Source organism: Pelodiscus sinensis, chromosome 6, assembly GCF_052426305.1.
Source record: "Pelodiscus sinensis isolate ZL-2025 chromosome 6, ASM5242630v1, whole genome shotgun sequence".
Classification (NCBI taxonomy): domain Eukaryota; kingdom Metazoa; phylum Chordata; order Testudines; family Trionychidae; genus Pelodiscus; species Pelodiscus sinensis.
The window spans coordinates 113,642,500-113,786,678 of NC_143057.1; the positions used below are offsets into that span (position 1 = coordinate 113,642,500).

The 144,179-nt window shown below is 41.7% G+C and overlaps 3 protein-coding genes across 9 annotated transcripts; 2 read left to right on the forward strand and 1 right to left on the reverse strand.

Moving 5' to 3' along the window:
• Positions 1–4,117: 4,117 nt before the first annotated feature.
• C6H18orf54 (chromosome 6 C18orf54 homolog) lies at positions 4,118–24,709 on the reverse strand. 4 transcript variants are annotated; one of them, XR_012904980.2, is made up of 9 exons: positions 24,447–24,709; positions 22,275–22,601; positions 20,468–21,241; positions 15,460–15,610; positions 13,926–14,034; positions 9,994–10,125; positions 8,862–8,948; positions 6,552–6,725; positions 4,379–4,512 (listed from the first exon to the last, which is right to left on the reverse strand). XR_012904980.2 is itself a non-coding variant. In XM_006136916.5 (8 exons), exons 2-8 carry the CDS (start codon positions 22,549–22,551, stop codon positions 4,374–4,376), a joined length of 1,656 nt encoding a protein of 551 aa, XP_006136978.3. In that variant the 5' UTR covers positions 22,552–22,601; positions 24,447–24,708; the 3' UTR covers positions 4,118–4,373. The 4 variants fall into 4 exon arrangements, 2 of the variants coding, with proteins under 2 accessions (XP_006136978.3, XP_014435986.3); XM_006136916.5 differs by lacking the exons at positions 6,552–6,725; positions 8,862–8,948 and adding an exon at positions 9,007–9,080 and having other exon boundaries at positions 4,118–4,512; positions 24,447–24,708; XM_014580500.4 differs by lacking the exons at positions 6,552–6,725; positions 8,862–8,948 and adding an exon at positions 9,007–9,094 and having other exon boundaries at positions 4,374–4,512.
• A 1,209-nt stretch (positions 24,710–25,918) lies between these two features.
• Positions 25,919–45,070, forward strand: POLI (DNA polymerase iota). 4 transcript variants are annotated; one of them, XM_014580499.4, is made up of 11 exons: positions 25,920–26,186; positions 27,609–27,731; positions 29,079–29,243; positions 31,216–31,368; positions 33,177–33,413; positions 34,042–34,220; positions 36,137–36,228; positions 37,389–37,522; positions 40,939–41,132; positions 44,027–44,377; positions 44,462–45,070. In XM_014580499.4, exons 1-11 carry the CDS (start codon positions 26,081–26,083, stop codon positions 44,888–44,890), a joined length of 2,163 nt encoding a protein of 720 aa, XP_014435985.3. In that variant the 5' UTR covers positions 25,920–26,080; the 3' UTR covers positions 44,891–45,070. The 4 variants fall into 4 exon arrangements, with proteins under 4 accessions (XP_075788762.2, XP_014435985.3, XP_075788764.2 ...); XM_075932647.2 differs by having other exon boundaries at positions 25,919–26,186; positions 44,027–45,070; XM_075932649.2 differs by lacking the exon at positions 31,216–31,368.
• Positions 45,071–53,560: 8,490 nt separating this feature from the next.
• On the forward strand, positions 53,561–104,853 carry MBD2 (methyl-CpG binding domain protein 2). Its single transcript, XM_075932650.2, has 7 exons — positions 53,561–53,798; positions 61,219–61,378; positions 68,560–68,697; positions 83,788–83,878; positions 85,353–85,530; positions 99,419–99,560; positions 104,388–104,853. Exons 1-6 carry the CDS (start codon positions 53,686–53,688, stop codon positions 99,546–99,548), a joined length of 810 nt encoding a protein of 269 aa, XP_075788765.1. The 5' UTR covers positions 53,561–53,685; the 3' UTR covers positions 99,549–99,560; positions 104,388–104,853.
• The last annotated feature ends 39,326 nt before the right edge of the window (positions 104,854–144,179 follow it).

Below are 144,179 nucleotides of genomic sequence, written 5' to 3' on the forward strand. Positions count from 1 at the left end.
TCAAATGGGGTGGGAGGCATAGACGGCATGCACATCCCCACTTTGGCCACCAAGCCTCAGACTTCATCAACAGAAAGGGGTACTTCTGCATGGTGTTGCAGGCCCTCGTTGATCACAAGGGACACTTCACCGACATCAACATTAGCTGGTCAGGAAAGGCACATGACGTGCAGATCTTCCAGAACTCTCTCCTGTTCCAAAAGATGCACGCCAACACTTTTTTCCTTGACTGCACCATCAGTAAGGGAGGTGGACATGCCCATCGCCATCCTGGGTGACACAGCCTACCCCTCGCCCACTGCTGATAATACTTTTAATCAAAATATTGCAAATGACAAATACCAAATGGGTTTTCATCTGAGCTGTAAAATATTCCAGTATGACTTATCCACAAGCATATACATGGTGGCAAAGAGACGAGAGCTGCTAATTCATTTACAAAATGGTAATGAAGTATTTTTAAATGCGTATCTTTAGTCACAAAATCAGCTATTTTCTAGCAGTGGCACTAGCACATTTTTAATAGTGGGGTACTGAAAATCAGCCCCATAACCCCTGTCCACCACACCCTAGCTTGGGACGGGAGCAGACAGGGTTATATCTCAGGGGCCATGTCTATTCTAGGAAACTAAACTAAATTCAACTTAACTCCTAGTTTTACAAAATAGAACTGGTGTGCCCCTACTACAGTAGACTTCCGATAATCCAGAACATATGGGACCTAGGTGGTGCCGGATTATCAAATATGCCAGACTATCAGGAGGTACTATAAGATGGTTTTATATATATATATATATATATATATATATATATATATATATATATATACACACACACACACACACACTGTATACATTATATACTGTATATAAAGTGTTCTAACCCCTTTTTATTGTACATACTGTATACAGTATACTATAATATTTTAGTTTTAAGCCTTTTTTACCCTTTTTGCTCAGTTCAGCTGCTGCCGCTGTTACCTTGTGACTCATTTTTTGCCGAAGCTCACTCACTAGGCTTTTAACATTTTGATGCCGGATTATCAGGAGTGCCGGACTATTTGATGCCGGACTATTGGAGTTTTACTGTACATGGAAGCCTCAAAATTAGTCTGAGGCAGGCTCCATTAATATAGATGCTCTACCTTGAGTTGGCGCCACAGGAAGCACTACAGAGTAATTAGTCGTAATTACTGTGTGGAGTAGTTATTTCAAAATAGAGGCACTGGAGCATCCACACTACAATTATTTCAAAATAATTATTTTGAAATTAGTGTTATTCCCCAAGAAAAACAGGGAGTACAGATTAAGAAATAAGTGGCTCCTTATTTAAAAGTAATGAACTTGGTAATGTGGATGCTCCACTTATAAATTTGACCTAAGGGGGGTTATTTAAAAACAAAGCCTTAGTGTAAACCAGTGAAGGGAGAGGGGACCTGAAGAAGAAAGGAGGCTGAGGCTGGGGGGCAGAGGAACCAAGCATCACCCCACATTTCTAATTCCCATACCTATGTTTTCTAGGAAGATGCAACAGGCACAAATAAAATACAGAATTCCCACATCCTGGCACTTTCAAAATTTCTTGCTTATTCTATTTTTAATTTAAAACATTATTTATACCAATCTTGAAGTGACAAACTAACTTTTCTTTGAATCATCAATTTAACGCTGCTCTTGCCTGAAGAACTGAAGCAGCATTTTGGAACTTTTAAAATTCATTCTTTTGATTCTTTTCAATCTTTTTCACTGTGAACTTTGAGGGGATCTTATAAAACTGTACTAGTACAAAAAGGTAAACTAATCATTAGCTGTTAAAGAGCATGAATAAAAATATGCAGCTATGCAAATGTATAGTTAAAAAAATCTACTTTTCCAAGGTATTATTTTATGGCTCTTCTATCCACAGAAACAGGTCATGGCTAGACTACTGTAATTTGGTCTTTTGAGGAACTATGGTGTTTCATTCTATATATCTGTCATGTTATTATCTTACTGGAACTAGAAATAATGGTTGAAAGAGGGTGACAAGACTTGTAATCATTTAAAAAAAAAAGAAGTTTCTACATTTAGCATATTCAATAATCTGTAGGCATGGCTTCCCTGACTACTTTGACATATTATAGTGACACCCTCGCCTTCTACAGTCTGGCACCTGAGGCGGCCGCCTCACGGTAAGGCCAGACCTGATAGTAGATGTAATTTGTCCCAAACATATGTACCTCAATACAGATAAAAATCAATCAAGAATATCCCTTTGTCATGCAGCCTATAGTCTAAAGGGCCTAGTCCTGCAAACTTTTAATCATGCTTAAAAGGGTTTTTAGGATTTGGCCCTAAAGTTGTATAAAAGGAAAGTAAACTAACAGCAAATACACAGGGTGCAGAGAGAGCAGCAGCAAACCAAAAAAAGGGTTTATTTTGGCAAATTATAAAGTTTATCAGAAAGTGATGATTTCAGAACTTTTAGGTAATACTGACAGATTTACCTGGTATTGCTTAGGTTCTTGACTCAGTTAATTTTTTTATATTTTGTAAAAAATGCTTTCTTTAAATGATTGTAGTTTTCAAATAAAAATTAACTTCATAAAAATAACTATCTTGGATTTCTTAAAGAGATTGTTAAATTTTTCCTGTTTAATAATTTTGTAGTACATTTTAAAATGGGAATTCCATCAATTGTATTTTTTCTTCAGTCCCATAAACTCTTATTTTCTGTGTTTTAACAAAAACAGACTGTAGTCAATTTGATTTCTAACACCATTTTCTTCTAGTTTTCAAACGTTAAGCATTGATTTAGCTGTGCAGAAAAAAAGAGCACTACTCCAAATTTCTCAGGGTATGTCTACACTACCCGCCTAGCTCGAACTAGGAGGGTAATGTAGGCATACCGCACTTGCAAATGAAGCCCGGGATTTGAATTTCCCGGGCTTCATTTGCATAAGCGGGGAGCCGCCATTTTTAAAACCCCGCTGGTTCGAACCCCGTGCAGCGCGGCTACACGGGGCTCGAACTAGGTAGTTCGAACTAGGATTCCTATTCCGAACTACCGGTACACCTCGTGGAACGAGGAACGAGGTGTACCGGTAGTTCGGAATAGGAATCCTAGTTCGAACTACCTAGTTCGAGCCCCGTGTAGCCGCGCTGCACGGGGTTCGAACCAGCGGGGTTTTAAAAATGGCGGCTCCCCGCTTATGCAAATGAAGCCCGGGAAATTCAAATCCCGGGCTTCATTTGCAAGTGCGGTATGCCTACATTACCCTCCTAGTTCGAGCTAGCGGGGTAGTGTAGACATACTCTCAGTTTTATCTCTTTTCTGTAAGATTTATTGAGAAGCAAGCCTATTCCAAGTTCATCCAATTTTTCTGATTCATCTTGGTTCAGTCTCTTTCAACATTCATTTAGTTATGTAAATATTGAGGACTGTATTTGATTTGGTGATCCTGTCTGTTTTCTGTTTGGTTTTATGAGAAGCAATACCATTCTTAGCACATCCTGTTTTCCTGTCACAATCACACCCTTCTATTGCTTAAATTTTTGGTTAAGAGGAAGCTGTATGCCAAGTTTGGTGATCCTAGCTCTTAGCATTTACAAGTAGAGCTTGAACCTCTAATCTGGGACTCCCTGGTCTGGCAACATACAACAGGACCAGAGTCCCGGTGGAGGGCTGGTGCCTATGCTCCCCGCAGTTGGGCTGCCCAGTGTGCCACAACTAGGCAGCCAGGCGCAACCCAACAGGGCTGCCCAGCATAGTGGGGAAGGAGGTGGGGATACTGGCAGGGAAGCGAGGCTGGAAACAAGGGGGAGCTTGCCAGGGGGCTGGTCCAAGGCTGGGGGGAGCCAGAAGCAGGTAGCCAGATATGACCTTCCATGGTCTGGCAAAATCCCTCATCCCAAGGGTGCCAGAGCAGGGAGGTCCAACCTGTAGTTCTTGATCAAACAAACAGCCAAACTCTAACACATAGTAGATTGTTACACAGCCTTCCTGTTTGGGTAACTTTTCTTATTTCTATCAATTTTGTAGCAGAATCTGGGGGATGTAATAGAGTCACTGAATGCAGAATAGCATTTTGAGTTCCTGAATTATGTTATTTATAGAACGCAGAACTTCTTCTTTGAAGGCTGCTCAAGTTTTTTTTAATAAAATAAATATTTTTATACTATGAATCTTGACAGATTATATTTTACATTTATTATTCATACACTTTGGAGTTTTCACCTGAATATTAAAAGAAATGTAGAAACGATGTATGGTACTTTTAAAATAATACATACTTCTCTCAAATTAAATACAAATTAAAAAATGACCTATGAAACAGCTCTTAAAAACGAAAGTTAACGGTTACTATACAGGTACTAATATTTTCATTACATAGACTACTCTGTTTCCAACAAAATATTTCTGATTTGTATACTGTTTTTTTCCTTTCTATCTTCTGGATGTTGAGATTTCTGATCTTGTTTGCTAGTGGTATCTTCAACTAGACCTTTGAGCCGGGACAAATGGTGTAAAGCCCTAAATTAAAAAACACAGAAAAGAGACTTATCAACCAAATATATATTATGATTTAAGTTATGTAAATTTAACAGATATGGAAGTATTTCCTTAATACAACTTACTAAGCTTTGAGGAATCTTTTCAAAGTAATACATTAAACTGAAAAATTAAGTATCTTTTAAAGGCTGATATAAAGAAATTTGAACTATAGACAACATTATACTGCATTTCTTCATTCTTTCTATAGATATCTATTTTTACTATTGAGAACTATTAAAAGTATGTGAGGATGATATTTTGGGTTGATTTATATAAAAAAACCTCAATCTCCTCTTGGCCAAGGATTTTGCCTGGCAAAACAATTAGTGCTTCAAATTGTATAACTCGGAATTGATATATTATGTCTTGATTTTATTTTCATTTTAATCAAGGAGTTTTAAAGGAGAAGACTGGTCCTTTGCTTTCATTACTTACTTGAGTGAGATAGTTTATTAAAAAAAGAATTGCAGGGTTTCACGTGACTCAAAACTAGTAAGTTTTGGTCTAAATTTGAGTCCTTCCACAACTTATACTTAGAGATTCTGGTTTGGACTTCAGGGCCAATGTTTCTATTTCTTCTCTCTTAGAATTAAAACAGTTTAGTCTTTTTGGTAACATATATGGAGCTTGCCAGCTCACCACTACACAGTAATTTCCCAGGAACTCTACTGGAAAACTCATTACATGAACATACCAGGAAATCCTTAAGGTACAGGTAAATGTCCATGTGCACATGACAAAATTAAGTCATTTCTTCACAATCTACTATATTGAACTAGAGATGCTCTCCTTCTCTATGCCCTCAAATTTTTATGCTTAAAATAAGAATACGTTAATTTTATCAAATTTTACAATTGGGGCATGTCTGACTACAACCTTTTGCTGCAGCAAATTATTTTGGCATAAAGCTTTTGAAGTTAGATTTGCTTGTGCATACTGGGATCCTTAGGATGGCATTGCACACACTCACCAGGAGTACCTATTGCAACACACCATAGGTAAAAAGTCTCAGGAGTAGCCATGTTAATCTATAGCTGCAAAAACGAGGAGTCCTGTGGTATCTTAGAGACTAACAGATTTTGTTAGTCTCTAAGGTACCACACAGGACTCCTCATTTTTGCATCATGGATAGATATCCCAGAGGACAACTTGTCACCATGCAGTACACTGCCTTTGGAAAGTTTTATAATGCCTGGTGGGGCAGAAATGAGTTGTGCTGGGACAACTGGGATTGCAAGGTCAAGTTTCCATCATACATCCAAATCTAGTCCATCATTTTTGTGCCTATTTTGAAGACCCACAAACTTTTGACGACTTATTGTTGTCCATCTCTGACAGAAGCAGGGAGGGAGCCTACATAGCTTTGCACTGTCCTCGCAAGTGTTCCAAGCACAGGATGCATGATCCTCCAGTATCTGCAGAGCCACAAGAGCCCTGGGGAACGTGACAATTTTCTGGAAGCCAAATTGCTTTGGGAAACAGTGAGAACCAATTCAAAATTGTTAGTGGTGTTGACAGAACATGTGTCTGAGCCAGAGAAATAACCACTGAAAGATGGGCAGATTTGGGATAATGAGCAGCGCTGCAGAACTTTCAGATTTGAAAGGCCACATCTGCGGATCTCTATGCTGAACCCACCCCAATCCTCTTATATAGGCACTCCAGAATGAGAGCTGCATTGGCAGAGAAGAAGCATGTGGTAATTTCATCTATGACTAATACTGACATTGCACCTATAGGATGATGATTATTACAGTGTCATGGATACTATGAGTTCTGTCACCACGTACAACAAGAATGAAGTGGGCGCTCTGAATACTGCCAAACATTCTGGAGCATATATTGGAAATAATATTTTATATATATATATATATATATATATATATATATATATATATATTCTAAACAAATTTTATCAAGTAACAAAACAACATCAAAATTCTGCTCGATATAAACACATACATTAAAACCTTAATACGTTTATGGAACAGAGCTTAAGAAGGGGAAGGAATAGTAACCTTAATGTCTGTTTTAGCAACACATGTCTCATGGATCACTGCATGTGAAGCTATAGTTGTCCCGAATGTCTCCTGATGTGGAGTGAAAAGGGCAGAGATGGAGCAAGACTCCACAACTGCACATCCTCCATTCTCTTCTTCCTCCAATTTCACACCAAGGACCTGTGACTTGATCTACTACACATGGTGATGGGGGGAGGAGGGGTCGTCTCCATCAAATATGGCATGCAGCTCTTTATAAAAGTGGCAAATCTCTGTTTTGACACCGTATTGATTGTTGGTCTCCCTGGCCTTGTGACACATCTGCTGCCATTTCTTTGCTTTCTCATGGCACTGCTACTGATCTCTATTATGCTCCTTCTCTTACATTCCCTGTGCTATGTTCTAGTAGCTGTCCAAACATGTATATGGCTGTGCCTGCACAGTTTCTTCTCACAAGCCCAGAAGATCTATCATCTCTGGTCTAATCCAGAGATGGAACATGATCAGCTGGGCAGTTGCACAGCCAAGCCAAGCTGGATAATTAGGAAAAGGCATTTAAAAAAATTGAGTTTAAAAGGTAGGGGACGGGGGTACTCTCCAGCTCTGTGACCCCTTGCATCTGATTCAGTTCATAACTGTGACCAACATGGTCAGTGTCAGGCATTGAGAGAGAGTTGTTGGACTGTTAGTGTAATGCTGTGTCTATATCCATACTGCATCAACCTCACTTATATAGCTCAGTGGCCAGTTAGAGAGACATCCTTACTATGTCAGCATAAAGGAGATCTTTCATCAGTGGGAGACAAATTTAAGTGTACACAAATGCACAACAAGGTCCATGGCAAAGGAGGTTTACATTAGTCTAATTTTGTACTATAGACTAATCCTTGGTCTAGAAGTCAAATTAGTACGCTAAAATAGTGCACCACAGTGTTAGAAATGTGTCAGTACCCAAGAGTTGTATTATTTTAATTTTTTACATTTTACTTTAGTAGGGGGCTATACCCCCTGCTTGTTATACTCGCCAAACCCCCCTCCTCCGGTTGGGGAGGGCCCAGGACCAAGGCCACTCCAGCCCTGGCTCTTCCCCCTGCCCTGCTGCCGGCCACTAAGGAGGGAGACTAAGGCGAGGTCTGCCTGGCTCTCCCCTTCCCGGCTACTGGGGTATATGGGGTGGGCCGAGGCCATGGCCACCTCTCCCCACCTGGCTGCCAGGAGGAGCTGGGCCAAGGCTCTCCCTGCTTTGCCAGGGAGGGTCTGAGGCCACCCCATCCTTCTTCCCTGGTCTCAGTTGCTGGGGAGTGCCTGGCCCAAGGCTGCCCTGGCTTTTGTCCTCTCCCTGGCTCCTTGCCCTCCCCCAGCTGCTGAGAATGGGAGGGCTGGGTCGAAGCCATGCTGGGCCACCTTCCTGTCCCCCGAATGCTGGGAAGGGCCGGGGAAAAGCCGCGGCTGCTATAGCTCTCCCCCTAACTGCTGGGAGGGGGAGGGGAGTGCCAGGTTGCAGGCATCCCCAGCTTTCCAATGTGGGCCCTGGCTGGGAGTGGGTGGGGCTTGACTCCTGTATACACAGAGTGATGTGATGTCATCTGTTGTCCCACGTGAAATTTATTTACACACACACACACACACACACACACACACACACACAGATTTAACATAATACAATAAATAGTGAAGACTGGCAGTTTGTTGAAACAGAATTATATTCGAGATATTCACTTAAAGTGATTCTATTATGAAATCTGGGTTTTTTTCCATTCTGTATTTTAGTTTTCAAGAGGTTTCCTACAAATTTATTTGAATGAGACTAATATTTATTTCATGTATGGAAAAAAGTTTCGCTCAAGTAAAAACTGTTCATTATGAAGTTAAAAAAACTAAAGGACATCAGCAATGAGGAATTCCCAAGCAGTAAATTCTTTTCTGGGGAAGGACCAACCCTCTGGTTACTCTTGAAGCAACAGTTATGCTTCTACACACACATACTCTCTATTAAATTACATGGGCTATTTTTGTTACCACATTGCATTACGAGTTCACATCTATTTTTTCTGCCCACTATTCTCTCCAAATTCCTTTCTTCCACCTATTGAAAATTATAATGTAACATGGTTATTACACTTTAAAAAAAAATCTCTAGGTGGAATAATCTTTTTAAAATTTCTTGTCCCTTATTTCTAACCTCTCCAAGTCTTTATTATTTCAGTCATCACCTGCAAATTTTATAAGCTTCCCAGAAGAAATGATGTAAATGTTATGATAAATCCCTACAGCTACTCACTAGATACTCCTTAGAACCATAAAAAGCTATGTATTTTTATTATTCACCTTTAATATTGTTTTATTCTTCAGCTAGTTTCCAATCGATGTGGTAATTCTCATATCCACGATAACTTAATTTTTTTCCAAGTGAGACTGTGAGACAGAAGGAATGTTTAATTACATGGAGTAAGAGAATTAGCAGTGCACTTACCTCCGAAGGGACTTGGTAATAGGGATCATGTCATTGTCACATAGCTTTAATTCAGCAACTGCTTCTTCTGAAACCTTAAAAAAGAAATCTGTCAAATATAAACAAATGACTGACAGTGTCTGTCCCAAAAGTGTGTGGGTGACCATATTTGAAATATTAATTTCAAAACATCTCTTTAAAAAGATATATTGCTAAACCAAAGTTCACTAAAGAGGTAAGATGAAAAATAAGACACGGGGAAGAGCGACTGACTTCCGTCCTAATATAGGAACATTCTTAAGATTATGCTTAAGTACATCCTAATTCAATAAAGCACTTAATAAGCATGTATTTAGTAGTAAGCAGATGCTTAAGTCCCTTTGGTTTCAATAGGTTTAAATGCTTTCCTGAATTGTGGTCTTTGTGGGTAAAAGTTAAAAGCAGACCACTAAATTATTTCAATTGTACGTGTGGAGCTCTTTGGAATTCTTCTAGTCTGTGGACTCCAAAAGGTTTGCAAAACACAGGTTGAAAAGCATTGAAATAATATATAACAAGCCTAATTTATAACGTAAGAAGGACACGTTTATACTCTTCGGATATTTGTACCCTGTTAAAACCAAAGAGAATGATTTGGGATGGCCCAAAGTACTATGAGCAGTGGTTTGGTTTGAAATTAAGGGGAAACTGTAGGCTGAATCCTATTAGGAAAAAGCTTCCTAACATGGAGCTCCACTAGGCAGTGGAACTGCTTCCTCAACAGAACAGGTGCAAGTTCCACTACTTGTGATAGAGTTACAGTAAACCGGATAAAGCAGTAGAAAAGCTGCTTTAGGAAACAGTTGTGCGTTGCTAAGAATATAGAGAAGATGACAAAATAGGTAATTAACTTTGACTGGAATGAATCAGAGTAACAATTTTTGTAATTTGGCTGGAATTCTAGCCCTTATAAGTACAGTCCTACAGAAAAATTATATAAAATATTAATATCAATAAGAAACTACTTACTTTTTTTAACTCATCATTTTGTTCAGCAGTTTTATTCTGGTTAAAGCTTTCATGAACTGCTTGCAGGTTGAACAACATTAGTTTTAAAGCTTCAACTGGACCATGATGGTTACCTCCAGAAAAAGTATTTTCCTAAAACAAAAAGCAGAAAGATTTTGATCTTGCAATGAGACAAGAGCGATAACATTTTTTCAATTAGAACTGCTACTTTTTTGGGTGACAATTTGCTAGTTGTGATCTATGTGAATTTTCTCTTTTTTCAATTTATATAGAAATAGCATATAGAGCCTCAAATCCCCACTATATTAATTTTATGACACTGTAATCCATGAAACCAATGTCAGTAGAGTGCAGTAGATCTTGAGTAATAGAGGACATGTATATACTGCAGTTAAACACCTGCAGATAGCCTGGGCTTGCAGGGGTTGGCCAAGGGTCTATTTATGGTGTAGATATTTGGATTTAGGCCCAGGCTCTGAGACCCTGCTCCCTTGTGGGGTCCCACAGTTAGAGTACCAGCCCAAGTCTGAATGTTTACACTGTAATTCAACAGTCCCATAGCATGAACCCACTGACTTGGGCCAGGTGTGTAACTGAATTGTAGATATTCCTAAGGCACAATCAGGGCTAGAAATGGTAAAGGAAGTAGGAACTGCTCTGACAGCAAGCTGGTAAGAGCTCATACTTTTAGTATTCCTTAACTCCATTCGACAGATGTAAGTTACAGTAATGATGAACATAATCAGGTACATGTAAAAAATTTTAATTGACAATTCCAAATACCAATTTTAAATAAATTGGTAAATCCAGAATCAAACTTAACCCCCCACATTCACCTATAACATACACCATATCCTCTACAATACCTGAAAGGTAAACACCTTGGGAAAGAGTTGTTTAAAGAACGTGAACTGTGAATTTCCACATTTTCCAATTTTTTAACGTGTAATTTTAGAAGGCACATCAGTAGCTTAAGAACAAATATCACTTGTTTCCAAATTTGCCTACTTTTGTTAATAAATAACACTTCACATTGCTACAGTTAAAGATGAGAGGACTTTTTAGAAACTGCTATTTATAGGGGAAAGTTATGAAACTAGACAGTTATTTCTTTGCAAGGATCTCTCACCTCCCCGCCCCTCCACAACAGAGGTGATAAAACACAATATATAGAAATGACAAAGTAGGTTGCAAATGGCAAGGGAGTCAAACATAATAAAAAAGTCTTAAATGAATCAAATTGTACCATAGAATTTCTATGGGAAGAGTAATGGAAATACAGCAGTATTTCTAAAATATATCTAAAGGAAGCCTGCTAAAAAACCTGTGGGACCCCTAGATAATCAAGATATAAAAGGAGCAATCAAGGACAATAAAGCCTTGAAAAACCTAAATGATTTCTTTGCTTCAGTCTTAACGGCTGAGGACGTTAGGGAGATTCCCAAATCTGCACCGTCTTTTGTGGGTGATGAATCTGAGGAACTGTCCCGGATTGAAGTATCATTAGAGGAGGTTTTGGAACAAATAGAAAAACTTAATGTTAACAAATCTCCAAGACAGGATGGCATTCATCCAAGGGTTCTAAAAGAACTCAAATGGGAAATTGCTGAACTATTATCTGTGGTTTGTAACCTATCCTTTAAATCGGCTTCCGTATCTAATGACTGGAAGGTAGCCAACGTGACACCAATATTTATAAAGGGCTCTCCAGGAGATCCTAGCAATTACAGACCGGTAAGTCTAACTTCAGTACCAGGCAAATTAGTCAAAACAATAGTAAAGAATAAAACTGTGAGGCATGTAGAAGAACATAATTTGTTGGACAAAAGTCAACATGGTTTCTGTAAAGGGAAATCATGTCTTACTAATCTATTAGAGTTCTTTGAAGGGGTTAAACATGCTGACAAGGGGGATCCAGTAGATATAGTATACTTAGATTTTCAGAAAGCCTTTGACAAGGTTTCCTCACCAAAGGCTCTTGTGTAAATTACATTGCCATGGGATAAGAGGAAAGGTCCTTTCTTGGACTGAGAACTGGTTAAAAGACAGGAAACAAAGGGTAGGAATAAATGGTAAATTTTCAGAATGCAGAGGGGTAACTAGTGGTATCCCCCAAGGGTCAGTCTTGGGACCAATCCTTTTCAACTTATTCATAAATGATCTGGAGGAAGGGGTAAGCAGTGAGGTGGTAAAGTTTGCGGATGATACTAAACTGTTTAGGATACTAAACTGTTCAAGACAGAAGCAGACTGAGGGACTCCAAAAAGATCTCACCAAACTGTGTGATTGGGCAACAAAATGGCAAATGAAATTTAATGTGGATAAGTGTAAAGTAATGCACATCGGGAAAAATAACTCCAACTATACGTACAGTATGATGGGGGCTAATTTGGCTATAACAAATCAGGAAAGAGAGCTTAAAAGTTATTGTGGATAGTTCTCTGAAAACTTCCACACAGTGTGCAGCGGCGGTCAAAAAGGCAAATAGGATACTAGGAATTAAGAAAATAAGATACAGAATATCTTACTGTCCCTGTATAAAACTATGGTACGCCCACATCTTGAGTGCTATGTACAGATGTGGTTTCCTCACCTCAAAAAGATATTTTGGCCTTGGAAAGGGTTCAGAAAAGGGCAACTAAAATGATTAGGGGTTTGGAACGGGTCCCAGATGGAGAAAGGTTAAAGGGACTGGGACTTTTCAGTTTAGAAAAGAGGAGACTGAAGGGGGATATGATGGAGATATATAAAATCATGAGTGGTGTGGAGAGGGCGAATAAAGAAAAGTTATTTATTAGTTCCCATAATAGAAGAACTAGAGGACACCAAATGAAATTAATGGGTAGCAGGTTTAAAACTAATAAAAGAAAGTTCTTCTTCACACAGCGTGTAGTCAACCTGTGGAACTCCTTGCCAGAGGAGGCTGTGAAGGCTAGAACTATAACAGAGTTTAAAGAGAAGCTAGATAATTTCATGGAGGTTAGGTCCATAAAAGGCTATTAGCCAGGGGATAGAAGTGGTGTCCCTGGCCTCTGTTTGTCAGAGGCTGGAGAAGGATGGCAGGAGACAAATCGCTGATCGTTGTCTTCGGTCCATCCTCTCTGGGGCACCTGGTGCTGGCCATTGTCAGCAGACAGGCTACTGGGCTAGATGGACCTTTGGTCTGACACAGTACGGCCATTCTTATGTACCATTTGAGAAGATTGCTGACAGTGACTAAAATATTCCGGGAGACTGGAGAGGCTACAAAAAAAACCCCAGAAAACCTATTAATATTGAGAGATTTCAACTATCCCCTTATTGACTGAGTAAGTCTCCACAGATCAGGACAGAGATAATATTTGTAGGCACCATAAATGCCTTTGAGATTATATTTTCCTGGAGCCTACAAAGAAACAGGCAATTCTTGATTTTGTTCTAAATGGTGCACAGGATCTGGTCTATCTGGTAGACTAAGCTATTCCGTTTAATTAAAAGACAAGAGTAAAACGAATACAAGAAGAAATGCAATACATAATTAACCTATGGATCTCAACTGACTGACAAAATTATCACTGAGATCAGATATTACATAAGGACAATGACATCATGTAATCCAAGTAATTATTGCCTCTTAGTAAAATATAATACACAAAATTCAAGCAAGCAATGAAACAATTAGTGTTAACTATGGATTTTAAATTGAGGTTTTTTGGGGTAAGCATGGAACCTCTGAAACTTGTAGTGGTTACAAGTTTACATACAGGAGAGCAGGGGGAAGGCAACTTTGCATGGGGGGAGGGTGGGGCAGGATGGCAGGATCCAGTGCTCATGGGGGAGTTGGCTTAAAAGCTGGCTCCCCACAAGCACAGGCTCATGCCTGCTCCCCCACCACACTGCTGCCTCTGATACAGAAAGAAATATTACACGACAGACAATTTTACTTCACCTACCTGACTGTCATGATTTAAACAGTCTTCAAGGAATTCATTAACAATGTGAGCCTTGGGAGATTGTAGAGTGTTTTCCACTTCGTCACACTGTACAGGCACCGGAGGTTTGCTAAACAAAAAGACAGACATGTAATGGAAAGAATGAAACAGCTTTACAAACTCAAATTGCTATAAGGTACATTATTATATCATTGGGAACTACTGTTTTATATGTTTATAAAATATGCAAACAACAGTAGTTGGCAGAGGGTGTAAAGAACAGGATTAGAATGATACTGATAAATTGGAGAAGTGTTCTGACACCAATAATATACAATTAAAGAGACAAATATAACGAGGGAGACAAAAAATATCAATTTTAAAATATGAAGTAGGAAACAAATGCCTTCAGAAAAGAACTGCTGGGTTATAGCGGGTCACAATTTGAAATGTAGTCAACCACATGATTCTATGGTGAAAAGGTAAATATTCTGTGGTGTACTAACAAAGATATCATATGTAAGACGTGAAACTGGTCTGCTCTACCTGGATCTGGTGAGGCCTTCAGCTGCAATACTATGTCCAATTTTGGACACCGCAGTAAGAAAAACATGAACAGACTAAAGATAGTAGTACAAGAGAGTGTAACAAAAGTGATAAAATGTTTTGAAGACAATCTAAGAAAGGTTGAAAGAACTAGGCATGTTTAGTCTAGAGGAAAAGAGACTGGGGAGGTGAACATAAGATTTCTAATATATAAAATTATAGAAATGACCACAATCAATTGTCTTGCCCTCAATATGCAAAAGGAATAGCAAATATGGCAAGTGACCTGACTGTTGAGCTCAAACACAAGAAGGAAGTTTACAAGAGGAAATGTGGTTGGATGACTAGGAAGGCCACCAAGCATGCACTGGTGTAATCAGGAAGGCCAAAGCACAATTGGAGTTGCCGCTAGCAAGGGATGCAAAGAGTAACACTAAGGATTTTTAGCAACAAAAAGCTAGTCAGAGAAAGTGAATGGGGAAGGCAACTTAGTGACAGATGACGTGGAAAAAGCTGAAGTACTAAATGCTTTTATTGCCTCGGTCTTCATAGACAAGGACAGCTCTCAGACTACTGCTCTAGACAGCACAGTATGGGAAGGAGAGGAGTAGCCCTCAATAGCAAAAGAACAGGTCAAAGACTATTTAGGAAAGCTGGACATGCCAAAGTCCACGGGGCCAGCTCTAATGCATCTAAGTGTGCTGAGTGAGTTGGCTGATGTAATTACAGAGCCACTGGCCATTATCTTTAAAAACTCCTGGTGATTGGGTAAGGTCCTGGATGATTGAGAAAAAAGGCAAATCTAATGCCCATCTTTAAACAAGGGAAGAAGGAGGATCTAGGGAACAGGCCAGTCCGCTTCACCTGTTCCTAGAAAAATCTTGGAGCAAGTCCCCAGGGAATCTATTTTGAAACACTTGGGCTATGTCTACACTGGCAGCTTCTTGTGCAAAAACTCTTCCAGAAGAGCAGGACTGCATTATGACTTTTAAAATGTTTATTTACTCACAAAGCAACTGGAACATTTTCCCACGATCTTTCTCCTTCCAATATATCTACGGTACAAGGGCTGTCATCATTTTTCAGAGCACTTGATAAATTCTCAACAGAAGACTCTAGAGTTCTCTTTGCCTTCAAAATAAGCAACTCAATCTGGTCATCTAAAAAAAAAAATACCACACCACCACCCATTACTATACACTAAGATTCTTCAAATGAACGATTTCACTTTCATTATTCAATTATTCCATTCAGACTTATTCTAAATGACTTGTAAGACACTGGAAATAGTCTGTCCTCTTTCAGATGTTACTGTCAAAATTATAAAATGTAGTGTTTAAAATTTTGCTTAAATATGGAATTAAGCATCTTCATATGGAACTATGGGTGTGTCTAGACTGCATGGCTCCCTCGAGGGAGCCATGCAAAGTAATTTACCTGACAGTCAGTGAAGCGGGGATTTAAATAATCCCCGCTACATTCAAATAAAAATGGCCGCTATGCTGTGCCAACCATCAGCTGATCCGGCACAGCGCAGCAGTCTAGATGCGGTGCAGTCAACAAGGGAAGCCTTACAGGAGCGGTTGACAAAAGCTTCACTTGTCGACTGCGCCGTGTCTAGACTGCTGCGCTGTGCTGGATCAGCTGATTGTCGGTCGGCACAACGCGGTGACCATTTTTATTTGAATGAAGCGGGGATTATTTAAATCCCCGCTTCACTGACTATGTTGAGTAAACTACTTTACATGGCTCCAACAACGGAGCCATGTAGTCTAGATACACCCTATGAGACTAATTCTAGGCACTATTTTTTAAAATCTTGACAGATGATTTTATAAAACAAATAGGCCTCTATTCTAAGCTCTAAATTCTCAGAAAAATCTCAAATACAGAAAAATCTCTTCCCAACATAAAATACATCCCAAAAGATGAGATAAACCTTCAACATCCTAACACTTGGGAGAAAAGATTTTTCTTGTACCACATCCTGAAGGTTAGTCTGGTAGAATTAGGATAGGAGAATTCCAAAATGTGAGCATCCCTCCCAAAGAATGCCCTATTGAAAGCTGGTTCCTGCTTATAGTGGGGAGACCTCCAGCTTCAGTGCCTTTGCAGATCTTTATTTTGGCTGTAAGGCAATGGTCTCCAACCTTTTTACACCTAAGATCACTTTTTAAATGGCAGAACAAGCCAAGATCTACCACCCTGCCCCTTCCTTGAAGCCCTGCCCTCTCTATTCTCCTCCTCTCCATCACTTGCTATCCCCAACCCTTATACTGCTGCTTTTTCCCCCAATTCTTCTGTAGGAAGAAGTTTTTCCAACATTTGGCCTGTCTAGACTGGACCAAATGTCAGAAAAAAACCCTTCTTTTGGAAGCCCGTTATTTCTCATGGAAAGAGGAATATAGGGGCGACCGAAAGATCATGTTTGCTCTTCCACGAAAAGAAGTGGAAGAACAAACGCATCCCTGGATGCAGAAATGTTTTTTCTGGGATATCTCTGGAATCCTGAAAAACTCCTGCTGTCTAGCCATACACTCGCTGGGTTGAGACGGGATATGTAGGCTCCGGGGTGGGAATGAGGGGTTTGGGTGTGGGAAGAGGAGAGAGGTACAAGCTCTGGGAGGAAATCTGGATGCAGAAGGAGGTGGATAAGGGAACGCTGGCTCGGGAAGGGGACTCCAGGCTGGGCAGCATTGGGGTCAGATGTAAGGTTAGGGTACTAAGCAAGCCACAGACTTCTGAATGTGAGGGTTCAGGAATTTGGGTTGGGGTATGTGAGGGGCTTAGGGCAGGGGGTTCCAGTGTATGATAGGCTCAGATGTCGGTTCTGGGGGAAAGAGGAATGCAGGAGTGTTATGATGCTGTGGCCAGTTGGGGGCTTGGCCCCAATTGGGGGTTTGTTGGCTAAGCTTCATTTTAAAAAAAAATACTTTGTCAAACACAAAAAGTTTCTGCATTGTCTTTATTTTTGAGAAGGGCAGAGAACCTGCTTTGAGTCAGGGGTCACTGACTCACAGAAAAGTCAGTTGGGGCCACACAAGTGAGATGAAAAAAACCCTCCTCCAGCCCCCCTCCCTCCCTCCCAAGCTTCACTAATGTGGCCCCAACTGTGTTGGTGGGAGCAGGAGACATAGTACTGGGGAAGGGTGCTAGTGGGTGCTTCAGCAGAGGACAGGGTGCCAGTGGGGACAGGTTTCTGAGGCTGGGGAGAGGGAACAGGGGACTGGGTAATGAGGAGAGGGGGCTGGGGAGAGGGAACAGGGTGCCGGGAGAGCTGGGGACAGTGTGCCACTGGAGACAGGTTTCTGAGGCTGGGGACAGGATGCCACTGGGGACAGGTTTCTGAGGCTGGGGAGAGGGGGCAGAGAGTCCCTTGCATCCGCCTCCTCCCAGGACCTTCCCACCCCTCCCCCGCCCCCGGGAAGCTGGTGCGTGCCTCCTGCGGCGCTGCCAAACCCCCATGCGTGCCTGCCCTGGGGCCAAACCCAACTCCCATGGCGCAGCCAAACCCCTGCGCATGCTTGCCCCAGGGCCAAACTCCGGGGCCGATCCCTGCCCCCGACTCACCCCTCCTGTGGCGCAGGGAAGCTACCACACTCCTCCTCCAGGGCTGATACCCCCTCCCGCAACGTGCCCAGCATGCCACTACGCTGGAGGTAGGTAGTGGGACTTCTCAGGGATAGGGGGAAAATGGGGGGTGGGGGGACCCGAATGCCTCGTGATTGACCAGTCGATCGTGATTGACTGGTTGGTGACCATGGCTGTAAGGCATATAACTGTTCAACTGTACATGCGAACTGAAAGGAAAATGAACAGATGCTCACAGCTACAATCTTTCCAGGCAGTCAGAGTTTTCCTTTCATAGCTCATGTATAGAATACAGCACTCAAGATTCCTTAACTTTTAAAGTATTTTGATATTCAAATCATTCAATCAAATCTACATTAATATTGAGGAATCTTAAATGGCTGGCAAACAGGTGAATTTTCCCTGTTATTGTTATATAATAGATGCTTCAAGCCCTCCAAATATGTTAGTACACACACCATACATAAAATCCTGTGGCAACTATAGACTAACAGATTTATTGGAGCATAAGCTTTCGTGGGCAAAGACCTACTTCATCAGATGCATCTGATGAAGTAAGTCTTTGCCCACGAAAGCTTATGCTCCAATAAAGCTGTTAATCTATAGGTGCCACAGGACTTTTCGTCACTTTTGCAGATTCTGACTAACATGGCTACCCCTCTGATACTTGACACCATATGTAATTACATATAACTGCGTTAGTTAGGTTGCAAAGTCAAGCACTCAAAAATGAATAAGTAGTGGATTTATGATTTCACATACAATCCTAAATCAGCAAACCTATCCAACTGTCCTCTGAACTGAGTGAGGTACATATCTTTTTGGGAGAAAAAAGTCATGATCATAATTAAAAACAGCATTATAAAACAGACACATAAATGGGGGTAAACAAAAATTGTGGCAACATCCATAAATCTAACATTTCCTAAATTCAGAGGACTTGACTTTGCCATTAAAATATTTTAAATTAGATTTTATATGAATTTCCTATTTATTAAATAATTCCCATCCCAACTACACATTACCATCTATGTGAATGCTGAAGCCTTACCACTGCAGCACAGACTTCTACCCTTTAACAATGCTCACTAAAGTGGTTAGTCATCAAATACTCAATAGGATGCTTCCCATGAACAATTTACAGCTACATTTCGAGCAGCAGGAAAAAGCGGAAGTGGATGGGCCACTGGCACCACATGCTGGGGGATATATGAAAGGAGTCCAGCTCAGCAAGCTGTTCCCTATCCTAAGAATTGAAAGAGCTCCTGCTCCACATCGTGCCCCCAGAGAGGACTGGAAACTGAGCACAAAGTAGTTGTGGGTCAAGCTTAGCTAAAGAGTTGGGGGAGCTACTGCCCCATGTTATGCCCTTGTAGGTATAAGGTATGACTCCTGTTCCCATTTAGAGGGTATGGGGATAAGCAATGTCCAGCTCACCTCTATTTTTTCCAGTTACAGCTGATCACAGATATGCTCAATGCAGGGCCTGCTGCTGCTGTTTTGAGAGAAACTGGCAGAAGCTGGCCACAAAGGCAAACTGCTAGAAATGCGAAGTCAAGGTGCATAAGTTAAAATGTGTTAATTCTAGATGGGTACTCTCATTTAGAAGTAAAGTGCCCTTTGTTTATTCTAACTTAGGAGATGTCAATATTATTGACGCTACAATGGCACAACTATAGTGTTATAGCTGTGCTGCTGTAGCTGCAGAGTGTACACATATGCTAAACTTCCAGTTTTTTAAATCCACCTTCCAAGAGGCAGGAGCTAGATTGACTGAGCAATTCTTGTGTTGACCTAGTTGTGTCTATACCAGGACTCAAGTCAACTTATTTATGTCTTCCAGGGATATTTCACACCACTGAATGGCAGTTAGGTTAACCTAAACTTTGGACATAGAACAGCTGTAAATTGATGTGGTACCAAGGTCATTTTACTCCTGAACAACAGAATCCAGTAAGTGGGTGAGTAAGGTTAAATACGCTTTAATTTATGCATACTGACTTCAGACCCTTAGTTGGTTTACCTTAAATGTACTAAGGGTTTGTCTTCATGAACAACAATGCAGTGCTGCTGTAACAGTTTAGTGAAGATATTACAATGCTGACAGGAAAGCTTCACCATTCAGTACAGTTAATTCACCTCCCCGAGAAGCAGTAGCTACGCTGAGGCCAGAAGCTCTCTTACTGACACAGAGCTGTCTAAACTGGAGGTTAGATCAGAAGAACTATGTTACTCATGAATTTTTTACTATTAGATACATTTTTTACTATTCATCGATGGTGAATGATATGAACAGCCTTACTGTGCAGTGGTTCACTTTGCACAATATAGCAGGACCATGTTTTGTCACGTGTGACTAAAAGTTACATTTTGCATTTAACATTCTCAAAAAACATTCACGAACAAACCATGAATAATGTAGTTACCTCTGAACGGCTGTTTAGACTGTCTTGAGAGAACATTGCTAGGTTGGAAGTGTGCACTTGGTCTGTCATAGCTGCAATTTCCTGTTACTTCATTGTTATCTGTTGGATCCACATAACTATTTTGTTCAAAAGAATTGCAGTTCAATTTATCCACAATGTGAGTTTTTTTCAGATTCTCACAATTTTTTGAAGAGGAAAATTCTTCTTGTATGTTAAGTGTTTGAATAAAGCTTTGATTAGCTGAATCAGATAAAAGGTTATTACTCTTTAGCCAGATTGGGTAATTGAAATCAGGAATGCTACTTATTCCAGAGACATTCAAGTCAGACTTATGGCTAGTAAGCCACCTTGGATAATTCTTGTCAGAAACAGGTATAGAGTGTTGTTGGAAACAGTGATCTCCTGAATTTTCTTTAGAAAATAAAGAATGATATTTGTGAGATTTATATACATTGTATTTCTCTTTGCCAATGTCTCTATTCTGATTTTGAGTATCCACAGCATTGTCTTGGAAACCAAAGTCTTTTTCAACATCAAATGAGGAATTCTGATATGGATAGAAGGCCGATTTTTTCAGTGACTTCCTAATCCACTTGCCACTTTGAAGCCCTAACCCAGAAGGAGTCCTGTAGATAAAAGGCAGTGATCCATCTGCTGGAAATGCTAATAGATCATCTGTGGTGAGACTAATTAAGTCCGGGTCACAAAGAGTTTGTCTTATAAAAGGTGAAGCAATTGAGTTTAGTTTCACTTGCTGGTTAAAGTCTTCCAAAGCTGAAAAAACAAAGAAACTGTTTTTTATACATTTTTCTAAATTTTAAAAATGCATCAAAATTATGTATTCAAAAAACCTACGATGTATTTTGCACATTACATTTTTTTTTACAAAATTACAGTGTGAATATTTTGTACTGATGTTTCAAAGCATCAGTGTCAATTTTAACTCCACTTCTCTCTAAAATGAAAAAAATAAAATCATTTAAAACTTTTGTCTTACTCCCAATGATTCAAAACACTCATATTACCTCTGTAGAAATGTAGAGGGGAGTGGTTATTAGGGAACTGAATGTGTAACTGTTTACAAGGTTCATCAGTTAGCATGCCTGAATCGCCCCCGCCCCTTCCCCACGCCTTGCTGTCAAAGGCAGCAGCGGGGTGGAAGTGGGGGGGCAAGAGCTGGGGCATGTGAGGAGTTGGCTTTTAAGCTAGCTCCCTGTGCACACTGGGTCCCAGGGAGCCAACTGCCCCCTTCCTGCTTGTAACAACTGAATTTTCAGTAGTTACACATTTACTTTGATAAACACATTTTAACATCCCTAGTGGTTATGGAGGAAATCAGATAGTCATAGAGTACTAGAACTGGAAAGAACATCTAGAGGTCACGAAGTGCAGTCCCTTACCCTCACGGCAGGACCAAGCACCATCTAAATCATCCCTGATAGATGTCTATCCAACCTGCTCTTAAATATCTCCAGTGATGGAGATTCTACAACCTTTGTATGCAAATTATTCTGGTATTTCACCATGCTGACAATTAGGAAGCTTTTCCTAATGTCCAACCTAAACCTCCCTTGCTGCAGTTTAAGCCTATTGCTTAATCTAGCATCTTCTGTTGTTCATCTAACCAAAACAGGGCACCATTCAGATAAGTGTTTTGATGTCAGTATAGGACTGTAAATGAAAGCATATTTCAAATTAGGGAAGTTAAATTTAGTTTAGTCAACTAGTCAATGGAATTTCCATTGACTAGTCGATAAGCAGGTAAGTGGGGGAACCATAATTTAAGCTTAATTTATAGGAAACGTACCATATTTTTGTACAGAACCACACTTTGCTGACTTATCTTTAGGAGTACTCTGACCTATGCAGATTTTTCCAGTGCTAACTTCTGAAGACATAAGACTTTGATTAAAATCTTCAATATAGGCCTCCAAAGCCCGAGATGCAGAGTCATACACCTTGTCTTTGTACTGAATTGAGCTGTTTGAGTGGGAATTACTATTGTTAAGGCTGCAGCTTGCTAGGAGAGAAGACACAGTCGATTCAGGTGAGAAAATGCTGTCTTTTTCAAATGAACATGCCATAGCTTTTATCCAAATGATTAGTAGAATCCCCTCTCATCTTTCTGAAGATTCTGAATAAAGAAACAAAAATATAACCAATCACTATAGTGATACAGATATTTGGAAGTACAGAAGTATAATGTATGAGAGGATGTATTTAATTGTCATGCATCAACATGTTTATTAATTTCCAGTAAGACTTTTACCAATTTTGATAGCTTTTAAATCGGGGTGAAGAACCTCTGGCCTACAAACCGCATATGGTTGTTATGGCGCCAGATGGTTTGTTTACTTGAACGTCCACAGGCACAGATGATCGTAGATACCAGTGACTGTGGTTTGCCATTCCTGAGCAATGGGATCTGCGGGAAGTGGCCGGGGCCAGAATGGGAAAGACAAAACAGTCACTGATAGCTGCAGGGCGCTTGTGTCTATTGACACAAGAGCCCTGCTGAAATGTGTAGAGCCCGCAGGCCTGACGTTCTCCACTCCTGTTTTAAATAGTGCAGCTAACAGATTCCATTCAGCGTTTGAAGATTTGTATTTAAACTGTAATCCAGATAGTCAATCTAGCTACTGACTGCAGAGCTTTACAAATAAATAAATATATAAATGCATGCATACACCTATGAGTAGGCATTATCAGAAAAACAAAGGCAACAAAACAAAGACCACAGAACAAAAATAAGTCTGCATCTGGACAAAGAAAAGGGGAAAGAATCTGAATGTTCATATACAAAAGGCACCCCGTATTCTGTACTGGCCACATTAAATACTGAAAGATCCTGGCTTAGCAAGAGGAGCATTTAGCAGATGAACAGATGAAAGTCTGCCAGACCACTGGATTCAGCTGGAACATCCTAGAAAGAAATCCTTCTATAACATCACTACTAGCACAGAAGACCCAAAAATTAATGAAGCAAAATTGAACAGACTAGTAAAAATGGCTTTAACATACAAGCAAGTCAGTCAATTGACAATACCAAGGTAGTAAATCGCTATCACTGCAGAAATGATTGGGAATGGAGTATTAAAGAACGTTGCCAACTACAGTTGTGAGGGGCATTTTACAGGCTGTAAGAGCTTCTTAAATCCTCTTATCTATGCAATTAAAGTTAATTTAAATTGGCTTGGCTATAATAATCTAATGGATTGAAAACTGACTGAAAATTCATAATTGTAGAATAGTGCTAAATTCTGAAGCTAGGATTTTCAAAAAGGCTTAAAGGTGTTAAATCCCATGGAAAATAGACACCTAGCTCCCTTAAAGCACCTTTGAAAATCAAAGCCTCATAAAATGAATCAACTAATTGAGGGCATCTCGAGGAGTACAGGACAAACTATCTAACTGGGACCCATATGGGAAAGATTTAGTATTTTTATTAAGAGGATACCACAAATTGTATTGATGTGTAAACTGTGACAGCACGAGGGAGGGAAGGAACTGATTTGCCAAGGAAGAGCTGCCGTCTGGTGGAACTCCATGGTGTCAATACCAAAGGAGAAATGTTGATCCGCACGGTCCAGCAAATAATTGGAAGTTACACAATTTCTCTTAAACGTTTTTACTGAAACGGCTACTCAAGGATTCAGGTGGGCGCCTCGGCACAGGACAAGGAAGCAGAGAGGATGACCATTAGCCAAACAGAGCAAGAGAAGGAGGTAATGTATTTTACTGGACCAACTCCTGTTAGCAAGTGAAGCTTTGGAGTCACAGTTAAAAAATTGTCTCTCACCCCCGAAGTGGGTCCAGTAAAAGATAATCTCACCCCCACTGTGTGTCTCTAATGCCCTGGAACCAACACAGCAACTACCCTGCAAACAGCCAGACGCAGTGGCAGGCGCAGCCACGCCTCCGACGTAGTGATGTCCCCGAGATGTACCGTGCCCGCTTTCTCCAGCTCCCCCAAACTTACCTCCCTCCCCGGCGCAAGCTGGTCACGTCACGATGCAGGGCTGTGCCAGGCCCTCCATCCCCAACGCCGCCCCTTTCTCCCCAGAGATCTTCCGGGCGTGGAGGCTGCAATTCTGAGTCGACGCCCCGCGGCAGCGCTAAGGCGCACACGGAACACGCAGCGGCAACGACAGCTCTCCTCACCACACCGACTGTTGCCGCCCGCTAGTTCAAAGCACGACACCCCCTCTTCCAAAATGGCGCTTGACTCACTGCGCAGGAGCACGCGGTCGCATGCCTTTCTGGGAGTTGTAGTTCGCCTCCCTCGTCTGCGCACGCTGTGGACTACAACTCCCAGAATGCCCAGCAAGCCATTCCCACACGTCTCTGAAGACTGCTGGGATTCAAAGGGTACGGCTAGACTGCGGGTACGTCTAGTATCCCGGGAAAAAGCTGCAGTCTAGCCGTAGCCTAAGAGTGCAGGGGTGCTGCAGTTAGGGATGTGAAGACTAGTCGACCAGTAGCTTCACCCCCTTGCTGCCTCTATAAGAAGGGGGGGAAGATGGGGTGCTTGGAAGTGGCAGCTTAGTGTCGACTCCGGAGCCAGATGCTGGACTCCCATGTTGAAACGCTGCCTGGGGTCAACTGGGGACTCAGCTGCCCCCAGGCTCCATGCCACCCTGCTGCTTTTAAACTCTGTGGGGAGCATGGAATCAGCAGGGGACTGCTTGAGTCTGGCACTGGTACCATGCTACCTGCAACACTTTCCCCTCTGAAGTGTACAAAGAGCCCTGGGACTGTTGCTACACTTCAAAGGTGGAGGTGTCCTTATGGACTAATTGAATAGTTGATGCAAATTGCACTGATTATTCGATTAATCTAAATTTAACATCCCTAACTGCAGTACCCCCTGACTTGAAGTAGTTTCCATAATATACCAGTTTGCCTATCTGGTTCCACAGGTTCAGCACCCCTGCTTGTCTGCCAGCTTCCCCTCACTTCGATCTCGCCTAAAAACGTACATCTTCAGTGATGCCTCCATGAGGACCTAATAACATTTGTGTGCCCATCCGTAAAACTGAGGCACAATAATGCCCGTATGCTTAAATCTCCAACTAGCTGCCCTGCGATAACCCGCCTCTCTTCATGCCGACTCCACGTCCCTGTTGCTGTCTATACAGGCTAGCCATGCATCTCTCCAGGTCCTTATGTGGCCTCCTCATACTAATAGTAGCAATAACATCGAGGCACCGGAGGACGCCTGCCAGGGGAGTGAAGGTGGCTTTCCTATGTCCGCCTGTACTAGGACCGCGCCAGCCAGACTTGGCTGAGTAAGCGGTGGTAGGGCAGGGCGAGGCGTGTCACCCAGCCTGGCTGCTGTGGCTGAGAGCCCTAGTCTCCTGCCCCGCCCTTATGTGCCTGACGAGCGTTGTACCGCCCTGGTTTGCCCCCATCCCTGCACGGCTGGCGGGGAGGGGGGCTGACGTCACTACGCACACCACGCAGTAGCCCATCCCAGCGGGTGTCGCTGGGCGGGTGGATTCATGGGGAAGGGAGCAGTGGCTCAGCTACGTCTACCGCCCTGCGGCGCCGGCCAGCCCCCACTGCCGCGCGGGCACGTTCTCCCGCCAATGCCAGTGACCGCCCGGCGGCGGCATGGAGCCCCCTGAGGAGGAGGAGGAGGCAGAACCGGATTGGCTTTGCCCGCAGCCTGGCGGCCCCGGGATCCATGCGGGGCCCGGGAGAGGCTCCCGAGCACAATGTAAACACGGGCCGCGCGGCCTGCGACCCACCGGGAAGGGGTTGGCGGGCTGGAGCAGTTGTCGGCGGGGAGAGCCGGGAAGCCTCCGGGCCACAAAGTCAGACACATGCCGGGAGCTGGGTCTCTGGGATACGCGTGTTTGTCCCGCCCGGAACTGGGACATTCCCGCAGGGATTCGGCCCCCGGAGTCCTGTCCCGTCACCGCCCACCTTTCTCCCTCCTTCCCCCCCGCCGAGCGTTTCCCCATTTCCTGGGTTGTCCCCCAGTGCTCCCCCATTTCCCGCTCCCCCATTTCCCCCCATGACCCCACTCTTCCCAGCGTCCTCTGTTCCCTCCTCTCTCCCTTGTTTCCCCCCTCAAGGCCCATTGCCCCCCGCCTCACAGTGCCTCTCCCAGTGTCCCCCGCTAAGACCCCCCCCCCCCAAGAGAGGTTTGGGGATTAATTCAGTTATAAGTCTTGTTAGAACTCGACCCTTTTTATAATTTCATTGCTATTAGCTATGTTTATAAGCGTTTTTCCAGGTTTTAGCAATTTTTAATTTTTCACTTTTGTAGAAATTAGAGTGTGGGTTCAGACGGTGAGGGTGGTGACAGACAATTTGGAGAGAGTAGGGTGAGATGTGAACAGTTAAACCTTTATGATGGCTAAAACAAATTATCATAATCATAAACAGAATTTTTGTTACTTTGTACGTTTTAAGTTATCAATGGAAATATTTTTTGTTGGTGTGTGTGTGTATGGTGAAATCAATATTTTCCTATACAAATTTAATCCTTCCAAATCTATTTGTTTGGAAAGCATCACATCTGTGTGAAGTGCCATATAAATAGTATCTAGATAGAAAATGGTGCTGCTCAGTCCTATGTCACCCACCTGTTTTACAATAGGAACATGCAAAAAAAATCAATGGAATGAGAAACCTTGGATTGATGCAGATGTTGCACATTTCTACACATTTTAATATAAGTTACAGTGAATTTCGTTTAATCAAAAAACAAAACAGAAGGGGGGAAATCTGAAAAGCTTGAAATTGTAGTGATACTAGGTGGGTATGTTCTCAGAAAGGTGGTTTGATGTTACCACTTTTGTGATGCTTCTCAACAGCAGAAAAATCATTATACAGTTTCTATCAGTAATTCTATAACCTTATAAAATTATTCAATAAAAAAGAAGTGAGGTGGCAGTGGTAATCTAAAATAGATCTTCAAGATGTAGCCAGCAGTTCCTTTTACTGATACCAAACCACTGTGCTAAGTGGCTTCCAAATTCCAATGGAATTAATGTACAATTTATAACTGTACTTCGCCCCACAGTGCTCGGTTTCCAAGCAGAGATTTCCTGTATGAGATCCTTTCCTGTATTATTGACAATAGTAAGAATGTTATTTTCTTTAAACTTAGTTGTATATTTCATTGCTGCAGGTCATGACAAGATTGTACCAGCAGGAAGTAAAGCACATAGGGTAATTGTGCACACTGACCTGGACTGCTTTTATGCTCAAGTAGAAATGATTCATAATCCAGAATTAAGAGACAAACCTTTAGGTACATTTATATTTTGCTATTTACTGCTGTTTGAGAAAGATAAAAGTACTTTTTTACTTTTGTACTCTGGCCTTTCGTGGTTTACTCTCACTGCTTAAAAGGAACAGTTTTGAGTTCAAATGATGATATTGTTGCATGTGAATTTACTAATCAGTGGAAGAAAACAGTGAAGTAAATGTTTTTAATTAATGTATGTAAAGCTGCTACTAATGCAGATGTGCCTATGTGTAGATCAGGGTGCATGATAAGGGCCCAAAGTAGTGAGAATACCTTTTAATAAGTGAAAAAATCAACATGGCATTTCAGGAAAAATATTGCCATAAGATATTCTAAGAAGATGTGCACTGGCCCTGACTTAAACCTCGACCCCTGGCTCCACTGCTGTCTCCACTCCCACTCTCAAGCACCTGATATCTTAGTTTTATGCAATAAAATCTATATACATATATTAGAGACTTGTATGTCTGTCTTGAGTCCATTTGCTCTAGAACTCCCCCTAAATGGTTAGAGCTAGGACCACTGATTTTGTATGCAGCTTAGTCTTATCCTAACTTAAAGCTAGGCCAGGGTTTGGTTGTGTCAGTAAAACGGGGCTAGGCGTAGAATTTGATTGTTTTTCATCACATGGAAAGAGGAGGGGGGGAGAGAAAAGGGATGCTATCCTCACAGTTACCACTGGGGATGCCAAGCACAGGGGAGAGCCACTGGAAGTAGCCATACCAGTCATCAGTGGGAGTAGTCATATCACTAATGCAGTGGCCATCTGGGGATGGGACTCTGCTTTCTTTCCTGACACTGATAAGTGGCTTCCCTGACTCAAACCCCAACCCCTGGCTCCACTGCTGTCTCCACTCCCACTCTCAAGCACCCACAGGAGCCAGCCCAGCCTTAGCCTCCCCCTCCCCCATCTGTACTCCTGGGCCACACAGCATGGCCGCTGTGGGCCAGCCTACACAGCACCTCCCATCCCCAGAGTCATGAAGCACCAGCCTGGCTTGTGCAGCACACTCTTCCCCCACCCCCCACTTCTTCCCAACCAGGCTAGTTCCCAAATCCAAAGCCTTTCCCCATCATATCCCTGGGCCAGCCCCCGCACCTCTGACTCTCGGCCAGCTTGGAGTGCACCAGTGTGAGTCTTGTATGGTTCCCCCCTCGCCCTCTGGATTGGACTTGCACCTCACCAGATAAGTCTGCTAGTTAGGGTATGTTTTTAAATTTTTATTGATTGGGGAATGTGCATTATAGGCTCTCATGAAAAGTGCAAACAGCATGAAAGTGTTGAAATATGCTTTGTAATGTCTAATAAGTGATTCCTTAAAATATGTTATTTTTTACCTGTGTTTCTAGGTGTTCAGCAGAAAAACTTGGTTGTTACCTGTAACTATGAAGCCAGGAAACTTGGAATTAAGAAACTTATGTCTATTAGAGATGCTAAAGAAAAATGCCCCCAGATGGTGCTAGTTAATGGAGAGGACCTGACACAATACAGAGAAATGTCATACAAAGTTACAGGTACAGGTTAACTGTTTTTAATAGTGGGAAATAAGTACTGTTTATATGATAAGAATATTTTCCTACATAAATATTTCTGATTTTAAATGAGCTTTAGAAAGTTGCCATAAGGCTTATAAAGATGCCATCTAAATCTGTGATTGGATCAGTTTTCACAAACTAAGCAGTTGGGCTCAGCCATTATCTAAATTAAAGATGCATGCTGGATTAAAATTGTGCAGAATCTTTAGAATATTTTCAAATGTAAGGTAAGTTTCAAGCTGTCATGACTGCAGGAAGGACATTCTAAAAATGAACTCCTGGAAACTCATGCCATGGCATCTGGCTGATTCTGGATGAGTAAGCGACTCAGAAGTATGAACTCCCCTGTCCCTTGTTATTCTTTTTCAAGGGGTTGATAATGAAGTCTACAGGATTGGGATTTATAGTTGCTGCAGGAAAATAACTACAGAAATTACAAACTTGAAGACTCACAAAGAAAAGAAGGAAAGAAGCAGAGAGAGGAAGTAAATCAGGGTAAAATAGCAGTGGCCTAAAGGGAAACACTAATTGCTGAAGAGACTATAAGATATTGACTAAGTATATTTTAGTATTACCTTGAGGCTATGTTCTCCCTTTGAGTTCTGTACAAATTTCTCACTTAGATCAGTGGGAAATCCACTGTAGAGTGTATAGAATCCCAAGTTTACATTATTATACTATATGAAATAAGGGTGTTAAGGACCAGTTGAACCCTCCCCCTTTGCTGCCTCTATCAGAAGCAGAAAAAGGGGGGGGGGGAAAGGGGTACTTCAAAGTGGCAGCACTGCACGAAGCCCATACCCTCGGCTCCAAGCGACGCAGCCACTTTGAAACACTGCTGCAGCCCCAATGGGCTTCATGCTGCCTGCGTGCTGCTGGTTGCCCACCACTGAGCCACACTCTAGCTTTCGGCAGCCTTGGTTACTGCTTGCAGAGTGACCCTATGCACTCCTGGATTTTCCTCAGAAACTTGTGTTTTTTCAGTGCCGAGAACCTGGACAGTCCAGATGTTAGAGATCTGTTGCCACTGTAAGGGATCAGTGTATGGTACTTTAAGTGGAGTTACTAAGAAATTCAGTTTAAAGGCAACAGTGGATTAGTTTTGATTAAATAATAAACCAAGTATCAGAGGGTTAGCCGTGTTAGTCTGAATCTGCAAGAACATTGAGAAGTCCTGTGGCACCTTCAGCTTATGTTTATAATGTTATATATAATGTTGCTTCACATTTTTTCACTATAATATTATTGTCCAACAAGCTATTAGTTTTTAAGTGATACCTCACAAAGTGTATTTTATACAAAGATTATTACAGTGCTGTATAGGATGTCAGTACAAGGATGCATTTGGTCATAAACACTTAGTCGGTTCCAGTCTTTAAAGTGCTTAAAAGAGGGTCTCCATCTTCAGAGCCCTGCATAGATACAAAATTGGTATACACATCTGTAAAAACGATCTGCAAACGCAGTTACCTGCAGGTATAAAGCAGATTTGCAGGGCTCTGTTCATCTTGATTAAAGAGTCGTATCAGTTTGTTGGGTCTCAAGAATGGCTTGGTTTGAACTAGTATAATATGCAATTCATCATGGGATTGATACCTTTCTGAGTAAGAGTTTTTGTCCCAAGGTTTGCAGTAATTCTCGCACCCCACCCTCACTTTAGGTCCTGGGATTGAGCTCAGTAACATTCCACCCCTGCCAGCATACCCTCACTTACAGAAATATGGTTGAGACAAGATAGGTGAGGTAGTATCTCTTACTTGACCAGCTTCTGAGAAAGTTTTGCTTTTAAACAGAGCTTTTTTCCTCAGGTCACCTTTTCTCCTTAATGGGACAATCACAGCTACAGCAACACTGCATATAATAGAGCGACAGTTAACATGTATAAAGTAGTTACAGTAATCTAAAGATATGCCATATCTGTTCCAATTATGTACTTTGCGTTTTTCCATAGAGCTATTGGAAGAATTTAGTCCACTGGTAGAAAGACTTGGATTTGATGAAAATTTTGTGGATATCACAGAGCTGGTAGAGAAGAGACTAGTACAACTGCACAGAGATGGCTGTTCCAAAGTATCTGTATCTGGGCATGTGTATAATAATCAATGTAAGTGGATATTCCCTATTTTTCTAGAAGATTTTATTAAATTTTAGTAAAATTTAGTACAGAAAATATCTTGATAACTAAATTTATTTAACTTTCAAAACTGCATTATAACACATTTCCTATTCAATACAGTATTGCCTCAAAGTTTGATTTTTCCAGGTGGTTACACTGCCAGGAACTGACTTGTAACATACCATAATTTCACATCTGAGAGTCTCATTATTTTGAGAGTCATCTGTACTTTTCTATACTAATGTCAGTGGAATTTCAGTATACTCAGTGAGTTGAGAGTTTTTTTTGTTGTTGTTTTCAATTTGAGCTTGAAGTAATACCTTCATGTTAGTTCTTGCAAAATATCATATCAGCTGTTGCTATAATTTTTAATACAGTTCTAAGAAATAACTGTCTTAATAAGATCTCATTCAGTTAATGTTCACGCTTGGGTAGCAGAGATGGATACCTTCCATTTATCTTAATTAAACCAATACCGTATTGCTAAATCTTTAATTTGTTTACTTTTCCCTTTGGATATACTGAGGCAGGAGCCTGTTACATGATGGCATTTAAACATTATCTTTAATATGTATTAAACATTTGTAGAGTGCATTTATCCTTAAAGTACTTTCCAAACATTAAGTAATTCTTCCAATACTTCTATGATGCTAGAGTAGTGGTAACCAGTTCTTTGATCGGTATTAACTGGTAGAGTCTAGAGCCTCTGCCAGTTAATTTTGATCTTCTGGTAGGCTGTCTCTGACTCCCTGACCCCATGTTGCTCCTGGAAGCAGCCAGCTGGCTGAGTGCAGGCACATCTCCAGAGCTCCTGAGATGCGAGAATGAGGTAACTGCATGCTGCTTTTGTCTCAGCACTGTCTAAAAACAGCTTCCATTGGCCAGGAATCATCCAATAGGGGTGGCACTTGTGGGCACAGGGAGCAGTGCAGCACATGGAGATACTCCCACCCCTACCCACCCACCTGCAAGAGCTGCACTCAGCCAGCCTGTAGTTTCCAGGAGCGGTGTGGGGCCAGGCAGAGACAACTTTCCTGAGCCCCACTCTGCTGCTACCAGCCACAGCCTGCATCCCTACCCCCGTGCCAGAGCACAGTCTGCACCCGTACTCCCTTCCAAAACTCACATCCCTCACCCTGTCTTGCACACAGCACTCTTCTCCCTCCTACACCCCGAGTGTTGGGGTGCAGAGTGAGAGGTGCAAGTTCTGGGATGGAGTTTGGATTCAGGAGGGGGCTCCAGCCTGGGGCAAACTCTCTCCTGGAGCTTTCACATTTTGCTCCTACACCCCAGCTCTCTGTCCCATCCTGGAGCCACTTTCTGCATTAAACTTACTCCCAGAACCTTCACCCCCTCACTACTTCCTACATCCCTGTCCTTTGCCCCCACCTGATAAAAGTGAGGGAGGGAGAGGGAACGAGAATGGGGGGTGGAGTGGGTGGGGTTTTAGGGGAAAGGATGGAGACTCAGGTAAAGGGTAGAGTAAATCCTGCTCTTAAATTAAAGTGATCTTGGGCATAAAAAGATTGGAGACCGCTGTGCTAGAGTATTATCCTTTTAATTTTGAGGTAAGCGATTAAATTACTTGTTTGAGGTTAAACACCGAGTCCATGGAAGCACCAGAAAGAGAACCCAAGAGTCCTTATATTCAGTCCCTTGATCTACCCAGTAGGCCACACTCTTTCCCATAAAGCTTTTAATAGGCTATAAGCATATGTAACTTTTTATTCCTTAATGAACCTGTAGTGATTTGAGCAGTCATTGTTAGCTGAGAAGTTTGCTTTTTGTCTCCACAGCTGTCAATTTAAATGATGTGATGCATATAAGACTTCTAATTGGATCTCAGATTGCAGCAGAGATGAGGGAAGTCATGTACAATAGATTGGGTCTTACAGGCTGTGCAGGAGTGGCTTCTAACAAATTACTATCTAAACTAGTATCTGGAACCTTCAAACCAAATCAGCAAACAGTTCTTCTACCTGAAAGCTGTCAGGACCTATTAGGCAGCCTCGATCACATCAGAAAAGTGCCTGGTAAGAGACTTGTGCCACAATCTTTCATAGAAACACTATATATAATTTTATAATTTTAATATATACACTATATTTTAAAATCTAAAGTAATTTTTAAATGTTTTTTTATATTTATATTTACTTTTTGCATTTTGTGCCAACTATCCAATGAAACTATACTCATTTGTTCTAATTGTATTTTTTAGTCCATGTCACTTCTTGGTTCTGCACTAACATAAGTACTGTAATATTTGGCTTGCAAATACTTAAAATAAATGTATAAATCTCGTACTGTTTTCGTTGGAGCCCAAAAATTGTTATCAGTACTTATGTAACTTTTGGGGGGAAAAATAGCTCAATCCTAAAATGTAATTCTCAATTACTTGAAAATGTTGCTTCAAGGAACTTCCAGTTCTATAATTTAAAAAATGATTTATAATGTCTAGTTTTACCTGGAAAGATGCTAATATTTACAGAGAAAATTATTTTTATTTATTGACCAAATAAATGTTTAATATTTTATATACATTATACATTGCAAATACAATTTGCTAAGCATATCTCAAATCTTTTAAATAAACTTCCTGTATGCTATGTTATTCTGTAAAGAAATATTAACTCAAGTTACCACACATCCTTTTTCATCTAGGGATTGGCTATAAAACTACCAAGCGTCTTGAGTTGTTGGGTCTCAGCAGTGTGCGTGATCTACAGACCTTTTCACCTGTAATACTAGAAGAGACACTAGGAGTTTCAGTTGCTCAGCACATTCAAAAGCTCAGCTATGGAGACGATGACTCCCCTGTGGCTCCCTCAGGACCTCCTCAGGTACAAATGATGTATGAAAACACAATTTTTCAGAATGAGAAAGATGGCACTATTTGAGCACCATTTTGCTGAGCTAGCTAACATCCAGTCATAAGGAAATCAGCAAATGTCATACTAGAACAGACCAGTACTCCACCTGGTCTGGGACCCTGGCTCTGACAATGGTTAGCACAAGCTGCTTCAGGGTAAGGAATAAGAAATCCTGCAGTTATGGGATAACTTTCTCTACCCTCCATAATTAGAGGTTGGCTTATGGCTTAAACCAGTGGTCTCCAACCTTTTTACACCCAAGATCACTTTTAAAATGGCAGAACAAGCCAAGTTCTACCGCCCCGCCCCTTCCTTGAAGCCAAGCCCCGGACTTGAAACCCCACTCTCTCTATTCTCCTCCTTTCCATTACTTGCTATCCCCAACCCTTATACTGCTGCTTTTTTCCCCAATTCTTCTGTAGGAAGAAGTTTTTCCAACATTTGGCCTGTCTAGACTGGACCAAATGTCAGAAAACCCCCTTCTTTTGGAAGCCCCTTATTCCTTGTGGAAAGAGGAATATAGGGATGTCCGAAAGATCATGTTTGCTCTTCCACTAAAAGAAGTGGAAGAACAAACGCATCCCTGGATGCAGAAGAGTTTTTCTGGGATATCTCTGGAATCCTGAAAAACACCTGCAGTCTAGCCATACCTTCGCTAAGTTGAGACAAGATGTGTAGGCTCTGGGGTGGGAATGAGGGATTTGGGTGTGTAAGGGGTGAGAGGTGCAAGCTCTGGGAGGAAATCTGGATGCGGGAGGTGGATGATAAGGGAACGCGGGCTCGGGGAGGGGGCTCCAGGCCGGGCAGTGTTGGGAGCAGATGTAGGGATAGGGTACTAAGCAAGCCACAGACTTCCGAATGTGAGGGTTCAGGAATTTGGGTTGGGGTATGTGAGGGGCTCAGGGCAGGGGGTTCCAGTGTATGATAGGCTCAATGTCGGTTCTGAGGGAAAAGGGAGTGCAGGAGTGTTATGATGCTGTGGCCAGATCGGGGCTTGGCCCCAGTTGGGGGTTTGTTGTCCAGGCTTCATTTTTAAATAAAATAGTATGTCAAACACAAAAAGTTTCTGCATTGACTTTATTTCTGAGAAGGGCAGGGAACCTCTTTTGAGGCAGGGGTCATTGACCCACAGAAAAGTTAGTTGGGGCCACGCAAGTGAGATGCAAAAAAACCCTCCTCCAAACCTCTCCTCCCCCCAAGCTTCACTAATGTGGCCCCAGCTGTGTTGGTGGGAGCAGGGGACATAGTACTGGGGAAGGGTGCTAGTGGGTGCTTCGGCAGGGGACAGGGTGCCAGTGGGGACAGGTTTCTGAGGCTAGGGACAGGGTGCCACTGTGGACAGGTTTCTGAGGCTGGGGACAGGGGACAGGGCACTGGGAGGGCAGGGGATAGGGTGCCAGTGGGGACAGGTTTCTGAGCAAGCCCAGCACGCCATAGAGCTGTGGGAGGGGAGCAGCCAGCGCACTTCTGGAACCCCTGGAAGTATCATGAAGCTGCAGTCAGGACTTCCGTCCACCCCGCAGGAAGCCAGCACTACACTGGAGGTAGGTAGCGCGCCTTCTTGGGGGTGGGGGGGAAAATGGGGAGTTGGTGGGAGCCCGAATGCCTCGCGATCGACCAGTTGGTGACCACGGGCTTAAATCATGGCAATTCATACCCCTTCCAAAATTATTTTAATTTTACTTATATTTACTATAACTTGGGATATTCTTGTTACTTCTATTAATGTATGATCCTTTTTTGAACTCTGCTGAACTCTAGGCCTATTGATACTTTGTGGAAATAAGTTCATATGTGAATTATGTGGAAAAAGCTATTGCCTTTCATATATTTTGATTTGCTTAATCACTTGGTAGTACACAAAAGAACTATTGCATTTATTTCAGTCCCTCAGTGATGAAGATTCTTTTAAAAAATGTTCATCAGAAGTGGAAGTTGAAAAGAAAATTGAAGAACTACTTGTTAACCTGTTAGACAGGTGATTCTCTTCATTTGTTCTTATTGCTGACCAAGTTGTGACCTGATATATGTAAAATTCTTGTCTCCTATTTTACAGAGAATATATTGGTCTTGTTGCTTCTCTATCACACCTGTCTCACTAACTACTTCCTCATTACTTTTTGTCCATTATCTCTGAACTTGTGAAATGTCCCCTTTCCAACTTTTGCCTCAAATTCCCCTTCTGCAACTCCATCTTGGTTCTATCTCCCAATCTGCCTTTCACCTTCCCCACTCCATTGCAACTGTTCTCACTAAGGTCTATAAGCTCTTCCATTCTTTCCTTCTCAGCACTTCTTTCTAAAGATCTTATCTTCCTTTTAGCTTTTATGATTCTGTCCACTCCTCTTTATCCTATATCTCTGATCATCTTGCGTTGTATCTTTATCCCCTCCAGTCTCTTCTATTTTCTTGGGCTATGTCTACACTGTGGCCTCTTGCGGAATAGCTTATGCAAATGAAACTCGGCGTGGAATATTGCCACGCTTCATTTGCATAATTAATGAGCAGCCATTTTTGTGCAACAGGCTTTTGTGCAAAAAAGAGCCGTGTAGGAAGAACGGCTCTTGCACAAGAGCGGGGGTTTTGCGCAAAAAGGAGCCGTCACCCCCCCCCCCTTGTTTAAAAAAAAAAAAAAAAAAAAAGAATAGTAAAGTTAATTTATTCTCTTTCTTTCTTAATTAATGAGTGCACCACAAGTATGTCAATACTATTGTATGCTCAGGGTTCGGATTCTCTTTTCCAGACTTAAGAAACTCAGTTCGTTCAGTCTTCTCTCATAGTCATGTTTTCTAGACCTTTAGGCCCCCTTCCATCTAAACACAATGGCTACCTCCAGACTGCATCCCTCTGTTGGCAGAGGGATGCAAATCAAGCACTTCGAAAGTGCAAATGAGCCCGGGATTTAAATATCCCGGGCTTCATTTGCATCCCGAGGTTTGGGCGCTGTGCTGATCACATGCCCTTTTGAAAGTGAAAGTAAAGTCTAGCCGTGGCTCTGCTGACATATCCTGTACTCCTCATTTTTTTCACTTTCTTGATGGATTTTAAAAAGAAATACAGTACGTGATTCAATTGCTTTGAAATAAATGGTAAAACAGTGGTAATGTTAATTGCTTTGCACGCTTTTATTTTTTTCAGAATATCCAAAGATGGAAGAAAGCCACATACAATAAGATTAACCATCCGTAAATTTTCATCAGCCTATAAATGGTTTAATCGGGAGAGTCGTCAGTGTCCTATTCCATCTCAAATTATTCAGAAATTTGGGACAGGTAAAAGCTCTTCTGTAGTTTTGTTTTCAGGAAGTGTATGGTTTTTTTTGTTTTTTGTTTTAATTTTTAGTTGAATTAAGGATTCCTTTAATGAACAATATAATGTTTGAAATTGTAACAGAGGTCCCTCTTTTAATTTAAGAGGTGCCCAAGTATTTGGTACAATCATAGGAACAGTGAAATAACTTCTCTCTTGGGAAGGAAGGTTTATCTGTCTACTAATTTCAGTATCAATAAAGTTTCAAGTATTAAGGTTACCTTTATTTTGTTTTAAATTACTTTTTAAAAAAACAGCATACGAAACATTGTTCAGAAAAATAGATTTAATGTGGTTTTATATGACTGCTGAGGACTCATCACCGCAGAGAAATGTGGAAGAGTAACTTCTCTTGTCTTCCTTCCAATTCTCCTGTTAATACATCCCGAGATGATATTTACTTTTTTTTGCAACAGTTTCATACTGTTGATTCATATTTAGCTTGTGTTCACTATGATCCCTAGATCACTTTCTGCAGTACTCCTTCCTAGGCAGTCATTTCCCATCTTGTATGTGTGCAACTAATTATTCCTTACCATGTGGAGTGTTTTGCATTTGTCCTTATTAAACTTCATCCTGTTTACCTCAGACCATTTTTTTAGTTTGTCCAGATAGGGTCAAAATTATCTTCCACAGCATTCGTAACCTCTTCCAGTTAGGTATCACCCACAAATTCTATGGCGTTGTCTAAATCATGAATAAATTGAATAAATATTAATGAATAAATATTGAACAGAACCAGACACAGAACTGATCATTGTGGAACCCCATTCATTGTGCCCTTCCACCATGACTCTGAAAGATTGATAACTACTCTTTGGGAACAGTTATCCAACCAGTTATGCAGCCACCTTATAATAGCTTGAATTCGGTTGTATTTCTCTAGTTTATTAATGAGAAGGTCATTCAAGACTCTATCAAATGCCTTTCTAAAATCCAGATGGACCACATCTTCTACTTCCTCCTTATCCAGAAGGTCTGTTATCAGGTTAGTTTGACATGATTTGTTCTTTACAAATCCATGCTGCTTATTATCATATTATCATTTAGACTTTTGCAAATTGATTGCTCCATTATCTTTCCTAGTACAGAAGTTAAGCTGACTGGTCTGTTATTTCTTGGGTTGTCTTTAGATCACTTTTTATAGATAGACACTGTATTTGCCCCATCTCCAGTCTTCTGGAATCTTTCAGGTATTCCATGACTTCTCAAAGATAATTGCTAATAGCTCAAATTTCTTGTCAGTCAGGTCTTTGAGTATTCTGTGGTGCATTTCATCTGGTCCTGGTGACTAGAAGACATTTCACTTGTCTACGTAATTTTAACTTCTTCATTCCCTATTTTCATGGGGATTCACTGTTAGGTGTCCAGTCACCACCAGTCTTGTTGTGTGTTTCAGTTTTCACCAAGTCATTAAGCACCTCTGTCACACATACAGGCTTCCTTCGTTGAAGCCAGCCTTTGTCCATCCTAAATAGTGATCACAATCTTTGAGTTGCCACTTTGTAGGAGTGTATCTTTTCCCCATATCTGACCACTTTGCTATTCAGCATCATCATATCTTCTGTCCTAGTATAAACATAGGGTTTAATAAAATATTGTAATTATAGACAGGAATTAGTAAAGGGTTCCCCTCTGAACCAGTCTAGACTGGGTGAGACCAAATTTATTATAATCTGATACGTTCACCTAGTCCTACATAAAGTGAATAGGTGGTCTCAGTTTAATCTTTGTCAAATATCCATATTGCACAAATTGGAATTAGCTTTCATTAACTGAATTTGTTTGAGGACGATTAAATAGAAGTGGAGAGTGAGCTACTGTCAGTTGTAAAGTAATTCTTCATTTAACACTATAGATATGTTTCACAAAATGATCGTGTTAAGTGAAAACGTATTATGCAAGGTCAGTTTTCCCACTGAAAATAATGGAAAAGATGGGGGTTGCGTTTCAAGCAGTGGTGTCTGTTGGGACCAGGACATAAGGTTGGGGGAGAAAGGGGAATGGGTTACAGTGGGGAGGGGAGGTGTTTGGCTCTGGGGAAGGGAAGGGAAAGGGAAGGAGAGGGGAGAGGGATTGGGTTGGGAGTATGCCTCTGTGACGTGTCTGCCAGGACCCGCACTGCATCGGGGGGGGGGGGGGCAGAAGGGGCGAGTGGCAAGCCCTCCGCCGCTTTGCAGGGAAGCGGGGAAAGGCCCACGCAGATGCCGGCAACGGGCCGGCTGGGGAAACTCAGCCGCCGGCCTGCAAGTGGGGGCACAGGAGAGAGGGCAAGGTGTTTGGCGAGGGGGGAGTCAGTGGGGAACGGTGCAGCGAGCAGTGAACCCTCCGTCGCTTTGGAGAGAGGCGGGGGAAGCCCTGCGCAGCCACCGGCAACAGGCCGGCTGGGGAAATTGTGTTGTTCCGGGGACGGTCGTGTAATTCAAAAAATGTTCCCTAAAAAAAAAATCGTGCTATCGTGAAAATGTGTTAAGTGGGCACGTGTTAAATGAGGAATTACTGTATAGAAAGGCTTTTTTCACTTTCAGTTTAATTGTGATGATTTAAATTGACCACTTTTCCAATTATCACATTACTTTTCAACAGAGATAGCAAGGCAATACAAGGGAACTTGTATCATTTATGTCTATTAATAGAGATATCCTGTGGGCATATCTCTAGTGTTGTCAATCTGGCACTCCTGGCAAGCATATAATTCAATTAAAAAAAGTTTAATTACAAGAGGCTGCTGAGTTTAGCTTTTTATTTTCAGATGATCAAATAAATGCTGCCTTGTCAGAGCTGTGGATGGGCAAAATACGGTTTGTAGGCTGGATTTGGCTTGCCAAGCTGCTGGATCCAACATGTGAACTGCCCCACCAAAACCCTCGGGCACAGAGCAGCCAGTTGCTTTAGTACAACCCCACACTGCTTTAAGCAGCTGGCTGCTCCTGGTGGTGCTCTGTTCCGGGGAGAGGGGGAGGCTTTGCATGCTGTTCCCATCCCCCAGCAAAATCTGTCAGCTATTGTCTGGAAACAGCCCAGCGGCAAGTGAGAGTTTTTGCTGGGAGGCAAGGGCAGTGTTCAAAGCCTCCACATCCCTCGGCACCCAGAGCAGAGACCCACAAGGAATATCCTGACCACTCACTAAAATCTTGGAGTTGTCCCCATCAAAAATTATTGCCCACCTCTGGCAAAGCTGTGATTATAACCTCATGTTTTCTATGAGCTGAGATTTTTGTTCAATTCATTGAACAATTAGGATAAGTGCCAATTTATTCTGCATTAGTGCAAGTGTTGAAAGTCCAGACTGTGTGTGATGTACAAACCTTAATTCCATTCATCCCCTTGTACTGTGGAAAGGTTAAATTAATTCTGTTTGTTTCCATTTCATATTTAGGAAATGATAATGTACTGACCCCATTAGTTGGTATCCTTATGAAACTGTTTAGGAAGATGATAAAAGTGGACGAACCGTTTCATCTTACCCTTCTGAGTGTCTGCTTCTTAAATCTTAAATCTTTGCCTAGTCTCACCAAAGGATCTATTGGTTTTTATTTAACTCAGTCGTCACCCCCTTCAAGTTCTGGCAAAGTAAGTTTAAGATTATCAACAACTGTCATTCAGATCACGTGCATTAATTTTACACTGGGGCAATATATATACTGCAGTTTCTTTAATGACTTTTAAATACTTTAGTCCTGGATATCAAGTTGTAAAAATGATGAACTCTGTGCGCTCTCCTGAGTACAAGCTATTTACAAGATGTGTTTATGCTGTCCTCCTTTGGTAGTTTTTTAATCTGTTTTCAATTATTGTGTCTTCAGTGGGCTAATAGTAGGCAATATAAACTTCATTACTTTGGCAATGAGAGAAGAGCTTGTTGAGAGAGGTGCTGAAGCCAAGTTTTTCAGAAGTGGATGCCTAAAATTAGGTTTCTCATTGACTTTTATGGGAGATCTGTTGCCTGCTCAGCATTTCTGAAAAAATCAGACCACTTAATTAGGTGCCTAAATGTGAAGTTAAGAGCCTACTTTTTCAGCATCCATTTTTAAACCTCAGTGCTTCTATAATATGTGGTCTGTAGATCATGGTGGAACTGAACTGACCTAAGTATTTATTCCCTCACAAAATATATTTAAGAGTTTAGCTTGAATTAAGTCTTATTAAAGTGCCCTTTACCTTTTGTGTACTTAGCTATATAGGTTTCTTCAAATACTGGATTGCTTTACTTCTGTGGACCTTATGCAAAAATTAAAATTCTGTACACAAGATTTTAAAACTCTGCAAAATTTGTCAAAAAACCCACTACGTAATCATGCCGCTTTCAATTTTTTTGAAATCAAAATACGTGTTGGCAAGTATATCTGTAACAATACACACACACACAAAATTTCCCCAGCAGTAGATAAAGAAACTCATATATTTATTTTTCTAGAGCCCAGTTGCAGCCCCCTCACCTCCCTCCACCCTCTGCAACCAATACACCTACACGCTTTGTCCGTCAAAGCCCACACACGTGGCCTCCTCATATGCTGTCTCCTTCCCCTGAGCCCAGCCTCAAGCCCCTTCCCAGAGCCCAGCTACAAAGGAAGAAACAGCCTGATCCTCAATTTTAGGCTTGCAGAGTTTCCTGTATGGCACCCTTTCCTTCCCTCAGGACATGCTGAGAACTGAAACTTCCATAAACCCTCTAGCTCAGTGAGAGGCAACCATAAGCTAGTGAGTGGGCTGCATCAATGACCCTCTTTCAGTTCAGTGGACTGCAAGATTGTTGTAACCAAGATGGTCTCCCAGGATAGGATAGTTTTGCCAACTGTGTTTGCGTACCTAAAATTTGCAGTGTGTGCAATCAGCATGTACCCTCACTTCAAGTACCCTTGCTTTACATGTGTGTCATTTTTACAATACCGGTAGACAAATAACTCTGTGGATGAAAACCAGCAGAATCTGGCAAATTTGTGTGAGAGTAACGGTAAACAAAATGTCTCATGGGCCTCGCATAGAACCCAAAGAGCTGCATGTGGCCCTCAGACTACAGATTGCCCACCAATCCTCTAGCTCTCTTCCCTTCGAGCAGTATCTTCTGTGGCAATGTTGGGCTCGGCAGGGTTTAGCAGCCCCTAGGGACAGCAGCCATTTCTCTGGGTGGGAAAGTAGAAATTCTACACTCACAACACTTTTCCCCAGAAGCACCATATGCTATTAATTCATAGTCTGAACAGGGTAGGATTTCATTTTCAGGTCTCACTTTTATCATTTAAATCCAACTATGATGTGTTGCTTTAATATGAATTTTTAATAGAAACTTAGGGAAGTGACAAAAGACCATGGTTGAAATCTTGGCTTCATTGAAGACACTAGTGAGACTCCCATTGGTGTCATCGGGGCTAGCACATTCTCAGATATCTATAGTTTTTTGTGTTTGTGAGCCACTGTACTGTTTATTATTTAAAATCGATTTTATAGTTTACATTTTTATTTTAAATTATCAAAATTCTCCCTATGTGAGCTGGTATGTGCAGGGTGCTGGCTTAAAAGTTGGCTTCCCCTGTGTACCAGCTCCTGCCTGCCCCTTTCCCCTCCTCATGGGGGCAATCTAATAGAGGCAGCAGCACGGGGAGGTAGGAAGCAGTCAGCTTGGTGGGAGCCAGTATGCATGGAAGCTTGCTTGAGAACCACTTCACACGTTTCTCCCCCTCCTCCCCATGCTGCTGATGCAGAGGCAGCAGCATGGATGGGGGGCAGTCGGCTTGGCGGGAGCTGGTACACATGGGAAGCCAGCTTAAAAGCTGTCTTCCCCATGTGTACCGACTTCTGTCTGCACCCTCCCCCCTCACAGGGGCACTTGTCTATGCCTTGCTGCCTCACATGGGCAGTAGGCTCAGTGGGAGCTGGTGCATGTGGGGAACTGGCTCCCATCTGCCCTCTCCACGCTGCTGCCTCTGATAGAGGTGGCAGTCGGCTTGGCAGGAGCCAGTACAGGCTGGAAGCCAGCTTGAAAGCTGGCTCCCCACATGTACCAGCTCCTGCCTGCCTCCTCCCACCCAGCTGCCTCTATGGGAGGCAGCGGATGGGAAGGGGCAGGCTGCTCAGAGGGAACTGGAGTGTGCAGGGAGCCAGCTTATGGGCACTGACTCCCACAGTCCCCTCCCCCCTGTTGAGTCTGATACAGAGGCATCAAGACTTTGCTGTAGCTGGGCTGTGAGACAATATTGTGAGAGACCCAGTTTAATGTTGCTTTTTAAATTACTTGTTTTACAACCCCAGAAACATTCTTTAAATATCTGGTCAATCATCAGTCTCTGTCTGTATTAAATAGAAAAATCTCTGTAGCAGAATGATTTAGTGGTAATTTTTTTCTGTGAGGAAGCAGGGTTTTTAAAGAATCACTGTCCATAAAATTGTATTCATGGCATGGTATATTTTTAATTATTCAAAATTTTTCATAAGTAGTATGTAGCTAAATAATATATTTTATGTTGCAGAAAATGGAAGGTGACCAGGTGAACTCCTGCAATTTTGTACCAGATGGAAGAATTAGAAGTATAAGAACTAGAGAATCTTCACTAGAAACTAACAAATGCAGAGAAGAAACTGGAATAAATGTTTGCTTACTTCATTTGCTTCCTGCTGGCATTGACCAAGAGGTCTTCAGTCAGCTTCCAGAAGACATTAAAGGGGAAATTGTTTCTGGCAAAACTGGGGAAAGAATCCATATAAAGAATGTTTTGAGTCAGCCATTACCTTTTTCTCAAGAAGCACAACCATTCTTAGCTCAAGAAAAAATGTACTATTCCCCAAATTCCAGAGGAGCAGATTGTACTGTCAGCAGTTCGGTAAGCAGTGAATACTTCACATCTACCAGTGAGCTGGTGAAAGCCATTATACATAGGCCTAATGCTTGTATTTTCAATTTACAGGATCTTCCTGAGTATTCCGAAAGTGCACAAATGGATAACTGTATGGAGAAAATTCGGAAGGAAGCACTGAATTTCAAGAGTACTGATTCAATTGTATTGAACTTACAAAGGCAACAACATTTTCTTCAGTCCCACAGTTCAGACAGCAAAGAACAGCCCATTGGAACAGCCTCTCAGGATAAAGATCATAGAGAGCAAGCATCAGAAGAAGGAAGAATTGTATTTCCTCCTAACGTTGACCCAAGTATTTTTTCTGAACTACCCACAGAAATGCAAAAGGAACTAATGGCTGAATGGAAGAATCTCAAGCCTCTATCCAAACTGCATATGAATAAACCTGAAAAACTAAAGACAAACAAAGCAAAAAAGAATGTGGTGTTGTGTTCACCACAGTCTAACAGTTTATTAAGGTATTTTAAACCAAAGTGATTATTATATACATAATACAGAGATGACTGGTGTAAAATACTTGTGATAAAATGAGGACACCATAAGCCTTGGAGGCAATACAATCATATTCATGCATTAAAGAAAGTTATTTTAAAGTGTATTGCAAAAAAAGCATACAAAAACAGATTTAAAACTATAACAATAAAACTATTGATAATTTCTTTTTGAAAGTGATTAATATTATGTACAGGAGACCCTGGCAATTCATGTTTCTATATATTTGTGGGGGCTCCTGTCCCGGGGAACTTGCTGCAACTGTCAGGAGCTGCATTGAGTTCCTAGCAGCTGTGGTGAGTTTCCCGTGGCTCCCAGCCTTTCAGTGAATTCCATAGCCGCAGGGAGCTCACCTTTGGGACCGGGATCCACATCTCCCAGTATTCACGGATTTTTCCATTTGCAGTGGATGCAGGAATGCATCGACTGTGAATGGCAAGGGTTTCCTGTGTTCGTGGATTAACTATCAGATTAATATTTTATTTAGTCCAAAGAATGCAGCAAGGGAGACTTACTTCCCCTAAAAGACACATTAGGTAAGATGAACCTCTAATTGTACAGTACATACAAAGACTTTTGGCCACCGTGGGCCAGATCCGACCTGGGGAGGCCCTGCTGCTCCCCTGCCCCAAGGCCAATCAGCCTAGGGATGGGCAAGCTCACAGCGCTTAAGAGTCAACCGCCAGGATTGACTAAGTGCTGTGCACTGGAAGGCAGGGAGCAAGAGACATCACATGCTCCCCCTGCTCCCAGGCCAATCGGGGCCCTGGGGGTGGGGGAGTTTGCACAGTTTCTTGCCACCCTGCAAGAAGTGAGCAGTGCTTCTAAGCAGTGTGCGCTTCTGGGAGGGCAGGAGGAGACTTCACATGCCTGATTGGCCTGGGGGTGGGAGGGAAGTACGTGAGGTCTCCTCCCACCCTGTGGGGGAGAGCGGGGGGGCACTTCTAAGCATTGCACGCTTCTTGCAGAATGGGGGCAGGGTGGGAGGAGACTGTGCACGCTTGTCCCCCCGCCCCCATGCCAATCAAGACTTGGAGCATGCAAAGTCTCCTCCTGCCCTGCAAGGGGCTTGGCACTTAGTCAACTGCCAGCTTCTGCTTAGCTGGTATTTGACTCTTAAGTGCAGCTTTCCCTTTCATGGCAGGGACAGGGAGCAAGTGACTTCATGTGTTCCCCCTCTCCCAGGCCCTGATTGATCTCGGGGTGGTGGTGGGGGGGAGTGCACAAAGTCTCCTCCCACTGCCAGGGACATAGGTCCCTAGAGGGAACCTTCAGCTGTACAGAACAGCTGGCAGTTCTCTCCAGACCAGGGGAGGCAAAAAGTTCATGTGCTCCCCATCCCCAGACTGATCAGTGTTTGTGCTTGGGGGAGCATGGAAGTGTTCTGGCTCAGCCCCTTCTGCCTGAGGCTCCGCACCTTCTGGGGTAGCCCTGGGCCACGGTAAAAAATTATTGCCCACTCGTGTACTAAGACATTCCAATCTAATTTGAAATGCGTACAGTTGTTCTTGTATCGTCCAAATGGCATCCGTTAGGGCTTCAGTGTTCTTCTGTTAAAACATATTTTTAATCTCTTAAAATACAGAAAATATTTACTTGGACAGTGGGTCCTGTGAAACTAGTGGAATAAAGAGAGAATACTACTGTTTTCTCAGTAGTTATAGTCACTAACAGAAATAAAACAAATAAGTAATGTAAACCATGCATCATGTACAGATTGCTCTAATTCTCAAAAAAGGCTTCTATTATTGGTAGTTGGAACAGCTACCAAGACATTTGTCAGCATTTTCAGCCATTGATTAGGCACCTGTTTGATAAGATGCTTAAGAATGTGCTTACCTACTGTGCTGATTTACTACAATATGGATTTAGAAATACATATTTTTTAATCTTGGCCTATGAAGACTGATTACAAAATTGATGTTTAAATGTTAGCTAATTATTGTTGCAAAGTAACTTGTAATATACACTTTTGCAGTTGTTAATACCTTGCCTTTTTTTTTCAAGATGAAATAACTTTGAAATGTACTAATTTAAATGCACTAATCTAATGAGGTATTTGGCATTTTAATAGTAAATGCTTTTAATTATAGGGCAAAATCAAATTATGCTGGAATCTGACTAGTTCCTCAGAGGACATACTAATTAGCAATTGCTTCATAGCAAAACTATCTCACAATAACTGTACACAAAAAGGCTACATCTAGACTTCCCCCTCTTTGCAAGAAAATGTGCAAATGAGGCAAAGTGGTGAATATTGCTGTGCCTCATTTGCATACTTAATGAGCCTTCATTTTTTCACAAGGGGCTTTTGCGCAAAAAGGAGCCATCTACATAGCTCCTTTTTGTGTAAAAAAAAAAAAAAAACACCCCTGTTGCGCAAGAGCGGTTCTGCTGCTTTTTTCCAGGCAAAAGTCCCTTGCGCAAATATGGCGGCTTGTAAGTGTGCAAATGAGGCGTGATGATATTCACTGCTTTGTCTCATTTGCATATTTTCTTGCTCAAGAGAGCGCTATATAGATGTAACCCCCATGAACTGATCGCTGTTTCTTTGGTTCAGTGAAGTCTCACTCTATTTTATGTATTTTGATGGCAACTCAGTTCTGATTTAAAGAAAAAAGTCTGTTCCTAGAAAGTAGCAAAACATATACTGTTATGCTTAGTCATTATTTCTACTATTAACAGAAGTACATTAAATTAAATTAAACATTTATATTTTCCATATATATACTTACAACATTAAAAATCTCAAATCCTTTAATTTTAAAATGAACTTGGATAAAAGCTATATATGATTTATTTGTATACAACTTTCCTCTTATGTCTTGGCTGGGGTGTATAATTCCCTCATAGGCCACGTTTGCTAGACATTTAATCGTTTTTGTTGCTTTTCTCTGGACCTTCTCCAATTTCTCCACATTTTTCTTGAAATGTGGTGCCCAGAACTGGACACATTACTCCAATTGAGGCCTAATCAGTGCAGAGTAGAGTGGAAGAAAGAGTTCTCATGTCTTGTTCACAACACTCCTATTAATGCATCCCAGAATCATGTTTGCTTTTTTTGCAACAGTGTTGCACTGTTGTCACACAGTTGATTCATATTTAGCTTGTGGTCCACTATGCCCCCTAAAGCCCTTTCAGCAGAACTACTTCCTAGACAGTTGCTTTCCATTCTGTATGGCTATGTCTAGACTGGCCCCTTCTTTGGAAGAGGCATGCTAATTTCGAACTTTGGAATAGGGAAATCCGCGGGGGATTTAAATATCCCCTGCGGGATTTAAATAAACATGGCTGTCGCTTTTTTCCCGGCTTGGGGAAAAGAGCGTCCAGACTGTCCTATTCAAAGTAGGAATAAGAGATCCTCCGGAATAGGGCTTTATTCCGGAGGATCGCGCCAGTCTGGATGTTCTTTTTTTCCGGCTTGGGGAAAAGCCGGAAAAAAAGTGGCGGCCATGTTTATTTAAATCCCGCGGGGGATATTTAAATACCCCGCGGATTTCCCTATTCCAAAGTTCGAAATTAGCATGCCTCTTCCGAAGAAGGGTCCAGTCTAGACGTAGCCTGTGTGAAACTGATTGTTCCTTCCTAAATGAAGTACTTTGCATTTGTCGTTATTAAATGTCATCCTATTTATCTCAAACCATTTCTCTAGTTTGTCCAGATCATTTTGAATTTTGATCCTATCCTCCAAAGCACTTGCAGCCCCTCCCAGCTTGGTATCACTGAAAACTAATAATCATACTCTGCCATCATCTAAATTGATGAAGATATTGAACTGAACTGGTCTCAAAACAGCCCTGTTGAACCCCATGTTATGCCCTTCCAGCATGATTGCAAACCATTAATAACTACCCTCTGAGAATGGTTATTCAGCCAGTTATGCACGCACTGTATAGTAGCCCTATCTAGGTTGTATTTCCCTAATTTATTGATAAGAAGGTAATGTGAGACTGTATCTAATGCCTTACTAAAATCTAGGTATACCATGTCCACCACTTCTCCCTTATCCACAAGGCTTGATATCCTACCAAAGAAATATATCAGATTGGTTTGACAGGATTTGTTCTTTACAAATCCATTCTGGCTGTTACCTATCACCTTATTGTCTTCCAGGTGTTTACGGATGAATTCCTTAATTACTTCCTCCATTATCTTCCTTGGCACCGAAGATTAACTGACTGGTCTAGTTTCCTGGGTTGTTCTCGTTTCCCTTTTATAGATGGGCACTGTATTTACCCTTTCCCAGTCTACTGGAATATCTCTCAACTTCCATGATTTTTCAAAGATGATAGCTAAAGGTTCACATACATACTTTTAACAGCTCTTGAGTATTTTAGGATGCATTTCATCAGGCCTTGGCAACTTGAAGACATCTAACTTTTCTAAATAATTTTATCTTGTTAGAATAAAAAAAGAACTTCTAAACCTATCCCATTTCCACTAACATTCACTGTGTTGGTGGCATCCAGTAACCATCAAACTTCTTGGTGAAAACCGAAATAAGTCATTAAGCACCTCTGCCATTTCCAAGTTTCCTGTTACTGTTTCTCCCTCTTCACTGAGCAATGGGCCTACCCTGTCCTTGGTCTTCCTCTTCCTTCTAATATATTTATATATCTGAATATATTTTAATATATTTATTGATCTTACCCTTTGTCTTTAGCTAGATTTAGCTTGTTTTGTGTCTTTGTCTTTCTAACTTGCCCTTGCATATCTGTGTTGTTTGCTTATATTCATCCTTAGTTAAATGGTGACTATGGTATCTGGTAATTTGTATCGACTACAGGATTAGTTAATAAGGACCACTTCGCAGAGCCATAGTAGGGACAGCTCCAGGCGCTGGCTCAGTCCCGGCTCTTGCCTGTTCTGGGAGCCACCTACACTGCGACTCTGCAAAGACTCTCCATATGGCTCTTACTACATTTAAAATGCAGAGGTGCAGCATCCCGGAACCAGCATCAGCTGGGACTGCTTGGTCCTGGCTTGTGCTGAGTCCACCAGCCCCTGTTTGTGGCGGCCAGCACTGTCTGCCATAAACGGAATGCTGCCAGAGCAGCCTCTGTTCACCAGTCTGGCCCGCTATGAACAGACTGCTTCTCTTCAGCAGCCCCTGTCCGGGGTGCGGCCAAACTTCCAGCTGGGACCTCCATGGACAGGGGCTGCTTCATAGCAGCCTCCCCTATATCTTCCCTCCACCCCCGAACCGGCTCCTGTTCTCTCCCCGCTGGCCTCTCATAAAGGCAGCAAGGGGCGAGGTGAAGTGAATAGTCAATATACCAGTTGACTTCCCAATAAGCTCAGGCTCAAGAACTAACTGATCACATCTGGGGGTGGACGGGAATTTCGTGCCAGATCAGATTGGCAGTGGTATTGGGAGTTTTTGCCTTCCTCTTCAGCATAAAGGGTGAGGGTCATATGCCATGTTTATCTCTTCTCCACAGTATCTAAATTTTGTACAAAAAGAAACATCCAAAAGTTATTAAATCATACCTTGAACTGGAAAAAGCAATTTTATAATATTGTCATTGCTTGGATGAGACATGCTACAACTAGCAACAGCATGGAGATGTTACTGCATTTGCTGGACTCTGTTTAAAAAGCAAGTGTGTTATTCTACAACTGATTTATTCTTTTCTCAAATAGCATTATGTTCTGAACACCATAAGCAATTTAAAAAAATTGTGTCTTATAAAACTTTGAGGTTGGATCTTGTTTCTTTACCTTATTCATCCATTAACATACTTTTCTGTATCTTAACTTTTTAAATGGGTAATTTTAGCCAAATTAAGATTTTCATTCCACTTTGACACAGTTATTTAACCATAAAGCTCCTCCAGAAGATATGGACAGTTCATACTGGTATCATTGGGAATCATATCTAGGACTAGTGCTCTACTAATAACAGACAACTGCTAAAACTACTGGCAACTATTTTTTACAAATATTTTCCATGAATATTTGCTATTAAAACATAAATAGCACAGTGATACATATCTGCACAAGAACAAAGTTAAATCATGAAGTGCTGAATCACAAGAGTAATAAAATAGCATTTTTAAAAGTGAGCAAAACCATATTTAAAATGTATTATATAGGAAAGAGTGCAATGCGGGGGATTACCTCAGCAGACAAAACCAATTTGTGAATTGCTATGAGATTTTTCTGCAGACATGGAAACTTATAAGGGATTCTATTAAATACTCAAAATGTGAGACACATTGTTTTGGGGGGTATATGTAAAATATTTCACTAAATCAAGGCTGTTGTAGCCTTTCAGTATATCAGCAGAGGTGCTGACCTGTCTAGGCTTTAGGGTGCCTATGCCTTGAACAACAGCCCTTAGAACTCTATTCTGTGATTTACTGTCCTGTTGAAGAGGAAATTAAAAAGTTCCTCTGCTATCAACCCTGTTTTTTTGCAAACATGGCAGGTACCTTATCCCATCAGGAATGGATAACTGTTTCCCCCTACCACTGCTCCTTGTACTGGCGTTTTGCCACCTTCTGGCAGACCCTCACCTCTGGATGTAACTGCCGCCTTCTCCTCTTCAGATTTTGCTTCTCTTGCTGATGCCCCAATTGTAGCATACCCTCTTCCCCAGTTAATTTCGCCCCCCCTGCTTAGATCCTTCCTACTCTGATTTGCCCTCTTTTTTTGTCTCTGTCAAGAGCAAGTAGCAGAATCTGATTCTGAGAATGGGCGGCGTGAGGGCAGATTCTTCAGTAGATGCTACAGAACTTGCTCAGTTTTTGTGATCCTGCTCACTTCAAAGTAAATCATACATTCTGATAGATAGCAGTTTCTGACACTACAACCCTGACAGCAAGGCAGGGCATTTCCGCAGAGAAGGGAGCATGGCAGATCATGAGGCTCCCTCCAAATTCATAAGCAGCAGGGTCTGTGGCAATAGGGCAGCAAAATAGGCCATAATACCACAACCTGCAACTACTTAAAAATCATTGCAACTGTCAGTCAGAAATAGCCCATTTAAGCTGGAAAACTGCAGTCAATACAAAAGGTCTACACTTTACAAAATCACAAGAGAACATTCTCAGGAAGCCAGAAGATTAATTTGCTATGTCATGTTTTGTTTGGGCAGCATGTGACCTTAGTACAGGGGTTTTCAACCGTTTTCTCACTGAGGCCCTCCTCAACAAGCTATGAAAACTCTAGGGCCCAGCAGCCATACTGGGTGGGGGGACTCAAGGCTCCAGACTGGGGGGAGCACCTTGGGCTGCTATAGTTTGACTCCTGTTTGTGTGTGTGTGTGTGGGGGGGGGCAAATTCAGTTCTGCGCTGTGGAGTCCAGGGAGGGAGCACCACCTCCATCCCCAGCCTCACTTCAGCAGACCACCCATCTGGGTGGTGTGGGGACACAACTGAAAAAGGAGGGGGGGTTCAGCTCAAAAGTTTGAAAACTGCTCCGTGTACAGGCAGGGGATAACTAGAAGCTGTGTGCAGTGAGGGGTATAGCTCAGGGTGCAGGGAGAATGGCTAAGGTTTGCTCGTGGGCAGTGAGATAGCTTAGTGTGCAGGTAGGAGCTGTGTGAACTGAGGGGTGTAGCTCGAGTCAAGTTGCAGAGACAAGGATAACTAGGGGCTGTGTGGCAGGTGGACTCCCCTTGCAGTGGCTGCTCCCCAAGGGCTCTACTGGCTCCAGACCCAGGTACTCCATCCCAGGTAGCTATTACCAACAGAGGGAACAGTCAAAGGGGACTGGGAGCTGAGGAGCAGCTGAAACCCTGGGTACCTGCTGCAGATGGGGGCATAGGTAACTAGTGCCAGCAGAGGGATGGGGTGCAGGGAAGACCACCCAGTGAGACAAGGGAGGGACATGTGGGGGATGCAAATTGCTGAACACTCTCTCCCTCCACAACCGCTGGCTTTGTCAAAATCCTGGGCATGAACTGCATAACTGGTTGCTCTAGGACAGTGGTCCCCAACCTTTTGGGGCTGCCGGGCACCCGGAGGCAAGGCCGCGCATAAGCTGCGCACCCATGGGTGGCACCGCACATGCTCTGCATTCCCAGGGTGGGGGCTGCACATTCGCAGGGCTCGGGCTGGCCCTGGTCACTATGTGGGCACACATAAATGCCCCGGCGCCGTGTTGGGGACCACTGCTCTAGGATACATTCTTTGATCTGGATTGACTTGGTAATGTCACAGCACTCAACGGCCGTTCGAGGAAGTATTTTACAGTGCCGGTTTTCCTTACGATCCTACAACTAAGAAAATGCTACCGGTAGCACATTCCTATAAGGTAGCAGTTTTCTACATTACACGGGCACTGTTGGCTCCTGTAATCACTCCTGTAGCTTCCTAGAGCCAGAGGGTACCGGGACAATTTTACAGGGTGTGTGTGCTGCTGATGGAAATGATGTATTCCGTGCTTGCTATTACTACTTTAAGCCAGAGGAGTGGTGGCACCCCTACTTCCAGCACTGCCCCAGGCAATGCTTTCCTGGCTCCTCTCTCGGGTCCTTTTGCGGGTGGACTCTGTCTAGGGTTTCTCAAGGGTTGCTCCTCTGGCCTTTCTTCTGCGGCCTCCATGGTCTACGGCGCGGCCGCTCTGGCCCCTCTAGAACGCGCTCTATGACCCGGCTCGGAAGCCGGTGACACGGGGTTCCAAGGCTCAGTTACGGAAGCGGCTGCCCGGCGAGGAGGCGGCTGCGCGCGCAGCTCGGCCGGGCTCCAGCCTGCGAGGAGAGCGCGGCGGTCGCCATCGCCAGGGGGGTCCCGGCCCCGGCCGCGTCCGGGAAGCAGCGCGCCGGGCCCGGTGCATGGAGAAGCGGGGAAGGATGGACTGCCCCGCGCTGCCCCCCGGCTGGAAGAAGGAGGAGGTGATCCGCAAGTCGGGCCTCAGCGCCGGCAAGAGCGATGTCTACTACTTCAGGTACCCCCCCCCCCCCCCCCCCCCGCCGCCGCCTGGCCTCCCTCTCCCGCCGGGGGCACCTCCTCCTCTCGCCCCAGCGCCCATTCCCCGGACACTCCGCCCCGCCCATCCTCCTTCCCCGGGCCCCCCGCCAGCCTCTCCCTGCGGGGCACCCCACCCCCAGCCTCTGCGCCCCGTAGAGCGGCGCCCCGCCACATCCCTCAGCGAGGAGAGTCGGCTCCCGGGTTGGGCTGCGGCGCTAATCCTACCCGGCAGTGCTCCCGCTGGGGCCAGGACCTGTCAGGCACAGGCTCCTCCGCTCCTCTCGCGCCCCCCTCCCCGGCCTAGGACACCCTGTGCCCCTCACTGCAAACAGGGCAGGGCATCATCCCTTGCCCCCACCCCCTTGCCCCATGGCTGGCGGCTTCTCATCTCCCCCCAGGCATTCAGACCCCATCTCCGGTTCCCCTCCCCCACGTGTCTCGTTCCTGTAGATGTGTACACTTTCACGTTCTTACACGTCACTGGGAAGAACGGAAAGCAAGTGACTTGTCAGAAAACAGACGTTTTAAGAAGTCACTGTCAGGCGGGCCATGTCTTTGATCTGCAGATAATTGGTTTAGGGATTAAGGAAAGTTGACAAGCTGTTCATCCAGCCTCTTTTGGCGTTTAGAAAACACTTCCTGCTTAAGTCACAGCACCTGCCTTCCCCTGCAGAATGACTTCTTCCTTTTGGTCATATAAAAAGCTTGGCTTGATCAAGCTTGAATTAGTGCCAACTTGGGACATATTGTTTTATACTCCACCCTTTATGTATATATTCTTATCTGAAGTCTCCTAAGTTCATTTGCAAATATGGACTTTATTTGTGCACCTAAAGACAGGTGTGGCAGGCAGGCCACAGGCTATTAACAGTATAGATATTTCACTAGAGGAATCATAGAGCCTGATTCTGAAGCAGGAGTAGTGGGGGTTTGAATTCTGAAGCAAGGACTAGTAGAGCCTGTACTGCAAGTGCAGCTATCAGTCTTTAATGTGGCAGTTCTGCAGTGCACTTCTTGTGGATGGACTAGTGCAGTATACTCATTAAATTGCATATGGAAAAGTTCCATGGCCTCATGCAACATCCCATTAAAGTCAGTGATTGTTTCCAACAGCTTATTGCAGAATCAGGTTCTAAAATACTTAGAACATTTTGGAAGGTAAATGATCCTCTGAGCAATAAGTGCTGCTTTAAAACTGCAAATTGAATAGCTCTATGTCCCCTCACTGCCTTTTGGGAAAAGAAAACTAAACAGAATGCTCACAGTTGTGCCAAGAGAAACACATTACAAACTTGAATCTACCTCTCTTATTTTAAAGTCAGTATTTTAAAATTTGGAGTAAATACTGTTCACAAGTGAGTTTTTTAGTCATTGCAAAATGAGTTTACTCGTTTTTATTCTCAATGCTAAAGTTGTTGAAATCTTTGAAGAGTTCGCTTTTAGACAAATTGAAACACTGTTGGAATGTTAAGAGTATATGTTGTAGCTATAACTATGTTAGATGTTACTACTGTTACAATCACAATAATACTGCAAAATCTGTAGTCTTTCATTTTACTCTCATTCTTTGTAAGTGCCTCATTAGAGGCAGTGAAAGAACTTAGTCCTTTTCTTAAAAGAGAAAGGAAACAAATTGTAAGTCTTGGTGCTTTGGCTGTAGAACATAGTCAACACCACACTGCTGTTTGTTGAAGGCAACACCCTTCTGCCATGGCCAACCTCTGGCCTAGTGTGCTTCTATTTATGGCTGTCTCTATGAGTCATACCTAAAGGTCTCTCCCTAACTTTAAAGTAGTGTTTTGGGGCAGGACTGACTCTTTTTTTTTTTCTCTTGGGTCAGTGAAGGGCTAAGTATTTTAATGGGAACATTTGATTGAGGACAACTAAGCAATTACAGATATACCCTTAAATAGCTATTTAGACAAGTACAGTTTACATGGTTTAGTCCTATGTAACTCTGTCTATCCTTGCCAGAGCTCTGGGGATCTTAATATGCTAAATTTTGTGTATTTTAGGTTCCTGGTTAAAATAGGGGAGGGACAAAACAGTTAATTGAAATAAACAGTAGGGCCACCATCTGCAAAGTCATCCCTTTATTTCACTAGAAGTTAGAAGCTTAAATACCTATGTGTTTTGGGGCTTACACTACCAATTTTTACCCCAATTCTGTTGCAAACCCTATGTAACCTTATTAACTTCACTGAGGCTCTGTGCTGAGGTCACTGCAGTATTGTGACTTGCTTGTTTTTTTGTTTTTTTTTAAAGGGAAGAAAAAATGAAAAAGTTTTAAAAGCAATTTCAGTTAGCATGACCAACTAAGTAAATGATGATTGCTAAGCAGAACTCTTGGGGCATGCCTACAGAGGCAGGGCTAAAGCCAAAACAAGCTATACAACTTGAGCTATGTCAATTGCATAGCTTGTCGAAAATAGCTTATTTTAGCTTTTGGCCCTGTCTACACAGCTGGAAGTCCAAGAAAGAGCAATCTTCCTCCGACTTCCCTTACTTCAACTCTTGTAATCCCCATTTTACAAGGAGTTAAGAAGTCCTCCAGCTCAACATTTTGACATTATGTTGAAATAACTGCTTGTAGTGTAGATACAGAGATAACACTGCTGTTATTTCAAAATAACTCTGCTGTGTAGACATACCCTTACAGAATAGCAATTAGTTGTGATCAATATAATTTACATCTTAAAATTTACTTTGTGTCAGCATTGCATTACAGAATTTTAATGTCAAAATCACATAACGTGGTTTAGTAATTTGTCATGTATTGCCAGCTTGTCCACACGGTCTGGAACCCGGTTTTGTGTGGGATGGTGTTTGCCCTCTCTGTAGATAGATGCCAGATAGTCCAACTGACTTAATTTACAACTTTTATAATTAGTGTTGCCAGGCATCAGTTTTTTTACAAGAAGACCTGGTTGAAAAGGGTGGCTCCAGTGCACACTAGTCACCAGGCTATTAAAATCTGGTTGTTGGTATAGCAGGGCTAAGGCAGGCTCCCTGGATCTGTGGCTCCCAGAAGCAGCCAGCATATCCCTGTGATCTCTGAGCACAGGGTTGATCAGTGAAGCTCCATATACTGCCTTTGTCCTAAGTGCTGGCTCTGCAGCTCCAATTGGCTGGGAACTGTGGGGATGGGTGCCTGGAGGTGTGGGTTGCATGTGTTATGCAGTCACCAGGCGTCCCCTGTGTTTAGGAGCTGTACATGCGCGCTTATGCAGAGCCAGGGTGGACTGGGAGCTGCCTGAGGTAAACACTGCATGGCTGGAGTCTGCAGCTCAAATCACCTCCTGCATTCCAACTCCCTTGTCCCCATTTGAACCGCCTCCTGAACCCCACATCTGTAGTCCAGCTCTGAGCCCCCCCTCCCACACCCAAACTCCCTCTTAGTGCCTCACACTCTCTCCCACACCCCAGCCATCCATCTGCATTTGTTTCCTTAATGGGCATTTTTAGTAAAATGAAGCATCAGAATATAGAATAAGGGTTTTTGTTGTTGTTGTTTTGTGTGTGTGTGTGTGCCCCGTGCATGCGTGTGTGCATGGTAGTTGAATAGTTTGCTATTTCTGTCACCGGTGTAAACTTGAATTTGGTATTTTGCATACAGTGGGCTTCACTTTTCCATAGAATTTAATTTAATCTTAGAAATCCAAATTCTCTGGTTTTGGGATGCACTGTTTTTAGTCAAATATTAATACTTCCTCTATGCTCTAGTACCCTGATATTAGTCATTCATTGTGACTTCTGGTTGCCTGAATTAAGTTACTGTAAAATCATAGATTGTTTGCATGCACAAAGGCAAATTGTATTCGTTCTCTTCCTAGCTGTGTAAATTCTCCTTTAACTAAACTGGTTGTCTTTCCCACATGTAGAGATCTATTTAACCATTGTGAACATAAGATTTCTCAGTTTGAATCTTTGTCTTGAGCATATTAAAAGTTCTAAGGAATCTTCTGAAAACTCAGTGTTCCATTAATTATGATACTGTTTACATATGCCTCATACCACATCCACTCTTCAGAGCAGAGTAGAATGCAATGTGTTCTAATTACCTCACTTGTGTTCAAAAAGTGTACACATTTTGAAATGTGGATTCCAGGTATCTCAAACTACTGTTGAATAGCCACTAAAAATAATCATTTTCCATACTTAGAGGTACAGTATAAGGCTTTTCATAATACGAGTTAGCAAAGGCATGTGGAATTGGGAAGCCTTGGAAAGCCATCTTTTCTATAAGTTTTCACATAATTTTTCAACTACATACAGTATTACTAGCAGATGTTCCAAATAAGGAACTTTTCAATAACCTTTGAGCCTTCTGAGCAACCATGGGATCCCCATATAACTTTTACTGTATTGTTGTACTTTCCCTCATATGCTGCTGTAATTTAGGAGTAACTCCAATGATGTCAGCATATTTTCACTGATGTGAAAGAGGTGCAAGTGAGAGGCAGGCTTGTCCAGTGGTGAGAGTGATAACCTGAAATGAAGGAAATATGGATTCAATTCACTGCTTTGCTGCAGACACCCTGTCACTTACAGGTTTTTAAATGTATATAGTTAGGGATGTGAAAGGTTAACCAGTAAGCATCATCCGGAACGGGTGATGCTTACCATTTCTGGTTAACTGGTGGGGACTGGAACAGTTCTCACATCCTTGATGCGTGCCCAGACCTCCTCTGAGCCAGGCCCCCACCAAGTGCTGGGCTGCCTTCCTCCCCCATCCCCAGCCAGGCTGCACCAGGTAAGTTTGCTAGTAATCTATAAAGCTTTTATACTTATTAAAAGTGTGGTTTTGGAACAGAGAAAATAGACTTTGATTCCACGGTTGTTGCTAGTTTTTTTTTTCTTCTGAGTGACACTTTCATGTCCATGAATAAAGCTGGAAGAACAATTCCCCACAAAATGACTTATCCAATGAATTCAGCTCTCTTCCTTTAGTCTGAAAACAGGAAATTTGGCAAACCTTTGCTCATAGAACTATGCTCATGTGAGTGTTGAGGGTGCACAAGTGATCAAAGTGTCAGATATTTTACATCTTTAATATTGAAGTTTGTTGCCATATAAGCAAGTTACTTTTGTGTCTGATCTTTGATGAAGTATTATTCTCACTGATTTCAATTTGAGCAATGACAGCTGGGCCTTGACCTAAAAATGTAGGAAGTTATTTTGTTTTCTGTTGGCATGTTAGCTTAGATATTTTTTCTATGTTGCTGGTAGTTTACTAAAGGTAGAAGATGTCTGAAGTTTTTCACTATACTACACACTCATAATTGGCTTCACATTGTAATGTCTCTTTTCCCTATTGATCAGAACTTGTGCTTGGCCTTTCTGTTTCTTCTGTTCTCCACCCATAAGGCTGTATTATTTCAAATAATACCTATTTTTCTATATTTGTCTTATTTAGCTATTCCTTTGCAGAGGTCATTACATATTCTACAGTGCTGAATATCTTGTAAAAAATTATTTTGAAAGAATACACAGCTTTAAATAACTTCTGTAGTGCTTTGCTTTTGTTAGCTTCCAGTGAAAAACAACCTGAACATATCACCATGTTTTCAGGTTTCAAAGACGTAGCTGTCTTAGTCTGTTTCAGCAAAAACAACAAGGAATCTGGTGACACTTTTAAAGACTGACACATTTATTAGGGTATACTCACTCTGATGCTGAAGAGAAAAAGACAGAAAGAAACAAAAGGAATAGGATGGAACTGTGACATCAGTTTTAAGTTATTTTAATTTGTGCATTTTAGTATCTTGGAGGCTCCCATTTTTCACACTGTGTCATTGTTCAAATATAAGAATGCTCTATTGGCACCTCAAATGACACTTGATTATTGCTTTGATGTAATAATAATATTTTATCTATGTTTCACAATTATACTGCAAGGAAGTCTCAAGTTACTGTGTTTATTTACCATCTTTTAATACCTTGTTTCTGCCAAACTTAAGATAGCACTTACTTTTTGAAGTTGATTTTAGTTCAGTGAATAATGGCTTAGCCCATAGTCTTGTAAAGAGGTCATTAGGCAAAACATTGTGCCCACCGGAGCTCCATTTAAGATGATGGAGGCCTGTACGGGTGCAAGAGTTCATCTATGTGCACCTTATTGAAAGTTAAGGGCTGTAGATATGGAAGAAATAAAGTTCTGAAGCATGCAGAAATAACATTGTTTTAGGGTAATGGTAAACCAAATGTTTGAAGATGTTGCTCAAAAATGGATCTCCATATATTGGAGCAGATACCTATGCAGGGGTCCTCTCTCCCCTGCCAGGGACAGTGAAGGATGCCATTGTAGGCCTTTTCATTGCCATCAGGAAAAGGATACAAAAAGCTGTGTCTCAATCTCCCTCCAGGAGGGAAGAACTGCTCCGTCTGCCTGGCTGCCCTCTTTCTACACCCTTTCTCCTACATGGTGAGCACTAATCTGTGGAGCCTAGGTCCCTGCTGCCCCTTAACTTCAGTCCCTGCTTTCATGTAACTTGTCTCTTCCCTGCAGGACCCTGTCCCCTGCTTGCTCATCTGTGCCCTCTCCCCCATCCCCTCCAGATTTGTTGTGCAGATGCAAATAAAATCCAGATTGTGGATTGGATGAGAAGTTGAGCCTGGCAGATGTGAATTGGATGTGTATCCACATTTTTATATCTGTGCAGGGCTCTGCTCAAAAGAGCAGGTGGGAATAGAATAGTGTTCATAATTCATTAGTTAAATGGAGCAATTCTAAATAAAGCCTCAGAGACAAAATATTACAATAGCGTCATTTCATTTAACGCTGTAGGATCTGAATATTGATATGGTACATGCTGATCCAAAGCTGAGACTACTAGCTTGATATCATGCATTATTTATCTTGTTTCTTGGTTGCTTACTGCTCAGTTATTTCTCCACCCTCTGATGCCAACATTAGTGAGTGAATTATATATATGGTGCCATCCTGTGTCATACCCTATTGATATTAGAGATTTGGGATGGTCGTTGCATTAATAATGGTATTAATGAAGCCTAGTCTACTGACCTATATTGTGTACAGAGCAAGTCACTTCCTGCAGTTGGACAGAATCTCTCACTGTGGACTTTTTAGAGTATCTGGCACAGTCATTCAGTTTAATTTTCCATTTAAAGCTGCCTTCCAGAATACAGTGCATATGTGTGTGCATCAGCCTGAAACATAAGTTAGAACTCAAGGATGGGACTGGATTTTAGGTGAGTGATGCTACCTCAGCACAGTTGCCTAATAAATGCATAAATACACCATCATGAACATGCTACATAGAATAAAAATATGGAAGCTTCTTAAAGTATAGATTAGGTAGGCATGAAACTTGTTCTAAGTCAAGGTTGTATCATTTCATACAACAAAACATACTAAAACGTTTTCTTCTTTTTAGTCCAAGTGGTAAGAAGTTCAGAAGCAAGCCTCAGTTGGCAAGATACCTGGGAAACACTGTTGATCTCAGCAGTTTTGACTTCAGAACGGGAAAGATGATGCCTAGTAAATTACAGAAGAACAAACAGAGACTAAGGAATGATTCTCTCAATCAAAATAAGGTTTGTTAATAAATAAACTGTGTTTAAGTGTATCTATGCCACTTGAGATCCTACATTTTTTTCTTTCCTCTAGAGCATTTATCAGTTTTCCTGCTTAAAGCAGCTTGCTGCTCAGGGATATGTTTCTGTGTATGCTGATCTTTTTAGTTGTAATGGAGTTGTATATTTTTATGAGTAGAAGAAATATTCTGCTACTACAATGAAAAAATAAAGGGAGGCTAAACCTGGTACATCAATTTAAACAATAATTCAAGAGTTGGCACTTATGTGTGATTGAGAACAAATTTCAGTAGTGTTCATCTGATGAACAATAAGGCTGAAAGCACATTTCTAAATTAAACCAGTTAAGTTAGTCAATATCAAGAGATTATCCTGTTTACTTGTCCATCTTTAGCCCTTGTTTAGCCCATCTTCCTGTTCTGAGCTAAAATGTTTCATATTATTTCGTATGTGCCAGGAATCTTGTCTTTCGAGGCATTACACAATATGTATACAGACCTTGGTGGCTTTTAAAATTATGCATCCAAAAGAAGCAATTTTTTTAAAGAGGGGATCTGTGAAAAGAGACCTCATCAGGCTTTTTAATTAATAAGAAGATGCACTTCTCTTTGGCGTAAAAAGGAAGGAGAGAGCTAAAGCACACAGAGGCAAAGATAATAGATGCAGCAATATTTTCATTTATATTGGCATCTATATTTTAGACATAATAAGCTGCATCTGGCTTCCAGGACATGCGTTCACAAGATTAAATTAATGGCAGATGATAGAAGTCATGGACCACACAGTTCTTGCTGATCGCTTACATATAATGAATGCTTTAAAAACCCAGAAACCCACAGATATGCCCTTTTTTCAAAATGATTCAATGAGTTTTGCAGAATTGTATATATTAGTCTGGACCACATTCTGATATTAACACTGAACAAATTGAGAGCAATGCTCTTGAAATCACAGAAACTATCCTGGGTTGAGTTCAGTGTAAGCGAGATCAAAATCTACCCTACTATTTTTACTAAGTTTCTTAATCAAATATAACTTGTTAATATCCTGTACTGTTTAAAATCAGTACTTTGAGGGCTGCTAGATTTTTCTTCAGTGGTTATTTCAATAAAAAGGACTTTAAATTTCATTTTGAATTTTTCTATTTGTGAGTTCTCTTGCATAGTTGTTAAAGCAGAGAGATATGTGGAGTTCATCTTGCAACTGAATTCCTATACTATACCTCTAACAGATTTACCTTGCCATGTTTGTGTATAAATTTATTCATACATACTGTACTACTTGTAAGCCTTGTACAGTTTACCATAAGTGGTTTCTAAATTATTTGCCTATTTTATATCTTTTGCAAGGGAAGATGTATAAATCTGCAGCTAATCTGTTGTTCTCAACCAGACTGACACAATTAAATACGTATATGACGGCAATGAACTAGTCCTGTCTGTTTTTGCCATTTTTTTTCTCTTCCATCTTAAACTTAATATGTTAGTTGAGTTTTATGGTATCTTTAGCCTGAAACCAGCATGTAGATATTACAAATAAGTTCTTTTCTCCTTTGTACTGTTAGCATTTATTGGTCACTTACAATCTGTCATGTTGTCTTCTATACAAATTGCAAGGCATCCCTGATTAGGTATCAGTGCACTTAATGAACATACAGAGTTAGCATTAAAAACTGCTTGATTGGTGGACTTTGTGAAGGGAGGGGAGACGAGAATTTTTTCTTCAAACTTACAGTAATCTTTTCAAATTTTATGCCTTTAATTTGGAAATTTTAAGTATTTGAAACTATTCTGTTGATTTGAAAATTCCTGAGGAGAGAACTGAATAGAAGAATCAGAGTAGTTTTGAACAAGAACCAATAAATGCAGTTGTTGGTTACTACTGTTATGATGTAAAAATGTATTACGCAACCCTTTTGGATTTGTGGTTGGCGTTATTTTGAAAAAAAAAAGCACATTTATATTATAAGTGACCTAACGATCACCTGGCTGGAAAGATTTGGAACTTTCTAAATCCAATTGAGTAAGAAGTTTCTTTTCCAGAAGGACCTCCTAGAAAACAATTCTACTAGCATAGAAACATTATGTAAGGAAGAATACAGCTGGATGAAGTATATTTGTGGCACAATGAGGCATTGACATGCTTGGCAGATGATGTAATATCTTAGTTCCTAGAAGGGGAAAAGGATTTTATTTGGAGAGAGCTGCTTTTAAAGGATGTCAATCAAACAGTAGCAGAGTTTGGCAAAAGAAGTCTTTGGCATTTAAACCCATTCTGATTAAGAATATTGAGATTTTTATAATAGGTATATTGGTAACCGAATACCTTAACTTAATTTGTCTTAAATAAATAAATGTTGTTTATTAGACCACTTATAGACACGGTTACATTTTACTTTGTTCTTTATCATGAAGGATTCCAAAGCACTATATGAATTTCAATCAATCTGTAAAATACACCAGGATGCAATTATTTAAGTGTGATCCCACATCATGAAATGAACAATGGATGAATTCTAGTTTATAGTTTCATTAAAAATTCTCAGTTTGCACGCTGAAAATCAGCTAAACACTGTACTGCCTAATCGTAATGAATTAGGATTTTTTGAACATCCGGAAGTATGCTGAGAGTTGTACTGAAACAAGTAAAGCTGCCCCACTGAAGTCAGTGAGAGACTTCGAGGGGACTTCCTCCATAGCCTGATGAAGTTGGTAGAATTACAGTTATGACATTAGAAGTAAAGATATTAAGGCCTCCAAAAGCAGGGTAGGAAGAGGATGAGAGCATGGTTACAGACTACTTTTCAAGTGATTCACACTTCACTTGAACAGTTTGACAGACACCTGCTAGGTATCAGGCTAAATCTAGGAAATGGAGCCTGGGAGCTTACCAAGGATGGGGCACCATAGGACACCACAGGAATTTGAAACTCAGACCAATCCTTGCCGACTTCAGGCGAGCTAGGTAACTGGTAAATCTTACGCTTTCCTATAGTTTAAACTTGTTTCACTTTTCTCTGAAACTGTCGGTCTAAAACATTTATTTTTTAAATGTAATGTTAACAACTCTAGTTCTTATAGCTCTTATCTAATTAAGTTCCTCAGAAAAAACTTTCTATTCACTGCTTTTGAGTGTATGCATGGATTCTGTATGAATTTTATCACATACAAAAACACACAATAGCTTGTTATTTGCCTCTTACTGGTGTGCTAGAGTATCACAGTTTGATTTGTTTATCCCTGTTTGACAATTGAAAGATATCTAAAGAAAAAGATCTTTAAAATAAAATTTAGAACTAGAATGAAATGAAATATTACACAGTAATTACTCAGTCCATTTCATTTCACTGAATAATTTTGTGAGGAATACTTTCCTTTTTTTAAAAAAAATAAGGAACTCACGTTGTATGTGTGATTTGTTGGGTCACACAGATCTCCTGGAGACCGTCACCTGATGGGCTCATCAAACCATTGAGCTTGCCTACCTGTCCTATGGGATACTCCAGCACCCTGCCCTACTGAGCCAGAAGCTCTGGTCTCTTCCAGCAAAGGCACAGACTTAGGGTAACAGTCCTCTGGCAGAGTAACACAGATGCTGAAACAGCTCAGCTCTGGTGGGATCAGACCCCCACATAAATCCATCTCACTCTGTATAAAAGTTTTACATGGAGAAAGATTCTAAAGTTTGCTCCCCTTTATCAGTGAAAAAGAGAGATTCACAACCATAGTTCCGCTCCCCCAGGTAACAGTTATTTACAGTGGATTTGAAAATAAACAAGTGATTCTATTAAGTATAAAAAGTAGGATTTAAGTGGTTACAAGTGATAACAGACAGATCAAAGTAAGTTACTAACCTAAAATAAAGCAAAATATGCTGGCTAAGCTTAATACTCTAAGCAGCTTGTTGTATTCAATTTCTTTCCCTAATGGTAGTTTTAATTTTCTTTTCTCACAAGTCAGGGAACCTCCTAGCTTAGTCTTGATCCTACCCCCTGTTCAGTATGTTGTTTCCAGCAGTCATCTTGGTGGTAAGCAAAGAGAAGTCTTCCCACTGCCCAACTCCCACTTTGGTTCCCTGCCTATAAATAGATTTTGCCCAAGGCGGGAATCCTTTCTATTCAGCTTTAACCCTTTCACATCCCCATGAAAAAGTACTGTATTCAAAATGGTTCCAGCATCAGGAGACCTGGACATATGTATTGACAGGACCAACAATAGTATAGGCTTACAGGAAAAACAAGACTATTTACAGATCATTGTCTTGAATACTGGGCCATAAAATTCCTTAAGTTGCACAAATAGCTTTCAACGGAAGACTTAGAGTAATAAAAAGGTTTATATTTCTAACTTCAGATATAAAAATAATACATGCACACAAATAAAATATACACATTCAGTGGATTACAAGTTTTTTTAATGAGAGGTTATATGCTGCATTTTGTATAAAGCATGCTTGAGTTATGCATATTTATATTCAAACCCACATTTTCTTAAAAAGTACAGGGGTGCAGTGTGACAGCATGCCCACAATGTCTTGAACATACAACTCAAAATACCATTTTTATTTGTTTTAAGTGTCCCCGGTTATTCATAATGTAAGAGGTCTGAAATTCCAAAGTTTGTTTGGGTTTAAAGTCCCTGCCTATAATACCAAAATACTTGACATTCTCTCAGAAAAACTGTGGAAGACTGGTGTTCATATCTGTTAAAAGCACTTGTGGAATATAATACACTTAGAAATGATGGGGTCAAATTCATCTTGATTCCAGTGACTTCAGTGCAAGCTTTAGATCGGTCTTATTTGTGAAAAAAATTGGTTACAAGACAGTATTTTAAAAATAAAAAAAATCCCCTATTTTTAATGGAAACATTTGTGTCAGGCTAATGAGTATAAGTTACGCATGTTGGATGCAGGGCAATCTCAACATTTTGAATTTCTTTGCCTGCTAGAAAATTAGAGGCGTATAATGTAAGAACATGATTGCAGTTCGGTGACCCTCAGGGTATTTCTAGACTACATGCTTTTGTCAACAGACTTTGTCGACAGATACTGTTGACAAAGAGCATCTAGACTACATCCAGTTCTGTCAACAAAGCAAGCCGTTTTGTCGACATGGGAGTGTAGATGCAAAGGACAGAACTCTGTCGACAAAAGGCATTTCTCGTAGAATGAGGTTTACCACCATTGACAAAACTGCCGAGTTCTGTTGACATTATGTCGACGGAACTCGGCGGTAGTGTAGACGTAAGTATAGTTTTGTCAACAAAAGTCCACTTTTGTCGACAAAACCTATAGTCTAGACACACCCTCATTGTCCACAGCTGCTTCACTATATTAAACCATTCACAACCATGCTTCACACTTCAGCGAAAACAAGGCATATAAACTAAAGGAGTGAAGTCATTGCATATACATTTTAAAAAGTTAGTTTCTGTGTGGGTGTGGTCATTTATGAGTAAAGTGGTCTTAATTTGCTGTTAATTAATCCTCTTCTTAGAAGAGACCACTTTTTTTCCCTAAGTGAGAGCTTGAGAGGTAGAAGAGGGGAGGATGGTAATGACATTTGAGGCTGTCTACACAGCAGCGTTATTTCGGAATAGCTCATGTTATTCCAAAATAACAAAGTCCGTGTTTACATACATGTAGTTATTTTTACATAATGTTGAAATAAAGTTGAGCTGGAAGACTTCTTACTCCAACTCCTGTAACCCTCATTGTATGAGGAGTCAGCGAAGTCAGGGAATATTTGTATGCTATTTTGGGTGATAAACATATTTGCAATAAAATGTTAGTTTAAGCGGACTTGAATTATTCCAAATTTCCCCTTGCCATTATATTGCATAAAACAATCCAACTTTCATTTTAGTTACCGTATATAGTTTTGCATGGCTAGAACTTTGTTTTGGTTTATAGTGTTGATCACTTTGTACATTTTTTTTTAATATTCTAAAACCAATACAATAGGCTACTGAATTTGTGTTCTGTAAAGGATTACATATTGTTCATGCTTGTTAATACATTTTTTGTATTAATATACTGTATGTCTCAAATATTAAGCTTTGAAAATCCAAAATTACTCTTTTCATTGATGTTAGTAATTCTTAAGCATATGTAGTTTTTTAGCCAGAAATTCTTAAAATATTTGGTATTTTCTGTATGTCAGAGGTTTTTTTCAACTTGAAGCGTACCACTGCCAAAATATCAAGTAAGAGATCGCTTCTGAAGAAATGGGAATGCTCTTATCTGGGTCATATATCTTAAAAACATTGTCACCAGTGTATAATAAATAAAATATAATCCCCTTATAAAACTGCCTATCAAAAATACCCAAGCACAACATAGCCAGTCATGCAAACATTCATTTATCAGTAAAATAAAAATAAATTCAGACTTATAATGCACTTTTATCTCTATTTTCTCCTGAGCTAATCTAAAAATGATAATTTTCTCATTCTTTTGGAAACATATACGGTAATGATCCTAATTTGAAAATAGATAGCTCAAACAGCTTATTTTCTAAAATATCCATATTGAAAGAAAAGTAACTTAAAAACATACCAAGATGAAACCCGTCCATAATATAAAATTTAAAAAATTATGTAAGGTATTTATTTACAGACAAGGTATTTTCACAGTAGTAAAGGTAAACAATTCATTAGGTTTGTGGAGTTTTCTGTCACTTAATGTCAATTAGTTTAAGATTTAAAATGTTTCTGAAAGAGGTGTTTTAACTCAAAGTTATAATGATCCTTGATGTAGCAAGTACTGTGAGATCCGTGTGTTATATAAGCAGTTTAATTAGATCATATTGGTCCATTATGATCTTATGATCAATGCATTTCTGAATAATACTTCTAGCTATTATAATCATACATTACTTTGAACATGTTTTCATAAGAGGTTTGGTGGGCTAAATTTGTCATTAGCTTTCTGATAATTGCTCACTTTAACAACAAGTCATTTAAATAAATAAGATATGTTTTACAGTAAAGAAAGCTGCATTTTCAAGCTGCTTTATTTTCTTTAAAATAAGTGAGTTTGTTGCAAGGTTAGCTGTCTAAGAACTTCAGTCAAATCATTAATGCAGTACCAACAGATTCTTTCACGAGTCAGTAAAAATGGGTTAATCCAACAGCAATCTGTTATATGTTACTTGCTAATCCATTTTTTTTTAAAAACAGGGTAAACCAGATTTAAATACGACATTGCCAATTAGACAAACAGCATCCATTTTCAAACAGCCAGTAACCAAAGTTACCAACCATCCTAGCAATAAAGTGAGATCAGATCCACAACGAGTGACTGAACAGCCACGACAGGTAAGAAGCTCACCAGTTTCATGTTATTATCATTCAGAAAATGGTATTGCAACCAGAGATCTAATTGGCTTTGGTTTAAGTTTAAGACAGAATAATTTTCATTCCAGGGGAGGTTTATGCTTTCTATTAAGTATCTCTTTTTTCCTGTTAATTAGTGAGTAGTAAAGAAGTAACTAAAAAGGTTTGATTCTGTACATGCTAGAATAAGTATGTAGGAGACTAATTTTTTAATCCATATCTAGATTTAGAGACTTTCTTTTCTTTATAATTCTTTTTTTTTAAACACATCTCTGTACTTTGAAATGAAGCTTCATTATGTTGCCCTATTTACAGCATTTGTTTCTAAAAAGTATGTTGTTTATAAAGGGGGAGAGGATAGAACATACCTTTGTAAAAGGCATTTTACTGGAAGAAAGCTTTACATAAAACATTATAAAATGCTGTTTTGTGGCTCTTAAGTTCATTAAATTGCCTTTAAGGAGGCTTATGATTAGTGCTCACTTTAGAAAATAGTATAGTATATTATTATAAACTTTGTTTTGTACAGGATTTCTTTTAAATCCCTTTCTATATACTGATGTTTGATCATCTCTTCACACCTAAGGGCTCTTCATTTGAAAAAAATGAACAAATGCAAGAGCTATCGCAAGGAACTCCCTGTTAGCTAATTATTAACACTGTATATAGGAGTTAGATTTAAAACAGTACCTGAAAGACCCATGTAATCTTATTTATTAAGCCCCAATAAGGTTGCTAACATCAGGTTAAGATGCCTTATACATTGGCTGTTTAAGGAAAAAAGTACCGCAACACTTATTTATGTGTTCTGTACACTATCATGGCCCCTTTCTTATTACAGAGCAGAGTTAAGTTTTGGGGACAAACATGCTTTTAACATTCATTCTCTATGAAATCCAGACTGCTTCTATCAGCATTGCTCCCTCAAGGGTCCTGTGTGCACAGATCTTGTAAGAATTAATTTTGACCTATCACACATGATTTGGCTTTGTTTTCTTAAAGAATCTATCTAAAGAATTTGGATCCTACATCCTGTGTAGTGTTTCTTCCTCTTCAGGTGAGCCAGAAAAGAAGAGATTTGGAGCCATATTGGATCATCTTGTTATAGAGGTCTTTCAGCAAGATTTGAAGGTTTCGACTTGCCTCACTGTTGGTCCCACGAAGTTCAGCAGGGGCCATGTAAGTGTATCACATCCAGATCTAAAAGATACATAACTGCATGGGTCTACAGCCTCTTATCACCATATTCTCTGGGTTTACCTTGAGCTAATACATTTCCAGTACCAGGCTTTTCCTTTCAATGTGACTACTGCATCAGTAATACTCACCAAACAAGGTGGCAGTTATAGGACCTTCATTCGAGAGAAATGGATCTCTGCTAGTTCATACCTTGATGACTGACTCAAAACCCTTCCCTGGTTTTCTGCTGTCCTACCTCCCACAAATTTAGTAACTGAGGTCTTTTACAACTAGTCCCTTGATCTTTGTGAAAGAATAATCACTCCTCCTAAAGATTCCCATTATAGTTGACTTTCAGTACTCAATTGAGCAAGGTCTTTGCTTCCTAAGAGAGGGTTTAATAAATTAAGAAGTTGGAATGGGATCTAACCCTAAGCGACACCTGCTGTGTTGGGCATCCTGGTTACTTTTGAACATATTCCATTCTCATCTTTTGCAGCATCACTTCTTGGTAAGAGGACACACTGAATAAAATCACTAAACAAAAATGTCAGTGATCTGAGCAGAATAGGTTTCTATGAAGATCGGTGAAATTATTATTTATGGAGAGTTGAGTTTTAAATGGTTAAAAAACTTCTCCCTCCTTCCCTATTTAGCACTGATTTCATGCAAGAATTCTAGTACTGATATTAACTTTAAAGTGTGTTCTTATCTCCAACATACTTCATCTCTCTGGAATGGTCCCATATCTCTCAAGAATCTGGAGACTACATTCTTTTTGTGTAAATCTGATTTCTAAAACACAAAATGCTGTGGTTTCAGCTTGTCTGAAATTTCCCTGGGTCTTTAAAGACACTGAATCTAGCTTTTTCTTCTGTTCATTAAGGCTTGTATGGTTCTTGGTAATGCAGAGTTAACAGTATGCAGAAAATCCAAAAAGCTTAAAATTTGTACTGCTGCAATTTCCTAACTAACCCTGTGACTATGTAAACTCTGTAATCTGGATTGGTGGGATACAGAAACAAAAAATTACACTATTCACAGTAGCTAGCATAATTGATTGGAGGAAATCAACCATGGGAATGAAGTTCAGCTCAAAGGTGTTCCCACTGTAGTATTCTTTCCCAGCCAGCCTGTTAAATTTTCAAACCATAAATTTGGATGGTTGTAAAACTCACTGCTGGAAAATTTCTAAACTGTGCATTTTTTATTATGACACAGTAAACAAAAAGTTAATTATATATTAAATATTTTTAAAACTTTCTTCCAAACTTAGAGACTTTTTTGGTACAACAACTTACAAAAAAAAAGGAAGAAAATAATATGGAATCCTAAAACCCTCTTTAAAACTTGGGATGGGTTTTCTCTGTAAAAAATACTATGCAGATAGAAGCACACTCTCCAAGGACTTCCCAATTAACTTCCAGGTAAACTGTGTTACACACTGAGTTATAAAGCCTTTCCCATCCTTTGTATTTCAGGAAAGTTACAGTTCAAAACATACAGTAGATTTACTTTGTAACAAATAAGCAATTGTCAAATAGTTTCACTAATATATGCTTTTCATATAGGACATATAAACGTCTTAGAAATTAGTCTCCCTCCCATGGAAAAATGTCACACCATGAAGATAGAAGTCTTTTTTGTACATAAATTCCCAAGTGGTCCAGAGAGATCTCGGCACACTACCTCAGTGTGCAACTGCATATTTGCAAGCACTTTCATATGTGTGTATTCATATGATAGGTTTTATCCTAATTGTGTATTTGAATAGATGTGCACATTTAGATTTTGTAATTCTGTTCATTTTATTGAGTGTAGAAGTCTAATAGAGTGTATAAACACTGCTTGCTTTCCACAAAACAAGGATTTGGTTCCCTATTAAGATCTTTTACAGATAAAAGTAGTCATGAAGGACTGGATACTGACTCTGAGAGAGAACACCCGGGTTTCCCAACATTTCATATAGAGTTTCTCTTAGTAGTCAGGAAGTCTCATGACTCTTCTTTCCAGATCAAAGTGACTTCTTCCTGCATACAGTTTCCTGTCCAGACAAAATCCATTCCACACTTTCTTCCACATACAAGTTCAAAATAAATTCACACTGCTGTTGATATTGTCACTCCCGCATGCTCCACAAATGTGTACAGATCCTCCCCATGCTAATACTCAAATGCAATCAACCTATTGCATTCAGTCATTCAGGTTTCTTTGTGCCTACTTCTTTACTCACTATTCCCCCACCCCTCTAGGTTCCTGCCTTCTTTTTTCTTGGCATCTTGGTCTGGCCTCCTTTCTCTTCTCTGTTTTTCTCCCCCCTCATTTCCCCCTCCCTCCTCACCACAGAAGTTGAAAACACACTTTGCCAAATTCCTTCTTAACCTGACTTTTCAGGTGGTGGTCTGAATGGCTCCTTTCTATGTTAGCCTTTGTGGTAGATATCCCCTTGGCAATCTTCCTTTGCCATGTGTTAGCTTTTGGAGTGAGATTTTGAACACTAGCTCCTTGAGTTAGAATTTATCTCTGATGGTAGCTCCTCTGTGACCTTGTAGCAGCAGCTTTCTTCTGGGCTGGGTGTTGGTAGAGTTGGGATCTCCTTTTATGGAGTAACAGACTCTAGTGGTATCCGTGGTTCCATGCTTTTAAGTGTTCTGGCATCAGCTGCACATAGGGGATGATGCCTCTATTATCCTTAGGCTGTGCAGATCTTCACATGCTACTGGGGAACGTTTTGTAGAAAATCCAGTCCAGGAACGTCTGAAATATATAAAACTCTTACATTCTTGGTTCTCTATCTTGCTCCTCATCAAGAAGGAGGAATCCACACTGGAGGTGTGAGAAGGCAGAGTTGCACACTTAGGGTTCCCAGAACTGGACTGTATCCTTAAGTGGTAACCGAGTCAGTTTACTGAAGACAGAACTTTGCTTACAAACTTTTTTTTTACCACTGCTAAAACACTGAATGCACTTCCAACTTCTTTCCATTGTTTTAAAATCCTTTTTTCATACACTGACACCAACCATCCAGAGGTCCTTTGCTAAAAGTTCCACTATATTTATCATTGGAGGACAGTGGTGTGTTTATACGCATACTACCAAACTTAGTCTGTCTCATTCACACATTTCTCTTGTAGCTACATTCTTATCTTCCTAAATTATTCTAATACCCCAAATCTGTTTTGGGGTCTCACTGAGGTGGCTCAAAATGGTAAAGTTACTCCTTTAATTTTTATTTTGAACTACTTGTATTTGTTTCCCTTCTTGCAGGCTTCATTTTCTTGCTTGTGTCATTAAATGGACAAGAAACCCTCAGTCTTCTAGTCATTGCTGCTTCTCTTATTGCTTTAGAGTTGCACTGCACTCAGCTTTAGCCACGGTAATCAGTCAATGTTGGACTGCTACCCAGAGTAGCTCTGTAGATGAAAAATGTCAGAATAGTGTTAGCTTCAAGAGCAGTTTTGTCAGTAAAAAAAGGAGAGAGCCTGTTTCCTCATCATTGCTGAAATCTAGTACGACTTTGCTTAAGGTCAGGAAAATGCACCTTCTATCCACTACTACTCTCCCTTCTCCTCCAAAATGATACCAGATGTGGCAGTAGTCTCTACCCCTGCCATATATTTCCTTTTGAACCTGGAGTGGGGATTCCCGGAAGAAAGAAAAAAAATATAGACCTGTGGAGACCTAAAAGCTAGACTCAAGTCTACAATGCAATAAGTTAACCAATCAGTTGCTTAAGTTAATACTGATTCCAATTCATTATTTCACATTTGACTGAAGAATTTTCAAAGACATGGCAAACCCAAACTTTTTTCTTCCTCGTGGATTTCAGTATCTCTGCCCTGTAGTATATCTGCTGTGTTTGACCCTCCAGAGGTTATTGCTTCACAATGTAATATTTGTAAAGCACATGTTCTTTTCTTGAAAACCAGGACTCCTTGTTGCTAACTAGCTTAAACTTTTTGATCTCCAGGACATGCTACAAAGTCCACCTGTTTCTTCCCCAAAAGCTTAAACGCAGGGGTCACTTAGGGAATAGGATTTTTAATGTTATACCTATTTTGAGACTTGACCAGTTATCTACTGAAGTTACAAGACTGTAGTGCTTTTAAAAAATAAACGTGCCTAGAGCCTAGGAAAACTGTTTTGTCTGTATAACTCAGAATGGATTGATTTAAATCAAGATAATTTGAATCACTGGTTTCAATCATGATTTAGCTCAATAAGCGGAAAACCTTGATTTAAAAAATAGATTTTAGTCATATTGTGCATTGTTCTGTTTAGATGTTTTCTTAAACAAAGGTTGAGACTCAGTAACCATTAAACATGTTGATTTTGCAAATAAATATAGGATTTATACTAAATTTGATGTTCCCTTTTACTAATACCATATACATACACACAATTAAGGGATTATATAACATATTTGCCTCAATTATTATTTTTTACATTTTAATTATATTAGAAAATGGTGAATTATGCATTTCTTACTAATTACAAGTTGAACCTTTCTTATCCGGCATGCTGGGGACCTGACTGGTGCTGAACCAGAAAATTTGCCAAATCACAGGAGGTCAATATTGTCTAGCAGCATTACCAATGCATCCACTTCTTAGTGGGCTCTTAGAAGATATTTAGGGGTAAATTACAGCTAAATAACAGCACAGAATACTGAGGGCCAGGGCTGCTGTCTGTAAATGAACTTTATGGGACTGTGGGAAACTTGGCCATAGTAAGTGGACATCCAGCAAACTAAAATCATGATGAACCATGGGTGTTGCTGGATCAGAGAGTGCTGAATTATGAGAAAGGTTCATCCTGTAGTTGATTAATATTTACTTATGGTTATTGTGCCAACCTTGACTTTGATAGAAATTCAAATTCCAATAAAATGCACAAAAACAGCATTTTAGTTTTATGTAATAAAAATATTAACTTAAGCTTTTTTCTTATTATCAAACACTTATCAAACCTTGCTTTGCAGCTAAAACTGATTAAAGGAAATATTTGTAATTAGTATGATGAACTGATTTATGGTAACCATGCCGTTAAGATTTTAGAATTAGTTGATATACCCTCACACCTAGTTTTTATTCATAGATTGGGAAAAGAAAAGCAAGCTTTCCTGCTTTTTTTGAATACTCAGTTAGTTTCTTAACTTTGAATGAAATAGTCATTGAGTGGAACTAGATGAATAAACTGAAATGACAAAAAGACTGCTGCTTGTCAAAGCTGGTTTAGCACTTCAGCAAACTTTGGTTCCAAGTGCTTATCTAGTGACTTCCAGTAGTTCAGTGGTTTGACTTTCTTTGAAACTTCAGTGGTATGTTGTGAGCAAGACGTGAGAAGTCATTCTTCCTCTCTACTCTGCGCTGGTTAGGCCTCAGTTGGAGTATTGTGTCCAGTTCTGGGCACCGCATTTCAAAAAAGATGTGGAGAAATTGAAGAGGGTCCAGAGAAGAGCAACAAGAATGATTAAAGGTCTAGAGAACATGGCCTATGAAAGAAGGCTGAAAGAACTGGGTTTGTTTAGTTTAGAAAAGAGACGATTGAATGGGAACATGATAGCAGTTTTCAGGTATCTAAAAGGGTGTCATAAGGAGGAGGGAGAAAACTTGTTCATCTTGGCCTCTGAGGATAGAACAAGAAGCAATGGGCTTAAACTGCAGCAAGGGAGGTTTAGGTTGGATGTTAGGAAAAAGTTCCTAACTGTCAGGGTAGTTCAAACACTGGAATAAATTGCCCAGGGAGGTTGTGGAATCTCCATCTGTGGAGATATTTAAGAGTAGGTTAGATAAATATCTATCAGGAATCGCCTAGACAGTATTTGGTCCTGCCATAAGGGCAGGGGGCTGAACTCAAGGTCCCTTCAAGTCCTAGTATTCTATGAAACTTGACACACAAATGTATTGCTTAATACTTTTGTATTTAATTTAAATTACTTAAATAAATAAGTTGTCAATCTCTAATTTATTGTAAATAGCTTTTAAAATACTGATTTTATTTATAACAGATTTTTATTTAAATTACAATCAGATTTTACATTTAAAAAAATAAACTTTTTAAGCTATGTTCGTATAATTTTACATAAGTTCTAATCGCATTTGTCTTGCCAGTGTTTTAGCTCAGCGCCTTCACATTTCATTTGGCTTAAATCATCCATGAGAACCCCTGGCCTTTCGTACATACACAAGTTGAACAGTACAACCAGAAAAAGATTTCCTACCATAGAAATTAAGGAATTAGATTATATATACCAGCACCCTCTGTGTATCACCCACTTACTTCAGGATAATCCTGACAATAGATGGCTCTTGTAAGATTCCCTAAGAGTCATATGTGCTCTCTGAAATCAGATTAGGGTTGTGTCTGGACTACAAAATCCTATCAGAAAAAGATATGCAAATTGCAAACTGCAATTTGTGTATCTTTTTCCGCTTTTCTTCCAAAAGATGCTTTTCCGACAGTTGTCCTATCTACACTGGGCCAGTTGTCGAGGGGGAAAAAAAGCCTCCTTTGGAACATCCCTTCTTCCTTGTAGAATTAGATTTACAGGGATGCTAAAAAAAGTGTCTACTTTTCTGAAACTTTTCCAGTATCCTGGAAAAACTCTGCAGTCTTAGATATATCCTAGAACTCTGAGAATCTGCAACTAATCAGGAAAAGTAGTGCAGAATAGTAAGTAAAGGCAGTCCCCGGGTTACATGGATCCGACTTACATCGGATCCCTACTTACAAACAGGGTGAGGCAACCCCGCACTAGCTCCTTCCCCCCAGCAGACCAGGGAGACGCGAAGCTAGAGACCCCCCCCCCCCCCAGCAGACCCGGGAGACGCGGAGCGGCTTTTCTCAGCAGACACCTCAGCTTGAGAATAAAGGACTGAGGGAAGTGAGGTGTGGGAGAATAAAACCGAGCTCTGGAGAAATGTTTTGCTAGAGTTTCCCCTACAATATGTACCAGTTCCGACTTACATACAAATTCAACTTAAGAACAAACCTACAGTCCCTATATTGTATGTAACCTGGGGACTGCCTGTAGTGGCTGATCCTAAGTTGAATAATGTCTCATAATTCAGTTTGATCTTTAATTTAAGTTACTTGGAAGATAGAGTTTCAGGGGCCTTGCCAAAATAAGGCCTAACAGGGTCTTCCCAGAAACTATTAGTGTTGTCTCACTGGGAAGAGGAGAGAAATAACACAAACTGAGAATAATCAAGGAGAGAGAGAGAACAGTGAGAGAGAGGGAGAAGTAAGAAAGCAAAAGAAAGAAAGACAGAACAGTATAACTCTGAGAGAAGCTAGAAAGAAAGATTTTGCATCTCTTAGCTAAAGATGTTAGGGCTGCAAACTAGTAAACTGCTTCTTTTGTTACTAGTTTCTCCTGCAATTGGGGAAGCAGGACTTTTTACTTTCCTTGTAAATACATAGAATACTAAACGTCCATCTTCCAACTGGAAATTCTCCAGTGTATAAGCTCTGACTGTGAGTGCTCTGATGCTGGAGCACCCACAGAAAAAATGAAGGGTGCTGAGCCAGTGGCAGAACCCCAGTCATCTCCTTTCCGTCGCCCCAGTGTCTCCTCCCTCCTAGCAGCCCCACCAATCAGTGTTTCTCCCTCCCACCTGCCATAGATTAGCTGTTCTGCAACATGCAAGAGGAGCCGGGGGTCTGAGCGAGGCAAGCAAGAGTGGGGTATGTTTAGGGGAGAGTGGCAATGGAGATGGGGCAGGTCAGGAAAAGGCAGGGCAGATTGGGCTTTTGGGAGAAAGGTGGAAAGCCTGGGGAAGAGTTAGGGGTTGTGCACCCTTTCCCCAGCACATTAGAAAGTTAGCACCTCTGCCCCAGGGCTCTGAAATTTGACTAGCTGCTCAGATCAAAAAGGGGTGTCAGTATTATGCCCCAAACCACTACTAAAATTTGAATACATAGGACGTTAACAGGGATGCCAGCCAGTATCTTTTGTATCAGCTGCTACTCGTAGATGTAAAAGGGAAAAAAACCCTACAGAAATGTCAGGCAAGTTATGAAATAACAACTTGAGCCTCCAGTCCTGCAAATTGCTTCAACCAGGCAGAATCCTACTGATAACACTAAGACAGTAAATAGATGCAGGGGTTTAAAGTAAATTGCACAATTAGCATCTGAAGGGTTAAATCAATTTGATTTTAACAAATAGGAAGGAACTGGTTAAGAATTTGGAAGTGGAAGGCCGCTTGGGTGGAAGTGATCATAAAATGATAGAGTTTATGATTTTAGCAATGGTAGGAAGGAGAACAGCAAAATAAAACAATGGATTTCAAGAAGGCAGACTTTAGCAAACTCAGGGAGCTGGTAGGTAAGATCCCATGGAAAGTAAGACTAAAAGGAAAAACAATTGAAGACTGTTGACAGTTTTTCAAAGGGACATTAATGAGGACTCAACATCAAACTATGCCGTTGTGTAGAAAAGATAGGTAGTATGATGAGAGAGCACCCTGGCTTAACTGGGAGATTTTGATGATCTAAAAATCAAAGAAGTCCTACAGAAAGGACATGGTAGGACATTACTAAAAGAGGGAAAAACAATAACAGAAAATGTGGAAATGGCAGATGTGCTTAACTTTCTTGTTTTACATCAAGAAAGCTGGTGATGATTGGATGCCTAGCATAGTGAATGCTGGAGAAAATAAAGTAGGTTCAGAAGTTAAAATAGGAAAAAAACAAGTTAAAAATTACTTAGAAAAGCTAGATGTCTTCAAGTCACCAGGGCCTGATGAAATGCATCTTTGCGTACTAAGGAGCTGATTGAAAAGGTATCTGAACCACTATCTATCATCTCTGAAAAGTCTTAGAAGTTGGGAGAGATTTGAAGACCGGAAAAGAGTAAATATAGCACCCATCTATAAAAAGGAAAATAAGGACAATCCAGGAAACTACAGACCAGTCAGCTTTTCTGTGCCAGGAAAGATAATGGAGCAAATAATTAAGGAATCCATTTGCAAACATCTGGAAAATAAGGTTAAAAGTAACAGTTTGCATTATTTATCAAGAACAAATCACATCAAAGCAGCCTAATGGTTTACTTTGATTTGCCAAACAAAAAACTTCATTTAAAAAATCCAAGTAAACTAATTGTACAAGTTCAAAGGATATGCAAAGGATGACCAGCAGAAACCTAGCAAAGAAATAAAGTTCTACCCATCTTTGCACCTAAGGCTTTTCATTCCCTCGTTACTTCCCCCCCTACTTTTATAGCTCACGAGTGAGGAAATCTGGGCTGAATTTCTGGCTCTGTCACAGATTACTGTGTTACTTTGGGTAAATGTCATAATTTCTTTTTTTCAATTCCCTCACTGTAAAAGAATATTTCTTTATTTCACTCGAGTGCTGGGAAAATGGCCAAAGCATACACCATACCAATAGGATGGGGGACTCTTTGGAGAAACAGCAACTGAAAAAATCTTGGCTCATGATGGATAGTCAGCTGAGCATGAGCTCCTGGTATGACACTGTGACGAATGTGGTTAGTGTAGAAATAGGGGTCTATTATGTAGCATAGGGAGGTTATTTTACCTTTGCATTTGGCATTGGTACAATTGCTACTAGAATCCTGTGTCTGATGCTAGTGTGTACAATATGAGAAGGTTCAGAGAACCACAAAAATATTAGAGTTTTGATAAAAATGCCTTTTATCAAAAGTTTCCTGGAGCTCAATCTGTTTACCTTATTTAGTAGACGGTTATGTGGTGACTTAAACAATCTATAGTGACCTACATGAGGAACACAAATTTCATAATAGGGGTCTTTTTTTTTTATTAGCAGAAAGAGCTATAGCAAGTCATGACTGGAAGTTGAAGGTAGATAAATTCATATTAGAAATAAGAGGCACAATTATAATGTTGAGGGTTACTCACCATTGGAAAAACTCAGTAAGGACACATCTATACTTAGCAGACAATCAATGCGCCAGGGGTCGATCGTCTAGCATTCGATTTAGCGGTTCTAATATAGACCCACTATTGAACACTGAGGGCAGCTCCTGCCTGCATCCAGTACTCCTCCTTCTGTGAGGAGTAAAGGAAGCTGACAGGAGCATTTGGTCCCACTGGCCTTTCGATATGTGGACACCTCACACCTCAGCTTAAGGTAAGCCAACTTCAGCTTTGCATAGCTGGAGTTGTATACCCTTAAGCCGACCTTCCAGGGGTTAGTATAGATCTGGGATAAGGGTTGTGGTAGATTCTATCACTGGCAATTTTTCCACTGGATATCTTTGAAAAAATATGCTTTTAGTTCAGTCCACAGCTATTGAACTGAATGAAGAAATTCAGGGAAGTCCGTGTGTGTTTGTGTGTGTGTGTGTCCGTGTGTGTGTGTGTGTGTGTGTGTGTGTGTGTGTGAGATTGAGGAGATCAGACTAGATGATTATCTATTTTAGGTATTTATACAGTCCTTATCACCATTGTATGTGAGCATCTCACAGTTCTTAAAGGCTATGTCTACACTGCCTCCTCTTGTGCAAAAAAATGCAAATGAGGTGAAGCATAGAATATCACTGCCTCATTTGCATAATTAATGAGGCTCTGTTTTTGCTCAAGAGGGGGGTTTTGTGCAAAAAGGAGCCATCTACAGGGCTTCTTTTTGCGCAAAACCCCCCTCTTGTGCAAGAGCCATTCTTCCTTTTTCCAGGAAAAACGGCTCTTATGCAAGAGGAGGGTGTTGTGCAAAAACGGAGCCTCGTTAATTATGAAATGAGGCGTGGTGCTATTCCACGCTTCACCTCATTTGCATTTATTTATTTATTTTGCATAAGAGGGGGCAGTGTAGACATAGCCAAAGTGTTTATCCTCCTAATATCTCTGTGAGGTAGGAAAGTACTGCTAATCTCCTTTAGATAATGGGCTTCCTACTCCAAGATCTTTCCATATCCCTGTTCTCCAGATACCAGTCTTGGAGCACATGTTTTGCCTGGTGCTTCCACTCACCCACATATCCCTTATTAACTAGTCTTCCTCTCTGGAACCTCATAGTCTTTGTGAGGTGTTGAGAGAGTGATCTGGGGAAGCAAGAAGGAGGCCTCAGAGAACAATATTATCTGAGGGCACATCTTCCCTGCAGAGAGAAACTCATGACACCAAGTCTCACAGAGGCGGTCAGTTGACTCAGTCTGACAGGGCTGCAAGGCTAAAAATAGAAGTGTGGAGGTTCCTACTCTGACCCTCACTAGGTTTCAAAGCCAAGGCTTCAGCCCAAGCCTGAGCGTCAACACTGATATTTTGATCTCAGCAGCCTGAGCCCTTCAAGCCCATGTAAGTTGACCCATGCTCTGAGACTCATCACTGCAGGTTTTTCTTTGCCGTATAACAAACCCTGTGATGTAATTTCTGTGTGTGAAGATGAAATCCTTGGGCCTTGGTTAGAGTAATGGGGCACAATTTTAGAAAAGGACAATTTAAAAAAAAATCCTTTGCAGAAACTAGTAATTATTTTATTAAAATAACTTGGTTGTCCTTAGAATTTATTGCACCAAACAGATTAAAATCAACGATTAAACTGAATTAGAAGTTTTTAAATTCCCTTTCATTGCTTATGCATTTCTCGATGTACTCTTAGGGTGTGTCTAGACTACATCTCTCTTTCAAAAGAGGGATGTAAATGAGGCACTTCGAAATTGCAAATGAAACCAGGATTTGAATTTCCCGCACTGCATTTGCATAATCACGTCATGACGCTCTTTCAAAAAAGCACTATTTCAAAATTGAAACTGCAGGTTTCAATATAAAGGTTTACAGGATCTTTCAAAAAAGGCTTCAATTTTCGAAAGAACTGCATCTAGACTGCAGTTTCAATTTCAAAATAGTGCTTTTACAAAAGAGCGCCATGACGTGATTATGCAAATGAAGCACGGGAAATTCAAATCCCGGCTCCATTTACAATTTTGAAGTGCCTAATTTACATCCCTCTGTCAAAAGAGGGATGTAGTCTAGACACACCTTTAGTTATAGAGTAGCTACTTACACTTTCATAGTAACTAAAACATGGATTTCTTTAATGTTCTAGAATTTTAAAACCATTGTCACTTTATCTAAAGAGTGGTATTGGTTCTTATAGAAAATCTATTACACTTCTTTGGGGTACAATTTTTAGCTATACAGAGAGTGGCAAATAATGCATATACCAGATGTAGGGTACTAAATATATACAGTTGAAAGTGGAAGATGTAAGGGAAATAATCTGTCTTCAGCTACCATAAAGGTAACAATATAACTTAAGCGAAGTAGTCTACTTTAGAAAAGGTTAGGTGAGGAAGCCCCTATCTTGAAAGCTTCAGCTAGAAATAAGAGTTCAGAAACTGGACAAGACTTCATGGGAATAATTTTAAGATTCAGATGAAGTGTTCCTAGTTGTCTGAGCAAATGAGGAGTGATAGCAGTAAAAGGAAATTGTTACCACAGAGATGGCCAAGAACAAGTTGTGTCAGTGGAACAATTGTAGTCACGTAGTCCTACAGTCAGCACAAGGGCTGAGTCAGACTGGATGATACAAAGGTTTTAATGAGATGAGAGTTGACTTGTAAAATAATTATGAATATTTTGATGCTTAGTTAAGAGAGTCATCCAACACTACTGCTATCTGCAGAAAAGTTAATCTCCTTTTAATTTATCTACCCTGAATGTTTTAAGGATCATTCACCCACTGGTCCAGATGTCATGATGGAACAAGGACAAGAATCCCCATAGCAATTGCCTGTCACATTTTGCTGTCAATGCTTAAAGACAGTTTACTTTCTTATTAACCTTTTCCTCCCCATAGATAGTGCCCTCTATCCCTGAGAAAATGGCTTCTCTTTAATGATTCTTGTTCAGAAGTTTATTGCATTTCACTATGAACTTGATTGATTTTTAATGAAGGAAGCCTTAGTAGATTAAGTACACTCATTAATTCCAAAGATAAGTGGTGGGTAAAGGAAGAGGGAAAATCAATTAATACATTACTAACTTGCCAAGAATGAAGACTGCACCTGATTTTATTTAAAATGAACTTATTGCTGCTTGCTTTCCGTGGTCTGTAGTGATAGCTGTGGAGACTACATGTCCATTGGTGTAATACTCTGCCATACCCTGAATGCAGGTTACTCATAAGTGCATGATGAAAGAGATCACAGTGAGTGGACAGGTTGCCTCTAGCCAATTTATGGAGCAATTTTAGTTTTTTGAATGAATTTTATTCATATTGGTAATATAAGAACCAGTAGTACTAGCAGGACAAGCCTGAGAGTGTGTGAATGTTATGTTTGAAAAATTCAAAACTCAAAACCTGGGTATACAGTCTTGGGCTTGTGCCACGGGGCTAACAACAAAAGTGTAGACTTTGTAGCTCAGGCTGGAGTGTGGGCTCTGAAGCTAAAGGAGAGGGAGTGTCTGTCAGAGCCCAAGCTCCAGCCTAAGCTTCACTATCCGTCCTGCTGCTTTCTAGTGTAAGCTCTGTAAGCCTGAGTCTGTAGATCTGGGCTCTGAGACTTGCTGCTGCAGATTTTAAAACACAAGGGAGATGTATCCTAAAAAGCGGAACACTGGATGACAGAAGTAGAAAGAAGGAATCTGTACCCTCTGTAGGAGTATCTCAGGCTAAAAGTCAGAAGTTTTTAAATTAGAAAATACTGATAGAAAATATTTACTCCCATGAAAGTGAGTGTCAAAGCTTTTATCAAGGGATGAGATAATTAGTGGAATAACAACCACACCTCAGTCTTTGTGTAATAAGTTGTATGGGCATTAAAATGCTGATATTACTGACTTTTATTTTATAGGGTGCAGTTGTAGGCCATCAGTTATCACTTCACTTGTTTAAGTGTTCTACATGTTTTTATCATGAATAAATTGTATGGTGATAAAGCAACCTCTTTCCATCTTTCAGCTTTTCTGGGAGAAGAGGCTACAAGGCCTAAGTGCATCTGATGTCAGTGAACAAATTATAAAATCCATGGAGCTACCTAAAGGTCTTCAAGGTACTGCATGCCCTTAGCAGCTATGGTATGCCTAGTAAGCAGAATGTATACAAAAGATCATGTTATCTTTTCAAATATTCTTAAGCAGTTATGGTGTCTGTCTCTGACTTTGATTTACTTTAGCAACTCTCAGATCTTGACATATGCTTGTTGGCAGAAACACCTGTCTCCTCAAAAGGGTTTTCTGTTTTATCAAGTTACTTACTTAACTAATACAGGCAGTCCCTGGGTTACGTACAAGATAGGGACTGTAGGTTTGTTCTTAAGTTGAATTTGTATGTAAGTCGGAACTGGTACATATTGTAGGGGAAACTCTAGCCAAACATTTCTCCAAAGCTCAGTTTTATTCTCCCACACCTCACTTCCCTCAGTCCTTTATTCTCAAGCTGAGGTGTCTGCTGAGAAAAGCCACTCCGCATCTGCCTGGTCTGCTGGGGGGAAGCAGCTAGTGCGTGGTTGCCTCACCCCGTTTGTAAGTAGGGATCCGATGCAAGTCGGATCCATGTAACCCGGGGACTGACTGTTTAAAAAACATTTTAAGAGTTGCACTCTTTACTTGGCACAAGTACAACTGATGAAGTGAAATTCAATAAGTTGTAGGTCACAGTCAGTAACTATTTATTCTACCACATTGGAGACTTCTATAGAAATTTGAAAGAGTTGTGAAAGATTCACTACTGCTTGCCAGCATTGGCTTTGTTTCCTGTAACACTAAAGTAAAGAGAATTGAGATATTAGTGTAGATTAATTTTAAAAGCTGTAAAGAGAAATTGTATTTCAAGACCAAATGTTATGTTAATAAGTGTACTTGGAGACAAGATAATTGTTGGAGAAGGAACTCAGATCATTAAATCCATTGACCTTGTTTGAGGAAACTGTAGCCAATTTGTAAGTTATCGCTTCAGTAGATATTTATGGGTTTGTTTGTTTTTTTAATCTAAATGTTAAAATTGTATTAACAGGGATTCAAAGTAATTTGCTAAAATATCATTTGCATTTCATAGTCCTTATTACCATTAGATTTGTGGTCTTAAAATATATGCTCATACATATGAATATCATTTTATGTGTACAAAAGCTTCAGTGGGGTAGCCAAGTTAGTCTGTAATGGGAAGAACTTAAAACAATGAATAGTCTAGCAGCATTTTAAAGACTAACAAAATATGTAGATGGTGTCATGAGCTTTCATTGTCACAACCCACTTCTTCAAATGAATGGAGTATTAAAATCCAAATCCAAGAACTTTTAATACTCCATTCATTTGAAGAAGTGGGTTGTGCCCATGAAAGCTCATGATACTATCTATATGTTTTGTTAGTCTTTAAAGTGCTGCTATTCAACTATTTATAGTTTTTTATTTTACATGTAGTTGTCCTGCAAACAGGAGAATATTTGCCATTTCAAGTCATATGTACCATAGGGACAGTAAGCTATCTGGTTAAATAAATTAATTATTCAGTAATTTACATTGCAGGAGTTGGCCCAGGCAACAATGATGAGACTCTCTTATCTGCTGTCGCCAGTGCTTTGCACACCAGTTCTGCACCTATCACAGGACAACTCTCTGCTGCAGTGGAAAAGAACCCAGCAGTGTGGCTCAATACATCTCAGCCCCTATGCAAAGCATTCATTGTTACCGATGAAGACATTAGGTAAGGGAGATGAGACACGAAATTTTCAGTAAAATGTGCATTTTCATCTACTGAGCTTCTTCTTCATACCTATGGCAAAAAGAGAATAATCCAAAACATTAAATAGAGTAATGTGCTTCCCCAGGTGTACCTGTAATGTGTATCTGTTAAAATGCAGAATATACTGTTTGCTTACTAAATACATTTGCATTTAACAAAATCAAGGAAAACGCTGCTATGAGTATAGTACTAATCTGAGCCTTGGCTGACAGGGTTCAAATACCTGCTTTCCCACAGACTTCCTCTGTGAACTTAGGTCATTTTTGTTACAGTATGCTTCAGTTCCCTATTAAATGGGGATAAATAGCACTTCCCTACCCGCCAAGGGTGTTGTGAGGATTAATACAGTACAAATTATGATGCCTTCAGTTACCATGGAAATGGGGACCTAAAATAAGTTCCTTTACTAATAAATGTATTTCTTCTTCGAGTGATTGCTCATGTGCATTCCAGTTAGGTGTGTATGTGCAGCTTGCACGTGCTGTTGGAAGTTTTTCCCTCAGCAGTACCCTTATGGCCAGCAGGGGAGCCCCTGGAGTGTCATTGGTATACCGTCCCATATATACCCCTCCTGGCCCCTTCACTCACTCAGTTCCCTGTTACCACCATGACGGTCATTGGAACAACCCTCAGCTCGTTAGTGATAGTTGTCTTCAGCATTGTTCTTTTGTATTCTCTTCAGTTAGCCTTCAGCTAAGTATCTGTAATTAAGTTAAAGTCTCTTTTGTTGTTTTTGTTGTTGTTCCCTGCCTTGGCACGCCGTGCGCCCGTGGCAGGGCATGCCTGGACCACAAGGCTCCAAGCCCTGCAAAAAGTGTCACAAGCCTATGCCTGTGGCAAAATCTGTAAGGTGTTCAAACCGCGCACCAAATGCGGGAGAGAATTGTGCCTCAAGATCCTCTTCATGGAGATAGCTCTCAGGCTGGTACCGGTGTCAGACCCAGCACCGGAGTCTCAAAGTGCACTGGCATCTGTGCTGCATACCATGGTGCACCGTGCCTCACCGGCACCACAGTGACCCCAGCACCGGTCTGTCTCTGGCACCTCAGAAAAAGAAGAGGCCCAACAGGGGATGGTCCCCTTCTAGACACGCACCCTCCAGTGGGACACATGGCACTGATGAGTCCAGAGCCCAGGCCTTCCAGGTTGGGTGGACCTTCCTCCCAGCATAGGGAGCCTAGCCCCTTGGAAGACTTCCCTGAACCCTCCATGCCAGAGGCGTTAGAAGCAGCAAGAATGCTGATCTTCTCTTCTCCCTCGCCTCCCCCTACTCCAACTCCCTCCAGGGGGCACGGGGCGGCGCGGCACTGGCCTCCTTCCAGGCCCCAGCAACGGAGGTCAGAGACCACCACCCACTCCTTCTGGCACCGCAGGTACCGCATGCAGCACTGGCCAGCGATGCGCCTCCACCCACGGTGCTGCCCCAGGACACGGCACTGGATGCAACTTGGCATCATAGACTGCTACCGCCACCGGGACGGACTGCCTCGGCACTTACCTCCGCGCCAGACGTCCTTACCGCTATGCTGCCACCTCTGCCTCGGCACAGTGGAAAGTCAGAATCTATGGCCAAGCACACGATTGCTCTTTCGGCACCCACGTCAGCTCCTCCTTGGTCCATCTCAGAGTACTCATCCAACTCCAAGGCAGAGTACACCTGGTCTTCTAGGGGTTCCCGGTCCCGCTCATGGTACCACTCCCATTCACGGCACTATTCCTGGCACTGTAGTCCACCTCGTCCATACCAGCAGCAGTGAGTGCAGCCAATCCCAGTGCGGGTGCTCCAACAGTCATGGCCTCCACAGCCTCCGGGCCAGTGGCCTTTCTGGACACCCTGTATGTACCACCAGGCCCAGGGAGACGTTCCATCCAGGTCAGCCTCTGTCTCCTCCGCTCCACGGGCTCCTCCTTCGGCGACCCCCTTGGTCAGAACTCCAACCTCAGCCTAGGCAGGACTGGACAAACTGGTTCCTTTTGCTGGCAAGTTCTTCACTTTGTAGCCTTACACTTCAGTTTTTTTAATTGACAGAGCTGGGAATCAAATATAGGAGTTTTGACTCCGAGGTTTATGCTCTCACTACTGTTAAGATGCATCAACTTCTGAAATTCTGAACATTTCTGCCATCAGTTAAGATGTGAATAGTGTTGAATAGGGTAGTATAAAACCGATTTTTTAAAAGGAATTATTAATGATTAAATATTCTATTCACTATCTGTTCACTATCATGCTTTTAATATTCAAAAAAGGAACAGATATCACTTTTACATAATCTGAATTAGATTGCCTTTGTTCTATAGATAAAAAACTGAGGTAGAGACACTAACTGACTTAAGTCCTGCCAGAGAGCTGGCTTCAGAGTCAGCATGGGGTATTGGAGTTCGTGACTTTCAGTCCTGTGCCCAGAACTCCAGGTGATGGTGGTGGTTTGATTTTTTTTTTCCCCCCTTAAAGGGACATTGACTTAACAAATAAGATTTCTGTCTGGAAATATTTGACCTTTTATTATAACAACATATAAAATCATACTATAACAGTGATAGAAATGTAGCCGTGTTAGTCTGGGGTAGTTGAAGCAAAATGCAGGACAATGTAGCACTTTAAAGACTAACAAGATGGTTTATTAGATGATGAGCTTTCGTGGGCCAGACCCACTTCCTCAGATCAAATAGTGGAAGAAAGTAGTCACAACCATATATACCAAAGGATACAATTAAAAAAATGAACAAATATGAAAAGGACAAATCACATTGCAGAACAGGAGGGGGATGCGGGGGAGGGGAAGGAGGAAGGAAGATAAGTGTCTGTGAATTGATGATATTAGAGGTAGGGAGAGTGGGATGTTTGTGAGTTAATGGTATTAGAGGTGATAATTGGGGAAACTGTCTTGGTAATGGGTGAGAGAGTTCAAATGTTTAAGTCCTTGTTGGCAAGTGTCGAATTTTAACATGAATGACAGTTCAGAGGATTCCCTTTCAAGTGCAGATGTAAAAGGTCTTTGTAGCAGAATGCAGGTGGTCAAGTCATTGAGAGAGTGTCCTTTCTGGTTAAAATGGCAAGAAACTGTTTTCTCTTTGTGATCTTGTCTGATATCTGTTTTGTGGGCATTAATCCTTTGGCGAAGTGTCTGAGATGTTTGTCCAATGTACATAGCAGACGGACACTTTCGGCACATGATAGCATAGATTATATTTCTGGATGCGCAGGAATATGTGTTCTTGATCTTATAACTCACTTGGTTAGGTCCAATAATGGTATCAGCAGAATGAATATGTGGACAAAGCTGGCAACGGGGTTTGTTGCAAGGGAAGGTACCAGGGTTGGTATTAGTGTGGTATGTCCTGTGGTGGTTGGTAAGAATCATCTTGAGGTTAGGTGGTTGTCTATAGGAGACTATGGGTCTGTCTCCCAGAGCCTCTTTGAGTATGGTATCCTGTTCCAATATAGGCTGTAGTTTATTGATAATGTGTTGGACAGGTTGAAGTTGGGGGTTGTAGGTGATGACAAGTGGTGTTCTATTGTTGGTTTTCTTGGGTCTGTCTTGAAGTAGATGGTTTCTAGGTATTCGTCTGGCTCTTTCAATTTGCTTTTTTATTTCTCTGGGTGGGTAGTTGAGATTTATAAATGCTTGGTAGAGATCCTGAAGCTTCTGGTCTCTGTCAGTGGGGTTAGAGCAGATGCGGTTGTATCGAAGGGCTTGGCTATAGACGATGGATCGTGTGGTGTGTTCTGGATGGGAGCTGGATGCATGTAGGTAACTGTATGAGTCGGTGGGTTTTCTGTAGAGAGTGGTGTCTAATTTTCCATTGTTGATTTGTACGGTGGTGTCCAGGAAGTGGATCTCTCGTGTAGAATGGTCCAGGCTGAGGTTGATGGTGGGGTGTAGGTTGTTGAAATCTCTGTGGAATATCTCCAGTGTTTCTTGGCCATGCGTCCAGATCATAAAGATGTCATCGATGTACCGTAGGTAGAGGAGGGGTGAAAGGGGACGGGAGTTGAGGAAACGTTGTTCTAGGTCAGCCATAAAGATGTTAGCATACTGTGGGGCCATGCGTGTACCCATGGCTGTGCCGCTGATCTGGAGATATAAGTTGTTCTCAAACTGGAAATAATTGTGGGTGAGAACAAAGTTACATAGGTCTGCTATCAGGTTGGCAGTAGTGTCCTCTGGGATAGTGTTTCTAATTGCTTGTAATCCGTCTTCATGTGGGATGTTGGTATATAGAGCTTCTACATCCATGGTGGCAAGGATGGTATTATTGGGGAGGTTATCGATGTTTTGTAGTTTCCTTAGGAAGTCAGTAGTGTCTCGGAGATAGCTGGGGGTATTGGTTACGAAGGGTTTGAGAAGAGTGTCTACATAGCTGGATAGACCAGTAGTGAGCGTGCCAATACCAGAGATGATGGGACGTCCGGGGTGCCCAGGTTTATGGATCTTGGGAAGTAGATAGAACAATCCTGGTCGGGGGTCAGAAGGTGATTCTGTGAGGATTTGTTCCCGAGTAGCTGTGGGGAGGCTTTTAAGGAGACAGTGTAGTTTCTTTTGGTAGTCCAAGGTGGGATCAGAGGGGAGAGGTTTGTAAAATGTGGTGTTCGAGAGTTGTTTGGTTGCCTCCTGGTTATAGTCGGCCTTATTCATAATGACCACAGCACCCCCTTTGTCAGCTGGTTTGATTACAATGTCCAGGTTGTTTTTGAGACTCTGGATGGCATGGTGTTCAGCGCGGCTAAGATTGTGAGTCGCTTGTTGTCGTTTGCGAATAATGTCAGTCTGTGTGTTGTTGCGGAAGCTGTGTATATAGAAATCCAGATTGTAATTCCGACTGTCAGGGGGAGTCCATATAGAATTATTTTTCCTTTGGTGTTGATAGGGGGGATCTGGTAGGTCAGATTGATGTTCAGTGGTGGTTTGGAAATATTCTCGGAGACGGAGGCGGTGAAAAAAAGCCTCAAGGTCACCACAAAATTGTATCCAGTTTGTGGGGGACGTGGGGCAGAAAGAGAGACCCCGGGACAAGACAGACTCTTCTGCTGGATTGAGTTTGTAGCTGGAGAGGTTAACAATATTATCCGGTGGGTTGAGGCAGTTGCTGTTGTAGCCAGTGGTACGGAGCAGGTTAGAAAATTTATTGTCTTTTCTACTGAAGGACCAGGATAAGATTTTTCTGTTTACTTCTCATATTTAACAGCATTTTATTCATAATAGCTAGTCTTTTTTGTATTTTCAGTCTGTGAGAGGTGTGTATATTTTCCACTTAACACGGAGAAGATACGTACCCTAGAACAGGGCTACTCAACTTTGGAAGTCCCGGGGGCCACAATGAAACTCATAGCACATGCTGAGGGCTTCTACTTAAGAGTGGTTGTATATACATGCAAATATATATGCAAATATATGCAAATAGCTTCTTTTACACTGACAGGCATGAATACAAAGATTAAGACAAGACTACACATCACACAGGCCCCATTTAAGTTAGTTCTGCTGATATTAGTAAAATGCAATATTTACCCGATTTCCACCCATATGACAGCACTTTTAATGAGCAGTGGCGGTCCAGGAATTTAACTACTAAAATGTGTATCAATGGAAGATCATTATATTGAGTACTTTTTTGTTTTGGCTCCCACCCACGGGCCACGCCCACAAACCGCGCCACGGGCTGCAAACAAACAAGCTGCAGGCCGCAAACAAACAGGCCACAGGTCACATGTGGCCTGCAGGCCATGTGTTGAGTAGCCATGCCTTAGAACAAAATTATAAAATCACAGTAATTGGTCATGAGGACTCAGTGGCAGTGGCAAGTGTAGTAATTGAAATTATTTCTAACTCAACAGTGGCCTTTTTGACTGTTTGCCATCAAGCACAGAATAATTTCCTGCCCATTTATGTAATATTTGTAACCTTTTTTGTGCCAGAAATGAAAAACAAACTTAATATACAAACCATGTAAAAAACTAAAACAGTACAAAAGGTATCTTCATAACAGTCTTTGTTATAACACTACAAAAAAAAGTAATTCTAAAAAACACTAACTGCATTGAAAATTTAAGGGATGGAGAGGACAAACTGTGGTCACATCTGCTCAGAGGCAAATAATGGCTATGAATTTTGTAGGCAGAGCATAACTATAACCTGCACAAAGTAAAATTATTGAACTTTTAAATCTTTGGTAACGTTTTATTATAATTACTGCATAGAAATGTATTGGAGGCTACTTAACAGTTATTAGATCCTATAGAAATTGTAAACACTTGTGTAGAGGTGAAATATTCTTCTCTATTGAATGTTGGGATTAATAATATATTGTGTGATGTGTTTGGGATTGTGTGGGTGAGGATTATAAATAAAAAAACTAGTCTCAAATGAAAAGGCACTACTTTTGGGAGACATCTTTTGTGCTTCTGCCAATAACAACAGCTAAACACTGTTCCTAGAGCTGTGCACATTTTTTGCTTGCAAAACAGATACAGCAGTGCTGATACGTAAACAAAATAAATCAAATTGACCCATATTGGCTTTTGTTGTATGGAAAAAGTGTGGAGGGAAATCTTAGTGGAAGTTCAAACAACATGGTAATGTACGGTTTGAAGCAACATTTTCCTAAAAGAATGCTTTATTTTGTGTTCTGCTATGTGTCTATGGAATAAAGTGTATACTAAGTCCAATGATACTATTTAGTATAAAAAGCTAGAAAGTTCTTTTGTACAAGAAGACAAAACAATTTATTTAAAGTATGTTCAGAATCTGAAACTGTTGATTTTAAATTACTCCTATAGGCATGTTCTGGTTTCTTTCTGCAACATTTTTGCTTTTATCAAAGTTAAATCTAGTATTGCTTAATTATAATTTCATTTTTTGAAAAGTTTGTTTGCCTCACATTTGCCAGCTATTCATATTATTACAATTTATGTTCTGCAGTGTAATACACACATACACACAGAGCAGTATTGTGGTTCTAATTAAGAAAAGTAGCCACCAGAATAAATGGTCAATGACCTATGTGTTCTGCCTTGCTCCAGAAAAGCTCATAGGGTGAAATTCTGATTCAGTTGAAGTCAATGGCAAACACTCCCTTTGACTTCAGTAGAGCCAGTATATTGCCTCTGACCTGTATTCTGATTTCTCATTTTTAGTGAATTAATTGTTTAAAAAAAAAAGTCTTTATTTAATAGCAGGCAACTTAACATTTATTTGACCCAAATAGAGAAATACAGCCATATTCAAATCTCAATCCATAGAATCATATAATCGTAGAATTCTGGAACTGGAAAAGACCTTAAGAGGTCATCAAGTCCAGTCCCCTGCCCTCACAGCAGTACTGTCTAGATCAGTGGTCCCCAACCTTTTTGTGGCCAATAGCACATTCGTGTTTTCAGAAGAGTGTGGCGGGCGCCAACAATTTTTCAAGGCTTATTTTGTATTTGTACATTAAAGAATACGAAAAACATAATATTTAATATATGAATCCGAAGAGAAAAAAGGTAATTTTACATGTAAAAGGTATTAATTAAATTATTCAGCAATTACTCTTTCACCTTACCATGTGAATTTGCTATTTTCATATTAAATGTGAATTGGGTAAATTTGATAGAAACTTAATTTAGTTGGATAATTTTTATGTTAATTATCCTGTAATTTTTAAACAAAATTCTGCATTAATAAAAAGGGGGGATGTCCAAATGTTGTTGAGCAAAAAAAGCACCCTCCCCCCCCAAAAAAACATGGTACCTTTAAATCTCACACGCCCCATCCCCACCATGTCTCCTCCCCTTGCTCCATCAGCTCCCCGGTGCCTGCTGCCCCCCAACCTCTCACTGCCTCCTCCTCTGCTGTCCTGACTCCTGCCCTTCTCACTGCCCTCAGCCTTCCTGAGACCTGCCCCCCTCCCCCAGCCCTTCTCTCCCCTGTGTCCACTCCTCCAGTAGCCCCACTCTGATCATGTGAGCTACCCCTCCTTATCCCCTCTCCTAACACCTCCCTCTACACACCTGCCCTGCCTCTCTCCTCTGGTGCTGGTCTCTCCCCTGTAGGTGTCTGCCCTTCTGTTTCACCCCCAGAATCCCCTGGCACCTGCAAGTTCCCTTACCCCTGCACCCTCCTGGTGCCTCCCCCTTCCCTTACTGCCTCTGCCCCCTTTGCCCTCTTTTTCCCTGATGCCCACCCCCTCACCACCCTCTGCCCCTCACACATGACTAGCTTCATCCTTGCCTTCCTCATGCCCATCCCTTCTTTCAAGCCTTCTCCCAGCACCTCCCCACTCTAGCCCCAATGCCCTTATCCTCGCATCTCCCAGCATCACTCTGTGCCCCCTCCCACTGACACCTCCCCTCCTGCCCTTTTTCTCATTGTCTCTACTTGCCTCCCTCCCCAGGCATTTGTATCTCCTCCACCCTGTCCCTTGGTGCCTTCCCCTTTCTTCTCCTGACCTGACACCCCCTCCCATCAGCACAAGCTCCTTCCTCTCCCACCCTTTCCCCCTATTCTTCCCCTCTCCTCCCTTCTGCCTTCCAGTTTGCAGGGCTGGAGTCTGCTGCAGTTGGGCCCCAGAAGTCCCTGCAGCCTGGGCTCCAGACCAGGTGCTAGAGCTGGGCCTCTCAGCATTCACAGCCCCGGCCCATCACAGCACTACCGCCCTGCCAGGTGCGCTCACTGCCATCCCGCCTCTAGCCAGGCTCTGCTCCCCCACGCCCCACTCTGCACATCTCCTTCCTCCTCCTTCCCCGAGCCACAGCTGTCCGTTTTTAAAAACGGTGCCGCAATGCCACACCAACGTGGCACCACCCCCTACGGTGCGCCACAAGTGACTTTGCCCCTGGTGCAGCCCTGGCTCCACCCGGGTTGACAGTGCATGCTCGCGCCTCTCTCAGCCATTCCCGTTTTCCCTTCCCCCAGCCCCGTACCTTCCCCGGCTGGGGTCAGCTTGCCAGCCTCCTTGTCGGAGTCCCTCGGCCTGGTGGGGTCTTCTGGTGGGGCTGTAAGTGCCAGCAGCGCCCCTACTGGCTCCGGTGCAGGAATGCGGAGCCCGGTGGCTCTGTCGCGCCGGGCCAGTCCACCCCTGCATTAGAGTGTGCCTAATGCAGACTTGGCGGGCGCACATAAATGCCCCGGCGGGCGCCATGGCGGGGACCACAGGTCTAGATCATCCTTGAGAGATGTCTATCTCACCTGCTCTTAAACATCTCCAGTGATGGAGATTCTACAACCTCCCTAGGCAATTTATTCCAGTGTTTAACCATGCTCACACATGGGAAGCTTTTCCTAATGTCCAACCTAAACCTCCCTTGCTGCAGTTTAAGACCATTGCTTCTTATTCTATCATCAGCAGCCAAGGAGAACAATTTTTCTTCCTTCTGCTTGTAATATCCTTTAAGATACTTGAAAAATAATTTTTGTTGCTCTTCTCTGGCCCTTCTCTAGTTTCTCCATATCTTTCTTGAAATGTGGTGCCCAGAACTGGACACACTACTGCAACCGAAGCTTAATCAGCGCTAGGGATGTGAACAACTAGTCAACTATCCGATAAGCAAATGCTTATTGGAGAGTTGACACGCTAGTCGACTAGTTGCTTTCCCCGCCCCTTGCTACCTCTATCAGAAAGAGGCAGTGGGAAGGGGGAATAGGAGGAGATGCTTCAAAGCAGTAGTGCTGTATGGAGCCCAGGGCCAGATCCCAAGCTGCACACGGCATGGCCCTGGCTGCACATGGCATTTCAAAGCAGCAGCGCTGCATGTAGCCCGCAGTCTGCCTCTTTGAAACGCCATAGATGCATACGGGCAGCGGGGGACTGCTTGAGTTCCTGGCTGGCCCTGTGCTCCCCTCAGTGCTTTTGCCTTTGAAGTAGCAATAGCCCTAGGGCTGTTGTTACTCTTCAAAGGCAGAAGTGCCCTTACTTTACATTCCTAATCAGTGCATAACAGAGTAGAACTTCTCAGTGTCTTGCTAACAGCACTCCTGTTAATGTATCCCAGAATCATGTTTCCATTTTTTTCCAACATTGTCACCCTTAAATTAAAAACAAAAAGCATCGCTTTACAAAAGCACTTCTAAGTAATCATCTAACATCTTTAGTATTACGAATTAAACATTTTTCAGCTTGACTAGGAAGCTTTCAGCAAGAATGGCTAATAACCTTGAGTCAGAGTTTTTACTTTTTCTTCCTATTGGAAGAGAAGCTTAATTATGCATAATTACAAGCTGCTTAGGTGTAATTAATATTTTGTATAATCACCAGCAGAGGGCACTTATGCATTGCTGTTGTTCTTTTCAATCTGTACAAAGTACTGATTTTGAAAAAAAATCTAAAGAACCTTACTTTGGTAAATTAAATCCTAAAGAAAAAGGACCCATTCTCATTTTCTCACTGAAAGAGCACATTTAATGGAAATTTCATTAACTTTCAGCCTGTAAATGTTGTTTAATTATATTAGAAAACTCATTCTTAATGTAATAAACCAAACCATGCTTGTTTTAAAATATATTTTCTCTTGGCATAAAATTCACCTAGTTCTAAAGGAGGTATATAGACAAAGCTGAATCCCACGTGCTGTGTTTTCAAAGACTTTGACTTTAAGGTATTGTACTATGGTCAGCTGTCTGAACTTTTTGAAAAAGTACTGTTTTGCAGGGAACCCATATTGCAATTGAGCAGGTAGTAGCTTAGAAGCTTATCTGCAGTTTCCATTAAAGTTTTAATACATTTGTTTTCAATCCCTATGTTGCTGCTGCATTATTCACCTGTAAGTTCTCAATATGTGCTAAGACAGCATCTTTTATTGCATGTTTGTATACAAATCTTAAGGCTTTCAAACAATTTGATTAAATCAACAAGCTCTTTGCTATTAAATCATGTTGAATCTGTAACATTTTTAAATAGTTTAACAGACGTTTCAGCTCCTTTTAACATGTTTGTGTTTGGTATAATTTTCATTTGTTCTGCCACAAAACAGAAGCAAAAAGTAATGTTCTGTGCATGGTTTTTAGTAGCAATATACTAACTTTCCCATCTTGGCTTACCTGGAATGGGGGACAGATTTATAGAAAGGTTTGAACCCATAGCCTAGACCCAGGGTTTCCAAACTTTTTGACACTGGGACCAGTAAATCCACTCACGGTCTTTTGGAGGACTGGTAACATTCATTTGCATATTCATTAAACAAATTATGAATATTCAAATAAGTTGTTTCTGGTGCTCCCAAAGCCCCCAGTGCCAGCGTTAGCAAAGCTTTTGATACAGTGACCCACAATATTCTTGCCAGCAAGTTAAGGGAATATGGATTGGATAAATGGACTGTAAGATGGATAGAAAAGCTGGCTAGATCAGGGTTTCCCAAACTTTTTACTTTAGTTGGAACCCGTGTTTTTTCAGTACTGTTTTTTGCAGCCCAAAAATATAAACACATATAAAAAAAGAATTAAAATGAATACATTTTCAGTGTTTCACCAGGCTGCATCCTCCTCCCAGCCTCGGCCAGGGCTTGGGGGACCCAGCGCCACATGGGCACTCCAGGAAGCGGGAACAGGAGCAGATTGGGGGTAGGGTATCTGGCTAGGAGGGAGGGTGCAAGGAGGGATAGGGTTGCCAGGTGTCCAGTTTTGTACCGGACAGTCCAGTATTTGAGGGTTTTGTCTGGGAAACAAATTAGAAAATACCGGACATTTTATATGTCCGGTATTTTCTCAATTAGGTAAGTTTTATTATAATTAGGCATATCAGTCCTTAGCTGTGAACTGCCTGGCTGGTAGATGTGCTCACGCTGCCTGAGTGTGTCTACCAGCCAGGCAGTTCGCAACTACTTGAGGGAGGGTGTGTGTGGGGGGGGGGGGGGCAAAATGGAATCCCCGGGGCCCGACTCACTAGTATGCCCCAGTTTGCATGTACCCAAGTCAGTCCCGCTCTCCCCCTTCTCCTCCTGATCTACCCAGTCCAGCCCCACTTCCCCTGTCCAGCCCTGCTTCTGGGGTCCGGTTCCCCCCCCCCCGCCCCACGATCTCCCCTTGTCAACTCTGCTCCCCCGATAACCCCCCTGTCCAGCCCTGCTTCTGGCAGCTGGTTCTCCCATCCTCCTCCTCCTGATCTCCCCGTCCAGTGCCCCCCTCTCCCCCACTCTGGTGACCCATCCATTCAGCCTGCTGCCCCAGTCCAGCTCTGATTCCGGAGGGTGGTTCTCCAGTCCTCCTCCTCCCAACCTCCCCTAGCCACCCCCCACGCCCCGTCCAGCCCTGGTTCTGCTGCCCGCCAGCCAGATCTCCGCAGGACAGCCCCACTGCCCCCAACCCTGCTTCCCGGTGGCCGATTCCCCCCACACCCCACACCTTCTCCCAGCCCACCCCACTCTGCTCCCCTCCCAGCAGCCACGCTGAGGCCTGGTATTTTTTTCCCATAGTTTGGGAAACGCTGGCCTAGACTACGATTTTGCGCATTGCTTTTGAAAACACAGTTTTCTGATAAATGTTTTTAAAACCTTTTTGTCTGTTGCTATTAGTTTGTGAGCATCTAGTAAATTGGGCCTCCAAATGTCACTAGCATAGGCTAATATTTGAGCATTACAGGTTAGGCATTAATCCCAAAAGCAGTTGATTGTAGGATGTGTTATTGGAGATAAATTCACTGATACCATCAAATCCACCCTGAAGGTATTCAAGCACTTGCAATAGTTTGTGCAATGATGCTGTAATACATATACTCTAGGTAAATTGGATCAGTGAGGACAGCTTTTAGTTCTAAGTCAGATCTGTCTTCACCAAATAGGCCTTGCAAAATAAACAAAATATATAGCGCAACTGATGTTGGGCACCAGTTGGTGGGTCAATGTCCATAGACAAGCATCTAGCTTCACTAATTCCATGATTTCTGCTTGCGACACTTTAGGTACATATTCACATCTCAGGTGAATTGATGAAGGAATTGCTCTGTCATTTGCTCCATTGTGCCTGAAGAATTCACATAAGTTTTGGTTGTCCAAAGAGAGATATTTGTGCAGATGAACACCTCTTTCTGGTCAAATTAGGGAGTTTGTTTCTGGGTTTTCAGTGCAATTTTGAAAAAAGAAAGTCACCATTTTTTTTCTTCTCAAGTAAAGCATTCACCTCACTTTTAAGCCTTTCTCTTTTGATGAATGCCCGTGAAGGCATATACAGTAGGTACAGAAGAGCTTATCTGTATCACTGTGCAAAACTCTGCAGATAATCTGTATGGACACCTTTTCAGAGATAATTATTTATGGGTTTTAGTAAACTAGTGCCAATTTAAAAAGGTTCTCAGGTGTAGAGTGACAGACACTAGAGGAATTTTCCCATAAAATTATATCTCTCCAAAGTAGAGTTCACATGAGTGGACTAAGTTTGAACTGTCATCTCAGAAAACATGACTTCTGAATTGCTTTTAAAATCTACTTTAGAAACAAGTACTTGAAAAGCAATCTTACACTTGCTGTGAAAGAATTTAAGAATACTGGTAAAACATCAGAAAAAATAATTTAGTCGGGCAGAACGTTTTTAGTTCTTTTTTCAGTTGTTCTATATTGTGATACAGTTGGTCTTGCACTATTGGGCCACAACTGGTGAACCCTGAGAACTTATGCAATTATATCTTTGAATGATGGCTTTGTGAGAGCTAAATTGGTAACCAAATTTTTACAGTACACAAAAGAAAAAAATATCCAGAAAATCCTTTTCCTAATGCTGTGAAAGTCTGTTTTGTAGTAGGATTTAAAATGTTTCTGTTGAGACTTAAAACCAAGTCTTGCAAACCCTTTCTTATGCGTGAATGCTTAAATAAATTTTTTTTGTCCTATGTTAATATACACAGAGGATTATTTTAAATGTTCGTTACTCTGTTTTTGAAACAGAAAACAAGAAGAGCGGGTGCAACAGGTACGTAAAAAACTGGAGGAAGCACTTATGGCAGACATCTTGTCGCGGGCTGCTGATACAACAAAAGAAACGGATGTGGAAATGGACAATGGAGATGAAACATAAAAAAAGAATCAGGTAAAGCCAGAACTCCAGGTGGTCCTTCTGTGAGATAGCAAAACTTTGTAGTTATTAGCAGTAATGTTTTTAACTGCTGTTCATCTTAATACTGTCACTGAGTCACCCAGTGGGCACTTGCAAATCACTCAAAAGCTGAGCCCTATTTTGTTCCATACAGGTGTCAAGGAGCATACATTGTGGCTGACAAATCACTAAATTGCAATCTCTGCATAAGTATGGAAGCACAGAATATGAGACGCATGCTGTCTATGTCACTGGTGCAACAGCAGAGTAAAACATACTCCTTGGCCCAAAGGCTAAGGGCCCATTCCTGAAAACCCTTAGTTGTATGCAAATACAAAGTGGGTACTGATGCAAAATAGTGATCAGATTCTGCAACATTAATTTCCAAGACTTCAACTTATTTATGAACATTCTACAAAAATTAATGATTTCTCTATTTTATTTGTGAAAAGTGCTTGAATTCATAATTTTCTCATCCTTGGATTTCATTTGTCCCTGGCTATTATCTGTTGTACAGAATTTGCAGAACTATTAAGGGCTTACATTTCATCTAGTTCTATTTTTATCTTTTTTATAAAAATATATTTGGTGTTTTTTCTAAAAGAACTTCCCGTGGCACAGGACAAGAACATTCTAAATTCTTTCATTCATCACTGGTATATAATTTAAAGAATAAGAGAAATTTGGGGCTAGAGGTGCCTTCCAAGATTATCTAGTCCATCCTCCTGTGCTGACGCAGGATCAATTATATCTAGATCCTTTCTGGCAGATGTTTGTCCCTCAGATGACAGGTATTACATAACCTTTCTTGGTAACCTGTCCCAGATCTTAAATTCCTTATAGTTAGGTTAGATGTTAGCAAACACTTTCTAAGTCTCTCTTGTTGCAGATTGTCAGTTATCTTCTTATCCTGAATTCAGTAGACATGGAGAATAATTGATCATCATCCATTATCATAAGGATTACACATATTTGAAGATTGTAATCAAGCCTCCCTAAAAGAAATAGAAAGCCAAAAGGAAATAGTAAACCAGTAATTTGACCAAACGAGGCAGACATAGTTATGAAAAGGAACACAATTAAGATTGATATCATATAGGTCAATAGAAGTGGTACAGGGAAAGTGGATGTAAATATTAATGGAGGACAATTAACCCAGACAGACCAGTTAAAGTACCATGGTGGCTGGGTTATGGAAGACAGCAAGCTTGAATGTTGAGATACAGTGCTGCCTGGGGAGTGCTGGAGGAGTGGGGAATAACATCTCAGGTATTTTGTATGAGAAGCATATTCCACTGAAACTGAAAGTGTAACAGTACAAACAATAATGTGCCCCCACGATGCTCTGTGATGCAGAACCATGGTAGTAAAAAGACTGCAGGTTCAATACCAAAAGGCATTTTGAGATGAGATGTCTCCATGCTAAAAAAGATATAATCCCACAATGGGATAAAGGAAGAAGAAGCAATCAAGTCCCATCTCAGTCATCCCTTCTCAAGACTAAACATGTCCATTTTTTTAACGATTCCTCATAGGTCAGGTTTTCTAGACTTGTTTTCACTTTTGTTGCTCTCCTCAGAACTCTCCTATTTGTTCATTTTTCTTCAAGTGTAGCACCCAAAACTGGACACAATATTCTTTCTGGGTACATCTACACTACAGGGAAGATTGAAACTGCCGTTGTCGATCTTCCAGGGTTTGAATTTGTGTGTCTAGTTAAGATAGCTAATTGGAACTGAGAGGGGCACTCCGGTTGATGCTGGTAGTCAGAGAGAGAACACTTTCCCTTCAGCACTCTGCAGTGTGGAAAGCGCCAGAAGTCGAGTTAATGTACTTTGACTTCAGCTATGCAATTAAATGTAGCTGAAATTGCATATCTTAATTCAACCTGGTCCTGTAGTTTAGACATACCCTCTGAAACCTCCACATTGTGAAGCAGAATGAACATTTACTTCCCAAATTTTACATATGTCCCAGAGAGATTAGCCATGTTGGTGACTTCACTGCACTGCACTGTTGGCTGACATTCAATTTGTGATCAACTATAACCCTGGGATTCTTTTTTGCAGTATTACTGTATAACCAGTTATTCCCCTTTTGTATTTGTGCATTTTTTATTTAGTTACCATTTATCAATCAAATTGTTCTCCTGAACATTCAGTACTTCCAGTGAAGCCAGTTAAAAATGGTTTCATATTAAAGGTTCTCAGACTTTCAGGGTTTTTTTTTTAATCTAAATAATAGAAACACATTAATGAAGTACTTAAGTAAAAGTCATCCTAGTTAGTGCAAAAAGGTTGTTCTAAGCCCAATGAACCATTCATTGTTGCACAAGAATGAATTCAATACTTTGCACTGAGTGAAGTTACTGACTTTTCTAAAATATATAAAGCTATAATTTTGATTTTGTGGAAGGGATAAGAGGAAAGATGGGCTAGGTGTCAAATTATTTTTGTTCAATCTAAATTAACTAGTATCATCATACTTTTCCTCCTTTGCTTAGTTCCTCTCAAATCACTTCTAACAATGTTTATAAATATTTGTGTAAGTGCTAAGGGTATGTCTACACTTGCCCCCTACTTCGAAGTAGGGAGGCAAATGAAGGCAACTGAAGTTGCAAATCAAGTGTGGGATTTAAATATCCTGCGCTTGATTAGCATAGTCGCATCCGGTCACCATATTGGAAACTGACTAGCCCGAATTAACTTGCCGTGTGTAGACGCGGTACTCTGAGGGAAAACCCTATACTTCGAATTAACTGTACTCCTCATTGCCTAAGATACTATGCTGACTGTGGAGCCTTTTCATCTGCTTTCATTAGAGGCTGTACATTGCGGAAGGGAGGTCAGAGGCTGTGCTCCTCCCCTTTTCAAGAGCCTACAGGCAGGATTTATGTCCTCTCTTTTTATACCTATTTTGAGAACTAGCTTTTCCATTTCCAGTATAAGAGAAATTTTACTTTATCCCCACAAAGTATGTGGCCTAAAATAAATCTGTAGCTTTCACTATGTATGTCTATACTTCAGGTAAATACCTGTGGCTGGCCCATGTCTGCTGAGTTGGCCTGTTTAATTGCAGTGTAGATGTTTGGGTTTAGACTTGGACTGGAGCTCCAAGGGTCCCAGAACCTGGGCTGTAGCCCAGTCCTGAACATCACCACGTCAAATAAACAGCCCAAGCCCAAGTTAGCTGACACGGGGCAGCCAGAAGTGTTTAAATGAAGGCAGACAAAACCAGAGTGACTTTTCTTTCTTTAGTCTCTATATATTCCCCTCCATCCCTCTGCTTTCAGCTTGTCAACAAGTTCAGTTAGAGCAGTCCTACCAGACTGTGCGCTGTATCTATAATGTACACATGCAGCCCTCTATTGAAGGAAAGTTATACCTGGTCTACTTAACAGTAGAAACAAAGTTTCTGTTCTTAACTGCCTTCTATCTAAGGCTACATCTACACTGTAGCACTATTTCTGGATACTTCTGAAATTCTGCGTCTTTTGAGCATGCCCACTATTTTGAAATGTAACAGGCTCACTATTCCTACGTCCCTGTAAATCTCATTCCATGAGGAGTAAGGGACATTTCAGCATAGCACTTTATTTCAAAATAAGTGCTTTGTAGACAGCACCAAAATTTGAAATAATCTATTTTGAAATAACATCAAAATAAGATACGCGATTTGCATAGCTCAAATTGCATATCTTATTCTACCTACAGTGCAGAGTATATGTATCCTAAATATTGTTCTTCTAGGCGATATACCAAAATAGAGTTTGTTTTACTTTTCCAAAGAAGGACTCCCTCTTATCTCCAAAAATAGTTTAATTTATTGCTTTACATGCTAGGTTTTAACAGTATTATGTACTCTTACATTGTTTACTTACAACATTTTAAACAGCTAGCACGTTATTGGTGCTACATATATTAATTTGATTTGGATTGTGTGAGGGGTCATATAACTTCCCATAGTAGTTGGTCTGCATAATGGACTAATGAGTCTCCTGATGGAGTAAAAAACAAGTATGTCAGTAGTATTAAGTGTTTATTGTCTAACAAATAATTATTTTGAAATGGATATTAATTAGATTATAATATAGACCTGTTGTGTGTTATAGTGATTATCCTTATTTTCTTTGGGTAGCTTTGCAGGAATTTGACTTAGGCTCCTTAATCTTAACAGACCTTTCTGTAGTTCCATTAAAATGGATTTGTTATATATACATTGTCAACACAGTCATTCTGTTTTCATCTTCCAATGTCCATTTTAACTTCAGACTTAAGTAGGATTTTTGAATAAATGGTCAGTTTGTGTATATGGTTGTTTGCAAACTTTAAACTGAAAGAAAATCTGCTATTGAGATGAACTTCTATATATTTTGTTATATATAAATAAATAAATGGAAGCTATTTATCAAAAAATGAAAATTTAGGTAAAAGAACAATGTAAATACTGTAGAAACACAGGTCACCTATAAGGGTATATACATAAATAATTTATAAAGAGTTAGATGTGATAAACATGCTCAGTATGTGAGTACAGATATAGATGGTTATAAGCACATCAGTTTTAAGTGTTGATAGATAGCTATAAGTAACTTATTGACTCATTGCATTATAACATTGGTTGATTAACCATTTATTAAAACATCAATTATTTATTAGCCTTTTGTCAACTATTTATAACTGTGGCCTTAATGTGAAATGTGACTGAAACACAGCTATAGATTTCAAGAAATGTATTCTGATTCAAATTATGATCAACCTATCATTTCTCTAGAGAAATCATTTTGCTTTTGATTTATTTACTCTTCTCTCTAACTTACAGGTACTTTAACTGACTTGTCCCAGGAAGAATTTCCAAACAAAACAGAGGCACTTTCTCCTTCGGTCTTTCATTGTAAGAAGAAATGGACCCATGCACATTTATATAGCTTTCTAATAGCATTAAAACCAATGCCTTTTTAGACTCCTATTTTTGATGTATATATCTTATTTGATAAACAAACTTTATTTTGTGTCCTATGACTTAAAATAGTTGTTTTTTTTTAATATCAAACAGTACCTTTAAACTAAAGCTGAGCTTTTGACCCCAGGTTGCAAACCTACTGGAATTATATTGCCTATACTTAATATTTGTTTTTCCTGTGGTTTATAATAATGATGGATCAGGAGAATTAAAGATTATTGTGACTCAATGTATATAAACAGATTTTTTTATACTTCTATTGAGTGAAAACACCTGTACATTCTTCCATCATCACTGTAAAGATAAATAAACGATTATATTCCAAGTGACTGAAAATTGTTCTGTTATAGGGTAGAGGAAGCAATGAACTAGTACTCCTGTTGCCAGTTTCTGACCTGTCTCTATTGTTTCCTTGTTCCCTTGGCTGAGATTGTGTAGATTAGGTAAGACATATATTTCTTTATGTACTTTTGATGCTATCAGGGCTGTTCCCCAGTCTGGCACTCTGAGTGCAATGGGAGAGGTATAAAAGACCTTAAATACCTTTCCTCTATAGGCTCCCCAGAGTCTCAGCTTCACTGCTACCATCACGTGAATTAAATAAAACCCTGAAAACCAGGAAGAAACACTTGAACTTCTTCCCAAGGGGTACCCCAAGCTCTTTTGCCACAAGAGAGCTTGAAAAATAAACAAACTCAAAAACCAAACTGATAGCTGGCCTTTCACACTAGTCAGGCATACACACAGACTTCCTGTTAGTTTTCAAGACACAAGAATCAAATCATTGCCTTAAAAAAGGTGGTTTTAGTAATAAAACAAAAGATATACTTGACAAAGCATACTTGGTTGCTAGGTATTACAGAGCAACTAAGAAAAGAACAGATTAAAACAGAGGAAAAAAATGGTATCTCTGGCACAGATTAGGTAGAGTGGGGTGGGAGAAGGGAGGTGCATGGATTTCACATGGAGAAGTTTAACCAAACAGCAAAATAAAGAAAAATGCCCTGGTCATGACTAAACATGAATTTCTCTATCTACTCATGATCCATACGGTCCGTACTTCAAGGCTCAGTCCATTCCCATGTCCAATTTTTCTTGTTGGCATGGTAATGCTGTTTGATTACATCTTCTTACTTCTTCCAGCTGCTAATTTAGAACACACACAAAGGAACAGCGGTCAGGTATCTATATTCAATTTAAATGTCAAAAGTCTTTCCCATTGATTTTCCTGGCTTTCTGCCAATACCCTCTAGCTACCTAAATTTAACACTTTGGTCACCAGGTGCTGGCCAGCACTCCTTCCTTCCATCACAGCTGCCCAAATGAGTGCCTTGGGAAATTTGTCTAACTTAGCAGCAGCTGCTGGATTTTCATCTAAAAGAAAGTGCAGCTGAAGTATGACAGACTATATTTCCTCTGAGAGAGAATGGAAAAAATAAAAAAGGCAATATGGCTACACAACGTCCTGCTTTGAAAGGGCAGAGGTTAAATATAAATTGTAATGCAAAAAAGTGAACAGAATCATTATTGCAATACAAAATACGACGTGTCACAGTGCCTGTCTTATGACATTTACAATCTATAGACAAATTGCAAATTCTAACGATGGATGTAACAGTGTTTCTTTCTTATGAGTTAACTTTGGGGACTGTCTTAGTTCTGATCAATCAATCCAAGGGATGGGGTTCCCGCTCCCCCCACATTCCTTCTTGACTAGGGGACTAAGCAGCCTGAAGAAAGCCAGAGCTGTCTCAAGGTCAAAATGAGTCCATTGCCTCCACACTTCCCTGCTTTCCTTATAGCTATCTAATAGCACACCCCCATTGTCCAAGCTGGCAAAATTCTTTTGCTTAGTTTGTCTTTACATTTAGATAATGCTCATGGGTTCATCAGTGTCTTACATGAGCAATCCCACTGAAATTCTAGGAGGATGATGGAGACTAGTGCTTAGTGGCCCTGTTCCTGGCTTTGTTGCCTCGTGCCTTGCAGTGCCTGTTCTGTATTCAACTTTAGAAGGAATTTCCAGGAGCAGAAGATATGGAGAACAGTATCATGGATACAGCAGCTTCCTTTAATCTCTTTCCTCTCTCCCCATATCCATCAAATGGTCCTATTGCTAAAAAGCCTGATTGGAGCAAGAGATTTGGGGCCTACTTCGAACTTATACTCCTGTAAGATCAGAACCAGGTCATCTTCAGATCCTTCTAAATCTGATAGCTATTAAATCCAATTACCAAGATTTCTTTGAAAGAGGTGAAATATGCCATTCTATACAGTAACTCTCATATAAAAATATATATATATAAGAACAAGTGATAATGTCACTTCACCTCTTTTATAGTTTCTTGCAGTTTGTTGGAAAGATCATTTGCTATGATATAGGTCAGGCAGTCTCCATTGTATATGTGCCCTCTCTGAGAAGTCTGCACTGTATATCACTTTTGGAAAGTGAATTATTTCCTTAAAGGGTGTTGATGAGCCTTAATGCTGTCTAGCTTCTCCATTGTTGTACCTAAAAGGCTGGCTGTTGGTCTAAGACACAACAAAACTCGATAAATTCACATACAATGATAGCACCTAGAATCCAACAGGATAATAATGTTAAACAGATTAGGACTTTTAAAATGGATAGACCATTGGTCTGACCCAATATGGTCGTTCTTATATTATAAGCTGAGAGTTGTCCCCTTTGGCTGTGGGATATCATGTTGGAAGGATTGTGCATCCACATGTGCTGGACCAGGATCCTGCAGCCAAGAGTGTAAGCAACCTATTTAATGTGTCATTTGCTGCACTCTGTTTTCCTCCCTCAACCTCTGATCATGGTCAAGGAATTAGTCTAGGAAATCTGCTACTATTCCCTTCTCCCTCTGAGCTGTCCCCCACATTCTCTGCAACTTCCACTCAACCTTGCCTCTCTGATATACCTGTTGTTAATCTGTCTAGACCACGATGTCTTGCAGCTTTTCATTCTTGAAGTTTTCCTCCATCCAGGCTGGTTGAGAGTCTGCTTCCCCAAAAGTCCCATGCAAATGCTCAATCAATGAGAGATAGAAGGAGCACATTTATTTTTGCCCATGAAGCATGTAAAGGGGTCCCTATATTGATCCCCCTTTCTCTAAGGGTCCATCAGGTTCTAGTGACCCATGGTCTGTTCAGTCTCATTTAATTTGTATAATTATATTAACCCCATTACTGCTGGGGAGTCTTGGCCCACACAGGCATTCCACTCTATCCGCCTCTTTGGGAGGATTTCCGTAGTGGGGGATAAGGGGACCCGGACCCACCCTCTCTCAGGAGTCCCAGCCCCACCCTCTCTCAGGTGTCCCAGCCCAGGGCCCTAAGGACCAGTACCGTCACAGTTTGGTCTGGCTGGTGGGGCTTCTGCCGAAACTCTCCAGCCCACTGACTGTAAACAGTGAGCCCTGCCGTGGCTTGCTTCCTATCCCCACCGACTTTGCTCATGCTTCCTTTGCTGATTCCTCTGCTCCTGTATGCTCTTTGCCGCCTTGCCTCTCTTCCCTTTGAACTGCCCACTGCGTTGCTCCCACACTGCCTGTGCCCCTCCCCTCTTGACATGCTTCCGCCTGTCCATCACCCTTAAGACGTGTTGGAGATGTTCCAGCCAGGATGTGCTATAAACCACAATATCGTCTATATATGCTGCCACGTAGCGTTCATGTTTCCGTAATATCTTATCCACCTCCGATGTGTCCCCCCCCCCCCGCCCAAGCATTGCGTAGGGACATCCTTCCCTCTCCCCGCTCCTCAGTAGCACTGCCGCTCAGTTGGGCTACAGCATGAGAACATTCTGTGCAGGCGGGGGGCAGTGCACCAGGCTCCCCGTGTAGCACGGGTACTGAAGCAATGGGAGTGCGGGGCAAGCTCGCTCTGTCCGGGCAAGGCATAGCCGGCCCATCACACACCCCCCCCACACACAAACACACCTTTAAGTGTTCTCTAATACCCGTCCCTTTGGTCTCCTCCTCCACCGGTATTATAGAAAAAAGTCTGCATTCCCATGCGCCTGCCCGGCCCAGGGGGTGACCTTGAAACAGTAGGGCTGTAGAGACAGGTACCACTTCATAATGTGCATATTTGTGTCCTTCATTGACTGCATCCAGCAGAGGGGAGCATGGTCGGTAATTCCTCGAAATCTGTTTCCTATGAGATAGTAATGGAGCATATCAACAGCTGTCCATTTAATGGCCAATGCCTCCTTCTCAATAGTTGAGTACTTGACCTCCTGGGAGAACAGTTTATGGCTGATATAGAGTATTGGGTGCTCCTCCCCCCAACCAAGATAAAACCATTCCTAATCCCACTTCTGAGGCTTCTGTGTGCAGGGTGCAGGGCTTAGCGAAATTAGGTTGGGCCAATACTGGTGTGTGTGTGTGTTAATTGGTATTTCATGCCTTGAAGGCCCGGTCGCACTCCAGACTCTATTGTACCTTTTGGGGTGCTGCGTTTTTGGTGAGATTTGTTAGGGGTGCAGCTAATGTTGCAAAGTTCGGGACAAACTGCCGGTAATACCCGGTGAGTCCCAGGAACTGTTGCACCTGTCTCTTGGTCATGAAAGCAGGGTACCCACATGAGGTTTCAATTTTGTCCACTAGCAGTTTTAGCTTGCCTTTACCTACAGTGTACCCTAAGTACGATACTTCCTGTTCTCCAAAGTGGCACTTTCTGGGGTTTGCCGTGAGACCTGTCTCACTCAAGGTTGTCAGGATAGCCTCGATATGTTGGAGATGTTCCGGCCAGGATGTGCTATAAACCACGATATCGTCTATATATGCCGCCGCATAGCGTTCATGTTTCCGTAATATCTTATCCATCAATATCTGGAAGGTTGCAGTGGCACCGTGTAGGTCGAAGGGCATTTTAACAAACTGGTACAGCCCAAAGGGTGTCAAGAAGGCCGTCTCTTCCCATGAGGTTGGGGTTAAAGGGATCTGCCAGTATCCCCAGGTCAAGTCAGTGGTAAATATGTATTGGGCCTCTCCCAGCCGTTCGAGCAATTTGTCTACGCGTGGCATGGGGTATGCGTCGAATCTGGATACCATGTTGACTTTCCTGAAGTTGATGCAGACCCTGATCAATCCATCTGATTTCAGGACCAAAACTAAGGGGCTCCTCCATTCACTCCGGGATTCCTCCACTACCCCCAATTGCAACATGCGTTGGACCTCCTCCCTCAGTAGCACTGTTGCTTAGCTGGGCCGTGTTGTGAGAACATGCTCTGCAGGTGGGGGGACCATGCACCAGGCTCCCCATGTAGCACAGGAACCGGAGCAACGGGAGTGTGGGGAGAGCTCGCTCCGTCCGAGCGGGGCGTAGCCAGCCCATCACAGAGCATAAGACTAGAATCCCTCTTTTATGATTCCCTCATCTTTTGGTGAGAATGTATTATTATTCATTCTTTAGTCATTGGCTGATTAAGAAGCACCTGCCAGCCAGGTTGCCAGCCCACAAACACATGTATGGTAAGAATTACACCTTAAATTCCTTTTAAAAAGAAATTTGGGCTTGTCAATGGATATGTGTGCCTATCAATGGGTGCTTTCCAGGCCTACCTTAACAAACTATATTAGATTCAAGCTAAGTTCCTTCTAGTAGCACTACTGACCCAACCTTCCCCCAATGACCCAAAAACTGCTTCAGTTGTCCTCCCAGGTGCAAAGAATGAGATAGACAAGGAAAGAGAGGAAGCGTATTTTGGTATATGTGTCCCGCCTTTTAATAGTCTTTTAGTCCCTCTTTGAAAACCATTTCCAACCAAGAACCAGGAGACTTGCAGTCTGCTGGAAAAAGGATGTTCCCTGCTGGGCTTTTTTGCCAGAGGGAGCTTTCTTTGGCTAGTTCTACACTAAAGGGGAAAGTGAACTTAAGATATGCAACATATCTTGAATCTCCTTTTCATACTGTCCACTCACTGGGAGGTCAACAGAAGCCAATGCTCTTATTGGCTTCTCTTACTAAGGAGCAGGACTATTGGTGCTTAGTTAGAATAACTAGACCTGCTGAATAGAACTCTGGAAGATTGGCAGTGTCAATCTTCCACATAGTGTACAGATGGCCTTTGTGTTCTGTCTTCCCTCTTCTGCTTGTGCTTATATGCAAATTAAGACAAGCATATACTTCTTTTTTCAAGCTAGATCTGCTTGACCAGTTTGGTGATACATGCATCTGAACATTTATTTTCAACGTTCAGGGGAAATGTATAACTTTGTGCATAAAGCTGCTAGACATTTTTTACCATGATATTACTGATCAGGAAGTTAGGAGTTTTCAGATGAGACCTCACAAGGCATACCTTTTACAAACATGATTTATAATTATGTGTAAGGTGTGAACACAGGTTGAGTTCTGTTGCCGAATTGTAGGGGGATTTGGCATGGAGCATGTCAGGCCATCACTACAGACGTATCCTTGCAAGAGTATCTTGTAGTCTCCCAGCACTCATTGACAAAGTATGGTGTTAATGGTTTTTGCTTGATTTGGATGTTTATAACAGGAGAGTGGTTTGTGGCCCAGGAGAGCACAAACTGTATCTTCAGCATGCTACATCGGTTGCAAAAACCATCTTGCTTTATGAAGTACTTTACGGTGTTCTGGCTTTTTGCAGAAGCCAGGGTAGCTATTTGGTGAGAGAATAGCTCTTCCATGATTTGCTCACAGGCCACAAATTGTGTGATAATTGAGCAATAACTGCTTCCCTCCTCCCCCACAACTGCCAAGAGAGAAATAGCTCCAGGATAAACAAGACCCAGAAAGAGTTGCTGATTCACAGTTCAGTACATAGCAAGGAAAAGCGAGGATTTGAAGAAACACTCTTTCAATGATGCTTCTATCTACAGCAGCTTGTGTAATTATAGAAATTAGAGCAGGGTTTTTTTGTAGCCTCTCCAGTCTCCCTGAATATTTTAGTCACTGTCAGCAATCTTCTCAAATGGTACATAAGAATGGCCGTACTGGGTCAGACCAAAGGTCCATCTAGCCCAGTAGCCTGTCTCCACACCACTCATGATTTTATATATCTCCATCATATCCCCCTTCAGTCTCCTCTTTTCTAAACTGAAAAGTCCCAGTCCCTTTAACCTTTCTCCATCTGGGACCCGTTCCAAACCCCTAATCATTTTAGTTGCCCTTTTCTGAACCCTTTCCAAGGCCAAAATATCTTTTTTGAGGTGAGGAGACCACATCTGTACACAGTATTCAAGATGTGGACATACCATAGCTTTAACAGGGGCAGTAAGATATATTCTCTTATTCTCTATCCCTTTCTTAATAAGTCCTAGCATCCTATTTGCCTTTTTGACCGCCACTGTACACTGTGTGGAAGTTTTCAGAGAACTATCCATGATAACTCCAAGATCTTTCCTGATTTGTCATAGCCAAATTAGCCCCCGTCATACTGTATGTATAGTTGGGGTTATTTTTTCCGATGTGCATTACTTTACATTTATACACATTAAATTTCATTTGCCATTTTGTTGCCCAATCACTCAGTTTGATGAGATCTTTTTGGAGTCCCTCACAGTCTGTTTCTGTCTTGATTATCCTAAACAGTTTGGTAACATCTGCAAACTTTACCACCTCACTGCTTACCCCTTCCTCCAGATCATTTATGAATAAGTTGAAAAGGATTGGTCCCAGGACTGACCCTTGGGGTACACCACTAGTCACCCCTCTCCAATCTGAAAATTTACCATTTATTCCTACCCTTTGTTTCCTGTCTTAACCAGTTCTCAATCCATGAAAGGACCTTCCCTCTTATCCCATGGCCATGTAATTTACACAAGAGCCTTTGGTGAGGAGCCTTGTCAAAGGCTTTCTGAAAATCTAAGTATACTATATCTACTGGATCCCCCTTGTCCGCATGTTTGTTAACCCCTTCAAAGAACTCTAATAGATTAGTAAGACATGATTTCCCTTTACAGAAACCATGTTGACTTTTATCCAACAAATTATGTTCTTCTACATGCCTCACAATTTTATTCTTTACTATCGTTTCGACTAATTTGCTCGGTACTGAAGTTAGACTTACCGGTCTGTAATTGCTAGGATCGCCTCTAAAGCCCTTTTTAAATATTATTTTTATTTTGGTAGCTCTCTAATCTTCCTCAGCATTTCAATGTCAGTATCGCTGTCCTGGTCAGGTGGTCGGTAATATATCCCTACTGCTAATTTCTTATTATTGGAGCATGGAATTACTATCCATAGCGATTCTATTGAACGTGTTGATTCATTTAATATTTTTATTTCATTTGATTCTACATTATCTTTCACATACAGTGCCACTCCGCCACCTAGCTGACCTGTTCTATCTTTTCGATACAATCATACCGGGATATAAAATATATCCCACAGATTTTCCTTATTCCACCAGGTTTCAGTGAGGCCTATTATGTCAATCTCCTCCTTTAATACAAGGTACTCTGGTTCACCCATCTTATTAGTCAGACTCCTAGCATTTGTGTAGAAGCACTTTAGAAATTTGCCACTGCTTATTTGTCTGCCCTTCCCTGATGCATTGGATTCCTTTGAATGCGGTTGTTTGTCTACTCTGGTCCATGGTTTGTCCTCTCTCTTCCTCTCTTTCTGACTACAGCTTAGAGAATCTCTATCAATGGATTCTCCTGTAAGAGAAGTCTCCATCCGATTTACGTGCATCTCCACACCAATCGGCTTTCCCCCATCTCTTAATTTAAAAACTGCTCTACGTCCTTTTTAATGTTTAGTGCCAGCAGTCTGGTTCCACCTTAGTTTAGTTGGAGCCCATCCTTCCTGTATAGGCTCCCCCTTTCCCAAAAGTCAGATGACGTGGGGAAAGCTGAAGTACTCAATGCTTTCTTTGCCTCTGTATTCACGGACAAGGTGGGCTCCCGGACTAATGCGCTAAGTGACCCAAGATGGGATGGGATGACAGCCCTTGGTGGATAAAGAACAGGTTAGGAACTATTTAGAAAAGCTAAACGTACACAAATCCATGGGTCTGGACCTAATGCATCTGAGGGTACTGAGGGAGTTGGCAAATGTCATTGAGAAGCCTTTGGCCATTATCTTTGAAAAGTCATGGAGATTGGAAGAAATCCCGGATGATTGGAAAAAGGCAAATGTAGTGCCCATCTTCAAAAAAGGGAAGAAGACCGATCCAGGGAACTATAGGCCGTCAGTCTTACCTCGGTTCCTGGAAAAATCATGGAAGGGATCCTTAAGGAATCCATTTTGAGGCACTTGGAAGAGAGGAAAGTGATTAGGAATAGTCAGCATGGATTCACAAAGGGAAAGCCATGCCTGACCTATCTGATTAGCTTCTATGATGAGGTAACTGGCTTTGTGGATGTAGGAAAGTCAGTGGATTTGATATACCTTGACTTTAGCAAGGCTTTTGATGTGGTCTCCCACAATATTCTTGCCAGCAAGTTAAGGGAAAGTGGATTGGATAAATGGACAGTAAGATGGATAGAAAGATGGCAAGAAGGCTGGGCCCAGCGGGTAGTGATCAACGGCTCGATGTCAGGATGGCAATCGATTTCTAACAGAGTGCCCCAAGGTTCGGTTCTAGGACCGGTTTTGTTCAATATCTTTATTAATGACCTGGATGAGGGGCTGGATTGCACCCTCAGCAAGTTTGCGGATGACACTAAGCTAGGGGGAGAGGTAGATACACTTGAGGGCAGAGATAGGGTCCAGAGTGACTTAGAAAAATTGGAGGATTGGGCCACAAGAAATCTGATGAGGTTCAACAAGGACAAGTGTAGAGTCCTGCACTTGGGACGGAAGAATCCCAAGCATTGTTACAAGCTGGGGACCAACCACTCAAGTAGTAGTTCTGCAGAAAAGGACTTGGGGGTTACAGTGGATGAGAAGCTGGATATGAGTCAACAGTGTGCCCTTGTAGCCAAGAAGGCTAATGGCATATTAGGTTGCATTAAGAGGAGCATTGCCAGCAGATCCAGAGATATCATTATTCCCCTTTATTTGGCTCTGGTAAGGCCACTTCTGGAGTATTGTGTCCAGTTCTGGGCCCCCCACTACAAAAAGGATGTGGGGACGCATTGGAGAGGGTCCAGTGGAGGGCAACCAAAATGATTAGGGAGCTGGAGCATATGATTTATGAGGAGAGGCTGAGGGAGTTGGGTCTGTTTAGTCTGCAGAAGCGAAGAGTGAGGGGGTATTTGATAGCAGCCTTCATCTTCCTGAAGGGAGGTTCCAAAGAGGATGGAGAGAGGCTGTTCTCAGTAGTGACAGATGGTAGAACAAGGAGCAATCGTCTCAAGTTGTGGTGGGAGAGGTCCAGGTTGGATATTAGGAAAAACTATTTCATTAGGAAGGTAGTGAAGCACTAGAATGGGTTACCTAGGGAAGTAGTGGAGTCTCCATCCTTAGAGGTGTTTAAGTCTCGGCTTGACAAAGCCTTGGCCGGGTTGATTTACAGTAGTTGGGATTGGTCCTGCCTAGAGCAGGAGGCTGGACTTGATGATCTTCTGAGGTCTCTTCCAGCTCTATGGTTCCATGATTCTATTAAAGTGTCCCCAGTTCCTAATAAATCCAAACCCCTCTTCCCTACACCATCGTCTCATCCACGCATTGAGACTCTGAAGCTCTGCCTGCCTACCTGGCCCTTTGCGTGGAACTGGAAGGATTTCCCAGAATGCCACCATAGAGGTCCTGGATTTCAGTCTCTTTCCTAGCAACCTAAATTTGGCCTCCAGGACATCTCTCCTACCCTTCTCTACGTCATTGGTACCTACATGTACCACGACCACCGGCTCCTCCCCAGCACTATACATAAGTCTATCTAGATGCCTCAAGAGATCCACAACCTTCGTACCATGCAGGCAAGTGACCATACGGTTCTCCCGGTCATCACAAACCCAACTATCTATGTTTCTAATGATCGAATCACCCACTATTAACACCTGCCTCTTCCTAACAACTGGCATTCCCTCCCCCTCAGAGGTATCCTCAGTGTGAGAGGATACTGCAACATTCTCTGGAAGGAGGGTCCCAACTACGGTGTGGTTTCCCTCTGTTCCCATTGAATGCTCTGTTCCCTTGAGACTTTCATCCTCTTTAAGAGCACCGGGGCTCTCAGACTGGAGGTGGGACAGTACTGCACTGTCCCGGAAAGTCTCATCAACATATCTCTCTACCTCCCTTAGCTCCTCCAGTTCAGCCACCCTGGCCTCCAAAGCCCGAACTCGGTCTCTGAGGGCCAGAGCTCCTTGCAACGGGTGCACACATACGCCACCCGCACAAAGGGCAGGTAATCATACATGTTACACTCGATGCAATAAACAGGATAGCCCCCACTCTGCTGCTGGGCTTCTGTCTCCATTTTTTTATGAAGTTTAAATATAAACTGGGCTTATTAAATGTCTGGAATATAGATTACTATAAAAGTTAGGTTTAAAGAAGGTCAGGAGCCCTGGCACCCTCTATCCTTCCTCTCCAAACTCCCTGTTAGCTGGTCCTGGTCGCAAGCTCCCTGGTCGCTGACTCACAAGCTTATCAAGCCCTGGTAGCCCTTCCCCTTGACTGAGGCTCAGCCAATTAACAGAGGCTTCTAGATTTCAAACCTTTTAGATGCTCCTTCCAACAAACAAACAAACCAAACAGACGAACAAAAGCTCAGCACACAGCAAATAACCCCCACCCACACACACACACTACAGACAGCCACTTACCACAAGGGTCCCGTATTTACTCCTCTTTTACCTGGAGAACTCCCTCTCCAAACTCCCTGTTAGCTGCTCCTGTCCACTCTACTGCCAATATAAGTTTGTTTCTTGCTATTGAAGGGTATGCATGGAGAGGCATGCTGTGGCTCACCACCCTAGCAACAGCCTGGGGGAGGCCAAGGGGAGGGGGGTGAGCTCGGCATGTGGAGTGGAGAGGTGCGGGCATGTGACAAACAAAGCCATATATGGAAAGGTTGAATCTGATCAGTTTAGAAGTTTGTGTTATGTAACCTGTAACCATGTGCTATAAAACAGCAAGGGGAGGGGCTCCTTGCTCGAGGGGCTCTGGCTGATTTTAGTACCAGGGGCTCTTCCTTTGTGCACATTGAATAAAGTATTGAATTGAATTGAATTGAATTGAATTGAATTGAAGACCCTTGATTCTGCCCAGCACCTGACTCTCTGGGAACCGCAAAATCCCAACACTATATTCTTCTTATCATCTATCCAGATACTTGGCCTTCATAATGTTTCTTACAGTAGTTACAATTGAATAGGAATTTCCATGTAACTCCTCTCTCCACCCCTTTAAGTTTTATTGAATTGACCATCGCTTGATTAAATGCTTTTCGGCCCAGATGGTTCTATAGATAGTCTCACTCTAAAGGGGCAGAATTGACATAAGTCATTTCTGAGGCAGTTAATTAAAAAGCCATTAATTTGCTTTTCATTCAATCAATTGTGTAGCAAAATGAACCATCACAAATTGACTCAATGACTGTTAAAGGAGACAACCAATCCTAAATTAAAGAACTTCAAATCCACAGGCTGTAATGATCTCCACCCTCCATAACCCATTCTCTGACAGAAGGTTGTACAAATAAATAGTCAGCTATAGAGCTAAGGGAAAATGTTTTAAAAAACAAACAAACAAACCCCAAAACCATGCAGAGAGTTGTTCTGTTCTTTATTTTTAATTCCCCTCAAATATCTTTCCAGATTTTAAAAACTGCTTTGATTACAGTTTTCAATTTTATCAAAAACTTTTCCGTTTGCATTTCCCCCATGGAAAAATTAGCAAATTCAGACCCAAACGAAAAATATCAGACACTATTAGTAGCATTGAAAATCACAATTTTCAATTTTGGCTCAAAAGCCATTTTTCATTAAAAAAAAGTAGAAAAATGTTTCTATCAGTTCTGGTCACATTGTCAGCAGGGGAGTGAGCTTAATTCTTCAGGTGTTCCCTTGGATAGCTCATCTAGGACTGCTTGGATAAAACACAAAGAGGTAAACACCTTGAACTGAAACTACCCATGATAAAGGGACATCTGTCTGATTAAAATCATGCTGGATCACAGATGCTGCCAGATCAGAGACAGCCGGATTAGAGAGATTCAACCTGTAATATGATTTGTAAAATATAAGCAATGTTCACTCACCTCTAATTCCATCTAAAGGCAGAACTGGTGTTTCATCTTCATCCATCACTTTGCCACTTCCTCCCATTTCTTTTCCAATCCTGATGAAGGATTGCTACATAAAGTGGACCTTAAAAAGTCCCTTTATGAAATTCAGAGGATTAATGTCCTGCCAACGTTTTGTCAGGTTCTTCAACAAAGCCAGATCAGAATAGTTGTCTGCATCTTTTGCTCATAGCTCTTCCTTAGTTAAACAAGGAAGGTGAAATTGTAGTTTATTCAACAAGAGCTGTGGGGTGACAGTATTTAGCCAGACGTGACCCCCATATCTCAGGATTTGCAGAGCAATTGCTTGGAAATTGATTACATTATCTGCACCAAGCAGAACTGTTGTAACATTCAACCTAGCAGGAAACTGGCGTAGGGCTAAGTCAGGTGCTCAAGGCCATTTTGTATGTATCAAATAAAATATTTATAGTGTGCTTTGCAAATGGAGGGTTTGACAAGAAGGGAAATATACGTGCTATTTTTTATGAATACAGTGTGTGTGTGTTTTAAATGATGGGTTCCTTGCTATGGAGTTAGATCTGAAGGGATTGTTAAAACAACCAAGCATGAAAGATTAAAAAAAAAAAAAAGGTCTAGTTAAGATGTATTCCCACAGACACTGAAACACAGCTGCCAGCTTTATATCTGCAAAGGTATGACACAGCCCAACCCAGTTGGTAGTGCTGGTTTGCCAAGCCTGAGAAGATAGATGGGAAAGGGGATCACTGACTAATCAGAGGACTCCTGAGTCTAGAAAAGAACAAGGCTTGAACCTAGTGTGCAGGGTAGGCCTGGGCCAAATACCCTCCGTGAGTCGAATGCGGCCCATGAAACCAGCATATCTGGCCTGTGGATGCAGCGAGGAGCCTCAGGCAGATTCCCTGCCTGCCCCTGCACACTACTGAGAAAAGCAGCTGTTGTGAACTTGTGGGGCTCTGTTTGAACAGCTGTGAGCCTGGGGGAGGGAGGACCAGCTTCAGGCAGCTTGCAAAGCACCCACGTCCCCCTCCTCTCAGGCCTGTAGCTGTTCAAAACCACATGGCCCTCGCAAGCAGTGCAGGGGTGGGGTAGGCAGGAAGTTTGCTTGAGAAGGCTGCTGGCTGGTAGGCAAGCAGGTAAGTCTCCCAGCCAGAGTCTGCCTCTGGCACTCCAACATGATGCAGATCTTCTGCCTCACTCCTGCACTCAGATCCCTTCCCAGATCTTACACTCCAATCCCTTTCCCCAGGTCACAGCCCAAAGCCCTGCACCACAACCCCCTCCTGCTCTAGGTCACAGCCCAAACCCTCCACCCCTTCTGCACTCTAGTCTCCTTCCTCAGATCATAACCCCCTCTTACCCAAAGTCACAATCCAAACCTCTGCACCCTAGTCCCCTAATCCAGGTTGCAAGTGCCTCATTCACCCAAACTCCCTTCCAGACCCCACACCCTCTCCTGCACTCCTTTACTGCAAGTTCCCTTTTGAATAAGGGATGTCAATGTATAGTTGACTATACAATTAACTGATAAGCCTAGGCTTATTGGTTAATCATGTTGACTACATGTATTCCACCCCCCCTTGCTGCCTCTGTCTCAGAGGCAGCAAGGTGAGGTGGGAAGCAGGAGCCAGTGCTGGGAGGAGCCATCTTAAAAGCCATTTCCTCCCAGCACCAGCTCTGCGGGGTCATCTTAGAGTGCTGCTGCTTCTATCAGCCCCTGTCCGCGGGGGATCCAAGCTCCACCACCCACGGATACTCCATGAACAGGGGCTGCTGCCATCCTGCTTTGCTGCTTCTGGTCTGTGTGAGGAGCTGGTTATTAAACTGGGTCCCCTCGCAGACCTGCTCCCACCTGGCATCCAGCACTGCTGCCTCTGATAAGCCTAGGGGCTGCCCAAAGAAGTGGAAGCTGACAAACTGTCAAGCAGTTACGCAGAGAGGCTACGTCTACACTACATGCTTCCTGTGCAAGAAGCCTTGTTTGGGAAATGGTTTGGCACTGGTCCTGGTTGAATGGCAGAATCTGCCTAGAGTGAGGTGCAGGAAGGCAGGTCTGTGAATCAAGATTGTCCAGAGGGCAACTGTCCTTTTACAATCACAAAGTGGTTTTGGTTTCCATGTACATACATGGATACGTAGAGTATGGATATGGGTGTATGAGTCTTTGTGTGTATCCTACTTACAGAAAATGAGACTCATGATTTCATTTGTCACATTCAAAACAAACAAACAAACAAGGATGAACTAGAAGGCTTGTCAGTAGCGGCCTCTGGACTGCAGCCAGAACAAAATCAGATACTGCATATAAATAGAATGATGGTGCTCCCTTTGTGATCTCATAGAAGTGGGATTACATTTCTCGGAGAGTAGAATCCTCCATAAACTCAACTCTCTTGTCTCTCACCCTGTGTGAGTGGGTTGGAGATTAGATTAAAAAGCTATTTTGAGAAAAGCTCAGATGCAGAGTGTATCACTACCATCCAGGGAAAAGGGCATTAAAAAGTTTGGGTAATGGGAAGGTCATCTGAAATAATCTTTTACTTTGAATGATTAACTATTGAGAATCCTGCAAACTATATTTTATTTTACCATTCATGTTCTACGTTTTCCGTATAAATACTTCAGAGCTGCAATTTAAGGAGAGATACTCACATGTTTTTTTCAGATGAATAATAAGCACTGTTGTGGTACCATCTATTTCTTTGTAAAGTCAGGTGAAAAATTAGGTGAAATAATGTAGAAGGGTCTTACCCTGCCCTCTCACTAAAGGGTACGTCTACACTATAACACTATTTTGAAATAACTAGCGCTATTCCGAAATAACTTAGTCTGTGTCTACACAGCAGGCAGTTATTTCGAAACAGTCTCAAAATACTGTCAAGCTGGAGGACTTCTTACTCTGACTCCTGTAACCCTCATTGTACAAGGAATAAGGGAAGTCGGAGGAAGAGTGCTCTATTTCAAACTAAGTGCTCTGTAGACACTCTCTATTTCAAAATAAGATACACAATTGACATAGCTCATTTTGCATAGCTTATTTCAAGTTAAGTCCTGTAGTATAGACACAGTCAAAAGCATTTACGGTGAATTCTTAGCTTCATTGTTGTCAATGGATTTTTATCATTGACCTTGGTGAGGGTCAGTATTTCATCTTTGATTTGTAGTTCTACATTTCCCCCCATAGTCTATGTAAAAAAATTGTAATGGTTTAGAAATTTCTTTTAAAACTTTTTTAACTTCAATAAGATGATACTGGTTGCATCTTTTATGCTCTTTTCCCCCCTAAGTGTTGCTGCATTCAGACTCTGGGCAATTTTTTACATTGAAATATAATTCCTGAAATCAAAGGAGTGGTATCCATTTTTGCCAGTGATATCCAGCCACTTTGACCCATGTTTTTCTAGATTGGGGGTGCACATGGAAGGAATATCTCTGTGTGGATCTCTTGATTTCTGCACACAAGGGGAAGAGAGAGGAAACCTAGTAATTTCCATGGCATTGGTCTCACATCTTCCTCTCAGCTCCATCACTCTCTGAAAGCACTCTGTAGCTTCATCTACACTGCAGGGCTTTTGTGGAAGAAGCCTTTTGCAGAAGAGTTTTTGCACAAAAACTTCTTGCACAAAAGCACATCCACACCTCAAAGCGCAGCGCAACAGTGATGTGCTTTTACACAAGAGAGCGTCCATACTGCATGGACACTCTTGCACAAGAAAGCTCTGATGGCCATTCTGTGCTTTTTCCGATAGCGGTTTCTTGTGCGAAAACCCCTCCGGAGCATCCACACCTGCCTTTTTGCACAAGAGCTGTAGCGCAAAAAGGAGTCATTCCTCATAGGGAGATGAATAATAATCAGGAAACTGAGGTTTTTTGGGGGTTGTTTTTGAGATTTATAATATATTCCCAAATTGCTTAGTACTTTGTCTGGAGCAGGATTATTTTACACAGCCACAGCCACTGAAAATAGCCTGGCATATTTGGCTCAGATGTTCTGTTAACATTTTTTGCTCTGATCTCAACTTTCTCTTTCTTGTGCCATTGGAAGCTTTACTGCAGAAGATTGTATAGAAAAAATAAAACAATTAAAGAGAAAGCCTCTAGAGGTCAGTATAGCTCAAACAATGGGCAGCCTCTGAAAATCAGCAATGAGACTTAACCTTTCAATAACAACTTTATTCCGGTTTCATCCTAACAAGAAAGTAGTCTCATTGTCTTACACTCATAGTGATAAGAACATTTCCCTTGATAGTGAATTCCCCCGGTGTACATTTTAAGCATCTGGAATCAAAGGAAAACCTAATTTGAGATTTAGGACCATTGTATGTATATCAAATATACTACTTGTTACCTTCTGTCTCTAGATTGTTTAGCTCTGCATTGGGTGGCTGTGATCTGGTAGCCCATCAAGTGCCTTCTAGTGTAAGCGTTTGGAACTCACTGCTCTGGTTTCACAATGCTACAGCCCTTCTACATTTTATTGGTACTAAGCTGTTCTAGTAATTGGAACCAGGTATTTTAAAAAATATCAGGCACTGAGGCTTTGTTTACTTGTAAGGTGGCCACATAGTGCTCAGATGACAGGAAAATGAAATGCCTAGATGCTAATGGGCTTATAGCCATAGTACAGAGGTGGCCAACCTGCTACAGATGAAGAGCCAAAATAGTGGTGGATACAGCGCAAAGAGCTGTGGGAAAAAAAGAAAGAGAGAGCAAAAGCAGGCATTGCCCTTTTAAGGTGGCCATTTTGAAGTCTGTATGGGCTGCTGTGACTCAGGCTCTGTCTCTTTCAGACAGAAATATGTTGCGCCTTACGAGCCATGAGCTGTGGGTGCGGGAGCCACACTTTTTTCTTTGCAAAGCTGCAGGCGGCTCGCGAGCCGCAGGTTGGCCACCCCTGCTATAGTATAATACAGTATATTCTGATAGATAACTGTCTAGCTAGAACCATTTTCAATTTTATTGGTGAGTCTGCTATGATGAAATGAGCATTATAACAGAGCAGATAACTTCAAGACAAATCATGTATTAAATAAATTGAACCTCTTTTTCTGTTTACAAGTTTCCACAAGCAGCTTATACTTTTCTTATTCATTATTTTGAACTATCTACCAAATATTGGTTTGTCTGAAGACTGTTCATAGAATCAGTCATAGAATGGGAAGGAACCTCAAGAGGTCATCAAGTCTAGTTCCCTGCACGCATGGCAGGACCAAGCACCATCTAGATAACCCCAACAGATGTTTCTCTAATCTGCTGTTAAAAATCTCCAATGATGGGGATTCTACAACCTTCCTAGGCAATTTATTCCATTGCTTAACCACCTTGATCAGTTAGGAAGTTTTTCCAAATGTCCATCCTAAATCTCCCTTACTGTAATTTAAGCCCATTGCTTCTTGTCCTATCATCAGAAGTTAAGGAGAATAATTTTTCTCCCTCCTCCTTGTACCACCTTTTCAGGTACTTGGAATTTGTTATCTTCACTCTCTGTTTTCTCTTTTCCAGACTAAGCAAACCTAATTCTCTCATCCTAGGTCATGATTTCTAAACCTTTTGACCTTTTTGAATAATATATTGTGAATACTGGATATAAAATTGAGCAGAGTTATGTAACTTTGATTTGACACAATGGCACATGGTACCTTTATATTCCCTGATTGGATGAGTGTAAGTCTTTGAATAAAGGGTCATGTTTATAATTTTGTAATTTGTCTCTTGCACGTATTTTCCAGTGTATGGAAGAACCACTGTCTTCATAATAATTTTTGCCTATATATGTATATGCCAGGGGTGGGCAATAATTTTCACAGGGGGGCTACTTCATGAATTTTGGTACATGGTCACAGGCCAGCTCCACTCCCTGGAAGGGGTGGGGCCTAAGGTGGAAGGGGTGGGGTTGGGGACTACCCTCCCTCTAGAGTTGTCTGGGGCTAGAGGCTTTGAATTAAAAACACAGCAAAGGGCTTACAGCTCCCTGCCCTACCACTAATGCACTGCCTGGCAGCTGCCAGGGGTTGCTGAGTCTATTTAAATGGCTCGCAGCTCCAGCCCCTGCCAGAGTAGTACTGTGACCAGGAGGCATGTGGCATTTAAATAGGATCCTGCTGCCTGAGCCATTGCCTGGAAATTCGATGGCACAGGCAGCAGGATATAAATAGAAAGCAGCCAGATGTAGTCCTCAGGCCAGATCAAAGTGTTTGCCGGGCTGGATCCAGTCTCTCTGCTGCATCTTGCCCAGCCTGGTATATACTAAAGTATGTGAGAGGGGCTGGGCTCACCAGGACCACCCAAGGTGGTGGGGGTGGTGGTGCTCTGGAGATGGCAATTCCCTGGGATACTTGGGGCCACGCTGCCCAGCTGGAGCTCTGCTCAGTGGGCCAGGGCTCCACTGCTCAGACCTAGCAGGTGGCTCCTTTGATGGAGAATGGGGCTATGTTGCTTGGCCCCGGCTGGCAGCTCCTTCTGGGGAGGCTGGGCAGTGGCCGGAATCTACTTCTGTGAGGGAGGGGTCAGGGGCTTTGCTGCCTGGCCCTGGCTCATGCAGCTCTTCTGCAGGGAAGAAAGGGGAAGGGGGAAAAGCCTGGCCTGCACAGCTCCTCCATGCCGGGGGGGAGGGACACAGGGCCATGCTGCCCAGCCCTGATGGAGATCCCGGGGGAGGGGCAGCAGCAGGGCTTCTGGTCACTGGGCTACTCTCTCCTCCTCTGGCACTGCAACTGAAGGCTGTGGGGGAAAGGGCTTGGGACAGTGGAAGCCACTTACCTGTGGCTGGTGTCTGGAAATATGGAAAGCCCTGGCCCCAGCTGGCCACTTTCTCCCTGGTGCAGCCATCGCCTTGTGGTCACTGTGCAGTCGTCATTCCAGAGCATAATTGTCTCTCTTCTCAGATCCCTCCCTTTCCATGTCAGGGAAAACAATTCCATTCCAGGTACTTCCCATGTTCCTGGCACAACCAAACCCTAATTTTGCTGCATACCAAATTTGGTGGCTCTAGCTCTTATTACATAGGAGGAGTTCTTGAACATATAAGGGTCACGAGGACTGAAAAATGAATTCATTTAGGTTTTTAACTAATAAACACAAAGGGTTTCTGCATAATTTGACCTGCCCTATTGGTTACTAGGGAACAGCACTCCTGTTGTACGGCAGGTACCTTTGTTTTGCTATTTATGTGTGCCTTGGAATCAACACCACACATTTATTATTTAGTCCTTAAACAACTGTGTATAGCTATTTAAGCTTGACTTCTGAATGATTGGTTGCAAGCAATAGCTATGATTGCATATTGCCCTTCTCGGCTGACCTGATGAGTTAGACAAATCTGGGTTTGATAACCTGTTGAATGGTGTGATAGTATCAACACAATGCAGCTTCAGGGATAGGAGAACCTATTAGATGCTCCTTAATTCCATTGAGTTCAGTGGAATGCTTAAATGTTGCATCACAGCAAGCCATGTGAAAGGACTAATAAATTAAGGTACCTTTACTGTAATATCTGAGAACTTCACAATCTTTTAATGTATAGAGCCTTGCAACACTGTTGTGAGGTAGGACATTTTTATATCCCCATTTTACACATGGGAAACCAAGGAACGACCAGTAAAATTTTCAGAAGTGCCTGAATTTCTTAGGAGTCTAAATCCTCTCAACTTTCAATTAGATGTAGGCTCATTGGTGCATCTGTCACTTTTGAAAATTAGATTTATGCTCCTAAGTCACTTAAGGTTAGTCTGTAACTTTAAAAAATAACGGTGCCACAGGACTGCTCGTTTTTTTCAAAAGTGTCTAAGTGACTTAGGGTCCTAAGTTCCACTGAAAGTTGATGGGACAAAGGCTTTTGACAGGCCTGTTTTTTCAAGAGCATGTAGGTGTCCAAAGAAGCAGATAGGTGCATACTGAAATTGTTAGAAATACTTAAGGCATCTAACCTGCTTACCTGGGTTTGAAAATCCTACTAGGGTGCATCTCTCCTTTTACAGATACTAAAATACTTCTGAAAAATCTAAGTGCCTATGATACTTCTGAAAATTTTACCCAGGCCCAAAATCTCAAAGCACTTAATTCCTATTGAAAACAATGGGAGTTAGGCTCCTAATTATCTTTGACTTACCCAAATTCTCAAGGGAAGTCTGTGGCAGCTCCCCATGGTCTAAGGATAGATCTCTAACCACTGAGCCATGCTCCTCAGCCAGATAATGACACAGAGTGATCTTTTATGTTTAACGAAGATGGAAAATCTGTATTTTAAGAGTAGCGTGTGTTCAATAGGATAAGTAGATAATATTAAAAGGGACATGATCACTAATATGTATTTCCAACACACCTTGTATTTTGTTGTAGTTTATGGGACAAATATAAACAAATGGAATAAAATTGTGGTGTGGAATTGAGATGGCCTTGTGGTAAAATCACAGGAGTATGAGTCAGTCCCAACTCTGCCCCAGACTCAGTAGGGGCATTGGACATGTCACTTACAGCTGCATATTTAAAAACAGACTCCAAAACTGCAGACTTATCTCAACCAATTACATTAGTTTAGAAGTATAAACACTTGCTTCCTAATGCTTTGGTCTTTCAAACACTTACGCACATGCTGAAATGTACACAGGAGTTGTCTGATTCTCAGCACACGCACATGCTTAACTTTGTCTTGTGAGGAAGGTCTTAAATTGTTGAAGGATTGGGGCTTATCCGGGTGCCCATGCAGGAGCAACAAGTTACATTTAAATGTTGGGAGGCCAGGATGAGGCCTCGCTAAATTCAAGGCCTTTATCTCTCCACGTCTGTTTCTTTGTCTTAAAAGGGGGATAATGCTATCTTCTGGAATGGGCATTGAGGGCAAACTCATTAATGGTAGCAGAGTGTTCTGGGAAGGATAGTGGAAAGATTCAGTGAAGGGGAAAGCATTATTATCCTTATTACATTAAATGTAAACAATCACACTCACACACATAGCCACCACAAGGCAGATTTGAACCTAGGACCTTTGTATAGGAACCTCTACCCTCTGGCTCCAAGCCCATGCTGTAGAGGTCTCTTAGTCTTAACTGTTGCTGTGGTCTAGGTGCCACTGCATGGGACAGTGAACCACACTAGGGCTATGTCTACACTTATGGCTTCTTGCGTGAGTAATATGCAAATGAGGCTAAACGTGGAATATCGCTGAGCCTCATTTGCATACCTAATGAGCCACCATTTTTTTCAGAAGAGGCTCTTGTGCAAGAAGGAGCATCTACACTGCCCCTTCTTGCACAAGACAAACCCTCTTGCACAATGCCGTTCTTCCTGAAAAATAATAGGTGTAATGGCATTGTGCAAGAAGTTTTTCTTGCACAAGAAGGGGCAGTGTAGACGCTCCTTCTTGCGCAAGAGCCTCTTTTGAAAAAAATGGTAGCTCATTAGGTATGCAAATGAGGCTTGGCGATATTCCACGTTTAGCCTCATTTGCATAGTACTCACGCAAGAAGACACGAGTGTAGACATAGCCTAGGTGTGTGGGTTACATGCACACATATAGTGGCTAGATTGTTGGGCTCAACAGGTAGTGATCAATGGTTTGATGTGTGGTTGGCAGTTGCTATCAAGCAATGTTTCCCAAGGGTCGGTTCTGAGGCTGGTTTTGTTCAACATCTTAATTAATTACCTGTATGAGGGGATAGATTGCACCCTCAGCAAATTTGCAGATGACACTAAGCTAGGAGAAGAGATAAATACATTGGAGGGTAGGGATATGGTCCAGAGTGACTTGGACAAATTGAAGGATTGGACCAAAATAAATCTGATGAGATACAACAAGGACAAGTGCAGAGTTCTGCACTTGGGATGGAAGAATCCCAAGCACCTCTAGAGGCTGGGGACCGACTGGCTAAGCAGCAGTTTGGCATGAAAAACCTGGTGATTACAGTGGATGAGAAGCTGGAGATGAGTCAACACTGTGCCTTTGCACCTAAGATGACTAATGGCCTATTGGGGTGCATTCCCAGCAGATCTAGGGCAGTGATTATTCCCATTTATTTGGCACTGATGAGGCCAATTCTAGAGTATTGTATCCAATTCTTGGAAATGAATACATTGGAGAAAGTCCAGCGGGGGGCAACAAAAATGATTTGGTGGCTGGAGCAGATGATTTACAAGGCGAGGCTGAGGGATTTGGGTTTATTTAGTCTACAGAAGAGAAGAGTGAGGGGGGATTTGATAGTAGCCTTCAACTTCCTGAAGGGAGGTTCCAAAGAAGCTGGAGAGAGGCAGTTCTCCGTTGTGACAAGTGGCAGAATGAGGTGCAACAGTCTCAAGTTAGAGAGGGGGAGGCCTAGGTGGGCTATTAGGTAAAGCTATTTCACTAGGAGGGTGGTGAAGCATAGAAATGGGTTACCGGGGGGGCTGGAATCTCCATCCTTAGAAGTCTTTAAATCCTGGCTTGACAAAGTGCTGGCTGGGATGATTTTGTTGAGATTGGTCCTGCTTTTAGCAAGAGGTTGGACTTCATGACCTCCTGAGGTCTCTTCTCACCCTACAATTCTATGATTTTCAGACTCTGATTAACAAATGTTCCCTCAGTGCACAGGATTCCCATCTTAGATGGCTTTCTGGCTACTAGAAATAAGCCAACCTTGAGTAGAACTGACATGCAGTATGCTGGGTCATAATGCCACTCATTTGTATTTGGCCAGGCTACCCCATTGTCATGATGAAGGGGCACCTCGGCAAGATCTGAGTGTTGCAGGGATCTGTGGGGCTATGTCTATACTGGCCAGTCATGTGCAAGAACATATGCAAATGAGGTGCGGCTCCTTCTTACGCAAAACCCTCCTCTTGCACAAGAGCCATTCTGCCTGAAAATAAGTGGTAGAATGGCTCTTGTGCAAGAGGGGTTTTTTGCACAAGAAGGAACTGTGTAGACTGCTCCTTCTTGCACAAAAGCCCCTTGCACAAAAATGGCAGCTCATTAAGTATGCAAATGAGGTGCAGCAATATTCATCACTGAACCTCATTTGCATATGTTCTTGCACAAGACTGGCCAGCATAGATGTAGCATGGGTGTACAATGGACAATGGGAGAAAACAGAGCTGAGTGGCCAGGACTGGGATGTGCAGCCCTATCTAAGGATGGGAGTGAAGTGCTAAGCTGAGGGAAGAGGGTTGTGGTGGTGAATTATTGGTAGACTGTGGGTAAATGGGACACGTTGGGTGGCTAAGCAGTGAGGGTTTGGGGCTGTAGTAGGTACAACTCAAAGTGTTGGGAGCTGTAGTGATGGGATGTATTTCAGTGCTACTGTGACATGTGAGGGGGCTGTCAAGATATGTGAGGCCTGTTGAGGTACATGTGGTAAAAGACATTTGGTGTTCTCTGTGTAGGGTGGGATATTTATGCACAGGGTCACGTAAGGAAGGTGCCCCAACCTGCTGCAATTTCCATACATACAAGACCTCAAAATTCTTTAATCTGAGCCTTGTCTGATTTAAAGCCCATTGAAATCAATGGGAAATCTGTTGATTTTAATCTGCTTTGGATCAGACCCTGATGCATCAAATTTGAGCCGAACCACTTTTACTTATTTTTTTCTTTAGCCAACTCAAAATCTTTTACAAAGAACCCCATGGCCTACGCTGTGTGCAATAAATGGAGTTCTCCCCCATCCTGGACCCCTGCCTTCTCATTACTTCTTTCACGGCTAGTTTTATATCTCTAATGGCTGAAGAAGTAAGCCACCAGGGGGCAATGATAATAGTAATAAACATAGAGTAATTATGCTCCCATTAAGTCAAAACTATAATAACACAATGTAACAATTAAAATTCTAAACCATAAACGGATCATATAAATGCCCAGTGCCTTGCCCGCTGAATTTCTAATGAGAATGATGAACAAGATATACGCAAATTGTCGGAGGTTCACTGGCATGTCTGACTGGAAGATGCTTTAGCCCCCATATCACATCCGTGCAACTACAAGAGTTATTTTCACACCAATTTCAATGGAAACTGCTGAGGGCTCAGCAATTTTGAAAGTCAGGACACTTATTTAGGCACCTACATAAAGACTTAGAAGCCTCAACTTTCACCTAAGCCAAGATTTTCAAAATGGACTAGCAATTCTGGGCACACAACTTGAGGTGCCTGATTTTTAGGGGATGGGGGCTTAATTCTTGCTGAAATCCAGGTCGCTTAAGCAGGGTCAGATTTTCACAGGTGTTTGGCTGCCTCAGGTTGTCTCTCATGCAACAGTTCAAATGGGGAGAAACTGACTGTAGTTCCTCCTACACTCACGGAGGAGGGGTAATGAGCAGCTGGTCCCAGTGAGCAATAAACTTCTTTAATGTGCTTTTTAGTGTTTGCTTTAAGTGGTCCGCCAATCCATCTGTTTGGGGATGGCTGTTCAGAGAGAAATGCATGATTCCTTTAGTACCTGGGCAGAAAGCAGGTTCCCTGATCTGTTGGAATCTCCTAGTGCATACTCACCCAAGCAAAGATCTTCCTTAGTTCTGTTAAATTGGCTTTTGCATTCATGGTTCAGCCATGTGATAGCTAATGGGTGACGTAATCTACAATCACTTGAATGGATCAATACCTGGCTGCAATCTTTTCTAGTGGCCAGACCAGGTCCATTCCCTTCCTCTCAAATGGAGTGCTGCTGAAAAAGGGGAGAAGGCCTAAGGAAATCTTCATCATTACTTGTGTGGAAACCATTTCATATTTAGCTAGAAGCCATTCTGTATAACAAAAGCCATTTGAATTTCTTGTGTCTGCATGTATACTAAAGGGAGTGAACTGACCTTCAGTGATGTAAGAAAAGGCCAGAAAGATGGGCTGTTGGAATGTGTCAATGAACTATTTTAAGCTGAAGCACTTACTCCCTAAAACCTGTTTCTTTCTTTGCTGATGATAATTCCTCTTTGAAGTTCGCTTTGATTTCTTGCCCTGACGTCAGACTTGTTTGGTTAAGGGTATAAAATACTAGGATTGATTGTGTTGAACAGCCTTCCTGGGCCCAGCTCTGCTGGGGTCACGTTTGGCTCACTCTTGCCTTATTGATCAATTTGTTAGCTGCCAAAACAGAGAGGAGCGTTTGCTTCAATGCAGTCGACAAGGGAAGCCTTTGTCTACCGCTCTGGTAAACCTCATTTCACAAAGCATACCGGAGCGGTTGACAAAGGCTTCCCTTGTTGACGGATCTTCATCTAGACTCCCACCCTGTGCCAGATCAGCTGATTGTCGGCACAGTGTGGCAGCCATTTTTATTTTAATGAAGCGGGGATTATTTAAATCCCCACTTCATTGACTATGTCAAGTAAGCTAGTTTACATGGCTCTGTCGACAGAGCCATGTAGTCTAGACATAACCATTGAGTCAGTAAACTAGCTCATTCTGTGAGCTATAACCCGAGTTCTTTCTAGTCAGAAGCACAATTCTGCTCTCCTTCCTGGTCAGCCCTGAATTGTGCCAAGTCTCCTGTCTCCTTATACCTTCCCTCTCTGTACCTGACATTTGCTGCAGTTGGGTCCATAGGCTGTCCTTAACACTTTTGTTGCCAGGATGGGCCTATCTGCTCCATCACAGGTTTGTAATAAAATCCTTGCAGTTTTAGGGTGCGTCTACACAACAGGGCTAAAGTCGAATTAAGCTACGCAACTTCAGCTACGTCAATTGCTTAGCTGAAGTCAAAATAGCTTAATTCGGCTTTTGGCACTGTCTGCACAGTTGGAAATGGAAGGAAGTACACTCTTACTTCAACTTCCCTTACTCCTTGTGAAATGAGGGTTACCATGAGACAGAGTAAGAAGTCCTCCATCTCAACATTATTTCGAAATAAAGGCTTGTACTGTAGACGTGCACTAAGTTATTTTGGAATAACGTCAGTTATTTTGAAATAACACTGATGTGTAGATGTAGCCTTCGAAAGCTAGAGGTGCTTTTGTTATTGACATAGCCCAGGACATTGGTTTCTTCATATTTTTAACACTTGCCCATTTTAATCTAAATGTATAAAGTAACAATAGGGGAATTGCACTGGTATAAACCTGGAGAAATGCAGTGACATAATCATTCCCTTGTTTCCTATTCTATGGCAAGGACATGTGTGCCATCACTTCCCAGATTGTGGTCCTCAGCAGAGTGCATTCGTAAGAGCTTCATACCACGCATTAATTCTACAGACATTTCACAAAATACATTAGAGTAACTGTTTTGGTTACCTTCCAAGAAAACAAGTGTAATTTGGGTAATATCTAGAATCATTGTCATGGATCACTATTTTTTTTCTAGCTCACAAAACTTTCATTGCATCTGGCCAACTTCCCAAACTTTTCAGCCTCTACTATTATCCAAAGTTGCATACCTGGCCTGGGTTATATAAACTCTGCTCTAGTTCTTAGTGTAGTGCAATGGCTCTGATGTAGGAATGCTGAGACAAAATAGAATATGTTGTCTGCTTATTTATTTGCATGTCTATACCCTGAATGCTCTTTCAGCCCAAACCAATCTTAGGTACAGACAAGCCTCAGATGCTCCCCTCTTTTCAGAGCTCCTATCATCTAGAAGTCATAGAGTGGCCTGATCTTGCATTCTGCTTGTGCAATTGAAGAAGAAGTAACTCACTGCCTCTCTTTTCAGGAGTGGGACTAGGACATTCATGACTTAGAGTATGTGTATGCTGCAATGTGAGGTGTGAGTATGTAACCCACATGCCTTCTCGGTGTGGTGTATGTCCTGTAGAGTTATGCTGAGACCCTTTACAGAGAAAAAGAATGAGTGTGCTCTATAAAACATGCTGAGAACCAGCTGGATTTTAGGTCAAGCTATGGAGGCTCATGCACTAAGCTCCAGAGGTCCTAGGTATGGTTCTGCCTGTCAGTGTTACAACTGCAGCACCCACCCAAATGCACTGTAGATAAGGTATATGGATCCCACACTGGGTCTAATAAAAGGCAATACTGGATCAAGGTAACCCTTCCCCTCCAGGCCAGCCAAGCATTCGCTGACTGTGAGGAGTGGGCAAAAAGGTGCTCCAAAACCCAGGCAAGGGGTTCAGAAGAGAGGAATTCTCCCTCCAGGAAGCTAGACCAACAGTGAACCTGAGAGAAGACATAAAGCAGGTCAGGCCGCTACCAGAGCCTTTTGCAAGCACCGCCACCCTACTTGAGAACTTGCAAGGCCTTGTTCTTTTGAACTCTTTTGGTTGCAAGGTGATTGATAGTTTGGGCTATGAGACCATGCCCAATAGAGAAGGGGTCTATTGGTAAGAAGTACAAATGTCTTTTCCCACAGGGTCCTGGGCTGGGACACACTGAAGAGGGAGGGCCTGGGTCCACTTACTATTGGTTTCTTCATAGACCCTTAAGGGTCTAGATCTAGATGTGAGTGGCAAGCCAAAGATCCCTGGCTCTAGACCAGGAACAGTGACTGAGAGGTGTGGCCAGAAGTTGGGTGCTGTAACTGTTTTATTGCCTGGTCCTCTGGGCTCAGTATTGCACCTAGTCTCAATCCTTTTCTGTAAACATACACACACAACTGCTGAAGACCCCACTATTGCTTGGCTGGCACCATGCTGCAGTGCACAGGCCAGTAGACTAGGAATCAGGATGAGTGGTTCTTTTCCCAGCTCCGCCATTGACCTGCTATATAATCTTGAGTTTGCCACTTCACCAATCTGTGTCTCCGTTAGGTAAATAAACCCGTTTTTTCTTTGGCAGAGCTTTCAGATTTATGGATGAAACCCACAGTTCTATTCTGTGTGTTTTACAAGTCGAGAAATAACCTCATCTCATATCTGAGTAATAATGAAACAACAATCTCATGTATGTCTTTGTCTGAGGTGCGAGAAAAATATTTATGAAATGTTTTGCTACTCAACCAGCTGCCAAACAATAACTGCTAATATCTAATCTTTTATGGACTGCTGTAGTAGCTGCCATAATGAGTGTGGCTTAGAACAAAAGCATTGATTCTTGCCTCAGATAGGACAGATTTTGGTCTAGGAGCAATTGTATTGACAGATGCTTGTTTCTGGGGACCTTCAGTAGAAAAGAATAAGTACTTGTCTCCTCTTGTCAACTGTGACCTCTCCCAAAAGAGTTTGAAATAAGAGTGAATGCAGGGAGATTTCTCACATTCATGTCTTATCCAATAAACTGATGATCTTATACTTAATAAGTGGGATTTATATGTAATTCAGTGTCATCAACATAGGCCTGGGAAGTAAGGGTGTGGGGTGTGTGTGCGTGTGTGTCTGTCTGTCTGTGTGTACAGGATTCCACTGGGGGTATGTCTAGACTACATGCCTCTGCTGACAGAGATATGTAAATTAGACATACCGACATAGTCAATGAAGCAGGGATTTAAATATCCCCCACTTCATTAAAATAAAAATGGCCGCCGCATTGTGCCGGCTCAGCTGTTTGTTGGCACAATGCGTCAGTCAAGACGAGGATCGGTCGACAGGGAAAGCCATCGTCGACCGATCCTGTAAACTTCATTTCATGAGGCATAAAGGATCGGTCGACGTCTTTCCCTGTCAACTGATCTGTGTCTTGACTGTCATGTTGTGCTGACAATCAGCTGAGCTGGCAAAATGTGGCGGCCATTTTTATTTTAATGAAGGGGGATATTTAAATCCCCGCTTCATTGACTATGTCGGTATGTCTAATTTACATGCCTCTGTCTGCAGAGGCATGTAGTCTAGACATACCTTGGGATCCCACCTGGCCTTGCTGGCTGTGCTGCCACTCTCTGGCCTTGTGGGCTCGGCCGGTCCCCAGGGTCCCACTGCCCTGTCTCTGCAATTCCAGAACCTCTGGCAGGATCTGCTAACGTGATAAGGCTGACCAGTTTAGAAGGTATCAAGCTAATGACAGTTTTTGCTCTCCAACATCTGCCAATCAACCACAAATTATTACCTAAATCCATAATTGTTTGACTTTGTCTTTAAGTAGCTTTTAAAGAGGAGCAGTTCTTGAGCCTGACGGCCTCCAGCCAAACCATCTCATGTCTGATCTCATAAAGCAAGCATGATAGGGCTGAGTAAGCAGCTGGACAAGTGATTATTAAGGAACACCTGGGTACTGCAGGAATTGGCCCAGTCAGTATTATTCTTTCCTATATCCCCTCAAAGCCAGTTCCTTTGGACCAACATCTCTGCCTGGTATTGGTGTTAAAAGGTTCTCAGTTGCTGGAGGCACTGTTTTCCAGATGATTCTGACCCCTTGTAGCCATTAAAGAGTCCAAAGTACTTTTTGTAAAAGCAGATGTGTACATTCTACTTTACTGGCCAAACTGTAATTCTAAATTACGCTCACAGCGAGAAAAGAATTCCATCTTCTTCTTCACTTACCTTCACTTCTGCTGTCTATGTTTCTGCACTATTAAACAGCTGCAGTAAGTATGTCATTCCAGCAATGGCTGCACTTCAGTGGTGGTGGAAAGTGAACCTTATACATCATTATCTACTTCAAAGGAGCATTATTATAGTAGCAATAATCATCATCCTAATAATGTTTAGCTTTAAGAAATAATATTTAGCTTTATCTTCAAAATGCCCCTGTAGTGATGAACATAAAACCTAGATAGAATAGAAAAATTAAATAGCATCTAAGTCAGAATTAGGACTCAATTCCTGTTCTCAAACCACATGCAGCTTAGGTGAAGTACCATTTATAAAAGACTTTGCCTTACATTTGCAAAACGCTAAGTAGTATGTGACTCTACATTTTCTATAGGAAGAAAGAGAGAGGCAGAAACATATTTGAATAGTGAGGCTCATGCAACAAAAATATATCATTGTACAGTATCATTATGTGGCTCAAAAAATTTCGGGCTGTGGCTAGTTTATGATTTGTGGTGTTATTGATTTATGTGGTGCTGCACAGATAATAAGAAGACACTGACTGCAAGGGCTCATCGATACTTAGAAATGTACCTAAACACTGATTTCAAAATAATTATTCCATACTACAAAAGCGATGAGGAGTCCTGTGGCACCTTATAGACTAACAGGTTTATTGGAGCATAAGCTTTCGTGGGCAAAGACCCACTTCAGATTCAGACTAACACGGCGACCCCTCTCAGGGCTGGCCCGAGCCCTTTTAGAGTCCCGGGCCTGGGCGCATGGCGCTGTCCCCAGGGTGCGGCCCCGCACCCCCCAGGGAGTGTGGGCCCACCCCATGGGCACACGGCGCATGCATGGCCCAGCCACGGCCGCTGGCACGCATCCCGGGGCCTGCCCCCAGGGCACACGGCACATGCGCTGCCCACCCCGGTGCAGCCACCACTGCTGGCGCACGCGCCGAGCCGTACAGGGCCCCGCAGCCATGGCGGGGGGGGGGGGGAAGGACACTGCTGGCTGGTGTTGCAGGCGCTGCGCCGGGTGCGTGGCTCCTGATTGCAGCTGTAAGGGATGCCGCGCGCCCCTTACAGCTGCCATCAGGCGCCCCCCATCAGTTGGCGCCCCAGGCAGCTGCCCGGCTCGCTCATGCCTCAGTCCGGCCCTGACCCCTCTGATACTTATTCCATACTAGTTATTTCACTATAGTTTCTCCTTTGGACAATCTTATTCCATCAAGCTTTACTTCTGTTATAGCTTAATATAAGTAAAATCAGAAAAAGGAATTCTTATCCCTGATTAAGGGTTCTTAGGCATTTTGCTGGATCATGGTCCAGGTGAGTCAAAAGAAGAATTCTGCCACACTGCTTGACTAGTTGAAAGGTTCAACAGTATGTGCATGTCACTGTCTTTTAAACTCTGCAGGGTTTATTAAAGTTATTTCTATAGAGTCTTTTTAAATTCAATAGAACCCTATTAAATGCTGTAGAAGTTTTCCATAAAGTTTGTTTCTTATTCACATTTATTTAAAAATATCAAATGTACCAGTTGGAGTAGCTAATACAGGGAACTGGTTAGGAACCAAGGCAAAACCAGCTTCTTTTTAAAAAAAATTCTCTTGCATAAATTGATGTGAAAAATTGTCCTCGATTTAAATATTTTTCTTTGAAGGAACAGCTGTTCAATTTCAGGAATTATTTTCCTTCTTTCTCCTGCTTTTGGTTTTAGAACTCTTTTTTTGGAGAGGAGGGTAACTTGAAGACTTTTCCTCCAAACTCAGTTCAATGATTGTTAAAATAACCTTGTTTCTGTCTTCCATGCTTGGCACTCAATTAATAATGCTAAAATTGCTATCTTCTCTTTCTCAAAACACTTGAGAAAATCTGGGCAGTTCTAAGAGACATTATAGCCTTTTTGAAGCTCACATCTTATTTATAAGACTTCCCCACTGAATGGAAGAAAAGCCATCTTTGCTTCTGGGAAGGATTTTAGATTGCAGAGGAATGGAAAATGGAAGATAAATGGATATAGAAGATACATCAAAAAAATGTAAACCAGAAAATAACTGGCTATTCTGTATGGTATCCCATTTAACAGGCAAATAAGTAATACTCGATGGGACTATATAAATATCAGAAAGATTAGATGTAGATGGATGTTAATGACTCAAGACATAAAAGAGAGAGGGGATAAAACAATTTCAGTTTTGCCTTAGAATGCTAGGTTACTGGGGCAAATTTTAGAAGAAGTTTAAATTGCTTAATAAGAAAAGGAAGCAGTCATAAATCAGACCATTAGCATCCTAAATAGCTCCATCTTATTGCTCTTACACTTATGTAACCTCTATTGATGTCACTCAGGGTTTTGGATGCCCAAAGTCTGCAAGAAAGTGTCTGTGACTGTGTAACCCTCACATCACCTGGGTGTGGTGCTCTTCCCCTTGTAGCCTGCTACAGCCTTATCTAAGAGCTGTATGACTTTTAGCTCATGCGGTAGAAACTCATGCATTTAGCTCCAGAGGTCCTAGGTTTAATTCTGCCTGCTGACAACCAGCATCTGTCAGCATTACAAATGGGGCCTTGTCTGGGATGTTAACTGGGAAGTCGCTGAAACTCAGAATGTACATTCTCAGCTGGGGGATGTATGAAGCTCCCATGCCTCTCAGGTGCAGTGCTCTGTCCCCTAGGGTATGTCTAGACTACAGGCTTTTGTCGACAGAAGTTTTGTCGACAGATACTGTCGACAAAACTTCTGTCGACAAAGAGCGTCTACACTACATTCAGTTTTGTCGACAAAGCAAGCTGCTTTGTCGACATGGTAGTGTAGACGCAAAGGACAGTTTACATGCAATAACACCATCTGTCGACAGAAGGCGTTATGCCTCATAAAATGAGGTTTACCAGCGTCGACAAAACTGCTGAGTTCTGTCGACGTTATGTCAACAGAACTCAGCGGTAGTGTAGACTCAGGTATAGTTTTGTCGACAAAACTCTGTAGTCTAGACACACCCCTACAGTGGCACAAAAACCTCTTAGAAATTAATGAGTCTGTCTTATTTCTGAGTCTCTTTGGAACACACCAAATCCATAACGTAGGGGACCATACCTACTCATCAGAACTGTGTCCTTGACAGTCTGCTGGCATGGTGGTCCACAGCTACCATTGCCCAAGAATGGCCAACTTTGGACACTCAGTGTAAATTCTTGTGGGCTGCACATAATTATAATCCTACTGGACTTAGCAGGTAGGTCAAAATGTACCAGTGGACCAGATGTGGTATGCGGGCTGTAGTTAGGGAACCCCTATATTAGAGGAGTCCTGTGGCACCTTATAGACTAACTGAAGTGTAGGAGCATAAGCTTTCGTGGGCAAAGACCCACTTCATCAGATGCAGTGGGTCTTTGCCCACGAAAGCTTATGCTCCTACACTTCAGTTAGTCTATAAGGTGCCACAGGACTCCTTGCCGCTTTTGCAGATTCAGACTAACACGGCTACCCCTCTGATACTATATTAGAGGCTCATTCATTTAGCTCCTGGAGGCATACATCTGGATCCACCCACCAACAACCAGGGTCTGTCAGTATTACACAAGAATCACTGAAAAATCTGTGTTTGTTGCAGAGACATAAATAAAATTAATGACTTAAACAGAGAACCAAATCCCAAGTATAATGGGCTAAATTCAGAACTGGGCTAAGCTCCATTTTTTCCCCTTATGTACCTTACAGGAAGCTCAATATAAATTTCTCAAAGTTGGTCAAACTAATCGAGTTAATTATGGATCCTGGTAATCCAGCAGCCACAAATTATACTTAATAATTGGATTTGTTTCCATCTTCCAGTTTCTTAAAACTATTATTTGGGGATATTAAAGATGAAAAAAATTCATACCCCTGAACTCCATCAGGTACACCTAATTTGGGGAAAATAGTGATCATATATCTAGCTACATCTACAATATCTCAGAAAGTCAACTTAAGATAAGCAACTCCAGCTACATGAATAACATAGCTAGAGTCTACGTACCTTAAGTAGAGTTACTATGGGGTCTACACCACAGGGGCTTGATAGGAGAAACTCTCCCATCAATTTCCCCTTCCTCTTCTTGTCTAGGGTAGAGTAACAGTGTCAAGTGGAGAGTGATCAGCGAACAGTTTGGCAGGTCTTCACTAGACCTGCTAAATCCACTGCTATAGGTTGAACCTCTCTAGTTCAGCATTCTCTGGTCCAGCAAAATTTAGCCAGATGTCCATTTATCATGGGTGTGGCCAAGTTTCCCACTCTCAGCATTCTGTGCTGTTATTTAGCTCTAATTTACCCCTAAGTATCTTCTAAGAGCCCAGGAACCAGTGAAAGTGTTGGTAATGCTGCTATATAATATTGACCTCCTGGGGTTTAGCAAATTCACTGGTTTGGCACCAGTCAAGTCCCAAGGGAGAGAGGTTCAATCTGTAGTGGATTTATCTCAGAATTGATCCCCTTGGTAACATAGATGTAGGCCATGTTTCTCTCTGCTTATTGTAGTTGCCTGAGAGATATAACAGACCTACGGCATGTCTACACAGCAGCATTACCCCCAACAATGGCCACACAAGAATGTTATTGAGGGGGCAGACCCAAGCACTCCAAAGTTGGGAAACAGCAGATTTACACGTGCCTGGGTAGTTGGCCTCCTTTGCATCTGTCCTGTGCACTGATTGAGGCAGAAGGCCGTTGGAAAATGTGCTTGTGATCATGCTGCAGCCTCGTGCCCAAGGGAGAGAGGTTCAACCTGGATTAATCTCAGAATTGATCCCCTTGGTAACATAGATGTAGGCCATGTTTCTCTCTGCTTATCACAGTTGCCTGAGAGATATAACAGACCTACGGAATGTCTACACAGCAGCATTATTTCAGACAAGTGGATGTTATTCCAAAATAACATATTGCGCGTCTACACAGCAAGCCCGTTATTTTGAAATGAATGTAAAATAATGGGCTTCTTACTCTACCTTCTGTAAACCTCATTGTATGAGGAGTAAGGGAAGTCGGAAGAAGAGTGCTCAATTTCGAAATAAGTGCAGTGTAGACGTGCCCAAATTCAAAATAAGCTATTTCGACTTAGGCTACACAATTAGTGTAGCTCAAGTTGTGTAGCTTATTTTGAATTTAGCCCTGCTGTGTAGACATGCCTCTAGTGTTGCCATGCCATTCATCTCCACTGCCCTCAGGGGTTCTCAGCCCTAAGCTGAGCTGGGTCACAGGGTGGCAAGAAACTAACATGTGTCAATAGATGATCATATTTTCTACTCACAGAAAAAAAATCCTCTCAGCATTCATCTCAGAGACACAGTCTACACTGCGAAAGTGAGAGAGTGCTGTCAATTCCCCACAGCACTTTGCACTGCTTTGTTTGCTAAACGTGCCCCTCTTTGAAATTCACAAGCTGGATGCTCTGAACCTCTCAGTATTTACATGTAGTTATAATGATCTTTTTTTCCCCAGAGAAGCTTGTGTCTTACCCCTTTTAGCATTCACACCTGGTTTCGCCCTTCATTAAATTCTTTCACAAAAGGGGCTTTGTGAATGGTAATCTGCACATCTGCAATTTTACATACTTCTTACTTATGTATAAGGTGGAGAGGAGAACATTGTTTCACAATACAAATCTCTTCAGCCTGCTCAGGCCAAATTCTGCTTCCAGGTACATGCCCAGAGCTGCCGTCAACGCTGACAGGAGCAGTGTGTGTGCATCCAAGAGATGAATCTGGCTCTAAATGAGAGAGTTGTATTGAGCCCATTGTATTAATGAGACCTTGTATTTCTTGTTTTTTTTCAGTTTTATACTTGAAGTTCATGACCAGGAAAATGATTGGGCAATAACTGCAAAATTATTAAAATGAAATCATCTTCTGCAACTGGCTTATTTTTCAGTGTAGCTGAGGGACTGGAGAAGCTTATTTTTAATAAGGCTATAAGCTTTAAAGTACTCTGCAACTTTTCTAAAAGTTACATTGTTTTAGAAAACTAAAAGGAGACCAATGAGAAAAGTTTTTCTCCCCACAGATAACTACTTTGAATACAAGCGACATCTGATTAGTTAACTAAGACACGGTATTGACCCCATTTGAGTTAAAAGGGAATTTTGCCATTCTCTTGAAGAGAAACAGGATTGGGCCCTTAATTTCCCATTTCATATAACTATAAACCCTAAGAAGTCCCCAGACCTACAGTTCTTGGTGTAGCAGAGAATCAGGCCTACTGCAGGTTATCCATGGTCTTCCTCTGCCATGAAGAATTTTAGCACTTTGTCCAATCTTTTTAAATGTCCTCTAATTGCTCCCCCAATTTCCTTAGGGGATTATTTCATAAGTAGGTAGACTCCACTGTTTGGAAGTTTTCCACTTACAGTTAATCTATTTTTTTAAAAGTTTTATCCCAGTATGTCTAGATATGTAGCATCTAAATACTTTACACTTGTCTTTCACTATCATGAGCAGCAGTAACCATGCCAGGGGGAGAAGATGATGCTTAAATCAGCATAAATTATGTTGCTCATGTCGACTTAAGTCTCACTCAATGGAGGGGAAAGAGCATTTCAGATCCTGTGAAATGTAAGAGGATGCGATTTGCAGTAAAATCTAAATGTCTTGGTGCTAGGTAAAGTAAAATTTGCAGTAAAATTTAAATATCTGCTCTCAGTTATAGCTGTACAACCGCTTGAGCTCGAATAGAGTTGTGCTGAATTAATGAGAGCAGAAGTTTGCTTGTTATCTTTAAGTAGCAGCTACACTGAATGGAAAGTGTTGAGCAGCCTTTTGAAAAGTTGACTGACTGGAGCAAATGGCCACCATCTTAGGCCATGAAAGCGCTTTACAAACATTAATTGTAAATTGTAATTGGTTTACATATGATTTCCATGAGATAGGTTGTTCCTCTCCATGTTTTTAGATGAAGAAAACAGAGGCCCAGAATTGTAACAGCTATCTTTTCAAAGGTAGCCTTTAATTTTGAATGACTATATTTAGAGAATAGCCTAGCAGCACCTTAAAGACTAACAAAACCTGTAGATGGTATCATGAGCTTTTGTGGGCACAAAGAATGAATGGACACAAATCAGATACCCAAAAAGGCAACACACAGAAATCTGTTGGAGAACACTTTAACCTGCCCGGGCACTCATTAATGGCTCACCGTGTTGTTTCAGGCCAATTCCAGAAACCAAATACACAAGGAAGCCTTGGAACTTAACTTCATTTACAGGTTTGGGACTCATCACTAAGGTATGAATAAAGACATTACCTGGCTAGTACACTACCGTCCACATCCTAATGACTTAAAAAACCAAACAATGGGTACTTACGAGCAATTTGCATCTTCTCTATCAGCTTCATATAACATGAACATACTAATCTAATTCACTATTTTTTCCACTCCTCCCCCCCCAATACCCTATTTATTTTGGAAATGGACTTTTAATACTCCATTCATCTGAAGAAGTGGGTTGTACCCACGAAAGCTCATGATACCATCTACCGTAAAGTTGCGAGTATAGTGCGCACTTTTTTCCCATTTTTTTTTCCAAAGTCGGGGTGTGCATTATCCATAGGAGGATTTTTAAAAAGTTTTAAACTCACCCTTGGCAGGCATGAGCTGGGCGGGGAGTTGGGGAGGAGGGGAAGGGGCAGGAATGGGCTGGGCTGGCTGGGCTGGGGCGGGGGGGCCTGCAGGCGCAAACTGAGCACGCCGGCAGCTAAGTGGGGGACACTCCCCCAGCAGGCACAAGCTCAGCACGTGGAAAGCTGGGCAGAGGAGGCTCCCCCGGCAGGCGCGAGCTCGGTACGCCGGCAGCTGAGCGGGGGAGGCCCCCTGGCAGGCACGAGCTCGGCGCACCGGCAACTGGGTGGGGGAGATCCCCCCCTGGCAGGTGTGAGCTCAGTGTGCACAAGCTCAGCTGGGCTGAGGGACTGGCGGCAGGCGTGAGCCCCTTCCTTCCTATGCATACTTTAAAATCTCGAGTATAATGGGTGTGCGCATTATAGATAAGAGTTTAGTTTATTCAAGAATTTTGACCTTTAAAAGGCAGATGAGCATTATACATAGGTGCGCATTATACTCGAGATTTTATGGTACATGTTTTGGAGCTTCAGGGCATAGCTGAGTTAGTCTGTTAGGGTATGTCTACACTTGTACCCTAGTTTGAACTAGGGATGCAAATGTAGGCATTCGAAATAGTCAACGAAGCGGGGATTTAAATATCCTGCACTTCATTAGCATGAGATCGCTGGCGCGTTACTCCGATCAGCAGCTGTTTTGAAAGTGAAAGTGTGCGCCGAGATGCGTTAGTTCTAACCAAGGGGTTTGGTTCGAACAAATGCATCCCAGCGTGCACTTTCACTTTCAAAACAGCTGTTGATCGGAGTAACACACCGGCGAGATCATGTTAATGAAGCGCGGGATATTTAAATCCCCGCTTTGTTGACTATTTCGAATGCCTACATTTGCATTTCTAGTTCAAACTAGGGTGCAAGTGTAGACATACCCTTACAGAAAAAAACAACAAATGGTCGGGTAGCACTTTATAAAACATGTAGATGGTATCATGAGCTTTCGTGGGCACAGCCCCCTTCTTCAGATGACCGGAGTTATGAGTTTGGGATATGAAAACTTGAAATAAATATCAAAAGCTTCAGAGGGGTAGCCAAGTTAGAGAGCTTAGGCCTGATTGTCAGAGGTGTAGAATAGCTAACACTTCCATTTACCTTAAAGGGTGTTTCTGAAATGGAGGCCTGAAATATCTTTAGTTAATTGCACAGAATTATTAGTCTCCCTTGAAAGTTCTAGCCTAAGCAAATTGCTCAAGCTAACACAAGAAGCCTCTTGCCAACCTGGGAATAGGATTCAAATATTTTAACATGCAGTTGTGTTTTATCCACAAGCTCATTATTCCTCCCATATGTATGAGATGTATTCCAACTATTTAAAGCATTCTCCTTTCTTGGTATGTAAGCGTATAGCATATCAATAATGGGAATAAAGTGAACTTATTTTTAATATGTTGTTAGAAAAATATGTATCAAAACTATTTTTCAAATGAGCTCTGTGACTGTATTTGAGGGAGTGCAGAATGGTAATAGCAGAAATGCCTTTTCCATCAGCAAGGGCTGCTGCTTTAGGTTTTATCAGATTTTATGGTGGACAGCTGAATCATTTCTTCCACCTGCT

What these genes read in the sequence shown, in the direction of transcription:
- MBD2 (XM_075932650.2), top strand. Translation starts at nt 53,686, where the DNA reads ATGGAGAAGCGGGGAAGGATGGACTGCCCCGCGCTGCCCCCCGGCTGG. An exon ending in TGACTGAACAGCCACGACAG is followed by an intron (nt 68,698 to 83,787) that starts GTAAGAAGCTCA and finishes TCCATCTTTCAG; the next exon opens with CTTTTCTGGGAGAAGAGGCT. An exon ending in GTTACCGATGAAGACATTAG is followed by an intron (nt 85,531 to 99,418) that starts GTAAGGGAGATG and finishes TTTTTGAAACAG; the next exon opens with AAAACAAGAAGAGCGGGTGC.
- C6H18orf54 (XM_006136916.5), bottom strand. Translation starts at nt 22,551, where the DNA reads ATGGCATGTTCATTTGAAAAAGACAGCATTTTCTCACCTGAATCGACT. An exon ending in TGGTTCTGTACAAAAATATG is followed by an intron (nt 21,242 to 22,274) that starts GTACGTTTCCTA and finishes TTGTTTTTTCAG; the next exon opens with CTTTGGAAGACTTTAACCAG. An exon ending in GTTTAAATCATGACAGTCAG is followed by an intron (nt 10,126 to 13,925) that starts GTAGGTGAAGTA and finishes TTTTTGTTTTAG; the next exon opens with GAAAATACTTTTTCTGGAGG.
- POLI (XM_075932647.2), top strand. Translation starts at nt 26,081, where the DNA reads ATGGAGCCCCCTGAGGAGGAGGAGGAGGCAGAACCGGATTGGCTTTGC. An exon ending in AATGTCATACAAAGTTACAG is followed by an intron (nt 29,244 to 31,215) that starts GTACAGGTTAAC and finishes GTTTTTCCATAG; the next exon opens with AGCTATTGGAAGAATTTAGT. An exon ending in TATTCAGAAATTTGGGACAG is followed by an intron (nt 37,523 to 40,938) that starts GTAAAAGCTCTT and finishes TTTCATATTTAG; the next exon opens with GAAATGATAATGTACTGACC.